Source organism: Callithrix jacchus, chromosome 15 (genome assembly GCF_049354715.1).
Source record: "Callithrix jacchus isolate 240 chromosome 15, calJac240_pri, whole genome shotgun sequence".
Classification (NCBI taxonomy): Eukaryota; Metazoa; Chordata; class Mammalia; order Primates; family Cebidae; genus Callithrix; species Callithrix jacchus.
This window is the reverse complement of record NC_133516.1, coordinates 76133234-76277412: the sequence shown is the minus strand read 5'-3', so window position 1 is coordinate 76277412 and position 144179 is coordinate 76133234. Positions and strand designations below refer to the sequence as shown.

Genomic DNA, 144179 nt, shown 5'->3' with positions numbered 1-144179 from the left:
GCCAGACGACACAATGGTGGGCCCCTAACTACGGGCAAGCAGTCCTGTCGTCTCCTGCTGCACCTGGAGGAGGAAGCCCATGGAAGTCCCAGGCCTGGCTGGAACTGGGAGAAAGGTGAGAAATGGCCTTGTGACAGCTCCTCATAGTGCCACCTGTCTTCCAGTTCTCAGGGAATTCCATCTGGGTGAGGGCCGGACTGAGGTGGATCCTCACCTGCATAGCCAGGGTGGGGATCTGCAGGTGGGCTGTGGCCTCCCATTGGCCCTAGTGCCTCCAGCACAAGGGTAGCTGGCCCAGGTGGAGGCTGTGTTAGACCCTTGGTGGGTCTGAGAGAGCAGCATCTTCAGAGTGTGAGCTGCCTGCCTTTAGCCCCACAGGAGGCTGGCTTGGGTGTGCCTGTCTGTGCCTGTTCAAAGGGGCAAAGCTGTCCAAACAGACACTGGATCAAGGACAAGTGCAGCAGAGGTTAAAGCTCTCTCCCCTCACTGTGGAATCTAAGGTAACTTCCCCTGGTGTATTTCTTTCTCTATGTCTAGCTTATATGAGATATAAAAGAGGAAAAGACACAAGCTGATTATCCATTGCTGAGTAACACATTCCCTGCAAACTCAGTCTTAAAACAATAATTTCCTGGGCTAGGAACTGGGATAGGTACACTTGAGAAATTCTCCTGTTCCACATGGCATAGGACAAGGTACCTCACTGGTCAATTCAACTAGTTGTCGGCTGAGTGGTTTACAGGGTCAAGGGCAGCTCTGTCCTGTGTGGTGCCTGGGAGAGATGGCTAGAAGCTGGTCTTACCTGCATCTTCAGAGTCTTGGTGGGGTCCCTCTTTGTGACTTGGGCTTCCTGGCAGCATGGCTGCCCAGGATGGTCGACTCCTTACCTGGCCCTCAGGGCTCCTGGAGGGCAGGCAGCGGCTCACAGTCTGTCTAGAGACTGTGCTCAGCACTGACCTCCTCTGTGTGCCCAGCTGGCCTCAGGGCCAGCCTGGATTCAGAATGGAGTCAAGCTCTACCTCTAATGTCAGGAAGAGCAAAGACTGTGCCCCCCAAAAAAATCACCCACATATCATTCGACCTTCCTTATTTAAGACTGCAACATATTTTCTTCAAGTCTTTTTTTGAAAACCATATTGTCATCATATGCTCTGCTTTTTAAACTTAATGTTCCACTTTGAGCGTTTTACTAGGTCACCAAAACTTCTTCCTAAGTTTCAATTTTGATCTTTGTAGGCAGGTACCATGATATATGTAATCACCTCTCGACAGTGAGACATTTAGGTTTTTCTCTTCTTCGGTAGCAGAGACGCAGCTGCCCTAGCTATCTTTTATGGAAACGCTTGCTTTGCTTTGCTGTCCATGGTGCAGTCAGTCTCGCTTGCTGATGCTACGCGGAGCCTGCCCTGGCCTCCCCTCCCTGCCTGGGCCTAGGCCTGATGCCCTCCTCCTGTGACTTTTGTCTCCTTGAGCTGTTCCTTATGCACATGCTTGGCCGGTTCCCTGGGCTGGAACTCTCTTTCCTTGTTATTTTCTATAAGGCTTCCCCTTCTTGGTGTTGGAGCCTGAAGCACTTTGTAGAGCTAAGGGTGGCGTCTTCACCTCGGTCTTTTCCCAGCAGTCAGGGAGGCTGGAAAGTGGATGTTTGCAATTCTCATCTAGGGAGCCAGAGTTCCCCTCCAGGAAACTAATAGCAAATACATGAATAAATGACAGTGAATGCATAGTGATGGTAAACTTCAAGCGTCCCAAGGATTTGAGGCAGCCATGAGTGACAGGTGTCCATCACATGTGGCAATGCCATTCCTCATTGTCGATGATGTCTAGGGGATGCAAGGAAGAAGTTATGATTCTTGTCTGACAAATAAGGCGCGGGGAAGGGAAGTCATCTGCCCAAGGTCACACAGCCACTGCGAGGCTGAGCAGAGGCTCGGATTCCAGTCTGCTCATCTGCAAACCCAAGCTCTGGTGGGTGCCTGGGGTGCGACTGCTGCAGCAGCCCAGCTGTGTAGTTGGAGCCACCAAAGCACAGGGTCAACCTGGGGAGGAGCTGCTGCATGTTCTGCCCGAGCTTCCCCAATCCTGTACTCAGCTTGGAGGCTGGCGGAAGGAAGAGGCTCCCCCCGTCCTGACCTTCCATCCAGCCACCACCAACAAGCAAGGCCTCTGTAACCACAGGCCTCCCAACTGCAGACCGCAGGCCGAATCAGACCTGCCACCTGTTTTAGTAAATAAGGTTTATTGGGACACAGCCACACCTGTTCTCTCAGGGGGTTTCATGGCTGCTTTCAAACTATGGCCACAGAGTAAAGCAGTTTCACAGATACTGCGCGGCCCCCAAGCCAAATATACTTGCTATGTGTCCCTTTGCAGAAAAAGCTTTCCAACTCCTGGTCTGTTCTTGTCCTCAGGCCTAGACCTGTCATTCAAACTTCAGACCTTGAAAGTATTGTCTCTCTCCAGAGTCCTTTAGGAACATCAAACCATCCAGCATGAGGGCAACTGTCAGGACTGTCTGGTTCCTGTGTCCTCACACCTTCTTCTCCGATGTTTTCTCACTGTGACTCTACGGTCCTGATGGGTTTGAGGGGAAGGCACAGTTGGAAGTAGATGGCTTGGAATAAGCTTCTGGAATAATGACTTTTTCAGGACTGTTTGGATTGTAAGTGACAATCCCAGGTCAAAAAAGCTCTAGCAAAAACAGAAATTTATTGGCTCATGTAACGCAAAGTCCCCAATTATTTTTGGCTTCAGATATAGCTGGATTCAGGTGCTTAAAAGCTGTCTCTCTACCCTTTGGCTCTGGTTTCTTCGGCAGTGACTTCATTCTCAGGCAGGCTTTTGCTGTGTGGTTAGCCAAGAAGGCCACCGATGACTGAAGGCTGAAGCCTTCCGCCAGACGGAGTCTATCCCCAATAGCCGCTGTCAAAGTCCTGAGGAAGGGCCCCGGGGTTAAGTACTGACACCTTCCACTGCTCACTGTAATTGGGGCATGGATCGGTGTGACTGCCCATGCATGGGTCAGGAATTGAGGCTGGGTCCATTCCACCTGGTCACCACCACTGAGAGTAGAGGTGGGAGTGCCCTTCTCCCAGTGCCCTTCTGTTGGTAGACGGGAGTGAGGCAGAATCCAGCCAGCTCAGGAGCAGCTATCCTCTGCAGGCCACCCTACCCCCGGCCCACTGCTGGCAGCAGCCGTGGTGCTGCCCTCCCTGCTCTTCTGGGCCTTGCTTTGCCATGTAGCCTTCCCTGCATGCAGGCCCCATCCTGAGCGCACAGTTACCTGTGCTCCTGACCCCTACACTTGCCTCTGGCCACCTTAACTTCCTGAGGGGCTCCTGTGGCTGCTGTTAGGCTCTGGGAACTCACAGGAGGCCCGGGGCTGTGGAGGAGGTGGAGGAGATGGGGCTGGCAGACTGGGCTGGTGGGAGGCCCTGAGCAGGTTCGGGGTTGGTGTGACCTGGCAAGAAAGGGTGAGCGCAGGGCTGTGCATGGCCAAGCCAGGAGGCAGATGGCTGAGTGGCCAAGATCCTTTCTGCCAGCTGGGGGAGATGAAGGCCTGCAGAGACCCTGAAGGGAGCCCAGGACCAGCTCTAGAGGGGAGGATTTGGGGTCATTTAAGAGGCTCTCTGTTGGATCCTGAGGTCTGAAAGATAGAAATACCCAGACACCTCCAGGGGCTCCGCTGTGCCAGAGGAAGATGGATAATCAGGCAAGCAAGCTCAGGGCTCCTTGGAGAAAGGAACTCCTGAGGGATGGGGACAGGGTGGGCTGAGAAAAACCACCTTGCAGGCCCACAGGATCCAAGATGCCCTGTGAGGGCCCCAAGGGAAGGGAGCAGGCGAGGTGCTAGCGGAAGACTCCAGCCCTCCAAGGTTGGACCAGTTCAGGCGGAGAAGGCAGGGCTGGCAGACTGCATGCTTCCCAGAGCCAGGGTCCCAGGGTGCCCACCACAGCTGAGGCCCCACACAGCCATAAAAGAAGGGCATGAACTTAACTTTAATAATCAGAATGAATTAGAAATAATATTGCATTGGGAATTCTCCTCTTCCAATTTTGCAGACTCTCTGGAGATAATTGGAGGCCCCCTGGTGTGTCAGAACCCAGGGCGGGGAGTCCTGGGGCGGGGGCGAGAATCACTGCCGCTGAGCCATCTGCTCCTGCCTGGCTCTCCAGTGCAGCAGATTCTAAATGCGCTTATTTAATCATTTCCCCCCCAAAGTCATTGCGATTTCTAGGTATGTTTTTGAGATGGATGGCTCACCCCAGAAACCAGCTGGGCCGCTCCTATTTTATATAGTGGAAACTAAGGGCCGGGAAGGGGGAGCAAGTTTCTGGGAGCCAGGAGCTGGGTGCCGGGGAGGAAGGAAGGGATGTCCCCGCAGGAGCTGACAGCAGGGCCTTTGCCACTCAGTAGAGTGGAGGCCCACACTGGATGCCAGGGTGGGGAGGAGAGGTTGGTGAAGATTCTACATCTCCTTTGAAGGTCACCTTCACCAAATGACATCTGCCAAAACAAGCCCCTGACTCATGCCAGCTGCTCCTGCCCCAGACTTGACTTCTCACCCACCAACATGCCCGCCCCCTCAGATCTTGGCTCTGGCAAGTGCCATGGTAGAAAATGAAATTGCAAATTTGGTTAGGCCAGGGCTTAGTGGTAACAGCTTGATGTGTGGTTGCTTCACACACACACACAGACACACACACAGAGCTTACAGTACATGCTGCCTCAATTCAGGACTTTCATACTCAAATACCTACCAAGGCCAGTAGGTGAGAGTAAAGGGAGTGGTGGAGACTGTGGCAAACTGGAGTGCATCTAAAGGGGCAGCTGCTCATCTCTAGGCAACGGTTGCCATGTGGGAATGCCAGACCAGGGTGGCTACATCTTGAGGGCTTTTTGAAAGAAGTTGAGAATTCTGATTTTTAAATGAAGACTTCACATTTTTAAATGTTGGCGACTTACTCAAATTTTTATAAAACACTAAGTGGGCCATACAAAAATAAGTTTGTCAGCTGGATTCATCCTGCAGGCTTGCTTCTTCATCTGAGTGAGAAAGGGACCTTGTGATGGCGATAAAAATACTGATTGGTGGGGGAGGAGGAATAAACGTTTAGTACTTGTCAGTTATTCATCAAGTGCGTGTAGGCACCAGGAGTACTGCGACAAATCAGACCAACAGGGCTTCTCCTTCAGCAGGGAGACTGCCTGACACAAGCGATCCTGTCACTCTCACCCAACAACCGTGCGGGTGCACCCCTTTGCAATCCTGTGCCGTGGGGGGGAGTCCATGCCCTGGTGCTGGCCCCACAGCCTGCCTGCTCCATTGGGGAGGGTGTAGAGCTGCTTACCTGCTGATGGGCTCCCGGGGACCTCTGGAGACAGAGAACTGGCATGGGGAATGAATGGTGCCCCAGAAGCCTCTCCCGCTGCAGCACCAGCACCCCTAGCCATAGCCTCAGAGCAGACAGATAAGGTGAGGCAGTCCTGGAGTCCTGGGTCTTATGGCCCTGCATTCTGGAAACTTCCGTCGACCTATGCTATGAAGCAAGATGGAAAGAAATGCAAATCCATATGTCCATTTGTGTGCCTGTCTCCAGGAAGCCTGACTGGTCTTGCTGCTGGCATCTCTCGTTCTCCTCTCTGAGGCCCTGAGGGGGGTGCCAGGTTTTCATACACTACCACCATATTTGCCATGGGGGGTGTGGGAGGGGCAGTCGGCCGAGCTGGCTGATTGCAGGGCCTTCCTGAGAGTTTTTTGAACTGGAACTAAACAAGAATGGCAGAAGCCATCAGCAGCCATGCCTCTCCCAGTGCGGGAGAAGCCGGCCTCAGCCAGGGAGGAGAAACCACTGATCAGAAAGGAGCTGGGATGGGACAAGTTGGGGAACATCCCAGTGGTATCAGAGTTGCAGTCCTGGTTCTCATGGTCCTGCCACTCCTCTTCTTATGAGATACCTGGATCTTTCTAAGAACTGCCCTCTTTTGTTTGTTTTTAAACCGATTTATTTTATTTCTAGTTTTTATATTTTTGAGACAGGGTCTTACTCTATCACCCAGGCTGAAGTGCAGTGGCATGATCATAGCTTACTGGAGCCTTGACCTCCCAGGCTCAAGCCATCCTCCCACCTCAGCCTGTCAAGTAGCTGGAACTACGGGCACGCACCATCATGCCCAGCTAATTTTTTGTAGAGATGGAGTCTCGCTATGTTGCCCAGGCTGGTACTTCTGGGCTCAAGTGATCGTCCCTCCTTGGCCTCACAAAGTGCTGGGATTACAGATGTGAGACACTGGAGTTGGTCTTATTTATTTTTAAATTTTTAAAAATTGTGATAGGCCGGGCACAGTGGCTCATACCTGCCATGGCCAAAGTAGGTGGATTACCTAAGGTCAGGAGTTCAAGACCAGCCTGGCCAACATGGTGAAACCCCGTCTCTACTAAAAATACAAAAATTAGCTGGGCCTAGTGGTGATTACCTATAATCCCAGTTGCTCAGGAGGCTGAGGCAGGATAATTGCTTGAACCCAGGAGGCAGAGTTTGCAGTGAGCCAAGATCGCACCGTTGCATTCCAGCCTGGGCAATAGAGCAAGACTTTGTTTCAAAAAAAAAAAAATTGTATCATACAATACATATAACATAAAATTTACCATCTTAATGTTTAAGTGCACAGTTCAGTGGCACTCAGGGCATTCATACTGTTGTGCAAACATCACCACCATCCATCTCTATAACTATTCATCTTGCAAACCTGAAACTCTGTCCCCATTAAACTTCCCATGCCCTCCTCCCAGCCCCTGGCACCCGCTCTTCTACTGTGTGTCCCCTTGGGTTTGGCACACTAGTGCTTCACACAGTGGGGCTGGGCAGTGTTTGTCCTTCCGAGGCGGCCTCATTGCACTCAGCATCGTGCCCTCACTCTAACAGCCATCCTCTTTCCTGAGCAAATTCAAGCGGGGATTCAGTCACATGCAAGCAAAATGACACCGACTAATTCAATCATTGTGGTTTTTGGAAAAGCAGCGTAATTCAAATCGCAGTATAGAACAATGCTGAAAGAAATACAAACACTGGTGCTTAAGGTAAAAGCCTTCTTTTGTTCACTAAACTCAAACGGGCTGGCCACTGCCTGATGAAAATGATGACTTTTCTTTTGTGGTTTTTCTGATGTAGGTGGCTGCTGCGCAGCCATCCCACCCACAGTCCTGTGCCTGCTTTGCCCTAAACCCTCAGACACGAGCCACACGTGAGGACGCTTTGCCAGGCGGCCTCTCACCTATGCTGGGTTGTAATTTGTGGGTTCAGGTGCAGGTCAGAAAATGCTAGGGCTCTTCTCAGGCAGGTCAAGCTTCTCTGCTCCCCTCTTAGCAGCCCTCAATGGTAATGCATTCTCTGCTTGGTCCCCACAGCCTTCGTGGGTTTACTATGTAGCTTTCTGTTGACACATACACTTCCTAGTACCAGCAGTGTCAAATATTTAAACCACTGATTTGTTCAAACCCAATGGCCAGTTATGCCCAGGCCGGGCAGGCACTCTGCTTTTGCCTGTCTTGAGTGCTTCTTCATGGAGGCTTTGTCCTGGGGTTGTCCCCAGCTTGCTCCTCTCAAGTAATAAACAGAAACCAGGTTAAATGGCCCCAGCCAGCACAGGCCCCAAAGATGTCTGGGCCAAGGTGGTGTCTGGACTCTGGGGGATGGAGGTGGAGGACAGGTCAAAGAAGAGGCTTGTGGGTCAGCTGGAGCAGGGGGTCACTCAGAACTGGGTGATGAGGCATTTTTGGGGGTCAGCCGCCATCAGTAACTCAGGGCAGTTCCTTTTCAGGAGAACGAAACCCTAATGGAGGCTGGCCTGGCCCCAGGAGCCCCATGGCCAATGACTGGTGATGTGGCCCTCATGGGAGAGACAGCTCAGTGTGCAGTTCCGAGTTCCCAGGAAGTTCTAGTCTCCAGACAATACCATGTCTCTGCTCAGCTCCTTCCCAGCCCCACCTTGGTCCCCTTCCTTCCTTCTCCTGAGAGCCCTCCCTCAGAAGGTGGGTCTGCCTGACTCCTCCTCAGGCTCTGCCTCCAGGAAACCCCACATGGGGCAGAGCTGGGGGTGGGATAAGTTGGCAAACAAGAAGCAAAGCTAGGAGTTCTGGAAGTGAGAGGAACTGGGACTGGAAGGCACTGGGTTTGGTGAGCGAGGCCAGGGGCCAGGCAGTGGGGCTGGGGAGACATCGTCTTTGAGAGTGGTAGTCCAGCTCCATGTCAACAGCTCCTGTGAGCCCCCCACCCTGCTCCCTGGAGGTTGGCCTGATCATTGCAGGATGCACATCTTGGGAACTTGGGGTGGTTTTGGGTGGACCCTGAAGATCTATTTCAGTAGCTCTGCATTGAGTTCATAGACCTCAGTGAACAGCGATGAGCCTCGTGAAGTTAGGCTTTCTGGGCTATTGTTCCTCAGATACACACGGAAGAAGAATGAGGAAGACGTTGGTGGTATGTGGGTATGTGGATGTGGCACGTTTCCCTTGGTAGTAGCTGGATGGCAGTGGCTTGAGAAATGGTTTTGTGGGTTGGACTTAGGGTTGGGTGAGGTGGTTGGGATCATGTAGTCCCCAGGGCTGGTGGTGCCTCTGGGCTCCAAGCACAGGCCTCTGGGGGCTCCATCTGCCCACAAAGTCATCCCAAGGCCCCAGCCTGAGCTCACCTGCCCAGTGCGTGCCCACTGCAGGCCGAGGAGTCCTTCCTCTCTTGACAGGGTGGTTTAGAAACAAAAGACTGGGCATGGCCCCAGACATGGGTTCCCTGCTACCTCCACACTGTGCCCTTGAGGGGATCACAGTGTCCCTTTGCCAAAAGCCAGCGCCCATTCAACTTCGAGTGTTCAGAAGGCAGAACTTTGTGCTGCTCCTGTAAGAAAATGAAACCACTGCCATCCAGCTACTACTAACAGGACTCGGGCTGCATCCACATCCCCACATTCACAGGTCCATCCGCAGAGCTCAGAGCTGTGACTCCTAGGTGAGAAAGCAGCTCATCAATTGTATGAAAATGCGTTTACCTGAGAGGAGGGGATGGGTCTACCTAAGAGACGGGAGAGAAAAGCCTCTCACAGAAGCCTCTCTAACCCAGCACCCTGCATCCCTGTAACCGAAGCCGCAGAGGGGCAGCAGAGATGGAAACAGGGAAGCCAGAGCCACAAGTGCCCAGGAATCATTCATCCCCTACTGCATCCCTGTGAGCCAGTGTCTCCCAGGGCACAAGGGGGACCTCTGGCAGCCACCAGCCATGCGGAAATGGAGTCCTCCATGGGCAGCCAGAGCTGGGATGTGTGGTGAGCATCCAGTGCGGGCCCCATGTCTAAGGCATAGTCCCCCAGAAACAACAGAAAAGACCTCGTTGATAATTTTCATATCAAATACGTAATGGAGTGCTAATGTTTTAGATATATCAATAGAATAAAATATATATTGAAAATGAATTTCACCTGTGCCTTTTTACTTTTTAAAAATGTGGCTTGTAATACATTTAAAAATCATGTGTGTGGCTCTCATGACATTCTTGTGGATAGCACTGGTATGGCTGACAGACGCTTGAGTGAATGAAGGCCTGAACACAGTCAGGGCCATGGGTTGGGGTCCCTGCCTGGGGGTGGAGGACAAGGCCCCATGTGTGCCTTGGAGCAGTGCATGTCTCTTTGAGGCCCAGCTTTGTCCAGCGATGGGGATAATGTTGTGCCTGTCGTCTAGGGCTGCTGTGAGGGTTAAGAGATTGTCATCACCAAGGCTGAGAAATCATGAACTCTGTGCACCGGGAGGCTCTCCCTGTTGCTCTGTAATAGTGGCTATGAAGCTGAAGGTGTTGTCAAGTGATAATTCTCAAACCTTTTGTTGTCCCACAGGCTGTCAGCGGTGGATGAGGGAATTTCAGCTGGGAGAGGTCAGGGGTCAGGAGGCTTGTGCTGGAACCAACTGGGCCTGGCACCCTTTCCAGCAGAAAAGTCCCTGGCTCACTCACTAATAACAACAGCCTCCACCTTTCAGGGGGGCAGGGTCCCGCACTGCTGCCTGCCCAGGGTCTCAGGTAAGCAGAGGCTGTTCGTGGGAGAAAATGAGGCTGGCTCCATGGAAGGAGAGGTGTGAGGCTTTTGATGAAGTGACAGGTGTCTGTGGGCCTTCTGCACGGAGTGTGCTGGGTGAGGAAAGCCCTTTGTCACCCCACGCATTCCCACCTCCCAGCCCTGCTCAGCCAGAGGCCATGAGAGGATGGCTTTGGACAGTGACAGGAGAGGAAGGGGTTTCCCTGCAGGGGGATGGCCTGGCTTTGTGACTTTGAGGCAGGCGAATGTGTCCACAAGAGGTGCAACCACGCAGAGGCAAGTGGAGTGGGGACCCTGGGCCTTCCCCAACACCGACCTTTTCCCAGTGCCTTTGAGGCTGGATTCTGGGCTCACACTTTCTCCTGCAACCCACATTTTCGCAGGTGTCTCATGTTCTACCTGGATTGGTGTATATGGGAGTGTTTCCAGAGGGGGTTGAAATGATGAGTGGGAAGTAGCAGAGCTACTGGGTTTCTCACCTATCTTTTGATTTCAGCAGGAGGCCCCACCTTTCATACCCACAGGGTCTGGGCGGTGGTGGCAGGGAACCAGTGAAGCAGGCTGGTTCCAGACAGCAGGGAGGGGTGGGGGCTGGGCTGAAATGGAGAGTGTGGCCAGCCGAGGGGCAGCAGCTTCCAGCTGAGGCTGATGCTTGTCATGGGGAAACGTGGGCTCAGATTTTCCAGGCATTCCTGTTTTTGGAGAACTTAGAAAACTAGATTTGGGATAAAATCTAATTTAAAAATATTATCCATAGTTCAGTAATAATGATGATGACAGTATTATCTAGGCCAAAGGAAACATATCATGGGGGAATCATCTGTGGTTTTGGACTAGGGTTTCTGACCTCTTATTTGTTGATGTTCTACCAATCTCTTGTTTTATTTTAATTTTTAAAATAATTTTTTATTTTTAATGTTTGTGGGTATATTGTAGGTGTATCTATTTATGGAGTATACGAAATCTTTTGATACAGGCATGCAATATGTAACAATCATGTTATGGAGAACTGACCTCTTGGGTAGGCCGTTTATAGGGTCTGACCTGGCCCTAGGTCCTGCACCTCATCACAGGCCCTAAGGGCTGAGTACAAGGGGGCTCTAGTCTAGTCTAGACTGCTCTGGTCTGCTCTAGTCTAGTCGGGCCTGGTCTGGTCTAATCCGGTTTAGTTTGGTCTGGTCTGGTCTGATCTGGTTTAGTCCTGTCTGGTCTGGTCTAATCTGGTCTGGTCTGGTCTGCTCAGGTCTGGTCTAGTCTAGTCTGGTCTGATCTGGGCTGGTCTAGCCTCGTCTGGTCTGGTCTGGTCTGCTCACCATTCGCTGATTATTTCCTGGAAGAGAAACTGTGCTAGGTAAAGTAACAGCAGAGCCAGGCATTCCATTCCCCAAATAAGTCCCTAGTCTGACAGGCATTGTGGAGGGGATGAAACTAAGACCTAGTGTAGCCAGGAGGAGGCAGTGGGGCCTCCTGAAGATGCTCCCAGTTTCCCAATCCCATGTGCCCAGGTCCTTGACCTCTCTTACCCCGGGAATGGGAAAGGGGCCCCAGAGGTGCGATGAACTTACCGTTTGAATAAATATCGTGGACCAGAGAGTTTAGCAGAGATGCCATTTATTAGGCAGAGAGAGAGAGAGAGAAAAAAAAAAAAGGAGAGAGAGAGAGAGACAGCTCCCATGCTGCCGTGGGAGGGGATCCAAGGGAGGAATCCATATAGATAAGGAGCAGTGGGGTTTTAACCCTGGAGTTATTCCCACCATTCATGTTATCGCCCAATGAGAGGAGTTCTTTCAAACATCTGCTGGAGTGATTGATCTTTGATTCTGATATCGGATTGGCTACTTGGCCCACAACAGAGCCTCCTCCTCCCAGAGATTTTCCAGCGCTTTTTGAACAAAGACGCTCGCTCACCTGGATTTTTCTACCTAGCCCGAGCGGGAAAGTTAGCCAAAGATCTCTAGGTTCCCAGATGGGGGCGTGGATGGAGGTATGGCACTGGGAAACTCATCTTTGAAACCACGCCCCTCGTGGACTCACATAGTTCTTCACCAGGAAGTTAAAACATCTTACAACATATCGTAAGGGAGAAATGACCCATGTTCTGGACTGTGTTCTCTGTATCTTCCCTAGCTGTGATGAATTTTCCTTTTCCTTTGTCACAGCATCTTGATTTTCCTGCTGGGTCACCCGCTCTCACCTCCCAGGGTTTGTGGTGTAGGTGGGGCTGTTTCCACCCCCAGGTGTGGAGGGACCCACATCACATGGACTTAGTGAATCAGAATGTTTTCCCCCTTCTATTCCCGTGGTGATGGGTTCAAGGATGGCCAGACTTAAGCTAGGCTGCTGGGGTGCAGTTTTAGGACACTTATTTGAAATGTCAGGAAAGAGAAGCTCTTTTCATTGGTAGGAATGCAGGACTCAGGAAGTCACGTCTGCCGCCTCTTGGTAGAGGGCATGGCTGGGAACACAGCCAGCCCGGAAAGAGATTGTGATGTTCCTCCTGGTGTATAAACACCTGGATCAAGCCAGGCCTGGGGTTTTGTTTCTTGGGCCAACAAATTTCCTGCTTTGTGGAAGCGAGTTTGAACAAAGATCCTGTTCTATACTGTAACAGATCCTGTCCAAAACCAATGTCAGACAGGTTAAGTTACAAGTCATTTCTTCAGTGTGAGCTCGGAAAAAGTCTCACAGAAAATGTGGCACTTGAGAGGCAGAACAGGCCATGTTTTGATATCAGACAGAAGGAAATAGAGCATTCCAAGGGGGAAAGGAGAGGATAGCATGAGTTCAGAGGCAGGAAAAACATGAGCATGTTTGGATGACAGACGAAGCCTAATTTGGATAAAGTATAGAGTTCTTGTAGGGTCTGCATGGAAGAGAGGTGGTGAATGAAGTTAGAGAGATGGGCTGGAGCCAGAGCAGGGGAGGGGGCTTGCACTGCAGGCTGAGATGTGGTTCTTGTGTGGGAGGTAATGTGACCACTGGGAAGGGTGGCTAGAGCTGTGCTTCCCTGAGGAGAGCCAAGGTCCTTTTTAAGAAGGGACAGTGGAACTGGGAATGAACTATTTCAAGTGGCTGTTCCTGGCATGCAAGGGCCTTCCAAGGCTGATATTGACATCCCTGGGTCCATATATTTCTTTGATCATATCCATAGAGATGGGTGAGGGAGGAAGGTGAGTGAATTACCTCAGTCCACCATGTGGAGCCCATACACAATTAACTCCTAATCCATACAGAATTTATGTTGGTGTATAGTGTGACGTGAACAGGCAACTTACGTTTTTATTCCTTCAAATTGTTAACCAGTTGTTCCAATGTCGTTTGTTCAATAATTTGCTTCTGCTGAATTCAAGTGTCACTTTTAGCTTGAAGAGTCCAGCCCTTCTGGCTGTAGTGGGTATCCTCTATGGGTGTGGAGACAAGAGACTGTAGAAATAAATATACAATACACTGAGATCAAGAGAAAGAGAGTTTGGGCCCAGGGGTCCGCTACCACCTAGTATGTGGAATCTGGTAGTGACCCCAAGTGCCTGGACACTCTAACTTTTATTGGTTACAAAGTAAGGGGTAGGGAGAGTAGGATGAATTCAAGCAAATCATGTGTCTAAGGAACAAAGGGGCTGAGGCTTGCAAGTAGCTGAACAAGGGGCCCAGGGCTTGCAAGTAGCTGAAGCAGGGGGCAGCGAGATGCGTCAGCATTTTACGTTATGCTTGCCAAGTAGGAACAAAGGACTCAAGAATTATGCTACTTCTTACTGTCTTCAAAAGAGGAACCAGGTGCAGAAGTCGGAAGTGAAAGCAGACACAGACTGTGGCCAATATAGCATAGCACCGCATAGAGACAATTAAACCCCCTGGTAGCTGTGTGTTGGGCTGACTGATGTCAGTCTTTCCACAAGAGCTTAGGGGAGTGGAGTGTTCTCCAGCTCGCCAAGTACAGGGGATGTTCCCTTCCAAGGTCTGCTGAGTAGCGGGTGTTTCCCCAAGCACTGGCACTGCCATGGAGATTTTAGATGCCCTCCAGCAACCCTTACGCGGGTGTGACAGAGGGCTTGGTTTTGGCATTTAACAGGTTCTCTCTGCTGATTGCCACCAGTCAATGTTCGACAGGTATTAATGCTCTTGCCTTGTGGCAGTCCCTAACCACAGCAACCAGAAGTTCCTGGATAACTATGCATAAAGGACAATAAGGCTTTAATCAAGGCTTAATAGTCAATAAGACTAATATCTAATCACTCATGATACTTATTCCTAACTAGATTCTTCTTTCTATATTCTATTTATTAGACAGGAAATAGACTGGCTGAGGCTTCAGTCTCCTGCTTCCATACTTATGAGACTTTCCTCTCACATTTAGTGTATAGTAAATTTTTATATTTAACAAAGTCTCATTTTGGACATCCTATTTCGTTCCTCTGATCTTTCTATAAGCCACACTCTTAAATGTCATTTCATAACAGATATCCCCTCATTACAGTTTTCACCCTAAGGATTTTGGCTAATTTATTTACTCTCACAAATATACTTGTGAATCACATTGTAAAAAAAAGTGATTTTTATAAAAATAGAATTTAACATACAAATTAATTTGTGGAAGCACTGACAACTATAGAATATTTACCCCTCATCCTGGAATACTGTATGACTTATTTTAGTTTTGAGATTTTTTTTCATATACTTGAACATTTCTTAAAAAGTTTAATCTTAAAGATTATTTCTAGGTATTTGACAGTTTGGGGAGTTTTCTCAAATATATTTATAACTTTATTATATGTTTCTTTTGTATGACTATTGGAAACCAAAAATAAAATTCTAAGTCCCCCAACTGACTGAATGGACCCCTCCTCTTGGCCAAGGGGATACCAAAGAAACCTGAAAACCTAGTTCAGGCCGTGATGGGAGGGGCCGTCACATTTGCCCAGTTAGACTGTTCTCCCTTTGGAGTTTAGGCACAACTGACCAGCATTAACAGTAAAATAGAGATCCTAAGACTGACAAACAGACTCTTTGTAGCAATAAGGTGTCAAATTCCAACCTGACTCTGGTATCATATCATGAGATGAATACCAGGCCCTGAAGGAAATCAAAATATTTTACCACAAAATATATTTCTTTGACTTATTTTGAAATGGTCCTGCAAAACCTCTCTTGGGATAGATATTTGCATTCTGTAGAGAATTTCACTCCCCAACTAGGTCTTTTCCAAGAGAGTGATGCCTTTTCAGGACTGGCGAGAGACATTCCCCATCTCTTCTCTCTGGGGCCTGTTGCTTTGAGGCTTCATCTACATGACAAGAATCTTACCTTCCACAAGCCCCTTCATCTTAACTGAAGCATTTCTCTCTGCTGACTTCAATTCTTCAGACGAAGCTCAACTCTTTCAACAAACTGACAATCAGGAAATCTTTAAATCTACTTATGACCAGGAAACCTCCACTTTGAGATGACTGGCCTTTCTGGACCAAAACAATATATACCTTACACATACATATTGATTTAGGTCTTTGCCTGTAACTTCTGTTCCTCTAAAATATATAAGACCAATCTGTAATCCAACCACCTTGGGCACATGTTCTCAGGACCTCCACCTTAGCCTTCACTTCCTGCTGTGCAGATTCTCCAGTTCCACCAGAGGTGAGAGCCTGGGCTCCTCAGGTCTTTTCTGAGCATGCACCCAGGCCCGAATGTACACACAGCCCCGCACACCTACATAGCCTTCTAGGTTTCCAGGGATGTGTTGTGTTGGCTCACTGTCCCTATCCTTATGGACATCTAATTTCCCAGCTTTTCCTTTTAAGCTTTTTGGTTAACTTATTTTTTGTGTCAGCTGTTATCTACTGCCTCAGAAAGCCCCAAGATTCAACAATTGCCTTGATGGTTTTGGCAAATAATTTCAGGAGACAGGCCGTTGGCACTGGGTGAGAAGAGTCAGGTCAAACAAAGACAGTTTTGTAAGTGGGGTCTTCCAGGGAAACACCAGACAGCTCAAATAATGCAAATCCTCTGGGAAGGGGCTTTGAAGCAGCTCCAACCCTATCCTGCCCCTGCAGGGATGGGCAGACTGCTGGTTTTCACCACCCATGTGGCTGTCGAATTTTTTTGGTATTTGGAAGCTGCGAGGGAGGGAGGGATGGAATAGGACAAGTTAAAATGCCACGAAGCTCACTGTTCTTCCTGAGAGTCAGCCGTTTTTCTTGATTAAACACTTCAGATTGCTGCAAGCCCTTGGTTAATTTGCAGAGTTCTGAAATGTTGATTCTGACTATTTTTTGCCAGGGTTCTCATTGCTTTGATGGAAGAGAGAATTTTTGGAGGTTCTTACCCAGCCGTTCTCATGGATGTCACCTCTCTGAGCAAATCTGGACTCCTACTTTACATACAATTGTAATCGGTGTGGTTTGCCATACCCAGGGGCTAAGTAGTGAAAGGGGGTTCTGCCTTGTGTGTTCTGTCCCAGCTTTGGATGGGAACCCAGCTGCACTGATCAGGGAAAGTCAGGAAAGACCTGCTTCTCAGTTGCTCATTCTCTGTACCTGCTCCATTTAATGAGTGGAGATCTCCTTCTGCAGGCCAGGGCCCTGTTCCGTTTGTGGGCTTGAAGAATCTGTGGCTTTGGCAATTAGCTGGCTCAGTTTTCTGTCTCTGCTCTGGAGACCTCCCAATGTAAGTTCCCGCTTCTCCCCGCCATCCTCTTGTCCTGCACAGCTGGGTGACAGAATAATGACTTTATTAAGCACATCCTGCACTGAATTCCCCAAGGATGCTGGCCCATTAGGAGAGACTACATCTGCCACCAGCAGCCATGCAGCTGGTTTGGTCTCATCTGTTCAGACCTAGATGGGGGGCCAGGAAGGATGTACACTGAGTCCATGCTGCCCAGTTCTGTGGGCCTGAGTCTGACCCTGGAGGGAGGCTCAGGCACATGGTTCCCTGCTTCCACCAAATCCTACCTCTCCCTGCCTGCGTGGTGTGGGCCCCACTCTTGAAACAGGCAGGGAAAAGGCCTGTGCCTGGTTAGCAATGAGAGGCCGGGAAGGGGTCTAGGATAAGGGCTTGTGTCCTCAGGAGGCTTCTGTATAGGAGCAGTGGGGGTCTGAGCACACTCCTGTCTGCGCCCTGTCGGGAAGGGCAGAGGGAATGCTCATAGGCTCAAGGAGGGAGGCAGGTTCAGAGATGAGTGCAGGAGGCAAAGTCTGGAGGAAAGGTCTCAGCAGAGGAGGTCATTAAGGAAATGTCTTAGAGTGCACACCTCCTTGGATGGGAGTAAAGCTGTTTACATCTCTAAGCCTGATATGTGTCGTTTCTCTGGGCCTTAACCTTCTCTTCTCTGAAATAGGGATAGTGATTCGTTGCCTGTATGAAGTCCAAGGTCAGATAGAAATGATTCCTTTTTAAGAGCAGGAATTGGACTCTCCATGCAAAGAGTAAATGCAGGTGAGATGCTGTATAGGGCCCGGCCCTGCTGCTCCATGGACACGTCATCATCCCGTTCTGGTTGAAGGTCTTGTGTCAGTCAGGGCTCCTCTGGCTGCCAGGGAAAGAAATCAGACTTCACCTAAGTAAGTGGCCAGCTTGATTGGCGTATGTGGCAGAAGAGTCTGGAGCAGGTCTGGGCAGTGTAGTGGGCCCAGCCTGGAGTGTGGCACTGGCAGGAACGAGGTCTCCACACCCACCCTTTTCCTTCCCTTTGTGTCAGCTTCATTCTCAGGCAGGCTCACTGCACTTTAGTCCGGGCTATCCCAGGCAGCTCCAGCCTCTATTCTCACCAATCCCAGTGGAAGAAGGGTCCCTTACATCCCAAGCTGACTTGCGTTGGTCTATACTGAGTCCTGTGCCTGTCACTTCACCAGTTGGGTGACCCTGGAAGTTCAGGTCTGGACCACTGCTCATCCTTGGAGAGGAGTGGGGACAGGGCCAGGAAGGGATCTTGGCCCTTTTTACACCACATGAAATGAAACCAGTGGCACAGCTTCCCCCGGAAAGATCAGGGTGCTGTTGCCAGAAGGGTGCTGGGCAGCAGAACCCCAGGTGCCCACCACGTGGTTCTTAACCAGGTCCCACACCCAGGGCTGTGCCCACCTCAGCTTTGCATCCTTTCTGTCTCCGGTCTCACCTCCTGGCTTTGCTTAGGGGTCTGTGCTTTTCCTCCTTGCCTAGCCAGGCCTCTCTCTACCCTGAACCACTGTGCTCCAGGACAGCTGCAAGCCCCAGAGTCCCTGGACTCCAGCCTCACCTCTGTCCCATCTAGTCCCTAACTGGGCCCTTTGCTGAGCTGGTCTGCTGTTTTTTGCTCAGGTCTTGGCTAATCCATTGATCTATTCACCCATTTACTACTTTGTTTACCTATTCATTTATTTAACAACTCTTTGTGAGTAACATGCATAAGTCACTATATTAGGAGATAGAGTTTAGACAATAGATCTCGAATGCCCCCAAGTCAAGGGGACTCCCTTCTCCTTGCCATTCCCCAAATTAACAATTTATTTAAAAATTGTTTTATTGAAGTGTAATTGCCATAAAATAAGCTTCACATACTTAACATGTACAAGCCAATAAGTTGTGACACAATATATTCCTGAGAAGCCATCACTGCCATCAAGACAGCAAATGTGTCATCACATCAAGGCCTCTGTAGGACCCTTTGTCATTTTACCATCTTTCTCTCCTGCCCTTCCCCATATCCACAGGCAACCACCGATCTGCTTTTGGTCACTGTAGATTGGTTTGAACTTACTAAAATTCTTAATAAATGGAACCGCACAGTATGTGCTCTGTTTTTGTCTGGCTCTTTCACTTTGCATGGTTATTTTGAGATCCACCGTCATGGTGAGTATCAGTAGTCAATGCCTTCTGATTGTTGAGTGGTGTTTTGTTGCATGGATGGTCCAGTTTGTTTACCCATTTGCCTGTCGGTGGAGTTTTGGTTTGCTGAGAACAGGACTGTGAAGGGAAAGGATGGAAACCTGACAGCTCCAGGATTTGTGATTGCAGTGTTCTGAATCCCAGCGCACCCAGAAGGCCAAGGGCTGGCATTTGGAAAGTGTAAGGACGTGCTTGTCCACAAAGTAGCATGTCCCACATTGTGTTCTCCAGGAACCAGATTCTGTGTTAAAAAGTTTGGAAAATGTTCCCCCTTCTTGGAGGTTCACCTTCTATATGAGCTTATTAAAGGCTCCGAGCAAAGTCCTGCAGTAAGAAAAATCCAGTGTCCGATTATTAGACACTAATTAGACCATATAACCTCTTACTCCCTTTTGTCCCAGTATTAACTATATATCTCTTATGGAAGATGGTTTGATGGACATTGCCATGGACATTGCCATGGTGCTGTGGGCATGCTAGGGAGAGGTGTCTGCTTCCAGAAACATTCCAGAGTCCCAACATTCATCTAGGAAGTCTCATAGGCATTCACAAGTAATTCAAACGTATGAAACTGTAAAATATTTTAAGCACACAGAAGAGTGTTGAGAATGAAACAACAGACACTCATGTAAACAACACAGCTTTGTCAGCATTCTGCCTCTGTGTTTCAGAGTTGTGTGTGTGTGTGCTATTTAAAGAAGAAAACATCACTGATATAGTCAAAGTTCCCTGAGCATCTCTTCCCCATTTGACTACCCTTCCCTTCTCCTTAGCAAAAAACACCATCCTGAATTTGGTGTTTGTCATTTCTATGCATATCTTTATTCTTTTACTCCATATGCTTTTGTATCTCTAAATAGCATATAGTATTGTCCTGCATGGTGATATGGTTAGGTTTTGTGTCCCCACCCAAATCTCATCTTGAATTATAATCCGCATAATCCCCACAGGTCAAGGGAGAGAACAGGTGGAGGTAATTATATCATGGGGTGGTTTCCCCCATGCTGTTCTCGTGATAGTGAGTTCTCACAAGATCTGATGGTTGGTTTTCCAAGGGGCTCTTCCTGCTTCAATCAGCACGTCTCCTTCCTGTGCCTTGTGAAGAAGGTAGCTTCTTCCTTCCTCTTCACCTTTCACCATGACTGTGACTTTCCTGAGGCCTCCCCAGCCATGCTGATAACTGTGAGTCAAACTTCTTTCCTTTACAGATTACCCAGTCACAGGCATTTCTTTATAGCAGTGTGAAAATGGACTAATACACATGGTTTAAAATTACATAAATGATAATATATTATGTGTGGAATTCTCAACTTGCTTTTCTTAGCTGAACCTAGTTTTTAGATTTAATAGGAGTTCATTCATTTTAAGTGCAGCATAGTATTCCATTGAATAAATAGACCATGGTGTGGGCTTCATTGTCATGCTGGTGGATGTCTGGGCTGCTTCTCATTTTTCTCTACTATAAACAAGGCTGCAGTGACAGTTTTTATGCATATCTCCTTGTCACATGTGTGAGTTAGGCTAGGTCATAGGGTAGGGGTATCCGTAGCTCCACTTAGATATTGCCAAAAGGGTGGCAGTAATTTTTACTCTTATCTATAGTATAAGAGAGTTCTAATTTCTTTACATTATCACTAATGCTTGGTATTTCCAGATTTTAAATGGCAGAAAAATGCCTGGTCTACCGTAGGTACACAATAAATATGCACTGAAGGAAGTGAGGTGTTTTAGTCCACATCTCCCTGGCTACTACCAGTACCCATGTGTGTCTGCTGGTTACCACGCTTCTCTGCTGGGGGCTGCTCATCTATGTCTTTTATCCACTCCTTTGTTAGCTTGCTCGGCATTTCTTCTCTGATTTGTAGCAGTTCTTTACATATTCTGAAGAATAGTCTTCTGTACATAGCAAATAACTTTCCCAGTTTGCAGCTTGTTTTTTCATTTTGATAATTATGTCTTTTGTCTTACAGATGTTTTAAATTTTAATGTACTTGAAGTTCTCAATCTTTTCCTTTATAGTTTGTGATTTTTGTGTCTTCTTCAATAAATCTTTCCCCACTTCAAGTCATAAAGATATTATTCTATTTTTTCTATGAGCCATCTAGTTTTTCTTTACTGTCTAATTCTATAATGTACCAGGGCTTTTGATATTGTAAGATTTGAATTAAAAGTTTTATTTTACTTTTTTCTGAAGAGAGGACTATTTTAGTTTTCTATCACATGTTCCTGCTGCTCTGAAGTGTTACTTTTTTCCTTTTGTGTCTGAGCAGCGTCAGGGATTCCGTTCTGCCCTTTGGTTTATTTTCTTACTGTGCCAACACCTCACTATTTCAGTCACTAAAGCTTTGTAGTCCATCTTGATAACTGTTTTGGTGGGTCCCCCTGTGTTTTGTTCAGGAGTTTTATAGCTTTTCTTACTCTTTTATTCATCCACATAAATTTTAGGATTCATTTGTCATGTTTCTTAAAATTGGAATTTAGTTGAGATTAAATTTATAGATCAATTTGAGACAATTGCCATTTTTATGACATCGTGTCTTCTTCCCCATGAACAGAGTATATCTGTCTAATTTACTGTGGTCTTCTTTTATGATTTTCCATGAAGTCTTACAATTTTCTGCCCAAAGATTATATATATCTTTTGTTAGATTTCTTCTTAATTCTATTAATTTATTGCCGTTTATTTTTGGTGTCTTTTTAAAATGAAAAGCCATCTGTTGCTGCAGGACAGGGATAGAATTCATTGTGGTATTTTGATCCTGCGTCCAGCCACTTTGCTCAACTCTTGGATTTGCTGCACTGAGTTGTTTCTAGATTCTCTAGGACCTTCGGTTTAGATTCTTACAACTGGCGAATGCTGAAAATTTTTGTTTATTCTTTTCTAGTCTTCATACATTAAGTTTCTTTCTCTTGTCTTACTGCTAAGGCTTTTAGTACAGCTTGAAAAGCTGTGGTAGTAGTGGGTGTCTTTGTCATGCCCCTGACTTTTCCTGGAATGCTCCTACTGTTGCATCGTTAATCATGACTCTGTAGTGGGTTTTTTTCTTACACTTCGTATTATGCTAAGGAGTTCTTTTTATTCCTATTTTGTTAAAAGTCTTTGTCATGAATGGACATTAAATTATATTAAGTGACTATTCTACATCTATGCAGATGGTCTTATATTTTTTCCTTCAATTTATTCTATTGAGAATAAGTAAGTCAGTAGTTGTTTCTAATGCAAATATGCTTACATTACTGGAAGAGAGTTATTTTGGTCACATATGTGGAGATAAATATCTCGAGTTAGTTTATTCTTAATGGAAGTAAATGAACACCCATCAGATGAGAAGAAGCAAAGTCTATCCATTCGGAGCTCACCACGGCAAGGGAGCCATCTCTGTCACATATGTTTTGACAGAGACCCAAAGGCAGGGAGTGAGTAGGAAGTGTGAAGTGGGAAGCTTTACGGTGGAAAAGGGGGAAGGCCCAGTGTGCCCTGGTTGGAGGCTGTTGGCACAGAGAGGCTGTGGGCGGGCTGACTAGAAACAGAGCGTCCTATGCCATGTGGTTTGCTGGGAGGGCATGTTTGGCTTTCTCTTGTTGGTCCTAAGCTGGAAACATGGATACAAATTTGGGAAACCATCAGTTATTAGTCCAGTCCTGGCCACTTTGGGTGGATTATTACAGGCATATAACTTTCTCAATTTACAGCTTGGTTTTTTCATTTTGATAATGATGTCTGGAGAAAGTGGTCTGACTTCCTAGAGTCTGACTTGCAGAGCAGCCTGGCTTCCTGGCTCGTTGCTGCAGGCTGTGGGTCAGAGCTCTATTTTTTTTTTCTCTGAGAAAGAGCTTCACTCAGTTGCCCAGGCTGGAGTGCAGTGGTGTGATCTCGGCTCACTGCTACCTCTGCATCCTGGGTTCAAGTGATTCTCCTGCTTCAGCCTCCCTAGTAGATGGGATTACAGGCACCTGCCACCATGGCAGGCTAATTTCTTGTATTTTTAGTAGAGATGGGGTTTCACCATGTTGGCCAGGCTGGTCTGGAACTCCTGACCTTGGGCAACCTGCCTGCCTCGGCCTCCCAAAGTGCTGAGATTGCAGGCGTGATCCACCGTGGGCAGCCCTGAGCTCTATTTTTATGTATTGGCTGGCCATTGTTTGTCTGTAGATTCAGTCTCTCACCTTAGAGGAGCTGTTAGTTTCATCCTCATGTTCAAGGCCAAGGCTTTTGCTTTTGTTCCTGTAGGGACATCAGGATTGGCGATCCTCACATGCCCAAGTCCCCACCAACAGTGCTGCAGAGGCTGTTCCTTCTGCTCCTTTGTTTGTTGTTCCAGTTTTCAGTTTTTTTCTGGTTTCTAGATTTTGGCATTTTCCCGCCCCCATTTTTTTCTTTTACCAGTTTCCTGCCTTTAAAGGAGTATTTGTTATATTTTATCTACTATTTCTATGTGTTTGCAGCAGGGGAATTTTCAGGTTATCTAGTCTGCCAAGTTGCCAGTACTAGAAGTCTCCTGCATCTTTTAAAGTGGGAAGCATTTCATTCATTTGTCTCTCAAAAACATTCATTAACTGTGTCTTACAGAGGGTTCGAGCTGGCAGCCCTGAGCAAGATCTGGCCCTCAGTCATGTTCTTGATCGAAATGAAACTGAAAACAGTTTGCCAAAATTATGTTGTAAATGCTTCATGTAGACAATGTCCTCTCTGTTCCCTGGATATTTAGAACTTGCGGTAGATTGCTTGGGAAAAGAGCCCCAGTTATGCCCCTCGCACCTGTGCCCTGTGGTGCAGGGCCTCCCGTGCAATGCTGGCTCACCCTCTGGCTCTGGGCTGTCCTAGGACCTGCTACAGTGAGCAGACTGTGCCAGCTCCAGCATAGGCCACAAGAGGCACTGTTCATTTCCAGACTTGCTCTTGGGACTGCCCTGCTTCTGTGGGCGTCAGCCCGGGCTAGCCTGCTGGAGGACGAGAGACACGTGGAGCAAGACTACGTCACATCACTCTTGGCCACCATGCTGCGGTCCACAGGAGAATGAGCAAGCCCAGCTTAGCCAATGGAGCCTGCCCCGACCAAAGGACCCGCTGGTGAGCCCCACCCAGGTCGCTGTCTTGCAGAGTCACGAGCTAAACAGTTATTGTCTTAAGCTACTCATTTTGGGTGTGGCTTATTGCGTAGCAAAAGCATCCTTGCCTGCTTGTCACTGTGTCTGGGGCATCTGAGTTTGCGATCTGTGGCCTCTTGTATCCCATGCCTTGTCTGGGCCCTGGATGCCCAGCCTAGGGTGAGTGGCAGGAAGCACTCACGTCAAGTGTGACATTGGCCACCTGTATGTAGGGTGGTCCTGGCTGGCAGAGGGGTTGTTCACAGAGCTGCAGTGTGAGTTGCTGAGTCACCAAGGTGGGAAGACAAGTCCTGCAGCTTCAGGGACAAGAGGACAGATATGGAGGTGTCTGCAGAGAAACGTGTGAGGGGCCTCCACTCTGCCATGGAGGAACAGGGTTGGGAAGCTGGACCCAGAGTGTGGGGTAGTTGGAAAGGGGTTCTCGCCACAGGTGGGGCATGAACTTCCTGTGTGAGTTGGGAAGTCCTGTCATTTGTTGGACCCAAATTTTCCCATCAAACAACAAAGGGGACTGGGATGAGATGGCAGCACCAGCTCAGGAGGCCCAGGGAGCATACACTAGAGAGCACCTGCAGGCTCAGGTGTCCTGTGTCCTGAGGGCCCTCCCTGTTCAGGGCTGGAGGGGTCTGATTGGTCCAGAGCTTAGGTCTGCCCCTCCTCTGCCCTCCTCTGCTGGCCTCTCTGCCCCTACCCTATGGCCTGGTCCTGGAAACATGGAGTCCCTGCATGGAGCCCCTGGGATATGGGAAGCACCCAAAGCTTTGGCTTTTGGTGGTGGTTCAAGCATTTCTTCTCTTTTTATAGTGACCTGGGAAGATGGGCACATTTCAGAAGCACAGGGACTCATTCTGGCATTCTGGAATTCAGATTTCAGGAGCCCATTCCAGGACGAGCACTTTGGAACATTATCAGTCAGACGGAGTTGGTGGGAAGACGCCACACTCAAGGGGCAGCTTTCTGGCAAGACAGAAATCTACCTCAAAGCTATTTAAGAAGAAAGAGTTATTCATATTGGTTTGAGTTTTTTACAATCCAAGGGTAGATGTTGTCAGACTGCAGGCTGCAAAGACGTTCCGGTGCTGAACAGGTGCTGCTGAGCACACATCTCCCGCACGGCTCAGCACTGCCCCTCCTCTCCCGTGTTGCCGCTGAGTTGGTGTCGGCAGCTCCAGGAGCACAGGAGAGTAGGAGGAGAGTCTCCTCTGTGCAGCGATTGAGAGAAGCATTCCCGGGGATGAGTGTGGGTCCTGTACCCACCCTTGAATTATGACTCGTGACCAAGGGGACAGAAGAAGCTTGACTTGAGCCACCGGGCTGAGAGTGAAGGGGCATTTTAGGGGAGATGGGGCTGGTGGAAAGGACAGGTGTCCATTCCTGGGGCTCATCAAGTCCTCCTGATTCCTGTGTTATGTCCGTCCTGGCTCTGGTGGGAAGAGAGGAGGGACAGGGTGCAGGCTGGTCCCTGCCAGGAGAAGAAGAGCAGTCTCATGATGTTGGAGTGGCCTTCCTGGGGAGGAGCTTTATGTGAGCTGCGAAACCAGCCTGGACATCTGACTGCAGCCCTGCTCTGGCATACCCCCTCCCATCCACCTCTCCCAAGGAAGCTTGGAAAAGCACACACCTGATCTCCAGCTTAAATCCCCTAGTGCTGCCCACCACCACCAGCTGCCTCCAAGGTAAAGATCAGCCCTCTGAAATAAGACTGGGGATCCACCTTTGGCTACTTTGCTTATTAACTGTAAGAGGTTTCACCCAGCTGAGCACATCTCCAGGCCAGAACCTTGCTGGTGGGCAAAGGAGAAGAGGAAGACCCTGGATTGGAGCCAACCCATCCAGGTTCCAGTACTGCCCCCAGATAGCTGGCCCTGCACAGCCGTGTATCTTCGCACCAGGTGGGTCCATGCATTTCGGATACGTCAACCCATCCAACTCACATGCCAGCCCTGAGGTGCATGCCAGGCAGGGGAGCTGAGTGGACCCCCGAATGTCCTGAAGTCAGAGAGAAGCAGAGCCAGGCTGTGGACCCAGGAGTTTAGTCCAGAGCCCATGCTCAGAGTCAAGCTGATGTGATGGCTCTATGCATTTGCTGACAGCCTGGTGAGTTGGGGCCTTGGGAAGTCACCCATCTCTGGGCCTCAGTGCTCTCACCTGTACAAGGTCCACTGAAACTGGGTCCCAGCTCTTCAGCCCAGAACTCGGGAGTGCCAGAGAGTCCTGTGGGCTGAACCAAGGTGGGTTGAGTCCATTCACAAATGCCACAAACAATGATTAAGCACCTGTCATGCACTGGCCCGTGTCCTAGGGGCAGGAAGTAAAGCCCTCAGGAAGCAGACAGACAGCCTGGTGGGAAGACGGTAGGCAAGGAGCCATCTGAGAGCATAAGGGTTGTGAAGACAGGAGGCAGGGTACTGGGGGTGGGGCGTGGCCTGGGGGCCCTGGAGAAGCTGATGTTTCAGCTGAGCCTCCAAAAGCCAGGGGAGCAGGGGGTGCTGGGGAGGGGATCCCAGGCTGTGGATGGAGGGATGGATGTGGGGTCAGGGGCCAGTGGTGAGGTGCTCTAGCATGAACACAGGTGCAGCTCAGCCAGGCAGATCAGAGAGGGGCTTGGCTGTGAGGGGAGGCTGTGGGGGTTCAGGGCTTCAAGCACAGCAACAGGGCCTGGTGGTTGTTTTGAAAATGTCTCTCATGAGCTTTGTCATGCGCCAGCCCTGTGTCTTTGGGCAGTTTTCTTTTCTTCGCAGTCCTCCGTTTCTGCAGAAGTTGGATGTTCAGGCTGAGGTTGGGATATCCAGAGTCTCTACTCAGTTCCAGGCAGTTCCACCCTGACCTCTTCTTGCCCTCCCCTTCCACAGAGGCTTCAGAAGGTCCAGTGTCCCTCCTAGGCCCCTTCCCTGAGGAAGGAGCATCCCCTAGATACCCCTCCTGTTGCACTGGGGGTGACATGCCTTAAGGCTGGACAGACTGCAGGTTGCCCAGAGAACCCTGGGTGGAGCAAATGCCTCAAGGCCATGCCAGCACAAGCCATAATCTTGTCTTCTTATTGAGGTTGATTTTAGGAGCTAGAAAAAAAGCCAATTGTCTGCTTTCTATTGGAAGAACAGTGAACCCAGACCTCTGCAGTCAGTGCAGGAACAGAAGAAATGTGCTCCTCTTCTCCCAGAGGAAGGAGGAGGATGCCAGTTGCCAGGGAGAGGGAGGAGTGAGAGGAGGAAAGGGAGGGGAGAAGCGGCTTGGGCAGCCCAGGGAGTGCCCTGACCCAGGGAAGGGGATGCTGAGACCAGCCTCCACTGCCTTGAGAAGCATTTTATGTTTAAAAACAAGATCCAAATGCTTCTCACTGTGCCAAATAATGCCGTAGAGAAGTTACAAACAAAAGCCTTCTGTGGTTTGCTACTCCCTTTCCTAATAGTTTTTTTTTTTTTTAAGGATTTCTGTTTTTGTGCTGGCCTTTTTTAAAAATGCACATACATATATACATTTAATGGTAGTTCAAAAATAAATGGGATATTATACAGTTATTCTATAATTTGATTTTTTTCTGTTGATAAAATGCTTCTAAGATATTTCTTAATCTCAATATATCTTCATCACATGCTTAATAATGTGCTATTAATTTTTAACAATTATCTGATTGAAGAATAGATTATTTCCAATTCTTCCTTTTTAGGAAAAGATACGTTTCTTTGTGTGAGTGTTGTATGTGTGTTGTATGCGTGCATATTGTGTGCCTGTATGCTCATGTGTTGTGTGCATGCATGTGCATGTGTTGTACGTGTGTCTGTGTGTGTTGTGCGCATGTGTGCACTCAGTAACTTCTCTTCTAATGAAGCAGGAGCCCCATCTTAGGGCACTGTCAGCCATATTCCGTCAGGTTCTGTGGGCCCTGGGCCCTGGTCTCTGACTCTGACTCTGTCAGAAGGGTGGGCCTCTGACTCAGATGTGGCTTAACCTACTGCTTCAAGGAGGGTTGTGTGGCTTGAGCTGGGTCAGTCAGAGTCCCGCCTGAAACGCTCCATGTGGAGGTGAGCTCCGTTTTGTCAGAAGGGCCCCCAAGGCTGCCAGTAGGCTTTCCTCCCACCTTGTGTGAACAGCAGAGGTGAGAGAGGGTGTTCAGAAGAGTGCCCTGGGCTTCTCAGACTCTGGTTCCAGCAGACACTAAGTGGGCTTCTCTGTGTCCCCCTGGTCATGTGAGCCCATACACACATTTTCCTCCATGAATCAGCTTAGGGTGGACTTCTGCATTTATGTAGTTCTTACTGTATACCTGGTACTACCTTGGGCTAGAAATTACAGATGGGCCATTATTCTCAAAGCGCTTACATTCTCTCAGAGGTTGAGGAAGTAATCTGTAAGTAAATAAAGGCATCATCAAGTGACGTTCAGATAATGGACATGATTTCCTGGGAGGGAGTCCTAACTGAAGGCGGTGCTTTGGGAAGCTACTCTGCCGTTGTGACTGGCTAGACAGGGGAGTGATGACTATAAGAATTCTGCAACTGACTGCATCTGACTGCAGAGGGAGGCTTACAGAAACAAAATGACACACTCGGGGTTTTTAAATCTCATAATGTGGTCAAAGAATTAGTGAGCTTCTGTGATGTTCCTGAAACAATCTCTCTCCTTTGTAGCTACAGGGCTGATAGAGCTGAAAATAAGATTCCAAATTCAGTGATGGGGTTGCAGAGTTACAGCATAAATTGAATTCCCAGCCATGAAAGGTCTGTTGTGGAGATGCCAGGGCACCGATGGGAAAGGAGAGGAAATCTGAGAGTTAGAACAGGGGCATGTTAGTGAACGCAGATGAGTCTGAAAAACAGCTTTTCTTCCTGTCTGGAGAGATGATTCTTCCCTTTCTTGAAAACCCTGTAGTGAGCTCACATGGGTCAGTTTTGCAAAAAGATGCCAATTCTTCTCAAGATTTACCCTGATGCCCCTCCTTGCCTCAGAGCCCAGTATGCTCAGGAAGCAAGTCTGGAATTTGGCTCAGGAGAAGACAATTTAGGGCTTCATTGGGTTTTCCTATGACTAGTTGCTGGAGGAAGAGAAAACTTGTCCCTGCTTTACAAGTACTTCTGCTCGATATGGCAGTACCACCAGAACTGGAGGGCTGTAGCACATCCCAGAAACTGTCCCATTGATTGGATAGAGGTGTGGTCAGAGGTAGGAATCTATACTTACTCATGGCAGTGGCTAATGCTTTGGGACTTGGAAAGAATAAGATTTTAGGACTAGTGGCCAGGAGCTTTGGGGAAGAGATGTGTGGGCGGAAATCTCAAAAGAGGCACAAAGATTGTGGGAATGTTTATGTTTCCCATGTAATTGCTTTCCAAAAGGAGAAGGGGATCCTGGTCATCAGGAATGTGACATGTTCTGTCAATGTCAGCCGACCTCTTTCTGCAGGCTCCAGCTTTTTCTCACGGAGGCACTAAATAAGAAAGCTATACATGCATCAGGCAAATGGACTTTCCTCACTGGTGCAGATCTGGCTATTGCTGCTGGTAAATGCTCAATCTATCAACAAAAAAGACCAGCATTAAATCATGGATGTGGCACCATGCTGTGTGGGGACTGGCTAGTCACCTGCTGGCAGATTAACCATGTAGGGCTCTATATATCATCCTCAATGAAATAGATACTTCTTCTGGAGATGGATTTGCCATCTCTGCTTGCAAGACTCTGCCAACCATATTAACTGCAGACTTAGAAAAATGCTTTATTCACCATGTGGTATCCTGAACATTTCTTCTGGCCGAGGGACATATTTTATGCAAAATATGTGCAACAATGGACTCACAGCTATAGATTTTATTGGTTTGCTACCTATATTGTTACCCAGAATCAGCTGAGATTAAGGATCAATGGTCAGCAAACTTTTTGCAAAGGGCCAGATAGTAAATTTTAGTATTTTAGGCCTTATGGGCCATACAGTCTCGTACAACTTTGCTGTCATAGTGTGAAAGTGGCAAGTGATGATGTAGAAGAGAATGGGCCTGGCTGTGTGTCAATAAAACTTTATTTACAAAAACAGACAAGAGGCCAGATTTGCCCATGGGCCAAAGTTTGCCAGTGCCTAATGTAGACTATGGGAATTGTGCACTGAAGACTTAACTGTGGGCCAGCAAGAAGAATTCACCCTGCAAAGGCAGGGTGTTGTCCCACAGGTTCTGGTTGGTGCTTTGAACCTGTGTGCAATCAATGGTGCTGCTTTTCCCCCAGGCAGAATCATGGGTCCAGAAATGAAGAGTAGATATGGGAACAGCTCCTCCAGGTCCAGGCACGTGTTTGTGAAACTGTCACTTTTCATCTCCACAATTTTTCCCAAGGGAGAAATGTTTCCAGCAAGAGCCACAACAGTGGTTCCAATGGACTGGAAGTCGAGGCCACCCCTGGGGTGATGAGCTCTTTATGCCTCTGAGTCAACAGGCAAAGAAGTGGACTTTTCTATTGGCTGAGATGATTGGTCCTGCTCTTCAAGGGGAAGTAGATATACTGCTGCATACAACGGAGAAGCTCATGTTGGAACTGAGGACACTCTCTAGAGGACTTCTTAGTAATTCTATGTCTGTGTAATAAAAGTTAGTGGAAGACTACAGCAACCCAATAACATCAGGGCCATAGAAAGTGCAAATCCTTCAGGAAGGAATGGGGGTCACCCCATCAATAAAGAACCAGAACAGAAGGGCTGGCTGAAATGAAAGGGAGCTTGAAACAGATAGCAGGAGGAGGAGGTGATGAAAGGTCACTCTGGCTGCACAGTCAGGTACAGCATCACGGATGGTCATGCCATTTTCCTTCGCTCACTATGTCTTTATTCACATATATGTACAAGTTATTTCTTTGTCCCCTGCTCTTTTATATAAGGCATGTTTGTGATGTCTAACTTTAAAATTAGCCTTGCGCCAAAGAACATTCGAGTTGGATGGTGACTGAGCTGGAAGGCCACCTAAAGATGATCTGACCCCCTTTTCCATCCAGGGGCAGGAATGTCTTCCTTTGTGCAAGGAATTGTTGTAAGCATGCTGCTGTCTTTGCTGCTTTTGTATGGAAGTGTGAAGGTGGGTCAAAGGTGAGAATGGCATGGTGCTGAGGGTGGGGACCATGATGGTGACTCAACTGTAGACGTCAGCCCCACTCTGGCCCTTCATGTGGCTGGGAGGATGGAAGTCTGCTAACTCTGTTTCTGGGGTCTCTTGTGAGCTGGCTCTTTGTTAGCTTCAGCAAATGGAAGGCTCTGGAAGGAGAATAGAATGGAGATGGGCAGCAGCAGATGTAGCGTGGGGCCACAGACACAGCTCCTGGGCTCCAGCCCAGCTTGCCAGGTTATATGGGCCACTGGAACTGTCCATGGAATTGGAAGGGCACTGTAGCAGTGGGCTCTGCAGCACCATGCTCATGGGCCCTGGATCCTTGTGTCCAGGGTGGTGTGGACCCTGCCTCCCACACAGAGGTGGTGGAGGGGATGAACACACAGCAACAGCAGCAGCAAATCCTGCGGCAGCTGAAGCAGTCAGCCATCATGGGCCCAGGGAGCCCCACTTTCCCTTTCCCTCCACCCCTGGGTGGTAGACTCTCCCTGTCATTATAAGTAATTGGGTAAACTTACCTTTTCCCTTTTTTGAACCCAACCTTTCCAGTGCTTTTGTAGGGAATTTTCTATATAAATCCTTGTTCCTGGCCAGGTAGAGTGGCTGACACCTGTATTCTCAGCACTTTGGGAGGCTGAGACAGGAAGGATTGCCTGAATCGAGGAGTTTAGGATCAGCCTGGGCAATATAGCGAGGCCCCATCTGTACAAAAACTACATAAAGTTAGCCAGGCATGGTGGTACACACCTGTAGTCCCAGCTACTTGGGAGGCTGAGGTGGGAGGATCTCTTAAGCCTGGGAGGTTGAGGCTGCAGTGAGCTATGATCACACCACCACACTCTAGCCTGGATGACAGAGCAAGACTGTTTCAAAAGCAACAACAACAATAAAAAAAATCCCTGTTCCTCGTTTTACCTACAGCATCCTTATTTCCTGACTGGATACAGACTGCTACATAGTGTGACAGAGTCAGGGGTCATTCCTTTTAGGATGGTCAGGGAAGGCTCCTCAAAGAGGTAACATTGGAACTAATATATAACTGACAAGGAGACAGCCATGCTGAGGTCTGGCTCAGGGAACATGTTTGTACATACATCCCCTATGGATGTGCAAATAGAAAGATTCCTAGTGATGGAATTGCTGGGTCAAGGGAATGTAGATTTAATATTTTGGTAGCTACTGCCAAAATAACATTTAGAATGGCATAGCAATTTACAGTCCCGTAAACAAAGCATGCACTCTTCCATATTAATCACTTAGTTGTCTATTTTAAGATGTCTACTATATGCCAACAGCTGTGCTTATGCTGTGTGTGGAGGGAGGCAGGGTGGGGTAATGGTAAAGAGGAGAGGATGAGAAGAATACAGACATGGAAGATAAATCCTTTACCTTTGAGGAGCTCATCCACTGTGGGGGACAGGTCTGTGACTGCTGCAGCTGCTGCCGCCGCCACTTCCTTCCATTCTCCTTCCTAGTGAGCAGCCGGCTTGTAAAAGCCCGGAAAATAGTCTGCAGGCTTCCAGCCTCCCAGCCACATGGAGGAGAGCACGAAGGGCTGGAGCAGGGCTGTTGGTGCGTGCACCTCCCAGCACAGTCCACTTCTTGGATGCCTCAGCATCCATTCCACCCTTTTAGCCCCACTGTAGTCCCTTCCTTATCCATGGGGGATGCTTTCCAAGACCCCAGTGAGTGCCTGAAACCACAGATAGTACCAAACCCTATGTACACTATGTTTTTTCCTACACATACATTCCCATGGTAAATTTTAATTTATACATTATACACAGTAAGAGATTAACAATAATGACTAATAATAAAATTGAACAATTATAGCAATATACTCTAATAAAAGTAATGTGAATGTGGCTTCTCTCTCTCTCTCTGAAAATATGTAACAATATTTTTGGATGGCAAATATCACATGTAACAAAACCATGGAAAGCAACACCTGCATATAAGAAGGGACTATGGTATTTACACTTCCACATAAAAATAAAAATGCCAATATCGTGTTTTCACTTCATGTGCTGCAGCCGTCCCCGTACAGGTGAAGGCACTCTCCCTCTCTCCCACAAAGAGGGAGTAAAGAATCAGGCATCAAGCAGGCATCCTGGATGAAGGGGCCTTTGAGTTGGGTTGAGGGAGGGGCAGGTCTCCAACCAGCATAAGAAGGAAAGAATATTTGGAACAGAGGGAAGGAGGCCCCACAGAGCATAGTTTGAAACCTGCTGGTCCCAAGCAGAGGCAGATGCAGCTGAGGAGTCCATCAGGCTGGAGAAAACTGGCCCTTGCCCTCGCTCTCGCTCCTTTGCACTTGGTTTTAGAAGGCTTTTATGTTATTTTATTTTACCCTCACGAGTTTCCTGGGTCTCACCTTCATTCTCATGGTTTGACTCCTGTTATGTGATAGGCTGCAAGTAACAGGACTCCAGCTCCTGTGGTTTAAACAATACAAGAACTTACGACTTTGCATGAAGAGAAGTCAAAGGACAGAGCTGTTTTAGGCTGGTTAGTTCAGCCGCCATGTCATTGAGGACTCGGGTCCTGCCCTTTCTCTGCTCTGGAAGAGTTCCTTGGAGGCTCTTTGTGGATGAAGGTCAAGCTTGGACATTCTTTTTAGGAGACTTCAGCTTCTCAGCTTTTCTGAATGTAACTGCACAGCAGGGCAGATGTTTTGTTCTTTAAGAAGCAGAAGAGGAAATGATGGTTCAAGGTGGTCTCAGCCTCAGCAGTGCTGATATCTGGGGCCAGATGGCTTTTGTTGTGGGGCTGTCCAGTGCACTGTAGGAGGTTTAGCAGCATCCTTGGCCAGTATGCACTAAATACCAGTAGTGGCTTCACCCTCAGTGTGACAACCAGAAATGCCCAGACATGGCCAGTTCCCCTGGGGGACAATATCCACCTGAGTGAGAAGCATAGGAATGCGTTATTTCCCCAGGACAAAAATCTTAGAAGTAGAACTATGGGATGCAAGGGTGTGAACATTTTCTTAAATTTATATGTAATTTTGTCCAGGCATGGTGACTCACACCTGTTATCCCAGCATTTTGGGAGGTCGAGGTGGGGGATCACCTGAGGTCAGGAATTCAAGACCAGCCTGGGCAACATGGTGAAACCCCATCTCTACTAAAAGTACAAAAATTATCTTGGTGTGGTGGCACATGCCTGTAATCCAAGGTACTCAGGAGACTGAGGAAGGAGAATCACTTGAACCCAGGAGGCAGAGGTTGCAGTGAGATGAGACCACATCACTGTACTTCAGTCTGGGTGACAGAGTGAGATTCTTTCTAAAAAAAAATAATGTCTAATTATAAAATTAATGCGTTATAGCTGCAGAAAACCTGGACAATGCAGAAATGCACAAAGAAAAACAAAAATCACTCCATTGCACCATCCAGAGATAACTGTTCCTAATATTTCATTTTATAATCTTTTGTCATTTTTCTATACATATAAATAGATGTATTTTTCATTTTCAAACAAAAAAAGAGATGATAATGCACACACTATTTGGTAATGTGCTGTTTTCATTTAACAGAGTACAACGACCATCTTTTCATGTCAGTGAATATAATTCTGCCACCAAAATTTTACTGGCTGTTCATTTGTGACCGTGGGATTGTATTATAATTTATTTAATCCCTTATTCACTCTTTAAAACACTTATTTTTATTTCACGATTAATGTATGTTTATTGCAGAAGAATTTCTAAATGAAAATAACCACCAGGTAGGAAATGAAAGTCACCCAGGATCTCACCAACCATGGGTAATCAACGCTAGTATTTTACTGTCCCTTCTTTCTTACTTTTCTTATAAAAATTGATTTTTTGGCATATGTTATGTTATCACTTGCTCTTTTCACTTAACAATGCAATGTTGATATATGTAATTGTATAACGCTATTATTGATGGCTGCATAGAATTCCATTGTATAAAAATACATGATTTATACAAGTGATTGCCTATTTGCTGACATTTAGGTTTCTTTTTTCGCCCTTACAAAAAACACTGCAATAAACAGCCCTGTAGCTAATTCTTTTCTTAGGACAAATTTCTACAAGAACAGGTGGGTCAAAAGGTATGCAAAATGAATATGGAAAATGAAATTGCCATCTAAAAAGCGATACTACATTGTTTCCAGCAAGAAAGTATAAATGCCCATGTTCCCGTCCTCTTGCTAACACTGAATATAATAATAGTAATAATGAAGTGCCAATTTTATAGGTGAAAAATGGTAGCTTGTTGTTTTAATTTGCATGTACATGAATACTAATGAGGCTGAACATTTTTTCAAATGCCTTTTGGTATTTGTATTTCTTCTATTGAAAATTGTCTGTTCGTAGTCTTTGCTCATTTTTTGATTTGTGTGTTAACATTTCCTTGGTTATTTATATGCCAAGGATATTAACCCTTTTCCTGGGTACATAGATTGCAATTATTTTCCCAAATTCATTAGCTGTTTTTCACTTCATTTTACATTTTCATATCATTTCTCCCATCTGTTTAGACCCATGGAAGTTTCAGATGTTTAAGTAGTCAAATTTGTTACTCTTTTCCTTGGTGTTTTTCTCTTCTTTCTTTTGGAAGGCATTCCCCACATCAAGATTTATGTATCCTCATTTATAAGTGAGGCGGGGAGGGGTGCAGCCACTCCAGATAAGGGTTAGGATGGGCTTATTTTTAAGTTAATTTTTCCTTGTTCTGGAATGTGTTTCATTTTAATTCAGTGGCATTGGAACAAAACCATCTTTTCTCACCCCCACCCGGAGCAGTGCCCTGGTCACCAAGGAGCGTGTGTGCAGGGCTGGCTGCACGTTTCCTGGCGTTCCGGTTCGGCGCTGCCAGCGCTGTTTTGTGTGTGATAGATAGCTTCCTGACATGTTTTCATATCTGCCAGGACAAACATCTCCTCCATTGACTTCTTTTCACTATTTCCCTGTTCATTCGCAAATGAAGTCTTCCTGGTAGATTTTGCTCATTTGTATTTGGAATTAAATTGTATTATCTTGAGAGGTCAGTTTGGGCTGAATTTATGTAAGTGTTATTTATATTAAGATTAAGTCTTGTCACACAAGGATAAGACACATGTCTCTATTGATCCAAGTCTTCTTTGTACCTTTCTGAAAGATCTTTTTTGGAAACTTTTATAGTTAAAAACAAAAGCGTTCCCTGCTAATTTTTAGTTGAATTGCACTGGGGTCAGAGCATGCGGTCTTCACAGTCTTCACAATTCTCTCTGCCTTTGCCCTCTGTTGGTAGATTTTGTGTAGATATTTTTTTCTGGTGGTTGATTATTTGACCAGTGTATTCCAGGGATGTTGCAAAGGAGGGCATGTTTTTGTTCATACTATTCAAGGTTTTATTTTGTATATTCATACTTGCCCTTCTCTCTTTCTCTCTTCATATGTACATACACACTCAAACACAATGTTATTAATAATATATTCAGAATATTTACTGCCTGCTATTTTTACCTATTTGGTCTATCAAGATTGTGAGAAATCAATTACAATCCTCAATTGGAAGAGTATGTTGACCAAACTCACTCATATTTCTGAGGGTTTTTACTTTCTATATTTAAATGCAGAGTAACTTGGTACATAAAATGTCATGACAGTTTAGTTCTCCTTATCCCATGCAATGCTTTTTGTCTTATATGCTACTGAATCTGAAATTAATATTTGGCCCATTCTCTCTTTCTGATTTTATATTCTGGTATACTATTTTTTTTTTGAGACAGAGTCTCACTCTGTTGTCACTCATGCTAGAGTGCAGTGGCGTGATCCCAGCTCACTGCAACCTCCGCCTCCCAAGTTTAAGTGATTCTCCTGCCTCAGCCTCTGAAGTATCTGAGATTACAGGTGTCCACCACCCTGCCTGACTAATTTTTATATTTTTAGTAGAGACAGAGTTTCACCACGTTGGTAGGCTGGTCTCGAACTCCTGACCTCAAGTGATCCACCAACCTCGGCCTCCCAAATGCTGAAATTATGGGTGTGAGCCACTGTGACAAGCCATATTCTGGTATACTTTGATTTTTTTAGAACTTTGCTTTAGAACGTCTCTTATGCGTAGTATTCAGTTTGATTTTGTTTTACGCAGTATGAAAAGATGGACTTTAATGGGCTTGCTTTAGAATTACTATTAAACGAAATACCTATAGTAGTCACTAATTTCAAGCTTTCTTCTCTTATCTTTTCTGGTTTTCTGCTTTTTGCCCCCTTCAGACTCTACTGCCATTTCACCAGATTTTTATGTACTTCCAGGTTTTAGAAAGGTCATATATTCTGTTCTTAGCTTAACTAATTTCAGCTTTTTGGGTGCATTCTAACCCTTATGTTTCTGGCTGCCGATTCAAGAGTAAAACTGCATATGTTGATATGTCGAGGTCTTCCTTTTTAAGACTACTATTAGGATATTTTGGTTGCAAGAGACAGAAGTTTCCATTGAAATGGCCTTAATTCCAAGTAGATTGCATTGGCTCCCATAAGTGCTGAACCCAGGGATATGTCAGCTTCTGACAAGGCCACTCTGGGGCTCACCTTTAGTGATGTGTATTTGTGATCATATAATTATCTACTTGGCTGTCTGTACCCCACTGGTGGTGGGCTTGCCCGGTCAGCCTGTCAGGAGTGCTTCCGGCTGACCAGCAGTGTGCTCAAGTGTAGGCATATTTGATGGTTGTGTAATAGCTATAAATTGGGAGCCTGGCAGTTGCGTGGACCCGAGTGAAGGGACTGCTTACAGAGGCCTAGGCAGGGTCCCAAGGACTCACAAGGGACATGGAGGTACCCAGAAGTTAGCAATGCTGCGAGCTGTTGCCACTCTAGGCCTGAAGGTCTAGGGAAGGAAACTGTTGCCAGAGCTCAGGGGAGGGGCCCCAGACAGAAGGTGCCACTGGGAGGAAGGGGTGCAGCACTCTGGATAAGAGTGCTCAGAGCAGGGAGGGATGGGAACCAACATCCAAGACTCTTTTACTTCCCTCCAATCTCTCTCCAGCACCTGCTCTGGCCAGTGTCGCTGAGAGGCAGCCAAGCTGGCTGGAGTCTGCAGGGGTTGGCTTTCTGGGCTCTGGGTGTCTGGGTGGGGTATGGAGAGTAAGCAGCCCTGGTGGCTTCAGAGAGCTGACAAAACCAGAGCGCATGTGCTGGGTGTGGTGGCTCATGTCTATAATCCCAGCACTGTGTAGGGGAGAGGTGGGCAGAACGCTTGAGGCCAGGAGTTTGAGATCAGCCTGGCCAACATGGGGAGACCTCCATTTCCACTAAAAACACAAAAATTAGCCTGGTATGGTGGCACATGCTTGTAACCCCAGCTACTTGAGAGACTGAGGTGGGAGGATCCCTTGAACCCAGGGGGCGGAGGTTGCAGTGAGCCGAGATTTTGCCACTGCACTCCAGCTTGGGTGACAGAGCCAGACTCTACGCCCTCCCCCCAAAAAAGCCAGGGTGCATGTGAGTGTCTCTGCCTTCTCCTGCCTTCCCTCCATGGTTGGGGGAATGCTGGCTGTAGCTCCAAGCCTCCCACACTCCTGTGACAACATACCCCCCTACTCCCGCAGGGAGACAGAGGGTGGGTGCGAAGGTCTGCCTGTGTCATTGTGTGTTGTGCTGGGGGAGAAGCTCTCTTTCCCTGAGACCTCCAGCAGACTTCCCCAGGCAGTGGCCACAGCTGGGTCACAAGCCTGCCACGTTTCCAACTGCAGGTCAACATGATAGAGTGCCCTGATCATCTTAGACCATTGTGATCCACACTGGGGCTCTTTAGCCACCCCCTCTGGCCTAGGCCCACTGAAGGCACCGCAAGGTTAGCAATTCTCAGTCCCATCCTACTTACCTGCCTATAGGAGTTGACGTGATCACTGTTCTCTGCTGTTTTTCTTAAATTGGCTTTATTGAGGTACAATTTTTACATGGTAAAATGCACCCATTGAAAATGTACAACTTAATGAGTTTTTACAAATGCACTCATACTTGTAATGACCACTACATCAAGCTACAGAACACTCACACCAGCCCAGAAAGTCCCCTGGAGCCCGCCTGCAATCAGTTCCCACCCAAAACCACAGCCCAGAGCAACCAAAGATCTGTTCTCTGTCACTAAGATTATTTTGCATCTTCTAGAATTGCATATAAGTGGAATCCTATGGCTTGTGTTCTTTTGTGAAAAGCTTCTTTTGTCAGCACGAAGGTTGTGAGATTCACTGGCGATGCAGCTTGTATCAACAGCTAATCCCTTCTTACTGTGGAGTGGCTTTCCACTGCATGAACCTGTCACAGCTGTTTATCCGCTTCTTCCATTTTGAAGCACTTTCTTGGCTTCTAGAGAAACCTTCCTCTTCTGGTTTATCTCCTCTCCCTGACCTCTAACTCAGGGGCTCCCAGGGTTCAGGCAGGTCCTTTTCTTGTATCTCTTACAGGGTTGCCTTGCTCAGCGTCAGAGTTTCACATACCTTCTAGAGGCCGACCCCCAAATCTCAGCCTGCCACTGTCCCTCAAGACTTCTGCACACAGCTGTCTCCTAACAGCTCCCATTGCACATGCCTGCATGAGTTTCCTCTCGCTGCTGTGACAAATGACCACAGACTTTTGCTGAAGCAAAACAGATGTGTTCTTTCATTGTTCTGGAGGTCAGAAGTCATGGTGTCGGGGTATTGGCAGGTGGTTATTCTGCGGGGAGGAGGAGCTTTTAGAGGCCACCTCCATCCTTGGCTCATGGCCTCTGCCTCTTCCTTCAAAGCCAGCAGCCTAGCATCCTCAAAGGTCCCTTTCTGACTCTGACCCTCTGGCCCCCCTTTTATAAGGACCCACTTTTTAATCACATTGGGTCACCTGGATAATTCAGTATAATTTCTCCAACTCAAGCTCCATAACTTAATCATACCTGCAAAGTCCCATTTGCCACATAGGTGGACTGGGATGGGGGTATTGTTGGGGGTCTTGATTCTACCTCCAACCATGTCCAGATAGAACTCTAGAACTCCGACTTTCCTTCCACCAGCTCTTCCCATGTCAGATGTTGCCCCTGGGCAGCCTGATCTCCTCTTGCTCTCACCAGCTCGTCAGCAGTATCTCTTGGCCCACTCTCTGAAACACACCCAGGACCCAGACACTCCTCTCACTGGCACTGGCCCAAGACTGAACGGCTTTTGCCTGAGCTAATGCACTAGCCTCTGCTGGCCTCCCTGTTCTCCAGCTCCTATCTCACTCAGGGTCAAAGCCAGGCCCTCAGAGTGGGCTGTCCACCCTCTCAGGAGTGACCTCTGTGCCTTTCGGGCCTGCTTTTCAGCCACCTCCCATTGCTTGCTGCATGGAGCAGGCGGCCCCTTGCTCCTGTCTGCACAGTGCTCCTTCTGCCTGGGGCCCCTCACCTCCTCTCAAGAGAGACCTTCCCACTCCACTTCCCACTCCACCTTCCCACCTCCCGACTCCTGTCTGCTGGTCCCAGTCCCTCCCCTGCTCTGGGCCGCCTTCCCCAATCCTGAGCTTCACACACGTGTCCTCTGCTCACCCGCCATGGCTCCTGCTCACAGCCAGTCTTCCCTGTCAGAAGGAAAGTCTCATGATGGTGGGCTCTCCACCTGTGTTGTTCACCCGTGTTCCCGAGTGGCATGCAATTCTACAACAGGACAGAGGCTCAGCACACATTTGCTGAACCAGTGAATCAGGGATGGACATCACCTGGGGCTCAGGGAAGCTGGATCTTCTCAGGTGAAGGCAGCCGGCACAGCCTTGCCCTCCTGGGAGGTAGAGTAAGGATGGGGCTTCCTGTGGGGAGGAGCTCAGTGAGTGGCCTTCAGAGCTCAGCTTCTGCTGGGGTGGGGTCTGACAGGGACGAGGTGAGACTGGAAGCAGGAGCTGGGAGTGGGAGGCTGCCCAAAGCAGCCAGGAAGGAGGGAGAACATGCTATATAGCTGGGATACTGGGGGCTGGAGAGGGGCCTCTTCACGAGAGCTGTATTGCCCACGGTGTGTTGTGAGTGCCTGCATGGACATGCCTGTGGGGAGGAAACGTTGGCTCATGGTGCCCACTTGTGTGTTTTTGGCAGTGTATGTCTGGAGGTGTGATCTGTGTGCATGTGTGTGTCCTTGTATGTTTATGTGTGTGCATATGTGTCTGTGTCCGTGTGCATATGTGTCTGAGTGTGCCTTGGTGTCTGGGAGTGAGCGTGTCACCATGCATCTTTTGGTCTGGATGTCTGTGCACATGTATAAATGTGTGTGTGTGTCTGGGTATGAGCCTGTGAGCGAGTATGGGTCTGATTATCGGGTCTGGATGTCCAGCTGTGTCCCCGGGCTGGGCATCTGTGTGTGGCTTGGTGGCTACCCCTGCATGGTCATGTTTGGCCCCACGCGTGACCCCACACTTGCCTCTCGGTGCACGAGGTAGCTGGCCCTGCTGGTCTAAGCCCTTCCCTCGTAGGGCGGACGGCTGCCTGAGGTGTGCCCCAGGAGCGGAGAGCTCTTCGCCCTGTCACTGTTAGGGAAATCTGTGTCATCAAGCGCAGGATTGGAAAACAGCCAGCGCAGGGGGGCCCTTGAGCCCGCTCCCTCCCCGCCCGCGCTGTCACCAGGGCCACTGGGCTCGGGTTAACTGATCGCAGGGAAAAACCCATTAAGCGCCTGCCTCTCCCAGTCATCCGTTATCGCGCGGACGGTCGCCGTTCTGGCTGACACGCGCTAGCTCTTCTTCACGTAATTGGAGAAAGTTTTCCCATTACCCGCTGTCTCTGAGAGGCGGCGCTCCCGCCCCCGCGCCCTCCCCGCTGCCCCTCTGCAGTCACGCGGGTTCTTTTCCTCCTCCTTAAGAGGCTGACCTAATTTCCACTCTTTGTCATTTTCTCCCGACCAAACTCGGAGTCGGCTTTCTCCAGGAGCTGCTGGGAGTCTGGGCTCCCACAGAGCAATCCGAAGCGAAGGCGTCTCGGTTTTCTGGGCCCTCGGGACCAGCGCAGCGCTCAGTCCTGCCACCCACCAGCGCAGCCCTGCATTCGGGAGGCCCTGCCTCGGTTGGATGAGTTCCTCCGAGGTCTGAGAAAGAGAGTGTCGGGCACAGAACCAGGCACCGAGCTGGGATCCCGGAGGGCAGGGTCAGTTGCTCTTCCCTGCTTCTTTCCATGGGAAGGCAGAGCTGACTGTGGTTTCCAGAGGGGGCAGCAACAACAAAAAAACCATTCTGTCCTCCTCCAGCTTCTGGGTCCTACCTACAGAGGGCTTGTGATCTTCATCAGCCTCACCCCAACCCCAGAGGGGAACCTAGCTAGAGGTTTTCTCTTGCTCCCTGGGTACCTGGTGTTGGCAGATTGGTCTCCCAGGGACCCTGCTGCACCCTCACCCGCCTAGTCAGGCTCTGTACCTCTTAGCATCCCTGGGAGGAACCCCCTCCCTGGCACCCACTGTGCTGCAAACCCGGGCAATGCCCCAGCCAGCCTCACCTCTGCTCCCTGTGAAAGGCATGACCACGTGTAGTCCTAGCTGGGGCTGGGTTCCCTGGGTGTATGAGTTCCGTGGGGCCCATGAAAGGGGGTGTCCCACCTAGTGTCTCAGGTCTGGAAGCCAGGGTTGAGCCTCAGTGAACACAGCTCCTGGCAGGGGACTTGCAGGGACACCCTTGGGACTTCCTGCTTCCCCAGGCAGGCAGACTTACTGGAAACTGAGCTGGAGAGGGCCTCAACAGCTCAGTCTACACCCTGATGCCAGCCTCCCAGGAGGCCCTGGTAGGTGAGACCTGAGGGTGTGGGTCGACAGCAATCTGGGGACTTTCCTGGGATTTCATTCAGCTTCTCCTGACTTCCTAACCTTCTGATTCCCTAACCCTCTGACCCCTACCTCCTGGGCCTTAGGTAACCATTGCCACAATCCCTGCCCTGCAGACCTCCAGCCCAGCCTCTTTCCACCCCTGTGCTCTGCCTTCCTGCACTGCCAGAATGATCCTCCTGGCCCTGGATGAGGGAGGCAGCAGCTGTCAGGAGATGGCTCTGGCCATGTCCACTTGTACCTGGGCTCACTGGTGCCCTACTGGGGAGGGTCAGTCATGGTTCCTCTGCCCCTTAGCTCATCCTCACCTGGTGCCACCTCGTGCCCATCAGCCCCACAGTTTCAGTCCTAAACTTGGAGTAGGAGGGCAGGCTGCCCCCTGTGGGTCCCAGCCCATCTGCAGATCACTTGTTCTCTCTGGAGAATGGGTTTCTGCTTTGTTTTTTGATGTTTCTGTTGACATCTAAGTTCCGTGCAGTAAGCCTGCAATCTTTCATGTACATACCCACATGGGCGACATCATCCAAGTCCAGAGACAGAACACTGCCTGCACCTGGGAGGTCCCATGTGGCATTTCTAGGGAAATATCTGCTCCCACCGGCCAACCACTATTCTGGCTGGAGCTTAGTGCTGCCTGCTCTTGACCTCAAATGCAGAAGCAGCCAGTAGGAGCTCATTGGTATGTGGCCGCCTCTCCTCCAGGGTAGGTCAGAGTGGATGTGGCCTCAGTTTTCTCATCTGTGCTTGAAGAGGATTGGAGCAGCTGCTCTGTGAGGCACTCTAGCAAACTAGCCACATTGTCTGGGGCACTTCCTTCTCGTACTGCTACCGGTTTCCTAGGCCTCAGTTTCCACATCTCTGTAATGTATCTCCCAGCTCAAAGTCTGTGTCCCAGCTCACCGAGAATATATGCCACACCCTGGGTGGCAGAGGACCAGAGCCATGAGCCTGAGGCATGGGTCTTGGAGGGTCTTGGAGGCATCTCAGGAGGCCTGGGGGGACGTGACCACATGTTCTCACAGAGCCCAGATGGGGTCAAAACCTTTGCACACTCTAATCCCTTGCTGGAGCCTCTTACCTGCCTCACTCTGTCCCCAGGGAAAGCTCCCCTGGCCTCCCAGAACAGGTGAGATGCCCACTGGGGGTCCTCACAGACCTGTGCCCATGAGTGGGCCACCTTGGTGGAGCTGTGGTCTGCAGCTGATGACCTGATGGGCCCGCCTGTCTTCCCTGAGACACAGCTCTGTGCAGTCTGGGCTGGCTGTTTCTGCTCACCCATGTGTCCCCAGAGCCTGGCAGTGCCTGGCACAGTAGGTGCCCATAATGACTCACTAGCTGGTTGGAGTGGCCCAGCTGCAGCTCCTGGCCAAAAAGGGGCTGGGAAGCTACACAGCAGGGACCCCATGTGCCTCTCTTCTGAGGCTGCTTTGGCCCCGCCAATACTGCCGGGTTCTGCCAGGGGCGGGAGACGTCAGCTGAGCTAAGAGGGATCCTCGAAGTGACAGGTGCTTCTTAGCTCCAGGCGTGCCCCGGGCCCAGGCTCAATTGGCTGGTGCAGCAGCCCCTGTTTCCTGGGCTAATTAGGGAAAGAGGGCTGGGAAGGGAGGGGCCAGTGGTGAGAGATGCTCTATTCTGAGCTTATACCAAAGGCAGCAAGGCTCACTTGTGAGAATGGTGAGTGTGTGTGTGTGTGTGTGAGAGAGAGACACAGAAAGGGAGAGAGATTAAGACAGAGAGGAAGAGACAAAGAGGGAGAGACAGACACAAAGAGAGAGACAGAGATGGAGGGAGGGTGTGTGCATGTGTGTATGGATAGAGGGGTTTGTGTCTTGAGTGCACACATGTGCGTATGTGCTGTGTCTTTGTTTATATGTAGGCATGTACCTGGATACACACTTGCTTCCATGTTTTGTGAGTGCATGAGTACATTTGTGTCAGTGTGCCAGTGTGCGCTTGTGTCTGAATCTGTATGTGTGCTTTTATGGCATGTACACTTGCTCCCACGTGCATGTTTATTTCGGTGGATGGTGTTTGCACTCTGTGTGTCTGTATTATGTCTGAGTGTGTGTGTGTGTGTGTGTGTGCGCGCACACACGTGCAGCACTTCAGCTCTACCCCTGCTCCAAGCTTCTGTTTCTATGTGGGAATTCAAGTTGTTGCTCTTGGTGGTGGCCCCTTTTGATCTCGTTGGCTCCCCTCTATGCTGGATCCTCTGAGGAAGGAGGAGGCCCTGGGGGATGGCCTCCCAATTGCCCCATGCATCCTCTGGCTCCTGCCCCATCCTGGGTCCCCAGACTGGGCTCCTGGTCATCTGCCTGACCCCAGGCTTGGAGCCTGCTGCCCACATCCTGGGCACATCACAGCTTCAGTGGATGCCATCAGATGGTGGCAAGAGTCCCTCTGTGAACCCTATGGACACCCCTCTTGGTCCTCTTTCTTAATAAGCTGCCTATAGGACCCTGGATCTTGCTGGGTGATCACAGCCTTTAATCTGGTCATTTTGTGAGTGACACTCAGCCACAAGTGCTGGCCAGGACTGTGGCAGGCAATTGTGCTGATGTACCTAGGTCTTGCCCACAGCTGCACTGTGCCCAACCAGGTCTCTCCCTGGGCTATGCTGAGGTTGCTGTGTGGTCTGGCCAAGCCTCTGCCCATCCTGGAGCCTGGTTTCCTGGTTTGCATGGTGTCACTGCCCTCCGGGCTAGAGGAGGGTTCAGGAGGGAGCTCTGCCCTGGGGAGGCCGTGCTGGTACCTGTGAGCCCTGCTTGGCATGAGGCACTGGCAGGGCAGTGGGACTTGTGGAAGGTCAGGGAGTGTGAGTGAGAGGGTGAGGGAGACAAGAGTGGGGAGGAGGCAGCAGGTGTATGGAGTAGGGCTGGGCAGCAAGGTGGGCTCTGGAGTAGGGAGCCAGCCGTGTGTGCTCGTCACGGGTGCCTTTACTCTCCTGGCTATGTTGGAGGAGGGAAATGATGCCATGTGGAGGCCAGGGGGGCTGCTGCAGGGTCCCTGTGAGAGAATATGGTGGCTGGCACCAAGGCTGGGGCTGGACAGTGTCAGAGTGGGGTCTGAGGTGGAGAGGTGGGCAGGGCGGTGGCAGAAGCGGGTGGTGCCTGGGCCTCACACAGTGGTGCTGGCACTCGCACAGGGCCCAGCTGCTCGTTGGCTGTCTGTAACATCCCAGGCCTGCCTGGAGCAGGGGCAGGAGGTGGCCCTTATCTGGGGAAAGGCCTTGGCAGGGCACCTGCTGACCAGCCTTGTAACAGCCACCACCAAGGGTGAGTCCTCAGGTTCCATGCTGGAGCAACAGGAGTAGCAGCCCCCAGGGGGAGGGCAGGTGCTGAGATGAATGTCAATGAGGTGGGGCCCGGTGTCATCAGGCTGGGCACCACAGAAGACTTTATGGTGTTGCGGAGGGCAGCAGGTGGGCACCATGGGTGCCAAGGAGACTCTGACAGACCCCCTCTGATCAAGCAGGGTGGCAGAACCAGTGTGGACAGGAGTGAGCAGCTGCTGGAGCTGAGTCTGGGAAAAGGTGACGGGATGGCCATGGCATAGTTGGCCTCTGAGAGGGTAGAGAGCTGGGGTGTCCTGTGGTCCTGTGAGTGGGGCAGGGTGGGGGCTGCAGTCCTGGCCTCCCCACCTCTCCCGCTCTGCACCTTCCCCTTGTGCTCTCAGCACAGAGTATGGGCCCTACATCCCCACAGTCCGTCTCGGACTTTGCCTCATAACTCTTCATGGCCAGGGTGGGGGCTCCTGGTTTGGGAAGCCTGCACTTTGGAACACCAAGCCTGACTTGAAACCCCCACCTGGAACCTGACTCTATACAGCCTGAACCAGTGGCACACCCTCCTGGAGCCGCAGGTCCCATCTTGTGGGGTGCAGGGCAGCACCAGGCCACAGCCACACCAACCTGGCACCCAGAGGTGTCCCTGCGTGTGGGGTGGTGGCATCAGCCGTCACGAGAAGCCAGGCTCCACGGCAGCTAGCAGGGACCCTTGGCACCTGAGAAACCCTTCACTCCCCGATGTTCTCACCTGTAAAACTGGAGGCACGTTTCACAGGCCTCAGAGGTAAAGGGGAGCCCTGTGAAACCCTGGTACATGGCCCCATCAGTATCAGCTGTCCTGTGACCTTGTCTTTCTCCTGCCTGGCCTTTCTATGAGCCACCAGGGGTGGTCTTTGGGGGGATTTGATAGCCTGGTGATGGGGAGTTTTATGCAGATGAAAGCCGATTTGGGCGTGGGCTTCCTCTTCCTGTGGGTGGGATGATAATTAGGGAATCCATATGGATGATGTAGCTTGTTGGGGGGCCTTAGACATGAGGGAGTTCAGGCACATTGTTGGGCTAATAGGGAAACTGAGACCTAGGCAGAAAGCCTCCAAGGCCCCAGGCCTCCTCCCCTTACACAGGGCAGCCTGTTTGTAGTTCCCATGAGAAGGATACTCCTGGCCTTACGTCCTGCTGGGAGCTGCCCTTCCTGGTAAAGCCCCTGCCCGGAGGCTGCAGGTTAATCAGGGCAGGCATTGCCAGCCCCGGCTCCTGGCTAACAGGCCGTCCTGCGAAACAGACCTCAGCTATCTCCCTGAAACTGACAGTTATTGCCACAGATAAGAGCAGAGTAAACATGAAATCCTTTAATGCATTTGCTAACAGCTGTTCTCTGTTTATAGACACCAGGCCAAGCGGGAACCTTGGCTCTATAAAGCCGGGATGCTGGGCACGGGTTGCCGCCTGCCTATACTCAGCTGGGCCATTTTGGCCAAGCCCAGGCCGCTCTGGGTCTTGGTTTCTCCATCTGTGAAATGAGCAGTCCCAATGTGACGGCCTAGAAGGCGCTGGAATCCTGTGAGCTGATGTGTGAGGACAGGCAGCGCGTGCAGGTACGTGATGCATGCACACACAGACTCACTTGGGGAAGTCAACTGTCAAGCTCAGTATTTTAAAATGTGCTTGTTTATTTGGCTTGTTTGTGCACCATCTCCTCGGCTGCCTTTATAAATATTTATCAATGTTGTTGCAGTGACATTTCCTGAGAGGAGGTGAGAACAAGCAGAGAGGAAAGGATGTCAGAGAGGAGCTGACAGGTGGAGGCCCCAGGCCTGGGAGGGTTGGGGAAGACAGGGCCTGGCTCCAGGGAACAGGGGCTGTGATGTGGGACCTGACCTAGGACTGAGAAGCTGGGATTTGAAAGTGGGACCCAAAATTCAGGACATCAGGTAAGGATGAATCAGGACTATGAAGAACCAAGTAACTTTGGACAAGGCCCTCACCATCCACAGCTCTTTATTAAAGAGCAACACTTAGCATTGATTTGTGTCTGCCAGGTACTGCTTTCAGCATTCTCTTATTTAATCCTTATAAACAACTCTCATGAAAGGACTGCAATCCTCTGTCCTACAGATGAGGAAATCAGGGCACTGGGATTTAGTTACCTGCCCAATACACCCTATTTTGAAACCCAGAGCCAGGCTGTAAACCCAGGCAGCTGGTTCCAGGGCTCTCATGTAGCCACTTAGCCACTCCTTAGCCAGTACTCCATCCTGGGCAGATCATCTGCTTCTTAAACAAATGTTCCTTACGGCCTGCTCCATACCTGGCCAGTCCTAACCTTGCTCCTAGGGCAGCAGAGGTGACCAAGACAAAGCCCTTGACCTTGAGAAGCTTAGGGAAAGTCGAGCATGAGACTGTTGCTGTGTAGTGAATGTTCGCAGAACATTGGGAGGGCATTTAGTCCTTAGTTTGGCAGTGGATAGCTGATCTTGGCTGGCTCAGGAAAAAGTGTCCTCAGTCTGGAGTGGAAAGGAGAGGCCTGGTAGCAGAGGGATGAGGCTGGGGGACATGTCAATCAAAGAGAAATCTGGCATTGGGCCTGAGGAACAGAGAGATAGAGGGTGTATCAGCTAGCTTTTGTTGTGTAACAAACCACCCAAAGCTTGAAGGCTTAGCACAACCACCAATTATTTAGCTCATGATTCTGTGAGTTGGCAAGTTGGGGAGGGCAGGCGTGGCTCTTCTTGTTTTGGAAGTAGGGTGTTATAATTTTACTGATTTATGATTTTTTTTTCTTGGTCTTTTGAAAAAAGTTTTTAGTTCTAATGATTCTGGATACCTAACAGATTGTATATTCATATGGTATATGTGATATTCTAGTAGGCCCACCATGTGTAATAACTAGTTGAGGTAATTGAGGTATTAATTACCTCAAACATTCTTCATTTCTTTGTGTTAGGAACATTTCAATTTTACTCTTTCATTTATTTTAAAATATACAATATGTTATCATTGACTGTAGTCACCCTGTTGTACCATCAAGTACTAGGTCTTATTTGTTCTATCTAACTCTACGTTTGCACCCATTATCTATTCTCACTTCTCTTACCCTCCCTGCTACCCTTCCCAGCTTCTGGTAACTGACATTCTAGTCTCTATCTTCATGAGTTCAATTGTGTTTATTTTTAGCTCCCATGTATGAATGAGAACATTAAAATTTGTCTTTCTGTGCCTGGCTTATTTCACTTAACATAATGTCCCCCAATTCCATTGATGTTGTCTCAAATGACAAGATTTCATTCTTTTTTATGGCTGAATAGTATTTCACTGTGTATATATACCACATTTTCTTCATCCATTCATTTGTTGTTGGGCACTTAGGTTGCTTCTGAATCTTGGCTGCAGTAAATGTGAGAGTGCAGATCTCTTTCCAATATACTGATTTCCTTTCTTTTGGGGCTCAGCTCTTCTTGCTGGGCTCACTCAGATGTCTGGGATGGTGCAGCTGGGATGGTGGGGCCTTTCTCCATGGTCTCTCCCCTTCCAGCACGCTAACCCTGGCTTCCTCACACTCCAGTCACAGGATCCTGAGAGTGAGACTGAAACACACGAAGGCTCTTGAGGCCTTGGCTTGGAACAGGTGCCATGCTGCTTTCCAGGGCATTGTATTAGCTAAATGGTTGGGGCAAATAGAGCCCACTCTTTGGTGGAGGAGCTGCAAAATCACATTGCAAAGGATGTGCATAGAAAGAGGGGTGAGAATTGGAGCCATTTTTGCATCTCCCTTGTAGATCATGTACAGTTATGCAAGTCAGAGGGGAGGTGGGAGGAAGCTGTGGCCAGATTCCATTTAGAATACAATTGCATTGGAAGCATTGATAGGACCTGTGAGAAGAAGTGACAAATGCAGCTTTGGGGATCTGAGGTCTAGATTGGTCCTTTCAGTGACGGTTCTTCAGGGGTGGTATCCAGAGTGCCTAAGTGCCTGCTCACTGTCCCTGCTGATGCTCCCTGGTGCTGACTGACCCTGGGCAGCCCCTTCCCACCTGCCAGTGACTGCATAGCCTGTGTTCTGCCTGCTGGGTTAGACGTCCACTCCCCTCTAGTGTCAGGGTATGAGGCCTGTGAAGGACCCAGACCTGCCCTGCATCGTGGTCCTGCTCCTCACCAGCTGTGCACTTGGCCTGCATCCTGGTCCTGCTCATCACCAGCTGTGCACCTGCCCGGCATCCACATCCTGGTCCTGCTCCTCATCAGCTGTGCACCTCCCCTGCATCCCCATCCTGGTCCTGCTTCTCACCAGCTGTGCTCCTGCCCTGCATCCTTGTCCTGGTCCTGCTCCTCACCAGCTGTGCACCTGCCCTGCATCCCCATCCTGGTCCTGCTCTTCATCAGCTGTGCATCCCTTGCAATTCTCACCTTCTCTTTGAGGCTCAACTTCCTTATCTTCAAAGAAGAGGATAGAGGCTCCCCCTGGTCCTGTAAGGACACTAAGGTGCATGCACAGCTCCTCGCATGAGGCTGGGTGCACCGGGTGGAGGGGGGGGGCCTGGTACTGTGATGTGTACCCCAGGCCCCTCCAGTGTCTGTGCATCTTTCACTGTAAGCCAGATTCAGCACGTCCACCCCAGGTGGGCCCTGGATCCCTGACAATTGACTTCTCCCTGAACCCCACTGCTGCTTATGCAGCCCCATTTGAGGCTCAGGCTGGCATCTTCACCTTCATGTCCATGGTTGAAGCTTGACCCCAGCCCCAGGTGCTCAGGCCTGTGCATGGTCCCATCCTTGATGCCCATCTCTCTTGTCCACACCAGGTCAGCCTCACCTTTGAAGTATGTCTAGACTCTGACCATTTCCCCTACCCCTACTGCTGTGCCTCTTTCCAGTCACTGCCATCTCCCACCCCCTCACCAGGCTCTGGGCAGACCACTCCCTGCCATCCCTGATCCCCATGGGAGGTTATGCTTGCCATACCTAAGCCAGAGCAGGCCTCACCTCTGCTGCAGGCTCTACCATGGCCCACATGTGACCTCCGCATGCCTGAGACCTCTCTGCCTTCCTTTCCCTGTGTTCCTCCTGGCTCCTCTGCAAAGCACCCATGCTGCTCTCTCTTTTACCTCCTTCCAATCTCTCCTCTAAGGCTACCTTCTCCATCAAGCCTTTCTTGTCCGCTCTCTTTAAAGCTGCAACTTCATCCCAGCACACGTGACCCTTTCCCTGGCTTCAGTTTTCTCCACAGCACTGTTAGCTCTGGATACAGTCTAAAACTGAGCAATTTTGTCTATCAGCTTCCCTCAGGATATGAGATTCATGAGGAGAAGAATTTACATCTGTATATTTGTTCATCATTATGCCCCCTGCACCCATAACATATGGCCTGGCACATAGCAGATGCTCAACAAGTATCTGCTGAATGAGTGAATGAGTGGATGTATGAGTGGACGAGTGAATGAGTGGATGGGTGGATGGTTGTTTCAGTGGATGGGTGGATGAATGAAGGAATGGGTAGATGGATGGGTGAATGGGTGGATAAAAAATGAATGGATGGCTGGATGGGTGAAAGAATAAACAGATGGATGGATGAATGAGTAGATGGGTAAAGGGGTGGATGGATGGATAAATGGATGAATGGGTAGATGGATAGATGAATGGATGGGTTGGTGAGTAGATAGGTGGGTGTGTTGGTGGATGTGTGTGTAGATGGATGGATGGATGGATGGATGGATGGATGGATGGATGGATGGTTGGATGGATGGATGGATAGATGGGTTAGTAAGTAGACAAGTGGGTGTGTTGATGGATGGGTGGGTAGATAGATGGATGGGTTGGTGGATGGATGATTGGGTGGATGGATGGATGGATGGCTTCCAGGTCTCAATGGACCATTGCCTAACTTACTTCCTGTGTAAACTTGGCCCAGTTGGCCAACCTTTCTGTGTTTCCCCTGTAATATAGGGGCAGTGGAGATGCCTCAGCATCACTACCTGGCAGGCAGACACAAGTTTTGTTTGGCTTAGACTGCTTTCAACAATTTCCGTGACTTGCCAACATTTTGAAACAGGGAGCTTTCACATAACAATCCATCTACTATCTACTTGTGAAAGAAAGGTTGCTCACTGGCTAGGGGGCTGTCTGCCAGTGCGACCTGTGCCCCTTCCCCCACCCTCAGCCTGTTCTACCTCTCTCCAGTCACACCCATCCTGGGCAGGCAACTGAGTTTGAGACTCTGCTCTAAGGTCTGTGCATCAAGGAGGCCACTTCCAGAAAGGGAAAGATCAAACATTTATTGGGCACTTTCTGTGTCGATGAAGCTCACATTTTGTGTTTCTAAATGCCTTTAGTAGGTCCATGAGCTGGTTCTGTGTGGTCAGCCATGGATGCTGGTAACACAGGGGTCACAGGAACAGTGAGGGATGTGGCCTGCAGTGGTGGAATTGTTGTAGTTTAAGACATCTTGTTAATGCTGAGAAGTCTCTCAGCATAGTCACCTGTGATGATGAGAGACGTGGAGATGGCACCAGCCAATTCTGTGGATGGGGATGTTGACTGCAAGGTACACAGCTTCTGAGATCCCACCACTTGCGGGGGCAGAGCTGGGATCAGGGTCTGGATGTGCCTGACTTCCCAGCCACTTCCCTACCCTGTGCCAGCTGCCTCTGGTCAGGCTGCTGCAGACCTCTGGGGTCCCATGCTCCACTACCCAAGAGTCTTCTGTTCTGTCTTCTTCCTCAAGGCCTTGCTACTTGTCTTCCCTGTTGCTGACCTCTTCTTGGTGGGTGTTGGGAGAGAGAAAGGAGGAGAGAAGATGGAGGAGGTGGAGGGGGAAGAAGGAATGAGAAGGAATGATCTCAGCTTGGCTGGAGGTTGACACTTCAACACCTTAGCAGGCCATCCTCAGTTGCACCCTGAAGCCAACCCACTAGCTTACTGGCCTCAGACACATACTGTTGAGGGGGCAGGGACAACCAGGACCCTCCCCTTCTGGGTGAGAATGCTCAGCTGTTGAGCAGATGAGCTGGAACACAGAAAGGCAGTGACTGCCCAGCCACTCAAGTGGAGGGGACCCCATGTCTGCCATGCTCCTCACTGAGCACCCTGTGTGCCCTCACATCTCCCTTCTCCATCTCAACCATGCCACTACCCACAGCATTTCAGATGCCTGTAAATCTCACAGGGGACCCAGTGTGGGTTCAGCCTGTCCACCCCACTCTTTACCATCACCCCCCTTCAAAATCCACCACTGTCTCTCCCCAAGCTGTTGGTAGTCATTTATTAATGCCCCTCCCCACCTTCCTCCTAACCCCTCCACTCCATTCAACAGGCAATAGAACTGGGAAGGGGGAGAGAAAGCAGGAGGGAGGAGGGAGAGAAGAAGGGGAGAAGATGGGGTGGAAGGGGAAAAAGAATATTCACTTTCATTGCTCATCTTTTTTATTGAGGTACTACACACATATAGAAAGGTATACAGATTTTTAAATGTACAACTCAGGGAATTTTTATGTGTGTAGACTTTCATATATGCCTAGGGTCAGAAGGACAATGCAACTATATTGTATATTATATTTTCTTTTTTTTTTAAATTTTTTATTGGATTTTAGGTTTTGGGGTACATGAGCAGAGCATGCAAGACAGTTGCGTAGGTACACACATGGCAGTGTGCTTTGCTTTTCTTCTCCCCTTCACCCACATTTGGCATTTCTCCCCAGGCTATCCCTCCCCACCTCCCCATCCCACTGGCCCTCCCCTTTTCCCCCCAATAGACCCAAGTGTTTAATACTCCCCTTTCTGTGTCCATGTGTTTTCATTTTTCACCACCCGCCTATGAGTGAGAATATGCGGTGTTTCATTTTCTGTTCTTGTGTCAGTTTGCTGAGGATGATGTTCTCCAGATTCATCCATGTCCCTACAAACGACACAAACTCATCATTTCTGATTGCTGCATAATATTCCATGGTGTATATGTGCCACATTTTTCCAATCCAGTCTATTATCAATGGGCATTTTCTATGTCTGTTTTTTTATTGCATTTTAGGTTTTGGGGTACATGTGAAGAACATGCAAAATTGTTGCATAGGTACACATGTGGCAGTGTGATTTGCTGCCTTCCTCCCCTTCACCTATATCTGGCATTTCTCCCCATACTATCTCTCCCCAACTCCCCACCCACTGCTGTCCCTCCCCATTTCCCCCCAACAGACCCCCACCCTGTGTCCATGTGTTCTCATTGTTTAACACCCACCTATGAGTGAGAACATGCAGTATTTGATTTTCTGTTCTTGTGTCAGTTTGCTGAGAATGATGGTTTCCAGGTTCATCCATGTCCCTACAAAGGAGACAAAATCATCGTTTTTGATGGCTGCATAATATTCCATGGCATATATGTGCCACACTTTCCCTGTCCAGTCTATCATCGATGGGCATTTGGGGTGGTTCCAGGTCTTTGCTATTGTAAACAGTGCTGCAACAAACATCCGTGTGCATGTGTCCTTATAGTAGAATGATTTATAATCCTTTAGCTACGTACCCAGTAATGGGATTGCTGGGTCATATGGAATTTCTATTTTTAGGTCCTTGAGGAATCACCACACTGTCTTCCACAATGGTTGAACTAATTTACACTCCCACCAACAGTGTAAAAGTGTTCCTATTTCTTCACATCCTCTCCAGCATGTTGTCTCCAGATTTTTTTTTTTTTTTTTTTGCATATTAAGATTGGTTTTTATTGTCAATCAGGAGTCTCCAAGGAAGAGACTATGGCCTTGGGTTTAGTTTCAGTTCATGGTTAGGCCCGTAAAACCCCTTCCTCATCCCTCTTCTCTGTTACTTGCAGCTTCAGGCTGCTAAAAGCCTAAAACCAAACAGAACAAAGGCGGGTGGGTGGCACAAGCTTGCTGGGAGACAGGAGGGGAATAGGGAACCCACCCCAAGCAGGCTTATTCCTGTTCCTTTATCCTTCGCTTGATTAAAACAATGTATTTTTGAGACAGTCGTACTCTGTCACCCAGGCTGGAGTGCAGTGGCATGAACTGAACTCACTGCAACCTCCGCCTTCCATGTTGAAGCAATTCTCTTGCCTCAGCCTCCCAAGTAGCTGGGATTCCAGGCAGGCACCATCACGCCTGGCTTAAAACAGCATTTTAAGCAGAGATTCCTGCTACTGATCAGCTTGCTTAACTCCAGGCCCACAGGACCTGGACCCTGGAATCGAGCAGCATGTTTGTGAGTGAGCCACTCCTCACATAATCCCTCAGGGAGCTGTCAGATCTGGGTGGGTGCTAATTTCATAACCAGAGGATACAGACTAGATGAATCACATCCTGGAAGAAAATCACTTTATTCTAATTAACTCACAAAGAATAAAACCATAACAGCTAGTTTAAGGAGGCCACACAAACATTTGACCAGCTCCCAATTCTACAGAGTAGGAACACCCCCTTCCATTTCAATTCTGAAGCAAGGAAGCTAGGAATGACGGAGAGGTTTAACTGATGGCTACACTTGATACCTTCACTATTAATTAAACTTTTATATTAAGTTGGTTATGAGAGCTGGTTTTCCATTTCTCCAGTTTGAACTTCTTGATTAGGCCAATCCGTTTGCAAGTCGGCACTGTTTCAGCACCTCACTGAAGCCCTCACAGAGCTTGATGTCACCCTGGTTCTGGGCACACTCCAAGAACTGTTTGATCTCATAGAAGCAAGGCTGCTGCTGCTGTGCAGGCTGGGTTCCCTGAGGCTCCTGGTAAGTGATGTCAGGCCTCGCAGGCTCGGGATCACTTCCTCCACTGAAGCCCCCAGTAATGGCGTGGCCCAGTGTGTGCCCCACAGCAGAGCCCACAGCCACGCCAGCTGCAGTGGTTGCCATCTGGGACAGCAGACCTGGCTGCCGGGGCGCAGCAGCAGGAGAGCCAACTGCAGAGGGGGGTGCCACTGCTGGTGGCTGAGCAGCGGGTGCTGGCCTGGGCGCAGCTCTCATCGGAGGGGCCCGGCTGGCCGGAGGGGCCATGCGGGAGGTGTGGCTTCGGCTTCCACGCGGCATCCTAGCTGCGGGGCTGCTCGGCCTTTAGACGAGCAATGACCAGGGAAGAGCTCGGCCGTCTCCAGATTTTTTAATGATGGTCATTCTAACTGGCGTGAGATGGTATCTCAATGCAGTTTTGATTTGCATTTCTCTAATGACCAGTGATGATGAGCATTTTTTCATATGTTTGTTGGCCTCATGTATGTCTTCTTTTGTAAAGTATCTGTTCATATCCTTTGCCCACTTTTGAATGGGCTTATTTGTTTTTTTCTTGTAAATCTGTTTTAGGTCTTTGTAGATTCTGGATATCAGCCCTTTGTCAGATGGGTAGACTACAAAATTTTTTTCCCATTCTGTTGGTGGCCAATTCACTCTAATGACTGTTTTGCCATGCAGAAGCTGTGGAGTTTGATTAGGTCCCATTTGTCTATTTTGGCTTTTGTTGCCAATGCTTTTGGTGTTTTGGTTATAAAGTCCTTGCCTACACCTATGTCCTGAATGGTTTTGCCTAGATATTCTTCTAGGGTTTTTATGGTGTTATATCTTATGCTTAAGTCTTTAATTCATCTGGAGTTAATTTTAGTGTAAGGTGTCAGGAAGGGGTCCAGTTTCTGCTTTCTGCACATAGCTAGCCAGTTTTCCCACCGTTTATTAAACAGGGAATCCTTTCCCCATTGCTTGTTTTTGTCAGGTTTGTTACAGATAGGATGGTGGTAGATGTGTTGTTGGCTCTGATGCCTCTGTTCTGCTCCATTGGTCTACATCTCTATTTTGGTACCAGTACCATGCTGTTTCGATTACTGTAGCCTTGTATAGTTTGAAGTCCAGTAGTGTGATGCCTCCCGCTTTGTTCTTTTTGCTTAGAATTGACTTGGCCATGTGGGCTATCTTTTGGTTCCATATGAAGTTTAAGGTGGTTTTTTTCCAGTTCTGTGAAGAAGGTCATTGGTAGCTTGATGGGGATAGCATTGAATCTGTGAATTACTTTGGGCAGTATGGCCATTTTCACGATATTGATTCTTCCTAACCATAAACATGGAATGTTTCTCCATCTGTTTGTGTCCTCTCTTATTTCATTGAGCAGTGGTTTGTAGTTCTCCTTGAAGAGGTCCTTTACGTTCCTTGTTAGTTGTATTCCTAGGTATTTTATTCTCTTTGTAGCAATTGTGAATGGCAGTTCGTTCTTGATTTGGCTCTCCTTAAGTCTGTTTTTGGTGTATAGGAATGCTCGTGATTTTTGCCCATTGCTTTTGTATCCTGAGACTTTGCTGAAGTTGCTTATCAGTTTCAGGAGATTTTGGGCTGAGACGATGGGGTCTTGTAGATATACAATCATGTCGTCTGCAAATAGAGACAATATGACTTCCTCCTTTCCTATTTGAATGCCCTTCATTTCTTTTTCTTGCCTGATTGCTCTGGCTAGCACTTCCAATACTATATTGAATAGGAGTGGTGAGAGAGGACATCCTTGTCTAGTGCCAGATTTCAAAGGGAATGCTTCCAGTTTTTGCCCATTCAGTATGATATTGGCTGTTGGTTTGTCATAAATAGCTTTTATTATTTTGAGATACGTTCCATCGATACCGAGTTTATTGAGGGTTTTTAGCATAAAGGGCTGTTGAATTTTGTCAAAAGCCTTCTGTGCATCAATTGAGATAATCATGTGGTTTTTGTCTTTAGTTCTGTTTATGTGGTGAATTACGTTTATAGACTTGTGTATGTTGGACCAGCCTTGCATCCCTGGGATGAATCCTACTTGATCATGGTGGGTGTCTGTTGTTTTTATTCATTGTCTGTCTCCCTGTTAATGGTGGAGCTAGCCCTATGTCTCCACCATGTCCCTGTCACCTTGTGGACCCTGCTTCTGGCTTCCCCCAAGGCCGGCTCATAGGAATTACTGTCTGGACAATGGTAGGAGGGGATGCTTGGGGACAGTGCCGTGGCCTCCTGACCTCAGCTGAGCTGTCCAGGGCAGGGTGCAGGTGGTGGCTGTGGTCTCAGATGAGGCAGCTCTGGGATCATGTATTCCTTCCTTACCCTGAACTAAAAGCATTGTTCTTCCTTTTTTGGACTTCAGAAGTGGATGGGATCACCTAACATTGAAAAGGTCTCAGTTATCCCCAAATCTCTAAATCCAAAGTCATCTAGGTGCTTATTGTCATTACTCAATGCTAGGTAACAGCTTCTTAGGCACATTCCAAAGCATGACTTGTAAGTTGAAAACATGAATAAATTAAGATAAGTATTAAGGGCTGATTCCATGTCATCAAAAGACCCAGAAGAAAGTTAACAGACAAATGGCTGATGGAATGGTCACTGTGTACAACTAATGAGACTCCCGTGTCTGTACTACCACGTATTTCTAGAGAGACCTGTGTCTATATTACTATGTATACCTAGAGAGAGCTGTGTCTATACTACCCTGTCTGTCTAGAGAGACCTGTGTCTATAGTATTCTGTCTATAGTACTGTGTGTGTCTAGAGATACCCATGTCTGTATGATCATGTATTTCTAGGCAGACTTGTGTCTATATGGCCGTATATGTCTAGAGAGACCTGTGTCTATACTACAGTCTGTGTCTAGAGAGACTCATGTCTATACCACCCTGTCAGTCTAGAGAGACCTATGTCTATATGACCATGTGTGTCTAGAGAGACCCATGTCTATACTACCACATGTGTCTAGAGAGACCAGTGTCTACACTATTACCTGCATCTAGAGAGACCAGTGTCTACACTATTACCTGCATCTAGAGAGACCAGTGTCTACACTATTACCTGCATCTAGAGAGACCAGTGTCTACACTATTACCTGCATCTAGAGAGACCAGTGTCTACACTATTACCTGCATCTAGAGAGACCAGTGTCTACACTATTACCTGCATCTAGAGAGACCAGTGTCTATATGACCATATGTGTCTAGAGAGACCAGCGTCTTTACTACTGTGTATTTCTAGAGAGATCTGTGTCTATACTACTGTGCATTTCTACAGAGACCCATGTCTATGCTATGGTGTGTGTCTGTATGTCATGTATGTCTAGAGAGTGAGAACAGAGCATCTGCAGGGAAACTCCTGCAGGTCAGCAAGAGCAACTGAGGGAAACAGGCAGGGCTGTGACCAGAATCACAGAAGAGGAAACCCTGATGCACACAGGCTCAAGCTCACCACCGCCAGTCAGAGAAACACAGGTTAAAATAACGGGCTCACTTTTACCTATTAGCCTGGAAAAACAGGAACAACTGGGTGGCAGCAAGTGTGGTGGGGCTGCAGGCCATAGGGCCAGCAGGCAGGAATGCAGGTGGATGCAGCAGCTAGAGAGAGGGACTGGACAGGGCCTACGCAGTAGATATGTGCATGCACTCAAGGTAGTGGGACCCCCAGTGCACACTGGAGAGACTCCCCCAAGGCCATGGGGATGCACCGGTGGAGGGGCATCACAGAGCAATCTTAGTAATTGTGCTAGGCAGGACAGGAGACACAGCATGAGGTTTAAACAGAATACCATGCATGTAGATTACAGACACACACAGCAGAGCAGCGCTTACTGCGGGGGACACCTACCAAGCATGCCTATGAACACAGGCTGGTCAGCTAAGGGAGCAGGAGGGGGAAGGCGAATGATGATTAATAACCAAAAAGAGAGGAGGGTGGGGCGCATGGCTCATGCTGTAATTCCAATGCTTTCGGAGGTGGAGGTGAGGATGGTTTGAGTTCACGAGTTTGAGACCAGCCCGGGCAACATAGGGAGACCCCATCCCTATAAAAAATAAAAACATTTAGCCAGTGGTGATGGCGTGCAACTATTGTTCTAGCTACTTGGCAGGTTGAGGTGGGAAGATCATTTAAACCTGGGAGCTTGAGGCTGCAGAGAGTGATGATCACAACAGAACAAGACCTTACCTACAAAGAAAAAAGAAATGAAAAGGAAGCTTTCTGGGCCGATGATGCTCATTAGCTATAAACTGAGGAGTGTAGTCGATGTGGCCTCCATACCTGAGGTCCGTTTCCATGCATGAAGCACACGCAGAGTGGTTTCAAAATTTCAGGACTTAAAAAATTAACCTAGTAAACTAATTATAAAATGTATACACAAAAGAAAGATTGTTTAAAAAAGTGAAGTCTGTTTTGAGGAAGCCAAGCAAAGAAGGCCAACTTGCCCTAACAGATGCAAACCACCCTGCAAAGCCACATTCATTAAAAAAGAGGCTGGCCCAGAAACCATACATGGGTCTAAGCACCCTCCTGGGCCAAGCACAGGGCAGCTGCCTCCTTCATGCACGTGGTGAGTGCTGAGCACAGACTCTATCCTGGCCCTGAGCCCAGTGCTGGGCACAAGGTTGAGCCCAACAGACACAAGCCCGCTCATGTACTCACACTCCCAGTGCAGCAGACAGAGGCGCAGAACGAAAGACTTATACCATCATTTTGGAACCTTGATCATGAGCTGTGATGAGAAAGAGGGAGGTAGTCAAGGAAGACTTCCTGGGAGAGGTGGCATTTGCTCAAGGATGAGTGTACAGCAGTGAGGGCGGGTGGCAGGAGTGTTCCAGGATGGAGAGGGGTGTATAGGGTCTTGCCCAGCGACAGGAGGGTGAGATGAATTTGGAGAGGTGAGGCAGGACCCACCGTCTTGGGAGGGGCCTGGAGATCCTAAGGGCTTGCTCTCTACATGCCCGTTTTACCCCACCAGCATTCTGTGGGGCTGTCTTTCCTTCCCACAGCTGCCTCCCAAGTCATAATAAACTCATAGGGTTTTACAGCCAAAGGGCCCATACTCCAGAGAAGGCAACTAAGGCCCAGAGAGATGAGACAGCTTGTAGAGGAGCGGGGAAGAGGCTCGTAGCAGACAGTGCACTGGCTCCCAGGCTCCCGGCCTCCTTGGCCCTGGTGCCCCAGCAGGTGGGAACCCAGCCCAATCCCCTCTCAGGAGCCCAGGGCCTTGACTTTAAGCAAAGCTACTGGGGTTTAAATACTATCATTGATTATTGTAAGTGGGCTTATGAGCCTTATCGGCTTAGAATTGTATCTGCAGGAGAGCTGTTCATCTTAAATAAATATGTTTTTAATAATCTCTGAGTATTTATGGAGCATAAAGCTGTCAGAGAAAATGGAGACGACGAGTCCCGAAGTCACTTACTGTCCGGATCTCAGAGCCGATTCATTATGCAAACCGGCTCCCAGCAGGATAGCTTCGCTGCCAACAGCAAACAGAAGACCTGGGTGATTATCATCTCAGAAGATTTTTTAATAAGCTGGTGTTGGTTATTTAACCTACAATAACCACTTAATAAACATAGTAAATTACTTGCAGGTTGGGAAATATCCTCTGCTCCTCCTGGCACCTCCCAGAACCACCTGTGCCTTGGAACGTTGACAGGAAGTCCCAGGAGAATGGTCCTCCCTCAACCCCACTCTGCCCAAGCCACCACTGCAATGGTCCAGGAAGCGGCCTGCACTCTGGGCCTGCCACCTAGGCCTCTGCTTTGGGGGGCACAGGGTCAGGGTGGGGTTTGGGTGGAGCAGAGGCAGGCTGGGGCCCCTCTCCCATGAAACTGGAGGTTTTGTGCCTCCAGCTGGGATGGGTGCCCCTTTCCCAGTGCCCACAGGGAAGCTGGGGCCAGCCAGGAGATGGGGCTGGTTCTTCAGGGCCCAGGCTGGCCTGGCAGGCTCCTCCCCACTCCCTGGGCCAGGCCGCAGTGTCCAGCCTCTTCTCTGAGTCCCTCTTGGCCTCCCTTCTCCATGGAGAGTTGTCCATGAAGTGCACTCACCTATTGTCCACGGTCAGCCACAGCACAGAAACTCTCACCAGCACCAAAGGACCCTCTTGTCACTGAATGTATGCAGCAGCTGTTGCCCCGCTACTCCTGCTACCACCTGCCATCTCCTCTCACAGTCACTCAGCATTTACTGTGCCTGGTGCCATTCTGAGCTCTTCACATAGATTCACTAATTTTATCCTTCTCCCCAGGCTGGGGGAGGAATTATTATTATTTCCTTTTACAGATAAAGAAACTGAGGCCCAGTCACTTGTCCAAGTGGTGAGTGTTTGTAAGTGGTACAGCTAGAGGACAAACCCCAGCCATTAATCATGCTCCAATATCTCCAGTACTGCAACCCCTGGACCATAATGTCCTAGTTATCTATGAACCATCCCAGTGTTTAAGGTTCATGTCTCTGCTCAGGCTGCTGTAACGGAATACAGCCATGTGTCACTTAACAACGGGGATACGTTCTGAGAAATCTATCATTAGGCGATTTCATCATTGTGTGCCCATCATAGAGTGCCTGTCCTTAAACAACCTAGATGGCAGAGCCTGCCACACACCTAGGCTTTGTGGGATAGCCTGTTGCTCCTAGGTTACAAACTTGTACAGTGCGCGATGGTACTGAGTACTGCGGGCAATTGTAACCCAATGATAAGTGCTTGTGTCTCTAAACATAGCTAGACGTGGAAAAGGGAGAGTAAAAATAAGCTGTAAAAGGTAAAAGGTACTATACCCGTATATGGCATTGACCATGAAAGGAGCTTGTGGGGCTGGAAGTTGCTCTGGGTGAGTGAGTGAGTGAGCAGTGAGTGAATGTGCAGGTCAAGGGCATGACTCTGCACTACCGTAGACTCTATAAACACTGGACACTTAGGCTACACTACGTTTATTGAGAGTATGTTTTTCTCTCTTCAATAATAAATTAACTTTGCTTACTGAATAACCACCATCATATATGTGGTCTATCATGGACTGCAATGTCATTGTGTGGTGCATGACTGTACCACAAACCGGAGGGGCTTAAACAATTGAAATTAATTTTCTCACACTTATGGAGGCTGGAAGTCCAAGATCAAGGGCTGTCGGTTCAGCTTCAGATGAGGGTCAGGTGAGGGCTTCCTGACTCACAGACAGCCCCCTTCTTGCGTCTTCACATGCTGTACTCACAGTGTGGCAGAAGTGTGATCAAGCTCTGGTCTCTCCTCTTCCTGTAAGGACAATAATTCCACCATAGAGGCCCCACTCTAAGGCCTCATCTAAGCCTAAGTACCTTCCAAAGACCATGCCTCCAAATCCACTGGAGGTTAGGGCTTCAACAGATGAATTGGGGGTGGGTGAGTGTGTGTTTCTGTGTGTGTGTCTGTGTTTGTGTGTGTCTGTGTATGTCTGCATCTGTGTGTGTGTCTGTGTGAATCTGAGTGTGTGTGTGTGTGTCTGCCTGTATCTGTATGTGTGTATCTGGATATGTGTTTGTGTGCGTTTTGTGTCTGTGTGTCTGTGTGTCTGAGCATCTATTTGAGTGTCTGTGTCTGTGTGTGTGTCTGAGTCTGTTAGTCTGAGTGTGTGTGTCTATGTGTGTCTGAGTGTGCCTATGTGTGAGTAAATGTGAGTGTGTCAGTGTGTGAGCATGAATGTATGTCTGTGAGTGAGTGTATGAGTCTGTATGAATGTGTGTATCTGAGTGTGTCTGTCAGTGTATCTGTGTGTGTGTGTGAACCTAAATGTGTCTGAATGTGTGTGTCTGAGTGTAAATGTGTGTGTGTGTGAATGTGTGTGTGTGACTGTGTGTGTCGAGTGTGTCTGTGAGTCTGTGTTTGTGTGTCTGTGAGTGTGTGAATCTGTGTGTGTGAATGTGAGTGTGTGTATCTGTGTGTCAGCATGAATGTGTGTCTGAGTGTGTGAGCGAATGTGTGTGTGAGTGAATGTGAGTGTGTGTCTGAGTCTGCAAGCATGAATGTGTGTCTGAGTGTGTAACTGTGTGTGTCAGCATGAATGTGTGTCTGAGTGTGTGTGAGTCTGTGTGTGAATATGAGTGTGTGTGTCTGCCTCCTGCTTCCCGGGCTCGCTCTCGCTCATTCCCTCTACTCCATTCCTCTCTGCTATTGACTCTTCTTCAACTCACCCCCAGGTTTTACATTTTTCTCTCATTTAAAAATCTAGAAGAATATAGCACACATTCAAAAGTGTGCAAAATGTGTATGAACAGTTTCAAGCATAGTAAAATGAACTTCAAATGCATGGGAGAACGTTTCAGGCTCTGGCAACCTCCTGTTTGCCTTCCCGGTCCACACCTCCCACCAGCCCAACCCTGAGCCACTACTATGGAGTCCCTTAATCACTCTCACCCAGGAATGCAGCCTGTATTAGAAGCAGATTGCTTAGGCTTTCTGGGTTTTTAACTTGATGTGAATGGAATCAAACTTGTGTATCTTCTGTGGCTTAAATCAAGTGACGCTGTTTCTGAGATCATTCTTGTTGATATGTGTGCCTAGAGATCAACCTCTTTGGTACCGCATGGATTCCATTGTTTGAATATACCACTCCCTATTCCTCCATTCCATTGTGGGCAGACATGGGAATTGCTCCAGGGTTCTTTTCTGTTGAAGAACAATGCTGCTGTGAGCATCTCAGATGTATTTCCAGGGGTGCACACCTTCCTGGGGTTGGTCACAGCATGGGAATGGCCACCATAGTTCAGGGTAGGCCCCTCCTGTGGCCCTTCCACCCGCAGGCAGGCCAGGACCTGCCCCACACCCTTTTCCATTTCCTCCATGTCCCACTCCCCAACTTCCATTCCCTCCCCATTTCCCACAAGGGTGGAATCAGACTCATGTTGCTGTATCCACCGTGCTTGACCAGAGCAGCCTGGTGCAGAGGCTGTGATGTTCCACAGTAGGAGGGGAGTGCCCTGTGCCCTCCTCAGTCACCCTTGCTGCCTGGGCAAGGCATCTCTCCAGGCTGTCTCTGCCCTTCCTTCACAGCAGAAGCAGGCAAACTCTGTTTTTCTGTCTCAACCAAACCATCGTCCAAAACACAGCCCCTGGTTGAAGAGGTCCTGATGCTCCCGGGGCAGCCCTCTTTGGGGCAGAGAGCTGCATGAGCTCTTGCTCCCCTGTCCTCAATTTCTGATTATCTTCTGCAGGAAGCCAGTCAGAAAATGGTGGGGAATCGGTTCTTTGTTGCCGGTTTTCCAGGTGGTTTGTAAACATTCCCAAGGAAATGCTTCTCGGTAATGAACAAGGCCTCTGTGCAAGCTGAAATTGTATGGGCAATTAACCCCACTGGCCTGGCGCCCAGGAGGAACACCCCTGGCTGCTGCTTGCTGCACAAGTACCTCCATGGGAGGGAGTCCAGGGTCCCTGATGTGAGCCCCTCCTCTGCTGCTTCTCACCTGCGGGGTGTCAGGCAGGGCAGTGGGGAGGGGCAGGCTGGGGGCAGTCGGCTGCATGGGGGTGCTCTTCCCTCTACTGCTGACAACTCATCCAGCCTCTCATGGCTTGGGATTCCTGATGGTTTCTGAGGTTGTGGAGACCTGATGGCCTCATTTGGTGTCCTCACCACTAGGCAGCCCCCTAATGGAGGCATCTGTGGACATGGGTGGGCAGCGGCAGGCAACTCAAGTTGATGTGTGTCAGTGACACCCTCTGTAGTCACCGAGATGACAGTCACAGCCATTTTCAGCATAGCGCTCAGACACATCTATGCCTGGCAGGAATCACAGGGACTATTTCCTCCCTCGAGGCTCTTTTTCATTAGGGAGGAAAATCCTTGCCAGACCCCTCCCACCCCCAGGACGGCCTGCACCACTATCAGCTGCTGGAGGGTGTGAGGCTGTGAGGCTGGCATCTTTAAGCCTTGGTGATGAAAGACTCCTTCAGGAAAGAAGAGAGTAGGGAGACTGAGGGAAGGTAGAGTTGGGCATTAAGAGGTGGAACAGGAATTTACCAGTATGAGAAAGGGAAGACAAAACGAGCTGAGGAAACAGCAGGTGAAAGAACCCGATGTATTCTGGTAATAGCAAAGGATTAGAGGATCAGGGTCTGGTGGCAAGAGTGGGGACCAGGTTAGGGGAGTGGCTGGGATCAGCCTGGGGTTCTCAAAAGTCTTGGATTCCCCACTGTGGACCACAGAGAATAATTTGGTTTCTCCTCTCGCCATAGGACTCCTCAGTTTACTCTCTTGCACTTTCCCTGAGCCTCCAGAAGTACTGTTGGGCCATTTCTCCATGGTCCCCAGGCCCTCTTTAAACATCACTGCCATCTAACAGCATGCCCCTGCCCTCTGTCACTGAGATCACTGAAGGTTGGAGACGGGGGAGCAGAAAGGAAGGGCTAAAGGACAGATTCTGGGTGGCTGGCAGCTGGGATCTAACTTGCTCATGACCTTGGAGACATCACCTCCTTTGCTGATCCCTTGTTCACCTGTCCATAAGTGGATGGAAACAGGACTGAGGTCTCCTAAGGTCCTGTGTGGACTTGGGGGGCTAAATCCCTGCAGGGCTTGTCATGTGGAAGGCACTTAGATCCATGTGTTCAACATCCAAGCCATGGTTCCTGAGCAGTTGGGTGCTGGGCATGGGGCACACAGCTGAGACTCAATGCACAAAGTCCTTGCCCTCTTGGAGCTGACAATTATGTGAACAATGAGGCCATTCCAGAGACAGCTTTGGGAAAAGTTAACAGGTCAGTGTGTTGGCAGCTGGGGTGTGGGCTGGGTGATCTGAAAGAGATTCTTTGAGGAGGTGACAAAGGGCTGAGACCTGAGTGACAAGGAGGAGCCAGCAGGACAAAGCACCCCAGGAAGAGGGACTAGGGAACAAAGGCTTTGAGGCATGAGCATGCAGGCACGTTCTGGGAACATGGAGAAAGCAGGTGTGGCTGAAGAGAGTGGGGACAGGGCAGCTGTCATCCCTGTGGCTGTGATTATTGTTAGGTGAAGCTCTGCATTGGCCTTGGCAGTTTCTCTGTGAGCAAGCCCTGTCCAGGGTGCTGAGAGGCCAGCGCAGGGCTGTGGCCCATAGCCCAGCCACTGGACCAGCCAGCTTTGCTCGACTGGCTTCACCACTACAGCTGGGAAGCCTTAGACAGACAAGTCCCAAAGCTTCTCTGTGAGCCGCTTTTTCCTATGCAGTGTAGGAGTGATAGCTAGTGCCTACCTGCTGTGGCTGTCACATAAGAAAGCCAGGCACATAGATGGCCCATAACGCACACAGCAGTTACTTGTAACTGCCCTGCTCCACCCTCCTAGCTGTGCAACTTGAACAAGTCTCTCACCCTCTCTGAGCCTCCTGGGCCTGGTTCTGGGAGGATAAAATGAGGGAATGTACCAAAGCAGTTCCCTTAACCCAGAGCTGGAAATGCTGGCTCCCTGGGCTCCGGGGCCTTTGCCACCTTAGTATGGTGGGGAATGGGAGCCCTGGCTTTGTGGAGGGTCTCCCTCCTTGCAGAGTTAGCACATCCATGTCCATTGGATCAGTGCCCCCTCCTTGTGGCCCATGGGCTGGACTTCAGGGCACAGGAGCTCTCATGGGACTTGACCACACCCCTCACACGAGCCTCCAGGAGGAGCAGGCGAAAGAAGTTATAAAAACTCCGGCAAGTAAAGTGTGAGACCTGCTCTCTTCCATCAAGAGTGGGAGCAAGAGCCTCTTTGCCATTGGATTCAATTTGTTCCCATCTGGGCCCTGCTGTCTCCATCAATTCGGCTAATAAAAGAGGTGGATGGCTATGACCTGGGCTGCCGTGGAGGCCTCTTCTGAGCTAATTAACTGGCCTGAGCAATCCCTTTTAATACTTTTGTACTTAATGCCCTAAAAGGGAAGAATGAACTGGAGATAGGGGAGGGGGCGGGAGGCTGCAGCTGGTTGGGGGAGGGAAGAGGGGAACTGGTCCTCCTGATGCCACCTGGGGAAGTGGGGGAGGTGGAGCACCCACCCCAGAAACTTAGCTTACAGACCCTGAGTCGCAAGCCTCACTGCCAGAAACTCAGTTTTCTCACGTATGAAGTGAGGGCATGCTTGCAACAAGGGCAGATTGTTGTGAACGCATGCCCCCGCTCTGTGAGATAAACTCAGAGAAATACTTCCTGTGCATATGCTGCCATGTGCATACAGCACCTCTGGGCAGGTCCATGGGAGGCTGGGGGCTCAGTGGTCTCTGTGGGAGGAACAACCTGGAGGGCAGAGGCACAGGGAGACATCAGGTTCAGCATTTGCTAGCCCTGGGGCCCTGGGCAAGCACCTTTACCTCCCTTCCCTCAACATTTTCATCTGTAAAATGGGGCTAAGAGCAGTGCCTCACTCAGGGCTGTCCTGAGGACTGCATGAAATAGCATGGTAAAGCACTTAGCTGCTTCCTTAGTAAATACTACCCATAAGCCACAGTGATAATAGTTATTGTTGTGGTTTAAATTCTTACCTAGTGTGTATATTAGCTATTAGATGGCATCCATTTATTTAAAAAAGACACAGAGAAAATCCCATTGCCCTGGGAGTCACAGGATTCTTCTGTGCATGCCCAGTGCCAAGCCCAGGGCTGGCTGTTCCTTGACATGAGCTCTGGATATTTCCCAAGCCCATGACACCTGGCATGCAGCAGAGAAGGTGCTGCCCTGGTGACTTTGCCAGTGTCTCTGGACCTCTCTGTACCTGTGTCCCCACCTGCAAAATGGACTTGTTTCTGTTCACAGCACTGCTCTTCCCAAGACCAGTAGCCCTTACCCTCTTTGCGGATGGACTTTCTCTCCAGCTGCAGGGGGTAGTCAGCACACAACCTCCACCTGTCAATGCCTCAGCATCTGCCTCAGCTGCAGAAGCCACCTCAATGGAGGCTTTGACCTCCCCAGAGTGGTCACACTCAGCAACTGAGCAAGAAGGGGCACATAGACTTTCCATCCTGACAAGAATCTGGCACAATATTCACGTCAACACTGGCTGCAGGGTTGGCCGAGGCTTTGCTGGGCCTGCACTCTCTCTTGCATCACTTCTTTTCTAGTGGGACTCCTGCAGTAAACATGTAGAACACACCTGGGGAAAACCTTGGGGTTTCAGTGCCGCCTCTAACACAGGTGTGTCTCTTTAGCTCGCAGTCCTCCCTGACCTCCACAGTTATGTGTCCTTAACCCCTCTTGAGCATCCTATAGGCATCTGAAGCTCAACGTGGACCCCACTGAGCTCCTGACAATGCACCAGTCCCTCCCCAAGCCTGCTCCTCTCACAGCCTGCCCACATAGGGGAAGAGCTGCTGCCTCACTTCTTGGCCTGGGCTAGAATCTTAGGGTCATCTTTGGTTTGCTCTTTCTGGCACACCATGCATCCAGTGCATCAAAAATCCCTATGGCTCCTTCTCCCAAGTACCTGGCACCCTGGTCCAGGCCACCATAGTCTCCTCAATGGCCATATATGTCATTGCTGGCCATTCAGCCTCTCTTCACTGGGCTTCTGCTCCATCCTAGCCCCGTCTGTCTGCTCTCCAGTCAGCAGCCAAAGTGCCTGTCATAAAATCTAAGCCAGATCATGTCACGCCTCTACTCACAACCTTCCAGTGGGTTTTAATCTTATTCAAAATGGAGCCCCACCCTGGCCTGAGAGACCCTATGTAACTTGTCCTGTGGGCCTCACAACTTCACTATGCTTCACCCTCTGCTCCACTGCTAGCTCTCTGCCAGCCACATAGCCAGCCACCCTTTGCTTATCTCATGCTGCTCAGCCTCAGGGCTTGGAACCTGCTCTTCCCTCTGCCTGGAATTGTCTGCAGATGTTGTCACACCCTTTGCAAAGACATCTACTCCAATACCACCTCTATCCCTCCTCCACTCACTGTCCAGCTACTCCAGTCAATTCTCCTACAGAGCAATAACATTCTCATATCTCAATCTACACCTACATCTATACCTATACCTGTTTATACCTATATCCATACCTACACTTTCACCTATGCCTATACTTATGCCTACCTCCACCTACATCTACACTTACACCTTCACCTTCCCCTATATCTACATCTACACCTACATTTACACTTAAAGCTATAACTACACCTACATCCACAACTGCACCTTCCCCTGTGTCTATACCTATACCTATGTCTACACCTACATCTACACTATACCTACTTTCATCTACATCTATACCTATATACACCTATACCTATATCGACAGCTTCACCTACACCTGCGTCTACACCTATACCTATGTCTACATTTATGCCTACACCTATATCTATACCTTCCTCTATGTCTATGTCTACGTCTACACCCACACCTTCACCTACATCTGCATCTACACCTATACCTGTGTCTACACTTATGCCTACACCTATATCTATACCTACCTCTATGTCTATGTCTACGTCTACACCCACACCTTCACCTACATCTGCATCTATACCTATACCTATGTCTACACTTATGCCTACACCTATATCTATACCTACCTCTATGTCTATGTCTACGTCTACACCCACACCTTCACCTACATCTGCATCTATACCTATGTCTACACTTATGCCTACACCTATATCTATACCTACCTCTATGTCTATGTCTACGTCTACACCCACACCTTCACCTACATCTACACCTATACCTGTGTCTACACTTATGCCTACACCTATATCTATACCTACCTCTATGTCTATGTCTACGTCTACACCCACACCTTCACCTACATCTGCATCTATACCTATGTCTACACTTATGCCTACACCTATATCTATACCTACCTCTATGTCTATGTCTACGTCTACACCCACACCTTCACCTACACCTGCATCTACACCTATACCTGTGTCTACACTTATGCCTACACCTATATCTATACCTACCTCTATGTCTATGTCTACGTCTACACCCACACCTTCACCTACACCTGCATCTACACCTATACCTATGTCTACACTTAGGCCTACACCTATATCTATACCTACCTCTATGTCTATGTCTACGTCTACACCCACACCTTCACCTACATCTACACCTATACCTATGTCTACACTTATGCCTACACCTATATCTATACCTACCTCTATGTCTATGTCTACGTCTACACCCACACCTTCACCTACATCTACATCTACACCTTCACCTATGTATACTCCTATACCTACATCTACATCTGTATTTTTATCTATATGGAGAGTCTGTCTCCCCTAGTAGAATAGAAACTCCATGAACTTTATCAGTTTTGTTCTCTGATACATCATCAAGTGTACTTGAAATGTGGTTTGTCCAAATTGAGATGTGCTGTAAGTATAAAGTGCCCGATTTTGAAAACTTAGGACAAAAAATGTAGAATAGCTCATTAGTAATTTTGTATTATTATATATTGAAATTAATCTCACCTGTTGAATTTTACTTTGGTTAGATATGGCTACTATAAAGCTATATTTCCATTGAATGGAACTGTTTCTTAGGGCAAACTGTAACACGGTTTTTAAAAGAAACATCTTGTGTTTCCCTTTCCGGAGGGTCTGACTCCCTCTCTCTAAGGAGCCAATGACCCAACTTGGGCCCAGAGCTGTGGGCAGTAGTCGAGGAGCTGTCCACTCCACGGTGCTGAAAATAGGACCCAAGGGCCCAATCCTGCAGCCCAGCACGGGGACTTCAGGGCAAGTCAGAGCCTCAACTTCGGACTTGTTGAGTGGTCCCAGAGGCTTCAAGAATGCCCTTGCCCTGCAAACAAGTCAGTTCCAAGCCCTGGTCCCATGCCCTATGGCAGGGACACGGACAGAAGAGGGGAGACATCCCATCCTGAAGATGTTTCACTCTCCCTGGGGAAGACAAGGCTTTTGCAAACTAAACCTTGGGAAGACAGCCTGTAATTAGAGCAGTAAATTGTGAGGCCCGATGGCAGGAGTAGGAAAGGGTGGAGAGCAGGAAGCTCATGGCAGGCTGGCAGGGCCAGCACATTGGAGTTTTGGGAGGACCAGGCAGGCTTGAACACAGTGGGATTCAGATGGTTGTCCCTCCACCATGCAGCTCATTTCTGTTAGACAACCACATGCTGCTAAGAGCTGGGGGATGGTGGGGATGAGACATGGGGCTCTGCCCTCAGGGCTGTCACAGGGGACTTCCTGACCCCATTTCAGGGTAAGAGTTGCCTTCCTTCTTGCCTGAGCATTCTGGGGCTGTAAGGGGAGCACCAGGCCCCGGGAATAGGCTCTGGGCCCAAACCCTGGCTCTGTATTTTCCCAAATCTGTGGCTGCGGTAAATCACCCCAGTGCTCAGAGGCTGCCTCCCATCCTGGACTGTGGGTCACCTTCAGACCCTGCTTTGCCAGGGATGAGTGAGATAAAAGGTGATGTGTGACTGGGCTTGGTGGCTTATGCCTGTAATCTCAGCACTTTGGGAGGCTGAGGTGGGTGGATCACTTGAGGTCAGGAGTTTGATATCAGCCTGGCCAACATGGCAAAACCTCATCTCTACTAAAGATACAAAAATTAGCCTGGTGTGGTGGCACATGCTATAGTACCAGCTACCCAGGAGGCTGAGGCAATCCCTTGAACCCAGGAGACGGAGGTTGCAATGAGCCAAGAGCATGCCACTGCACTTCAGCCTGGGCAACAGAGTGATACTCCATCCCCCTGCCCCCAAATGGTGAGGTACAGGTCCAGGCAGGGCTCCATGAAGGTAAACCTCAAAACAAATCATTCCAACCTGACTTTATTATGATTTGTTAAGATATTTTTAAATGACCTTCCATATTTTTGTCCAAGTAAAGCAGTTAAAAATTCACAGTGTTGGAGGATTTAGGAGAAAATTGTCCATACCTGGACCCTGCTCTCCCTCCTTAGGGGAGTCTCTGGCCCCTTTTGGCTGCAGGAATGTCTGCTGCAGATCCACACTATTCCTGGCTGGGTTCTTGTGCTGTGGCAGAGGTGAACTGGGTCTCTCCCCACTCTGCAGCTCCCTCATCCATCTGGCAGCCTTGTCTACCTTGCAGGGCAGGCAGCTCTCCTGGTTTCTCTCTTGTTTGCTTTCTAACCCTGAGGGGCACATTCTGATCTTACTTTCTGCTTCATCAACTATAGGCTAGCACCCATAGATACTAATTTTTATAGCTTCTGCTTTGTTCCCAGTTGCAGAAGCACAAATGAGGAGCAGGAGGGGTCTTGTTGTTCTGAGTCTCAGTTCTGTGCACCGCCCCCCAAATCCCAGATCTGCTGGGACAGAGCCTCGCCTCTGCTTGTAGAGCCCCCACACCAGCACTCAGCAGTGTGAGACCACCCACAACCCTGTGTCAGGGTTCCCTGCTTCCTTCCTGCCCTCCACAACCCAGTCTGATGGCCTCAGCTATCCTGCCTCACCTCCCAGCCAGGGCCCCCCATCCCTGTGATTTGGGCAACAAGGCAGGAAAGATAGTGTGGCTCAATCCTATGGGACAAATGTAAGAGGGGTCAGGTGTAGTCCTTCATCAGTCAAGTGACACAGGGGCTCATCGCAGTCTGTTTCAAGATCCACAGGAGAGAGGTGATGAGGCCAATTCCCTGGCATTTGTCCAGAGTTTAATGTGGCTTGTTTGAACTACTTGTTCAACTGAGAAGACAGAAAGAGGTGCTGCCTCCTTTCTCTCTCCTATCAATGCTGTGAGAAGATAGTACCATCCCATTTTATGGGTGAAGAGACTGAGGCACAGGGAGACTCTGCAACTTTCTCATGGCCACACAGGTTGTATAAAGGGGGGAAAGGGGCTCATCTGGGCCTGGAAGTTGCCAGCATGCCAGCCTGTCTCATTGTCTTATAACATCTGCCGAAGCTGGTGACTGTCTTGGTTGCCTGCCTGATGCCTGTCTTCCCCATGACAAGATCAGAGCCAAGGTCTGGTGCCTTCTATCTCCCCACTTAATGCAGTGACTGGTGTAGAACAGGTACTCAGTAAATTGCAACTGAAGGTCTGGAAAGAAGGACACAATCTAGATAGTGTGAAAAGCCTCTCAGAAAGAGACTGGGTGGTTTTTCTTTTGGTATTTTTTATTGTGGTAAAATATATATAACACAAAATTTATCATCTTAACCATTTTTAAGTTCAGTGTCATTAGGCGCATTCACATTGTCACACAGCCATCACTACCACAAATCTCTCTTTTCACTGAAACTCCATCCCCATTAAACACTAACTCCCCATTCTCTCCTCCTCTGGCACCCACCATTATACTTTGTGTCTCTAGGAATGTGACTATGCTAGTACCTCATATAAGTGGGATCATACAGCCGTTGCCTTTGTGGCTGGCTTATATCATGCAGCATAATGTCCTCAAGACTCATCCAAGTTGTAGCATGTGCAGAATTGTCATCCTTTTGAAGGTGGAGTAATACCCATTGTGTGGATAGACCATATATGCTCATCCATTTATCTGTCATGGACACTTGGGTCATTCCTGCCCCTCAGCTTCTGTGAATAGTACTGCTACAAATATGGGCACACAATTATCTCTGTGAGATCCTGGTTTCAATTATTTTGAGTATTTACCCGGAAGAGAAATTGCCAGGTCATATGGTAATTCTGTTTAATTTTTTAGAAACTGCCGTACTGTTTTCTGCAGCAGAACAGTACCATCTTACTATCAAATGTACCATTTTACTTTCCCACCAACGGTGCACAGGATTTCAATTTCTCCACATCTTCATCAACCCTTGTTATTTCCTGTTTTCTTGATAACAGGAACCCAGATGGGTGTAAAGTGGAGATGACATCTTAGCAGAGACCAGAAGATAAGAAGAGATGTGGAGGGTGTCTCAGAAAGGAGGAATGTGAGCCAGCACTTGCTGTGCTGGAGGCAGAGGCCAGTGTGGATGGAGCTCAGGGAGGAAGGGAGTGGTGACGGGGATAGGGGCCAGACTGTACAGAGCCCTGCAGGCCACGGTGAAAAGTCCAGATTTGTAATAAGCCACTGGAGAACTCGAAGTTGGGAGAGTGGCATTATTTAGTTTCTGTTTTTAAAAGATCTCACTGGCTGCTGGGCCATGTTGCAGTTATCTACTGCTGTATAACAAAGTGGACTTCCAGCAGCAAAACAGGGACTTCCAGCAGCTGTTTTAGTTTGGTCACAATTTTGTAGGTCAGGAATTTGGGGAGGGCTCAGCAGGATGGTTCTTCTCGACTCCATGTAATGTCCATGGGGGAGCTGGGGCTGGGAGAACCACCTCTGAGAAGCTTCTTCGTCATGTATCTGGTGCTCCTTGGCCATATTCTCCTTCAGGGCGTGTCTCATTCTCCATGGCTTCTCCATGTAGCCTGAGCTGCATGCAGCCTGGTGGGCTCAGGAGAGTCTCACTTCCTACATGGCAAAAATGGAAGTGGTTAGTCAAGTTGAGAACTATGTACAGAACTGGCACAGCATCACCTCTGTCATATTCTATCTGTCAGAGAAGTCACAGGGCCTAGCAGATTCAGCGAGGTGGAGAAAAAGACTTCACTCTTCTTGAGTGGGGTGGGGGTGCTGCAGAGGAGCATGTGCAATAAGAGGTGGTGTCTCGGCCACTTTGGAAAGGGTGGTGGACGATGGAAGTGTGGGAGTGAAGGGGAGGCACCAGGTGGAATTATTCAGGGGAGACCAGGGATGCTGGACACAGGCTGGAGGCCATGGGAGTGAGAAATTGATGCATTGGAGATGTGGGAGGCAGTGCCAACAGGATTTGGTAATTTAATAGATGGAGAGGGAGGGAAACAAGTTAAAAAAGACTCCCAAGGTTTTGGCTTGAGTTACTGTATCAACTATGCCTTTTAATTAATGATACTCTGACATCTGCAGCCTTTCTGATTCCAGAGGGACTGTCCTTCCCAGGGTTATCCAGTTCCTAGAGATAGCAAATAACCCACCCAGGGGCACACCTCTCATATCTCCCACACAAGCCACCTAACTCAGAGCCTGCTCTGCCAACCACCTTCTCTACTAGGCGCTCACAGGGGCCCACATGCCCTGATCACCAGAGCCAGAGACCAACAATGGGAGACAGCCCCTCTACCCCAGAGCCTGCTGAAATGATTCAGCTAGATCACCCTAAGCCTACATGCCCCACCTCACCTGTTCCTTCTCACAGAAAGCCATGCTTCCCTGTGCAGCTCTCATGGCATGGCACGCCTTTCTTCTTGGGAACTGTGAGTAACGTAACAGACTATTTTTCAGTGGCAGTCATCTCCTGATGTTGGCCTTACCATACCTACATGATAAAAGACCTATCTTTTGAAAGTCAGTAAGGTCAAGACACTCTTGGTATGTGTGTCTGGAGAAGGCAACTTCTTCTCTTGGTCAACCAGCTGCTTGCTTTGGCTCTCTGAGCTGGAAGGGAAAGGGCAGAGAGAGCCCAGGCTGTTGGTCTGAGCCCACCCATCTCCTCCTACCTGCTCCTGGCCATTTCCCTGGTGGAAGAGTTCCCAGGTCAACCAAGTGAGTGACGAGAGTCAACCCCTTCTCCAACAGGTGGGTCAGCTGACACTCAATGGGTGGAGAAGGTGCGAATGGGTAATTTTTCTGAAATAAAAAGAAGCTATGTTCCTGTAGTTACATCTACATTAGAAAGCATATCAGGAGAAACTAGATATCTCTCATTCTCCCATTTCTAACACAATGACTATTGTTCTTTCTCCAGGATTCATCTTTTCATTTATTTGTTCAACGGATATTCCCACTTGCTCCCACCACATCAGCAACCTACCTGGCCAGATGCAAGTGCTGGCCATGGGCAGGGTTGGGTGGTGGTCTTTCAACCTACCATCCCACTGGCACATTTCCTGTGTTGCTAAGGGTCCCCTGGCTGGCAGGGGGTTTCACCTGGCTGAACACTGTCATAGAAGGAGTGGGGTGGGCTCCCCTGCAGCTGTGGAGTGCAGTGGGTTGGCCACAGCCATAAGAGGGAAGTCCGAAAACGAGGCCAGGTCCAACATGCCATGAGTGAACAAACAGCCATGGCCAGGCTGCCAGAGCGGAGGGAGGGAGGCCGAGGGTGCAGCCAAGTCTAGGAGCCAAGTCACTGTGGTGGCCGAGCTGGTAAGTGTGCACCAGGATGCAGGAGCCCTTCCAGGTCAGCCCGGGGCCAGCTGCTCTGGGTTATATTTAGCCTGTACTGCCAAGGGCAGCAGGGGGACCGGTGCACTCCAGGCCCATGCACCATATACTGCCTAAGCGTCTCTGGCACTGGGCATGCAGATAGCTTTCCATTTTGAGGGCCCTATTTTAAAACATTTCAATTAATAAAAGAGAGAAGAAAGGGAAGCTATTATAGAATAAAGGAGAACGAGGAGACATATAGCAACTGAATGTAATACCTTGATCTGTTTGCTTTCTGATCCCAACAAATCAACTCTAAAAATATAGCTAAAGGCATCTGAGGAGATTTGAACATGGGCTGAGAATTAAAAGATTTTAAAGAATTATGAATGTGTTGGGTGCAATGACATTGTGATTAGATTCTTAAAGTCCTTATCTGCTACAGACACAAATGGAAGTGTTTATGGATAAAATTATGTGATGATGCCTGGGATTTACTTTAAAATATTAATAATATTGGCTGTGAGCTTTTAACTGTTGAAGCTGGGGGGTGGCACATGCTTCATTATCCTATTTGCTCTACTTTTGTGTAGATTTGACATTTTCCGTGATAAAATGCTAAAAAAGTGCTTCAACCAATATATTCTCCTTCCTGGCTTTTTTTGTTCCTTCTATTGCATTGTTTCCTGAGGATGAATTCCCAGGGGTTGAGATTACTGGAGGCAGGGGCTTCAGCATGTTTTTTCTGGCTCTGCATGTGCTGTCAAGTTGCTCTTCCATGGGACAGGGTGGATTTATGCTGCTGTGCACAAGGGGGCCCTGAAACCAACCGTTGCTGGGCAGCCTTGCTGGCACTTATTTCAATTTTCAACTTTCACTAATTCAGTAGGTGGAAAAAGCCATTATTTTCATTATTTCCTTTCCAGGTCTTTGATTACAAGAGTGGCTGGAATGTTTGCCCCAGTTGGCCACTAGCTGCATTTCTCCCCTAGCCCTACCCACATTTAACTAGGCGAACTTTTATTTGCAGAAATATTTGTAACCTACTGATACAGTTTAGGTGTTCGTCTCCTCCAAATCTCATGTTGAAGTGTGATCTCCAGTGTTGGAGGTGGGGCCTGGAGTGGGGGGTTTGGGTCATGGGGGGTGGATCTCTTCTGAATGGCTTGGTGTCCTCCCTCTGGTAATGAGTGAGTTCTTGCTGTATTAGTTCACGAAGGATCTGGTTGTTCAAAAGAGCCTGGCACCTCTCCTCCTTTCTCTGTCTTTCCTCCTCTCTTGCCACGTGATTTCTACATGCACCTGCTTCCTTTCTCCTTCTGCCATGAGTGGAAGCAGCCCGAGGCCTTGCCAGAAGCAGATGCTGGCACCATGCTTCCTGTACAGCATGCAGAATTGTGAGCCAAACCAACCTCTTTCATCAATTATGCAATCTCAGTATTCCTTTACATCAATGCCAACAGACTAAGACAGCTATGGATGACATGGACCCTCTGCCCTTTTGATGCAAATGTTTCCCAATCTTTTTTTGTTTCTAATGTCCAGAAAGTTTTTATGTTTACATTGTTAACCTCATCTCTTCCTTAATTTCTTCAATTCCAAGATCGGTAGGTGGTAGGTGTTAATACTCTCATATATGTGCAAAAGCATCAACTATGTTTCCACTAGGTTTTTTATGATTGGATTTCTTATAGTCAAAGCTTTATGTAAGTTTAAATGAGTCTATGATGCAAAGTGTACATCCTTGTTTTCTATTTTCAAAATTGATCTCTAGCTATCTCGGCATCATTTTGTAAATTATTTTCATCTTCACCATTAGTTAGTGTGGAGTGTTTGTGAATGATTAACTCCTCATGTATCTGACAGGTCTCTATCTCAAGGCTCTGAAATCTTTTCTCCAGCCTCACGTCTGTCTCTGTGGCAGCACCACATGTTGCTTGAGTCACTGTTACTTTAGAGTGTGCCCTGACATCTGGCCATCCTGGAGTCAGCACTCAGTCACCTCAAACTCCAACAACACTCTTATTTTCCCACACTTCTACCAAGGCCCTGGACATGGAGGGAGGAAACTTGGATCTGAATTCCAGTTTTTCCATGAGCTGCATGTGTTTGGGCAGGTCTCTTAGTCTCTCTGAGGCTCAGCGCAATCATGTGACTTGTCAGCCAGGTGAAATGCCTGCCCTAACAGGTGCCCTGTACATACCTGCACTTTGGGATTTTAAAACTGTCCCTGGAGGTCACCAAGCCTGCAACTCAGGTGGGCTTGTGGGGAGGTGGGGCATCTTCTCCAGGGTGGGATTGGTTGTCATCCCTCTTGGTAAATGCTGGGAATGCTCTGATGAGGGGTCCCTGCCAGCCTTCAGAGTCAAAGATCTGGCTATGGCTTGGGTGAGGGCCACCAAGGCACCTCATCCCCATGTGAGCCATAGCAGTTCACGGCTCTGTTTCCATGGTTACTGCCTGGGGATGAGATCACCTTCTGGCTCACAGGCCTGGGAGCACCAGGAATTCTGCCAAGGAGGCCCTCTGGTGTGCGGCAGCTAACATGACTGGCCACGAGGTGGGGGTGGTGTGGGCTGGATGTCCCTCCTGGACAGCAGGGGTGAGGCCACAGGTGAGGGTGTCATGGATCTAATCCAGAGAGGCAAGCTTGTCCAGCCAGGACCCTGTAGCTTGTCAGTTCTGGTCCTCCATGAAGCAGACACTGAGGTGGAATGAGGTGTGCAAGAGATTGAGGGAAACACCATTGGGGTGGGACAGGTGGGGGAGCCTCAGATCAGGACTCAGGGACCTGAGGAAGAAAGGAAGGGGCAGGAAGAGAGCCCCAGGCTGTGGTGTGGCTCTTAGAGAGCCTTGACCACACTCCCCAGAAGGCCCCAAAGCTCAGACTGCCCAGGGAGGAGCTCCTTTCTCCAGGATTCATCTTTTCATTTATTCGTTCAGTGCTCCAGCACCCAGTAGCCATGCTTGGTCCTCAGCCTCTGTGCGAAGCTGCCATGGACCTTGAAGGCACAGGAACTAGGGGCTATCGGTCAACCGCTTCCTCCCAGCAGGCTCTCTCCTGGAGTGAGCACGATCCACCTACCCCTTGGAGCCATGTCTCGCTCACTGCTTGGTCTTCTGGAGTCCCCAGACTCCTTTTGGGTGCTGATGGGGGGAGGGGTGTGTTGTCCTCAGAGTCACCCCATGCAGGCAGAGAAGCAGCAGCATGCGAAGCCCAGGGAGGATGTCACCCCCTCCCTAAGCTCCGCCTCCTGGGTACCAAGGCTCATAGCCCCAGTCCTATGCAGGGGAGATGCTGGTAGCCACACTGAGGTTCCCAGGACAGGGTATGGAGGGAGGGCCCTGGGGCTGTGCTAGGGAGACAGTGGCCATGCTCTGGGAGAAGGTGTGCTGTGAACTTGATGTCTGCCAGTGGGAGTTGACACTTCAAGCTGTGTGCCCATGTGGAGGAATTTTTGGGGGAGACATTGGGGCACAAGGAAGTCACCTGGAGTCCTGGACTGAGGGCTGGGCTGTGGACAATGGGGAAATTCAGAGAGGAGGCATGAAGCAGGATGATAAGAAAGGAGGGCCGTGTGAGCAGAGGGTGGACGCTGGCACACGGTGAAAGAGAGCAGAGGGAGAGGATGGACACAGGGCACTCGGAAGGTGGAGGGTGCTCTAGAATGCTCCAGAGGAAATTGGGGAGACTTCTCCTGTCCATGCCCACTGTGGGCTGGATGCATAGAATGAAAACAGAGCTCCTCTCAGGAGCCAGCTGGCCCCTGGCCTCTCAATCCCCCTGGATGCCCCAGCCCCCTTTCCCCCTATATATAGGCCTCTCTCTCTGGGACTGCTCAGAGCCTCCACACTGCTGTTCCCTGGCCAGAACACTTTTTCACATGGCTCCTACTCATCCTTTGGGTTTCTTTCAGACCTGGTGTCCCCTCCTCACAGCCCCAACCCAAGCTGTCTGCTGTGCGTGGCCCTGCCTGGTTTTCTTTGTCACACTGGCCATGGCTTCCAAGTGTCTTGGTAGCGTTTTTGTTTATCACTTCCTTTCCCACAGGTTTGTCACCTCCAAGATGACTTTGTTGACCTTGTTCATGACTATAGCCCCAGCTCCTAGAGCACACCTGGCACATAGCAGATGCTTGAAAGAAATTTGTCAAACCACTGAATCCAAGTGGCTTTAAATCCTTATCCATGGGAGTGGGGCCGTGTATCACTGGACTTGATTTTCAGGGAAGAGGCAGAGGCAGATAGAGAGTTACCTGTCCATGGTGACTCCATGGGCAAGGGGCTGCGGCCGCTCCTGAGTTGGTTTTCCGCTTCCTTGCTGAGTGGTCTTGCACAGGCCATCCACCCTCTCTGGGCCCCAGTGTGGACTGTGTGAGGACGGGGTGAGAAAGCATCCATGGAGATGCCCTGTACACGGCCAGACACCTGTGGACCCCGTTCCCGGCCACAGACCCACAGATGCCTGGTTCTGAGTGACTCTGCCATGTGTCAAGGTCGCTCCGCTAACAGCCCTGGATTGGGGGAGGCCTGAGCTTGGAAGCGCCTCTGCAGGGAGAGCTGATGTGTGAGGGATTTATGGACGCTGCTTGAAATGAAAAGCAATTCAATTCAATCCCAGGGTGGCAAGAGTCTTCCCGGAGCCTCACTAAGTGGGTCTGGAGCAGCGATCAGCGTTGCAAATCTATTAGCCGTGCTCAGCATCTGGGGCCGCCGCATGCATGAGTCATCGGGGTGGGAAGCCAGGAAGCTGCAGCGTCCAGCAGGCCACTCATCAATTAAACTCCTCTCCGTTTAATTAAGACATAAAACATCACCCTGTATGTTTTCCAGAGGGGCCAGACACCCAGGGCTGTGGCAGCCCCACAGGCAACTGCCCTGCCACCCAGCCCCAGACACCCACCCAGCTGTGGGGTCCCTGAGGAGTCTCTTTGTCCATTTCTCTGCCCAGGACTTGGCATCCCTGGTGGAGGGCACTTACGTGCTGCTGGCGACTTGCAGCTCACTCCTCTGTCTCTCTGCCATCCTGGACAGGATAGCACAGTGGTCAGGTGTGCCTCTGGGGTCAGGCTGCCTGTGTTAAGGCTACTTAGCCATGTAACTTTGCTCCAGTTCTGAGCCTCTTTCTCTGTGCCTCAGTTTCTCTAGCTACACATAGGATGGGACTAGTATCAGTGCAGGGTTAATTTGAAGATTAAGTGAGTTAATGTGCACAAAGCACTGAGGACAGAGCCCAGGCTGTGGACAGTGTCTCTGTACTCACTGCTGGGAGACCTCCTCCCAACCTTCCCTGTCTCTGCTGCCAGTCCTTTGATAGTCAGACCCAGTAGGCCCTATGCCTATGCCTCCAGGGACCTCTGGGACACACGGGTCTGGATGCTGGGCAGCCCTGTCTGGCTCACCTCTTGCACCGTGAAGTCTGAGGAATGTGCCTGGCTCTACTCACCTCCGATGTCTCCAGTTCCCAGTACAAGCCCTTGTGTAAGTGTGAGCCAGCAGGTTTCCCGGGCGAATGAATGATATGAATTATTCCTTCTTTGACTTTTCTAGGCCCCAGAAAATAAGATGAAGATGGATGATGTGCTACAAAATTGCCATCCCTGGCATCAGGCAGATCCAGTCAAAATTCCAGCTCTTTTGTGTGACATCCTTCCCATCTCTTAACCTCTGCATTCCCTTCTGCAAGTTGGGTGCTGCACTGCACCCCTGCTGCCAGCTCAGTGTCCATTCCTCCCTTCATCCTTAGTAACAGACTTTTTTTTTTTTAACAAGTGGAGCAGTAGTTTTCTCAGTGTAGGTGAAAAGAATCCCTTTTCCAGTCTTCTTTGCAACTGGGGGCAGACTGGAACTCCTCTGGGACCCCAACAAGCCAATGGGATGTCTGTAGGGTCTTCTGGGGTCTCTAAGAAGTCAAGCCTGGCACCAGATCCTCCTTCCTCATTCATGGCCTTGGATTTGGCAAACCAGAGCCAGCCTGCTGAGAGCAGAGCTAGAGCCAGCTCCTGCCTGCCTCTAGACCCCTCACCGGATTCAGACCACAAGAGGCCGAAGACTCTGTGAATTGGAGTCTTCTGTTTCTTAGAGCTGAGGGCATCCGATGCAAACCCAGCAATGTCAGCCCATCCAGGAACACACAGAGTGCCCACCCTGGTGCCCTGCACAAAGCAGGTGCTGGGTAAATGTGTGTTCACTCATGCCCAGCCTGGCTTACTGTCCTGCTGGCCCACACAGGTGCAGGAGAAGCAGGTGAGGCTCCATGCTGTCAGCACATGCCATAGAACCTCTAACTGCCACAGCCTGCCCACCAAGGCCAGTCCAGAAATCTCTGGGAGAGAGAGCCCCAGAGAGGGAAGGCGAGGTGCTTTATGGGCCCAGCAGCAGTCACTGGGGATCAACCAGGGAAAGTTTGGCTTTGAACTGGCCTGGCAGATGGCATGGCTTTGTCATGAGAAAATTTAAGGGAAGGTCATTCTAGGAAGAAGGTCTGCAGGTAGGGGAGCCCAAGGTAGGGCTGAGTACCCATCACGAGCACATGGGGGTATGGAGGGCCTGTGGGAGGGCACCTTGACAGAGCAGGTTAGGGTGGGAGTGACAGGATGGTGGGGTGCATTCTGGCTTCATTCTGTCAAACAGCATCCCCACACTTCCGCCATCTGTGTGTTTTGTCATGGTGTCATACCACCTACACCATTGTTTACTTCATACATACTTTCAATTCGGTTCCCTTTTATATTTATAAACCTAAACAAATGTATCTGTGGATCCGACAAGAAAGCGGAAAGGCGGTACCACTTGCCATCGGCGGAAGGTACCTGTGAACACAAGCACAATAAGTGCCTGAAACAGCCAGTGAGCAAGCCAGCAAGCCAGTCTGTGATTTGCCTGCCAAGGCTCTGGCCCGACGCCGGCTCGCTCTCTGTTCAAAAGGGAGATTCACACATGTTGGAGAGGTGTGAAAGACAGGCTAGAACAAGCAGAGGCTTTCTGAGTGCTGGAGTGAGTAGGCCAAGAAGAGCACTGGACAGGACTCAGTACACTGAGGACGTGAGGCCTGATTTAATCTGGGGCAAATGTGCAGTCCATGTGGAGCCTATGAGCACGAAGATATCATTGGGGATTGAGTTACTGGGGCAGAGAGGGTTTGATCCATGAATGGTAAATGAAGATACAAGGGGTTTTTTTTGTTTATAGAGTTGGAGTCTAGATCTGTCACCCAGGCTGCGGTGCAGTGGCAAGATTACAGCTCACTGAAGCCTCTACCTCCAGGGCTCAAGCCATCCTCCCACCTCAGCTTCCTGAGTAGCTAGGACTATAGGTTTGTGTAACCATGCCTAGCTAATTAAAAAGTATTTTAGCAATGGGGTCTTGTCCTGTTGCTCAGGTGAGTCTTGAACTCCTGGCCTTAAGCAATCTTCCCCCCTCAGCCTCCTGAATTATAATTCCTCATTGGAATTATAGGTGTAAGGCACCACATCCAGAAGAAGGTCCTTCTGAAAGGGAGAGGATGCTGAGGGGAGAGCAGGAGGTGGGAGCCAGGGAAGACCCCCAAGGTATCTGTGTCCTTCTGCCACCTTGAAGGTGGACTCTCCTTGCTAGCTGAGTGCAGATGGCCTTCAAGGTCTGCTCTTGCTGGAATTTGCTATTGACCACAGTGGGAACTATTCAGGATCATGGAAATGGAGTCTGAGGGGGTGAGAGAACTGCCTGACCCCAAAGCTTCTGACCCTCAGATCATGTCCATAGGAACTACTGCATCCCAGCACCAATGGCTCTCCCAGTCTTCCCAAGGAACATCAGGAGGTGCTTCCAGGATGGAGTGAGACAAAGGGTAGATTGAAGGGGCTGCAGTCCTGTGAGCTTAAGGATACCAGCCACATGAAAAATCCTAGAATGAACAGTTACATGCATGGTTTGAAGCCAAAAGAGCTGACCAGCAGGAGTTGACGGGGGCCCACTAAGGAACATTTTTTTTTAGATGGAGTCTCACTCTGTAGCCCAGGCTGGAGTGCAGTGGTGCAGTCTTGGCTCACTGCAACCTCCACTTCCTGGGTCCTTGTTCAAGCAATTCTCCTGTCTCAGCCTCCTGAATAGCTGGGATTACATGCATGCGCCACCATGTCCAGCTAATTTTTGTATTTTTAGCAGAGAAGGGGTTTCACCACATTGGCCAGGCTGGTCTTGAACTCCTGACCTCATGATCCTCCCGCCTCGGCCTCCCAAGGTGCTGGTATTCCAGGTGTGAGCCACCACACCCAGCCCTAAGGAACATTTTGAGTTTTCTTCAATGCAAAGAGAAGAGACATTTCAGAGTATATTAGTCTGTTTTCACACTGCTAATAAAGACATACCCAAGACTGGGTAATTCATAAGAGAAAGAAGTTTAATTCACAGTTCTGCAGGGCTGAGGAGGTCTCAGGAAACTTACAATCATGGCAGAAGGGGAAGCAAACATATCCTTCTTCACATGGTCAGAGCGAGAAGAAATACAAAGCAAAGGCAGGAAAAGCCTCTTATAAAACCATCAGATCTCATGATAACTCATTCACTACCACGAAAACAGGGTGGGGGAACTGCCCCCATGATTCAATTACTTCCCACTGGGTTCCTCCCACGACACATGGGGATTATGGGAACTACAGTTCATAATGAGATTTGGGTGGGGACACAGCCAAACCATTTCACAGGGCAACAGCTGACTTCTCTTGAGATTCTCACAGGCAATCAAGAGCAGAACAGCACCCTCAGTTATGATTATTGCATTTAGGTTTTGGGGTACATGAGAAGAACATGCAGGATTGTTGCATAGGTGCACATCACACTATGCACATTTAATTTGTGGATAAATTCTGGAGAATGCAATAACACAAGAAACTGAAATGGGAGGTAGAACTCTTGTAAACAGTCATGTTTATCTTAATTTGAGTACACTTACATCCCCTTAAAAACAGAAAACTAATTTCAGTGAAGGAACTTCTGTAGGTGGCTGAATATAAGATAAATATATGCAAGTAAATAGCTTTCCCAAAAATGCAGCAGCCAGTTAAAAACCGACAGGCATAGAGATGTGCTGCTCAAAGCCCCTTCATAGAAAGCCTTCTTGCTCCACCTGCTGGGAATGTGGTCAGCAGACAGCCTTCAGATGTCAGTCTTTTCAGGGACAGCCTCAGTGGGAGATGGCCACCCTGGCCTTTCCAAGGATGGCCTTCCCAAGGCTTGTACACATCCAGTGACTGAGGGAGATAAGGATGAAAGCCCAGCTGGACACCTCCAACAGGCTGTTTTAGTTCCTGGGATCAATGAAGGCTATCAAGCCTGCATGGCCCATGAGCTCTCTTGACCTTGACCTGTCTCTGTCCAGCCCAGTCCTGCTTCCTTCCCCTCTCTCCCAAAGCACTGATTCCAAGAGTCAGCTGCCTGGAGAACCCAACATAGAACAATAATGCTATGGAAAAAAATGTCCCCTAAGAATAGCAACAGAAAGTATAAAATAGGTAAGAATAAAATATTAAATGACTTTCATAAAAAAATTAAAACCAGGAAAGAAAGTCTTGGTTCAAAACAATAAACCATCAAATGCTACAGTTGCCTTGTGATGCTTAATTTTAGGTGTCAACTTGACTAGGATTACGGGTATGAAGTTATCTGGTAAAATGTTATATATTATTTTGGGGTACACCTGTAAGGGTGTTTCCAGAAGAGATTAGCAGTTGAATCAGTGGACTAAGAAAGGAAGATCTATCCTCAACAATGCTGGCAGGTACCATCCCATCCTTTGAGGGCCTGGATAGAACAAAAAGACAAAGGAAAGGCAGGTTCTCTCTCTCTCTCTCTCTCTCTCTCTCCTTGAGCAGAGAAATCCATCTTCTCCTGTCCTCAAGCAATGTATCTCCAGGTTGTCAGGCCTTAGACTCAGACTAAATTATACCATGTCTTCCCTGGTTCTCCAGCTTGCAGATGGCATATCATGGACCTCTGAACCTCCATAATTGTGTGATACAATTCTCACAGTAAATCAGTGTCTCAATCTCTCTATCTGTCTATCAATCATTTATCTATCTATCCATCTGATTGGTTCTGTTTCTCTGGAGATCCTTGACCTGTGCTAAAACCTGGCCTGTGACATACCCTTCCTGCACTAAATCCATACCAATAAGGAAAATATTCAACAATTTAACAGAAAATTAACCATCGCATTTGCAAATAAGAAGGGGACATCTTGGTAGACTTGAAACTGGGAAAAGTCCTCCAAATGCACAGAATAGATGGGTTATATGGAAGAAAAAACTGCTGGCCAGACAAAGTAGGAGGGTTTTACCAGATGAGAGCAAAGGGATCAGCAAATGTCTAGAGATACCCATGCCGTCTTTAACTCACGGAAGAGCCCCTCCCAAGAGAGTTAACACATGAATCTTCAGGAATTTCTAAAAGCTATCATTAAAACAAACAAATGCTACCACAATGACATTCAGAGAGATAAAGACTACTACTTCATCCATAAAACAAAGATGGGGGTTATGAAAAGGAGCTAAATAGAGATTGTGGAAATGAAATATATAACATTCCATATAAAAAATTAATAGATTGGTCACACTGCAGAACAAGCAGCACAAAGGAATAAATAGCTGGAGCATATGGAAAAACAAGGGACATTGAGGTGTCAGGTACATTTCAACATCTATCTAGTTGGGATTCCAGAATGAATTGGATTAGAAGAAATATTTTCAAAAAGTAGAACAGAACCTCTAGAAGTAAAAAAAAAAAATCTTCAAATCAAAAGCACACACTGAGCAAATCACCACAAGATAAAACCTGGCCACACTGTGATCACATTTCATTATACCAAGGATAAAGAATCAACTCTAATAGTTACCAACAAAGAATGTGAGCCATCTATAAAGAATAGCTGCAGATGAAATCAGCAAAATGAAGGCAAGAAGATAATGAAACAGCAACTTTAGAGGGCTGATGTAAAGTAGCTTTGGAATTGGAATTCTATACCAGCTACCCTGTCAACAAGTGCGGCTGATAATGAAATGAAGAAGTATTTGGATATTATTTTTACCAGTTTACCACAGACTTCACAAAAAAAAATAGTAATAATAAAGGAAGTTATGCAGTAATTGCAAAAATCCAGCTGTGGTAGCCAAGAAGCAGTGATGGGCAGAGACACACACAAAAGGCATTAAGCTTGCAGTTATACTTATTAAATGTAGTCGGGGATAGGTAAGAAGGGCAGAGCGGGTAAGAAGATGCCAAGAAACTCCTTGCTGAGGAAGAATGGCATGTATTCACTCAGTAGACGGTACCAAATGTAGATGGATTGAATATATCTGTGGAAAGATAGAGACTGACCTGTAAATATTAACAAAAGGAGGGTGTAGTGGTAGCCACATATTATAAAATAAAATTTAACGCAAAAATCATTATAAAGAGTCAAAAACAATGGATCGATTATTGTCCAGAATGAAACACTCGAAGGATTAACAGCAATGAATGAAAGTCCTATTTGCAGAGGTACTGGTGTTAGAGTCAGACAGGAGCAGGGCAGGAGGGGATCCCCCAGCAGGAAGGTCAGCTGACCATCAGGCGATGGTCAGGTGGTTGTTAAACTGTCTCTGCAAAATAATGATTGGTTGCACCAGGGAAAGGCAGTCTCCTAATACGTAGAAAACACCTGGAGCTGGTGATCAGCCGCTTCCTGATGAGGTCTCAGGAGTTGGGCGAGTGGGCTCAAGCATCCGCACTAAGAGGCAAACTGGTGTTTAACTGGCACGTGACCTTCCTCTATGAACTCTGAACTGGTAGGGGAAAAACGCCTCAGATGAGCATGTGTGTAACTTCAGTAAACACACTGTGCACCCCCCCGCCCCCGCGTGGGCCTCTCAAAGCCCACCCCAAGGGAAGAATCAGGGGAGAAGAAACATAAAACCCCACATCAAAGGTTGGATGAGGCACCTGAATCTCAAGTTGGCTGCTTGGCTCTCTTCCAAGTATACTTTTTTTTTTTTTTGGTCCTGCTCTAAAATAAACTCTGAGTCCTGCTTAAAAACTCACCTCGATCTCTCCCTCCACCTTATGCCCCTCAGACGAATTCTTTCTAACAAGGAGGCAAGAATCAAGTTGCTGCAGACCCGTACGGATTTGCCACTGCTCACACTGGCAGGGCTGAAGAAACCAGCAAGAGATGATGAGGTCCCCAAGGCCCAGCGAGGTCTGCAGAGGAGGGAGAGAGAGTGGGAGGTATCTTGGGGCCCAGGAGCAGTTGATTAGGAACACAGTTGCCACCAGCCCACGGCCCTGCAGCGGGGAATTGGGCAATGGAATCAAGAACCCAAGCTCACCCTCCATCCTGCTCTCTGATTTCCTGAAAGCCAGAGCAGGCAGGAGTGTGACAGATGCAATCTACTGAGAGAAGCTGCTGGGGCTCCAAGCAGGGCAGAAAGGTGGGCCTAGAGGGGCAAGCTGATGGGGCGTCATCACCGAGGGGTGTGTCTCATCCTGGTGAAAAAAACAATCACCAAGAAAATATAACAAGTGTAACCCTCAGTATATGCAACAACAAGCTTGAAAATACACAAAGCACAAAAGATAGCACTAGGAGAAGAAATAGCAATCTACATCACATGTTCACAAACATCACACAGAAACAGAACATGAGAAATCTCTGTGATATAATCTAATCAGCTCCAATTAAAACAGTAAAGCAGGACATTACCAACTAGACGGAATTTGGGTTTCCCATGATAACGCTGGAGCTGGTCTGTACCGGCAGAGAGGGACAGGGCTGCAGCCATTCAGCCAGTGAAAGGATTCTGAGAGAAATCCTTTCTTTGGGGAGAAAGAATAGAGGTGTCGGTTAACATTAGAATTTTAAGAATACGCATGTGTTAACAATTTAAAGGTGATGACTAGAGGACAGGTATGGTGGCTTGTGTCTGTTATCCCAGCACTTTGGGAGTCTCAGGCAGGCGGATCACCTGAGGTCAAGAGTTCCAGTCCAGCCTGGCCAACATGGTGAGACCCCGTCTCTATAAAAAATACAAAAGTTAGCGAGGCTTGATAGCAGAAGTCTGTAGTCCCAGCTACTTGGGAGGCTGAGGTGGGAGAATTGCTTGAACCTGGGAGGCGGAGGTTGCAGTGAGCCAAGATCACGCCACTGCACTCCGGCCTGGGCGACAGAGTGAGACTCCGACTCAAAAATAAATAAGAAATAAAGGTAATGACTAGAAGAACAAAACTAAGAGATATAACTTTTAAAGGAGTAGAAGGGGAAATGGAACAAAGGAAATAAAGTAATCCAGTGAATGTCAGGATGGGAGAAAAAGTAGTACCAGCACAGTAAATGGAAAAGAGAAATTGGGTTATTAAAAGATTCTCAAATTGGATTAAAACATGAAATCCAGCTATAGTTTACAAGGGACACACCTACAATGCAATAAAAGTGAAGCAGGAAAATGGCAATAATATAAAAGATACAGCAGACAAATGCTGACAAAAAGAAAAGTGTAACGAAGTTTTGTGGGAAAATACAACTGAAGGTAAAAGTATGGAAAAGGACAAAGAAACATAGTTAATTTTGATAAAAGGCAACTTCCACTAAGAATAGATCACCTCTACTGGCCTAAAGAAGCAGCTCCCAAATGTGTGCGTGAAAGCCAACCAGAAACTCAGAAGATTTAATGACACTTGGCTCAGAGAGCGACAGACTGCTCAGAGAAGCAGGGAGAAAAGACAAAAGGGTCCGAATAACACAGCGAAGCCCCTGAGGGCACATCATTCTTTGCACACACATGGACTAGAGGCTCAGAGGGAAGTCAGGGCCTAAGGGTGTAACCCCCTCTCTAAAGCAGGGACCGGAACCCCACTGGAGAGAGCCCTGGTGCCAACCCTGGACACAGGGCCAGGGTGACTGGCTCCTGGCCTCAGCCAGGCCCACTCCAACAGCAAGGGCTGACGCACGTCCAACTCCAACTCCCCTTACCCCAGCTGTAGCCACAGTGGACTGTGGGCTCCTGGGAGGGGTCTGCTCCCTCTCCAAGGGCCTTGATAGCTGGGCTGCCTCCTGCCCTTGAGCTCCCCAATCTCTTCTGCCCAGAGGGACTGCCTCCCACTCCTGTCAGACCCTCCTGCTGGGGTCATTGTTCCCTGACTTCTGACAAGTAGGTCAGTTACATGCCCTGCCCCTCTCCTGGCCAGCAGACAACACAGTGCCCTGAGTACCTTTGTTTCTGGGATTAAACAGATGGTTGGATCGATCCCACCAGGTTCTTGCGTACGATAGCGTTGGAGAGGTGGACCTTTGACAGGGAATCTGATCCCTGTCTCCCTGAGTCATACCTGGTCAAAGCCCCTCCCTCCCCTACTGTGCCTGCCTCCCCAACTCCTGCCTGCCCCCACAACCCCTGCCTGCCCCTGGGTGGTAAATCTGGGCCCCTTCCATCTCTAGGTGAGGTGTCAACGTGAGTAGAGGCTATCACTGCTTGGAGCCCACAGCAGCCCCAGTGGCCCTTGCTGTCCTGGACCATGTAAGGCTGCCTTCCAGGCACGGTGCCAAGGACGGACATGCCAAGACAATCAGGCCTTTGAGGACGACCAGGAGACTTCATTAGGGGAGTTGAGGTGGGCAACCTCTTTGGCACAGGGTGAGAGGGTCAACCTGGCTTGGACAGAGGAGCAGGGGCCTCCCTGCTATGGCCCTAAGCCCTGCAGTCTGTCCTTGGTTCAGTTACGTAACCCTGGCTGTCCCCTCACTGCTGCCCCAGCCTGCTGTTTGGTCTATGGACCCTGGGGTCGGTGTGTCAGGGTGTGCAAGGGGATGCTTCTGCCAGGGTGGCCTCTGGAATCCCCTTCATGCTGATCTGCATATCTGGTGAAATGCCAGGTACATCAGGTTTTTATACTTTACCAAACTCAGTGATTAAAGACAACCTTCCGTTTTTTTTAAGTCTTTCCCCTCTCCTCCCTTCCACTAACCCTCCCCTCCATTCCCCCCTCCTCTCTCCCCTCTCCCCTCTCCCCTCCTCTTTCCTCTCTTCTCTTCTCCTCTCCCGAGACAGGGTCTCACTCTGTCATCCAGGCTGAAGTGCAGTGGTGTGATCTCTGCTCACTGCAACCTCAACATTGCTGGGCTCAGATGATCCTCCCACCTCAGCCTCCTCAGTGATGAGACTACAGGTGTGTTAACACACCTGGCTTAAACCTTCATTTTCTTTGTCGATGACAAGGAGACACCACATCACCCACCTTCCTGGCCCCCATGGTGGACCTGTCTATGGACCCGCTCTGCCTAGGCATCTTCCTTGTCATGGGGGGTGTCTCCTGTGTCACTGATCCCTGGTGGGGGCACCTGCTGCACACCTGCACAGTCTCTAGGGGCTGACCTGAGGGTGCCTTTGGCCATTATCTCTGGATGGGCATTCCCCTCCACCTGCCTTGGCACCTTCAGCTTGAGGCCCTCGTGGGAAGTCAGCACCCAGCCGCCTTGGCCTCCAAGGTCTTTGCTTACTCCATGGGACTCCAGCCCCGTACTCCTTTGTCCCTCCAACTCAGCCCCTCACTCAGGCGGCTTCTTAAACTGATCATGAGTGACAGCCCCGAGTCTCCAAGTGTGCTTCTGGACCCTGAAGTCTGAGTCTCAGTGCAGGAACTCACTTCCTTTTTTAGGGTGAGAAGGATGGCTGGCCTGTGCAGGGGGGTCCTTAGGCTCTTCCTATGGAGGACCCAGTGGCAGGGAGCCTCCTGGCAATGGCCCCTCAAGTCCACAGGTGGAGGGGGTGGTGGGAATCTGAAAGCAGGGGAGAGGACAGCTCTTTTTTGGGGTGAAAACTGATGTATTGGTGAGGCGTCCTGCTGGGGCCACCGAAGGCTGGGTTCCATGGGGAAGGGCTGCTATGGAGCCACTGGGCATTGGTCCTTGCAGTGCCCCCCCTCATGCCATCTGGATCTGTCATTCACCACTCACTCATGGAGGTGTCCCCTCCTCTGCAGGCCCCACCGCCCTCTGAGGCTCTTCATGGCTTCTGTCAAGCTTCGTTTTCCTAGCCATTCCTTCTCCAGGGTGCTTTCTTTAAAAAAAAAAATACTTTAAGTTCTGGGGTACATGTGCAGATTGTGCAGGTTTGTTACATAGGTAGATACATGCCATGGTGGTTTGCTGCATCCATCCCCCTGTCATCTACATTAGGTATTTCTCCTAATGTTATCCTTCCTCAATTCCACCACCTCCTGCTATCCCTCCCCTAGCTCCCCGACCCTCCGACAGGCTATGTGATGTTCCCCTCCCTGTGTCTATGTGTTCTCATTGTTCAACACTCACTTATGAGTGAGAACATGTGGCATTTGGTTTTCTGTTCTTGTGTCAGTTTGCTGAGAATGATGGTTTCCAGTTTCATCCATGTCACTGCAAAGGACATGAGCTCATCCTTTTTTATGGCTGCATAGTATTCCATGGTGTATATGTGCCACATTTTCTCTATCCAGTCTATCATTGATGGACATTTGGGTTGATTCCAAGTATTTGCTATTGTAAACAGTGCTGCAATAAACATATGTGTGCATGTGTCTTTATAATTGAATGATTTATAATCCTTTATGGTGACTCCATTGTGGCATTTTACTTTAGAACAGGACTCAGGCTTGTTAAAGACTTTTTACTTTTCCCAAAGAGGGCCACTACATTTCCTGTCAGAGTCCGCTTCCCCGCAGCTGCTCTCATCTGAACAACAGCCAGAGACCCACCAGAAAGCTGTTGACAGTGCACACACCCCTGACTCCCAGGCCTCAGGTCAAGGGACAGCCCAGCTGCCCCTTCCCACAGCTCCCCAGCAGCCAGGCTGAAGCCCTCTGCAGGGCCAGCGCTCTGCCTGGGACCCAGCCTGCAACTGGGATACACCCCTTGTGGGTGAGTGGGGGTGGGGTGCGGGGGTGTCTGGAGAATTTGACTAAACACTCATATTCATGCACAGCCTTCTCTTTCCTTATAAAATCTTCATTATGAGAAACCTTAAACATGAGGAAACATAGAAAGAACAGTACAAAGAACAGTCATATACCCATTGCCCAAATTCCACAAGTATTTACATTTTATCATATTGCTTCCTCTCTCTCTCCATGCATAACAGCAAACCACTGAAAACTAAATCAGAGTTATTGCAGTAACAATTTAGGACACAGCTCTAAATTGTTCTCTCACATTCACATGTAGCCTTATCTTAGCTGCAAAAAATGACCAGTTCCATGATGTCACCCCATACTTATTTACTCCATTTTCAAGTTCACATAACTGTCCTCAGAATGTATTTTACAGCTTTATAAAAATAAGGATCAATCAATAGTGATGCATTATAGTTGTTTGTTATGTCTATTGGCTATTTTATTAAAAAATAAGATAAACATTCTTGATCCTCTTTAGATTATATAAATGTGTTCCCCTTTACCTCCTTTTGCAGAATGGCATATAAACCTTAACAGTATGGTTCAATGATTTTTTAAATTGAAATATAATTCACATATCACAAAATGTACCCTTTTAAGGTATACAATTCAATGGTTGTCAGAATATTCATACGTTTGTGCAACCATCACCATTATCTAATTCCAGAACATTTTCATCACTAAAAAAAATAATCCCATACTCATTAGCAGCCGCACCCAATTCTGCCTTCCCCAGCCCTTGGCAAACTCTAGTTTACTTTCTGTCTCTACGAATTTGCCTATTCTGGACATTTCATATAAATGAATGACTTATTTCCCTTAGCTTTTTAAAAATTTTTTTATTGCATTTTAGGCTTTGGGGTACATGTGCAGAATGTGCAAGATAGTTGCATAGGTACACACATGGCAGTGTGTTTTGCTGCCTTCCTCCCCTTCACCCACATTTGTCATTTCTTCCCCGGCTATCCCTCCCCAGCTTCCCCCTCCGCTGTCCCTCCCCTATTCCCCCCATTAGAACCCAGTGTGTAGTACCCCCTTCCCCGTGTCCATGTGTTCTCATTTTTCCTCACCCGCCTATGAGTGAGAATATGTGGTATTTCATTTTCTGTTCATGTGTCAGTTTGCTGAGAATGATGTTCTCCAGATTCATCCATGTCCCTACAAAGGACACGAACTCATCATTTTTGATTGCATAATATTCCATGGTGTATATGTGCCACATTTTCCCAGTCCAGTCTATTATCTGTGGGCATTTGGGTTGGTTCCAGGTCTTTGCTATTGTAAACAGTGCTGCAATGAACATTCGTGTGCATGTGTCCTTATAGTAGAACAATTTATAGTCCTTTGGATATATACCCAGTAATGGGATTGCTGGGTCAAATGGAATTTCTATTTCTAAGGCCTTGAGGAATTGCCACACTGTCTTCCACAATGGTTGAACTAATTTACACTCCCACCAACAGTGTAAAAGTGTTCCTATTTCTCCACATCCTCTCCAGCATCTGTTGTCTCCAGATTTTTTAATGGTTGCCATTCTAACTGGCGTGAGATGGTATCTCAGTGTGGTTTTGATTTGCATCTCTCTGATGACCAGTGACGATGAGCATTTTTTCATGTTTGTTGGCCTCATGTATGTCTTCTTTTGTAAAGTGTCTGTTCATATCCTTTGTCCATTTTTGAATGGGCTTGTTTGTTTTTTTCCTGTAAATCTGTTTGAGTTCTTTGTAAATTCTAAATATCAGCCCTTTGTCAGATGGGTAAACTGCAAAAATTTTTTCCCATTCTGTTGGTTGCCGATTCACTCTAGTGACTGTTTCTTTTGCCATGCAGAAGCTGTGAAGTTTGATTGGGTCCCATTTGTCTATTTTGGCTTTTGTTGCCAATGCTTTTGGTGTTTTTTTCATGAAGTCCTTGCCTACTCCTATGTCCTGAATGGTTTTGCCTAGATTTTCTTCTAGGGTTTTTATGGTGCCAGGCCTTATGTTTAAGTCTTTAATCCATCTGGAGTTAATTTTGGTATAAGGTGTCAGGAAGGGGTCCAGTTTCTGCTTTCTGCACATGGCTAGCCAGTTTTCCCAACACCATTTATTAAACAGGGAATCCTTTCCCCATTGCTTGTTTTTGTCAGGTTTATCAAAGATTGTATGGTTGTAGATATGTTGTGTTGGCTCCAATGCCTCTGTTCTGTTCCATTGGTCTATATCTCTGTTTTGGTACCAGTACTATGCTGTTTTGATTACTGTAGCCTTGTAGTATAGTTTGAAGTCCAGTAGTGTGATGCCTCCTGCTGTGTTCTTTTTGCTTAGAATTGACTTGGCTATGTGGGCTCTCTTTTGGTTCCATATGAAGTTCATGGTGTTTTTTCCAGTTCTGTGAAGAACTGGAATGGTAGCTTGATGGGGATAGCATTGATTCTGTAAATTACTTTTGGCAGTATAGCCATTTATATGATATTGATTCTTCCTAACCATGAACATGGAATGTTTCTCCATCTGTTTGTGTCCTCTCTTATTTCACTGAGCAGTAGTTTGTAGTTTTCCTTGAAGAGGTCCCTTATGTTCCTTGTTAGTTGTATTCCAAGGTATTTTATTCTTTTTGTAGCAATTATGAATGGCAGTTCGTTCTTGATTTGGCTGTCTTTAAGTTTGTTATTGGTGTATAGGAATGCTTGTGATTTTTGCACACTCATTTTATATCCTGAGACTTTACTGAAGTTGCTTATTAGTTTCAGGAGTTTTGGGGCTGAGGCGATGGGGTCTTCTAGGTATACTATCATGTCGTCTGCAAATAGAGACAATTTGGCTTCCACCTTTCCTATTTGAATACCCTTTATTTCTTTTCCTTGCCTAATTGCTCTGGCTAGAACTTCCAGAACTATATTGAATAGGAGTTGTGAGAGAGGGCATCCTTGTCTAGTGCCGGATTTCAAAGGGAATGCTTCCAGTTTTTGCCCATACTGAATGATATTGGCTGTTGGTTTGTCATAAATAACTTTTATTACTTTGAGATACGTTCCATCAATACCAAGTTTCTTGAGGGTTTTTAGCATAAAGGGCTGTTGAATTTTGTCAAATGCCTTCTCTGCATCAATTGAGATAATCATGTGGTTTTTGTTTTTGGTTCTGTTTATGTGGTGAATTACGTTTATAGACTTGTGTATGTTGAACCAGTCTTGCATCCCCAGGATGAGTCCTACTTGATCATGATGGATAAGTTTTTTGATGTGCTGTTGCAATTGGTTTTCCATTATTTTATTGAAGAGTTTTGCATCTATGTTCATCATGGATATTGGCCTGAAGTTTTCTTTCCTAGTTGAGTCTCTGCCGGGTTTTGGTATCAGGATGATGTTGGTCTCACAAAATAAATGATTTGGGAAGGATTCCCTCTTTTTGGATTATTTGGAATAGTTTCAGAAGGAATGGTACCAGCTCCTCTTTGTGTGTCTGGTAGAATTCAGCTGTGAACCCATCTGGACCTGCACTTTTTTTGTGTGGTAGGCTATTAATTGCTGCCTCAACTTCAGATCTTGTTATTGGTCCAGTCAGGGTTTCAGCTTCCTCCTGGTTTAAACTTGGGAGGACACAGGTGTCCAGAAATTTATCCATTTCTTCTAGGTTTACTAGTTTATGTGCATAGAGTTGTTTGTAGTATTCTCTGATGATGGTTTGAATTTCTGTGGAATCTGTGGTGATTTCCCCTTTATCGTTTTTTATTGCATCTATTTAGTTGTTCTCTCTTTTCTTTTTTATCAGTCTGGCTAGTGGTCTATTTTGTTGATCTTTTCAAAAAACCAGCTCTTGGATTTATTGATTTTTTGAAGGGTTTTTCGTGTCTCTATCTCCTTCAGTTCTGCTCTGATCTTAGTTATTTCTTGTCTTCTGCTAGCTTTTGAGTTTTTTTGATCTTGCTCCTCTAGCTCTTTCAATTTTGATGATAGGGTGTCAATTTTGGATCTCTCCACTCTTCTTATGTGGGCACTTATTGCTATATATTTTCCTCTGGAGACTGCTTTAAATGTGTCCCAGAGATTCTGGTATGTTCTGTCTTCGTTCTCATTGGTTTTGAAGAACTTCTTTATTTCTTTCTTCATTTCATTGTTGATCCAATCAACATTCAAGAGCCAGTTGTTCAGTTTCCATGAAGCTGTGTGGTTCTGAGTTAGTTTCTGAATTCTGAGTTCTAACTTGATTGCACTATGGTCTGAGAGACTGTTTGTTATGATTTCAGTTGTTTTGCATTTGCTGAGGAGTGCTTTACTTCCAATTATGTGGTCGATTTTGGAGTAGGTGTGATGTGGTGCTGAGAAGAATGTATATTCTGTGGATTTGGGGTGGAGAGTTCTGTAAATATCTATCAGGTTTGCTTGTTCCAGGTCTGAGTTCAAGCCCTGGATATCCTTGTTAATTTTCTGTCTGGTTGATCTGTCTAATATTAACAGTGGAGTGTTAAAGTCTCCCACTATTTTTGTGTGGGAGTCTAAGTCTCTTTGTAAGTTGTTAAGAACTTGCCTTATATATTTGGGTGCTCCTGTATTGGGTCCATATATATTTAGGATTGTTAGCTCTTCTTGTTGTATCGATCCTTTTACCATTATGTAATGACCTTCTTTGTCTCTTTTGATCTTCGTGGCTTTAAAGTCTATTTTATCAGAGATGAGAATTGCAACTCCTGCTTTTTTTTGCTCTCCATTTGCTTGGTAAATCTTCCTCCATCCCTTTATTTTGAGCCGTTGTGTATCCTTGCATGTGAGATGGGTTTCCTGGATACAGCATACCAATGGGTTTTGGTTTTTTATCCAATTTGCCAGTCTGTGTCTTTTGATTGGTACATTTGGCCCTTTTACATTTAGGGTTAATATTGTTATATGTGAATTGGATACTGCCATTTTGATGCTAGCTGGCTGTTTTGCCCGTTAGTTGATGCAGATTCTTCATTTTGTTGATGCTCTTTAGCATTTGGTATGTTTTTAGAATGGCTGGTACTGGTTCCTTTTTATGTATAGTGCCTCTTTCAGGAGCTCTTATAAAGCAGGCCTGGTGGTGACAAAATCTCTGAGTACTTGATTATTTGCAAAGAATTTTATTTTTCCTTCACTTATGAAGTTTAGTTTGGCTGGATATGAAATTCTGGGTTGAAAGTTCTTTTCTTTAAGGATGTTGAATATTGGCCCCCACTCTCTTCTGGTTTGTAGAGCTTCTGCTGAGAGATATGCTGTGAGTCTGATGGGCTTCCCTTTGTGGGTGACCCGACCTTTCTCTCTGGCTGCCCTTAGTATTTTCTCCTTCATTTCAACCCTGGTGAATCTGACGATTATGTGCCTTGGGGTTGCTCTTCTTGCGGAATATCTTTGTGGTGTTCTCTGTATTTCCTGGACTTGAATATTGGCCTGCCTTGCTAGGTTGGGGAAATTTTCCTGGATAATATCCTGAAGAGTATTTTCCAGCTTGGATTCATTCTCTTCGTCACATTCTGGTACACCTATCAAACATAGGTTAGGTCTCTTTACATAGTCCCACATTTCTTAGAGACTTTATTTCTTTTTGTGCTTTTTTTCTCTAATCTTGGTTTCTTGTTTTATTTCATTGAGTTGATCCTCGACTTCTGATATTCTTTCTTCTGCTTGGTCAATTCGGCTGTTGAAACTTGTGAATGCTTCACAAAGTTCTCGTGTTGTGTTTTTCAGCTCCTTCAATTAATTCATATTCCTCTCTAAGTTGTCCATTCTTGTTATCATTTCCTCGAATCTTTTTTCAAGGTTCTTAGTTTCTTTGCATTGAGTTAGAACATGTTCATTTAGCTCACGGAAATTTCTCATTATCCACCTTCTGAAATCTGATTCCGTCATTTTGTCACACTCATTCTCTGTCCAGCTTTGTTCCCTTGTTGGTGAGGAGTTTTGGTCCTTTGTAGCAGGTGAGGTGTTTTCGTTTCCAGTGTTTTCCTCCTTTTTGCGCTGGTTTCTTCCCATCTTTGTGGATTTGTCCACCTGTCACCTGAGTAGTTGCTGACTTTTTGATTGGGTCTCTGAGTGGACGCCCAGATTGTTGATGATGAAAGTATTTCTGCTACTTAGTTTTCCTTCTACCAGTCTAGCCCCTCTGCTGTTTGACTGCTGAGGTCCACTCCAGGCCCTGCTTGTCTGGGGTACACCTGTAGCAGCTGCGGAACAGTGGGATGCTACCAGTTTCTTCTTCTGCTATCTTTGTCCCAGAATGATGGCCGCCAAATGTCAGTCTGATCAGTCCTTTTTGAGGTGACTCTTTCGATATACAGGGGTCAGGGAGCTGCTTGAGGAGATGGACTGTACTTTATAGGAGCTCAAGTACTGAGCTGTGAGCTCCGTTGTTCATTCAGGGCTGTTAGGCAAGTGCGTTTAGGTCTGCTGCTGCAGAACTTATAAATCCCCCTTTTTTTTCTCAGATGCTCTGTCTTGGGGAGTTAGGGCTTTCTTTATGAGTATCCATTGCACTGTCCTGCCCAGCTAGGAGGCAGTCTAGTCACTATTTGCCTGCTGCAGCTCTGCCCTGCTACCACGGGGTTCACCCTGTTGCTGTGGGCTCTGCCCAGTTGCAGTGCACTCCACCCTACTGTCGTGGGCTTCGCCCTGTCGCTGTGGGCTCCGCCCTGTTGCTCGTGGGCTCCGCCCTGCTGTCGTGGGCTCCACCCTGTTGGTGGAGTCTCTCCATTATGGTGGGTTTCCTCGGCAATGGCAGGCTGCGTCAGCAATGGGAATGCACCTCAGTAGGTGTGGAATGCCTCGGTAGTGGCAGATGCCACTCCCCCACTGAGCCGCACTGTCCTGGATTCAGCTGTGCCTGCAGTGAAACTCTCAACGCCGAGCATTTCGAATCGCCATTTTTGTTTGTCCCTGTGGGGGTAGGACCCGCCGAGCCTGATCACCTGGCTCCCTGCCTCAGAGCCCTTTCTCTCTCTTTTCTTTTTAAGTTGAACGGTTGACTCTCTCTTAGGTGTTTTAGTCGCCTGCTGAAAGGGCACCAGGATGTGTGTGATTTCCCATGCAGTCACCCACTGCACTGGCTCAAATGTCACTTCCCAGGAATCTCCTGGCCTGGCTCTCTGTCCAAATCCCATTTAATCAGATGGAGATGTTAATCTGCCCTCCCAAATCTCAGATTGCCGGTTTAACAGGGCACCCAGACCAGTGCATTTTGTGCAGGGTGCTGCTGCACTGCAGTGCCAGCAAAACGGCCGCATAAGCTGAGAGGGCTGGGTTGGCATCCCGTGTCTCTCCTACTCCTGGGAATTTCCCCGTTCTGTGGGCAACAAAGATCCGTCTGGAAATGTGGCTAGGACTCACCCTCTGCACCTTCACTGAGAGCTGCAATCCTGAGTTGTTCCTACCGCGCCCGCCATCTTGGAAATCTTTTTTTTTTTTTTGAGATAGAGCCTCACTCTGTGGCCCAGGCTGGAGGCACAGTCTTGGCTCACCACAGCCTCTGCCTCTCGAGCTCAAGTGATTGTCCTGCCTCAGCCTCCCAAATAGCTGGGATCATAGCCATGTGTCACCATGCCCAGCTAATTTTTGTATTTTTAGTAGACTATGCTGGTCTTGGACTCCTGACCTCAAGTGATTGGTCCACCTCAGCCTCCCAAACTGCTGGGATTACAGGTGTGAGCCACCATGCCCAGCCTCACTTAGGATAATATTTATGAGTTTTGCCTATGTTGTAGCATGCCTCAGATTCCATTGGTTTGTATGGTGACATATGTCATTATATGGATAGACCATATTTTGTCTATTCACTTGTCAACTGATGAACATTTGGGTAGTTTCTGCTTTTTGACTACTATGACTAATGTTTCCATGAATATGCATGTACACATTTTTTGTGTGGACATGTGTTTTCATTTCTTTTGGATATAGACCTAGGAGTAGAAGAGCTGTGTCATGTGGTAACTCTATTTAATTCTTTCAGGAAATTCCATACATTCCCACCAGCAAGGTGTAAAGATTCCACTTTCTCCACATCCTTGACAGTACTAGTAATTGTCTCTTTATTATAACCATCCTAAGTGGGTGTGAAGTGGTATCTCATTGTGGTTTTGATTTGCCATCCCCCAAGGACTAATAATGTTGAACATCTTTTCATGTGTTTATTGGCCATTTGTTTATGGTCCTTGGAGAAATGTCTATTTAAATCTTTTGCCCATTATTAAACTGGGTTATTTGTGTTTCATTGTTGAGTTGTATGAGGCTTTTAAAAAATAAATTTTAGATACATGTCCTGTATCAAATATGTGGTTTACAAGTATATCCTTCCATTCTACAGATCTTTTAATTTTCTTGATAATGTCCCTTGAAGCACAAAAAAAATTTAATGTGGTGAAGTCCAGTTTATCGATTTGATCTTTGGTTGCTTGTACTTTAGGTGTCATTTCTAGAAAACTCTTGCCTAAACCAAGTCATGAAGATTTACATCTACATATTCTTCTGATAGTTTTAGGTTTCCCATGTAGGCCATTGATTCATTTTGAATTAATTTTTCTGGTAGACATGAGGTACCAGAAAAAATGGAATGTCCAATTCCATTCTTATGCATGTGTATATCAGGTTAACCTGGCACCATTTGCTGAGAAGACAGTGCTTTCCCCCATCAAACAGTCCCAGCACCTTTGTTGAAAATCAATGGACCATAACGTATGGATTTCTTTCTATATTTGCAATTCTGTTCAATTTATCTATATGTCTCTCATAGGTCAGCACCATGTAGTCTTGATTACTGTATCTTTGTAGTAAGTTTTGCAATTTGGAAATAAATCCGCAAACTTTGTTATTCTTTTTCAAGATTGTTTTGTATATTCTGGGTCTCTTGCATTTCCATATGAATTTTAGGATCAGCTTGCCAATTTATGCAAAAAGCCAGCTGGGACTTTGACAGTTACATTGAACTTGTAGATCAGTTTAAAAATTATTGCCATCTTAACAATATCATCTTCTAATCTGTGAACATGGGATGTCTTTCCATTTATTTTGATCTTCTTTAAGTTTTTTCAATGATATTTTATAGTTTTTAGTTACAAGTCTGACACTTTTTTGTTAAATTTATTCTTAAATATTTTATTCCTTTTGATGCCATTGTACTTCGAATTATTTCTTAATTTAATGTTTTGATTTCTCTATTGCTAGTATGTAGAAATACAATAGAATTTTTAATATTTTGATCTGTGCCCTGCCATCTTACTGAACTCATTTATTAGCTCTCACAGGGTTTGAGTTTTTTTTTCCCTTGGTGAATTCCTTAGGATTTTCTATATACATAATTATGTCACCTGCAAATAGTATATAGTTTTACTTCTTTCTTTCCAGTATGGATGCTTTTTATGTCTTCTTGTCTAATTCCTTTGGCTAGTACCTCTAGTACAACCTTGAACAGAATTGATGAGAGTAGACATGCTTGTCTTATTCTTTCTTTTAGAGAGAAAGTATGGCATCAGCTATGAGGGTGCTGTTTGTTTTTATAGATGTCCTTTATCAAGTTGAGAAAGTTTCTTTGAATTCCTAGCTAGTTGGCTGTTTTATCATGAAAGGGTGTGGAATTATTGTCACATGATTTTTTTCATATTTATTGAGATGATCATGTAGTTTTTGACCTTTATTCTATTAATACAATACATTATACTAACTAATTTTCAAATGTTGAGTCAACTTTCCATTTTGGGGATAAATCTCACTTAGTCTTACATTAATTCTGTGTATATGTTGTTGGACTTGATTTGCTAGTATTTTCTTGAGAATTTTCATAAGAATTATTGGTTGGTAGTATTCTTGTGATGTTTTTGTCTGGCTTTGGTATTAGGGTAATGCTGGTTTCATAGAACTAGTTGGAAAATGTTCCTTCCTCTTCTATTTTTAGGAAGAATTTGAGGATTGGTGTTAGTTCTTTAAACACTTGGTAGAATTTACCAGTGAGACTGTCTGGTCCTGGGCTTTTCTTTGTTGAGAAGCTTTTCATCGCTGATTTAATCTCTTTATTTCTATAAATATATTCAGATTTTCTGTTTCTTTATGAGCATGACTCAGTTTGGTAGTTTGCGTCTTTCTAGAAATTTTTCTGTTTTTATCTAGATGGTCTAATTTGTTGGTTTACCATTGTTCTTACTAGTTTCTTATAATCCTTTTTATTTCTGTAAGGTTGGTAGTAATGTCTCCTCTTTGATTCTTGATTTTAGTAATTTTAGTCATCCCTCTTTTTTTCTTGGTCAATTTAGCTTAAACATTTGTCAATTTTGTGATCTTTTCCAGGAACCATGTTCTGGTTTCACTGATTTCTCACTATTGCTTTTCCAGTCTTTATTTCTTTTATTTCCACTTTAGTTTTTATTATTTACTTCCTTGTTCTTGCTTTGGATTTGGTTTGCTCTTCTTTTTCTAGATTCTTAAGGTTGAAGGTCAAGGTATTGATTTGAGCTTTCTTCTTTTTTTTTTAACCTAGGCATTTACAGGTGTAAATTCCCTCTGAGCACTGCTTTCACTGTAACCCATATATTTGATATGTTGCAATTTTGTTTTCATTCATCTCAAAGTCTGTTCTAATTTTCCTTGTGACTTCTCATTGACCCATTGGCTATTTAGGAATGTGTTATTGATTATAATCTGTCTAGGTATGGATCTCTGAGTTTATCCTACTTGGAGTTCATTAAAGTTCTTAGATGTGGGGATGGTTTTCCATCAAATTTGTCAAGTATTCAGCCACTATTTTAAAAAAAGTCTTTCTGCTTCTTTTTCACTTTCATCCCTCTCTAGGACTCCCATATGTCAATGAATTTTGATTGTAATTTTATCTATGTAAACATATGTAACTTCCAATATATAAATCACCCACAGCCCCCTGGAAGGTTCCCAGGGGCCCCTTCCCATCAATCCACACTACCCCCTGGCTCTGGGGGTGACTTCTAACATTTATCACTATAGATTATTGCTATAGATTTTTTTGCCTGTTTTTGAATGTTATACAACTTAAACCACCCAGAATCAACTCCTTTCTGTCTGGCTTATTTAGCTCAACATTTTATCTGTGAGATTCATGTCTCTTATGACATGGAGCAACAACACGTATGTTTTTATTGCTGTGTCTCATTCTGTTGTATGAACATGTCACACTTTTGTTGATGAATATTTGAGTTGTTCCCAATTTTACCTTTTATAAATAAAATTGCTATAAATATTCTTGTACATATCTTTTGTGGACTCTTGGTTTTTTTTCATATATATGTATGTGTGTGCATATATATTACCTAGGAGTGTAAATTTTGGATTGTAGGGTACAGCCAGTTTTCCAAAGCATTATTCCAATTTAAAGTCCCACTATCAACTTTTGAGGGTTCCAGTTCCTTTACATGCTTCTCAGCACTGAGTAATGTCAATATAAGTTTTTAAAAATTTAATCAATTCATTAATTAAAGACAGGATCTCACTCTGTCACCCAGGCTGGAGTTCAGTGGTGCTATTATAGCTCACCACAGCCTTGACTCCCACCTCAGCTTCCTGAGTAGCTGTGACCACTGATTTGTGAGCTGTGACCATTGATTTGTAGAAGTTTTTAATATATTCTGTATATGTATCCTTGGTTGGATACATATATTATAAACATCTTCCTCTAGTCTGTAGCTTGTCTTTTCATTCTTTTTATGGTATCTTCTTATAAATGGCTTTAAATTTTAATGGAGTAAAATTTATTAATCTTTTCTTTTATGGTTAGCTTTTTTATTATTTAAGTAATATTTGCCTGTCTCTGAGTTATAAAGTCATGTTTTTCTGAAACATTTTATTCAAAATTTCAGATTTACAGAAAAGTTGTAAAAATAATACAGAGAATTTAGGTATACACTTCATCCAGCTTTCCTTAATTTTACTATCTTACATAACCATGGTATAGTTATCAAAATAATGAAAATATTCTTATTTTTCTTTTAGAAGCTTTATTTTGTCTTTTATTATTTTAAAAGTAAAATTAAGTCTATGACCTATATCAAGTTAATTTTGCCTATGATATAATGCATGGGGGGACAAGTTCTATTTATTTTTGATATGGATATGCATGTGCTCCAGCTCCATTCATTGAGAAGCATTTCATTTACATATTGAATCATTGGTCCCTTTGTTGAAAATCTTGTGTAGGTCTGTTTGTGAACTCTTTATTTTGTTTCATTAATCTACTTGGCTATTGCTAACTTATTTGTTGTAGCTTTATACTAGATCTTAAAATCTGGAAGTGTAAGTCCTCCACTTCATTTTTCTATAAGATTTTTTGGATATTTCTGGCTCAATCTCATTATAAGTATCAGAAACAGATTTTCTTTCATGAAACTAGTGAATCATTAGTCAATTTAATGAATGTTAGGGGTGATTAAAACTGAAGAAAGAAATTAATCTTCAAAAGTGAAAGGTCATACCAACTGTGTAGCAGAACAAACCACCATATAATAAAAACAAATCACAATTACATTCCAAGGACATGTCAAAATATGAAAAGATGAAGAAAAATTTATATTAGTTACATGGGAAAAGGAACTATTTATAAAGAAAGATTCTGATCAAAACCACAGTTCTCAGCAACAAAAGTGGAGTCAAGAGGTTAATGAAACATTATTTTCAACGTGCTAAGATCAAGTAACTCTGAAACTAGAATTCTATACCCAGCCAAATTGTGAATCAAAATTGAGAATGAACTATTTTTTGCATTTTAAAATTATACTTTAAGTTCTGGAATACAAGTGCAGAACGTGCAGGATTGTTACATAGATATACGTGTGCCATGGTGGTTTGTTGCACCCATCAACCTGTGATTTACATTAAGTATCTCTCCTATTGCTATCCCTCCCCTAGTCCTCCAACCCCTGACAGGCCCTGGTGTGTGATGTTTCCCTCCCTGTGTCCATGTGTTCTCATTGTTCAACTCCCACTAAAGGGTGATAACATGCAGTGTCTGATTTTCTGTTCTTGTGTTAGTTTGCTGAGAATGATGGTTTCCAGCTTCATTCATGTCCCTGCAAAGGACATAAACTAACTGAAAGGATAATTTTTAAATGGTGCTAAGAATATTGTTTCCATGAAGGGAGAATATAGCTATTGATTTACTAATTTAAGGTAAACAAATCTGAATGAAATAAAATTATTTATTGAAAGATAAGGACTGACCAGCCCCATTGGCTCATGTCTGCAATCCCAGCACTTTGGGAGGCTGAGGTGGGAGGACTGCTTGCACCCAGGAATTTGAGGCTATAGTGAACTATGGTCACTCTGTTGCACTCCAGCTGGGGCAACAGAGGGAAGCTCTGTCTCAAACAAATTAAAAAAAAGATAAATACTGACAGTAATACTAACAACTGAACAAAAAGCACATATGATAAGGGTGGTCTCAGGCAAAATATGATTCAAGGCAAAAACCATTTTGAAGAACAAGGAAAGCATATCAGGCAAGGTTACAGTGTGGAACATTCAAGTGGTTAATTGAAGAACCCTGAATGTTAATGCCTGGACTGTTTTCAGAGGCCTGGGGAAAGGTAAGGAAAGCAAGAAGGAATGTCAAAGTCTTTGCGGACAATTGGGAGTCACGACCATTCTGGGCTGAACAGCAGGGAAGGCACAATGCCATCAGCACCCAGAGGCAGCTGGGAAACTTAGAGAGAAGTGACTGCTGCTGGTCATCTGGGACAATCGGTTGTCTTGTATATATTTTACAATGTCTACTTTGGGGCTTCTTGTGACCTTCTGGATAAGGAAATGGATTTTCTGGGTCCCACTCATTGCATTAATGTGGGTCTCCCAAGGTGGTATGAGGATGAAATAAGCAAATGCGTGAGAGGTGCTCAGAACAGAACCTAGCACAGAGAAAGTTTCCCTTAAACGTTAGGGGGTGGGGGTACTGGGAGCTGCACTCCCGAATGACCACACTCGAAGTAGCATGCACATTCAGGTTTGACCTCTCTTCCCGTGGGATGGACCAATTGCTTAAGCTCCAGACTCAGCAAATGCAGGATCTGCCCCAGCTGAGCACACTACTGCTTCTGATGAAAATTTAGCGCTGGCGGAGCTTAGTTGCCCGGAAGTAAGCTTCTCTTGCCCCACCCACGACGCCCTGGAAGGTGGAAGGCATAGCCGATCTGCTGTCTGGCTCTACGTTCCCCCAAACGTCCACTCTGCTCCAGCCTCACTGGCCTCCCCTCTGGCCCTGTGGGCTTCCTGTCCCCTCTACCGTCAGCTCCACTCCCCGAGCACGGCTGGGGCCCACCCAGTGTGGAGACTTCACCGAAAGCTACTGCCTCCAGGCCTCCTCCCCAGGCCTTCCACCCCAGGCCTTCAGACCCTGGTAACACCTCTGTGCTCTTGGCGTAGTGCTCAACCTTCATTTCTGGGATAAGCAGCTGACCCAATTAACCCCACTGGCGTCTACACCTTGGAGACTGAGTCCTGAGACCTCTGCTGACCACCGCCTGGAGCCCAGGCCCCGCTCCACGGCTGCACGCTTTCGGGTAAAAGCCTGGGACGGCGCTCCAGTGGTCCCTTGCCGCCATCTGAACTGGGGACAGCAACGCCTAGGGAGCCCCAAGACCTCTAACGAGAGCTTTTCAACTCTGTTGACAAACCTCAACCACTCCAGGGACTTCACTGGAAAGAAAAGTTCTAGAAAGACCAAGTGGGTAAGTCACAAGAAAGAACAAAGTTACCCTGATGGGATGGCCTAGGGGACTCTGGGGGGCTGGAGGGGTGGTGGGGAGACGAGGGCCTGAGCACCTTCCCTAACACTATCCTCTCCGCCCTCTCCCACCTGGCCCCGGGCATCTCCCCTATCCTCCTTCCCGCCCCTTCCCTGCTTCTCTCGCAGTTCAGTAGGCCTCGAAGTTTCTGCCTCGCACCCATCCTATGAGACAGCTCTCGCCAACCTGTTCCCCTCAGCCTCGGGCTCAGCCCGTCCTGCCTGCCGCCTCGCAGAATCATCCCTCCACTCTCTGCAGCTGCGAGGTGTGGGTAGAGGCCCAGATTAATGTGGTCTCTGTCCTGCCCTGGGGACCTGTGTCCGGAACGTTTTGCTCCCAGGCCTGCCCTAGGGAACCCAGATGAAGTCAATCTGGCTCCTTCAGACAAGGAAATCGGGTTTTGCATTTTGATAGCTGTTGCTGACTTGAACCTCCAAAGATTAAACAACAAAACTAGCATGTTTTTCTCTATATCCTTTGAAAAGCCAGTATAGGGCTTTATTCTCTAGCAAATTAATTGTAAAAATCAAAGTTCCATTTCTGTAATTTTATTTTTTTAAAACATGGTCAAGTGTAAGCATTCTACATGATTTTGCGTGACGGATTCTTTTTTTTTTTTTTTTTTGAGCCGGAGTTTCACTCTTGTTACCCAGGCAGGAGTGCAATGGTGCGATCTCGGCTCACCGCAACCTCCGCCTCCTGGGTTCAGGCAATTCTCCTGCCTCAGCCTCCCGAGTAGCTGGGATTACAGGCACGCACCACCATGCCCAGCTAATTTTTTATATTTTTAGTAGAGACGGGGTTTCACCATGTTGACCAGGATGGTCTCGATCTCTTGACCTTGTGATCCACCCGCCTTGGCCTCCCAAAGTGCTGGGATTACAGGCTTGAGCCACCACACCCGGCCCTGCGTGGCGGATTCTGTGGCTTGCTTGTGGTTGCCCTCCAGCACAACTGCTGATGAGTACCTGTGTGGGCTAGCAAGTGCTGTCTGTATCTGACATGTGATTAGCTCTGGTCTGCCACATGTTGGAGACAGCCCCCTCTATTTTATGGTTTGCCTTTTGATTTTGAACATGGTAATTTTGTGTCGTTTTTTTAAACCAGACATTCAATTTTAAAATAGCCAGTTTTATCTGCCTATATTTTCTGGTCTTAGTCTCATGCACAAAAGGACTTTTCCATCATACTACTTAAGTTTTTGAGAAACTGACTAAGCATTTGTACAAGTTAACTCTTGCAGGGGGTCCAATCTTTTGGCTTCCACGGGACATATTGGAAGAAGAATTGTTTTGGGTCACACATAAAATACACTGACACTAAAGATAGCTGATGAACTTAAAAAAATCATAAATATGTTATTTTTAAGAGTCCTGTAATGTTTTAAGATTGTGTTGGGCCACATTCGGAGCCATCCTGGGCCGCAGATTGGACAAGCTTGCTCTAGAGGATGTTCTGAACTTGCAAGGGTATGCGTATCACAGGCCAGAAGTACATACAATTTGGTGTGCTCTGCTGGAACTGAACTTATTTTCCATCTGGAGCCCACCTTTGGGCAGTTGGGGAAGAGGGATTTCCTCTTCAGCTTGGTACCTTTGGGCCCTTGAGACTTTCTCAGTGCATTCCGGTTTCCTCCTGCCCCCTTTTCCAGGGGTTGCTCCTGCAATCTGGGGCCAGGGTGTCTTTGCCTCCAGTTTCTGAGTGGGCAGTTTGGTCAGTGGTCCACATCTGTCCTGCAGGCATCTCAGCGGGACCTCCTCCCACTCCTCAGCTTCTGTCCCTGCAGCCATCTATGAAACACTAAGCTCCTTTCTTGTCACTGGCTGTCATTGTGTGTCCTTCAGCTCCCTCAAGAGGACCCTCCCTGGGGCTGCTGGCTTCTCCTCCACCCCAGGTCCCCTGCCCATTCGGGAGGAAATGAATGCTGCTTCAGCCACATATGCCCTCTGCCCTGACCCTGCCTAAACTTCCATTTCAGAGCATCAGGCCACACCTGAGCACCTCTCATGGTCCAGGACCCCAGCCAGCATAAAGAGCGCCTGGTGCTCTCTTCCCTTAAACCTGTCCTCTGGCCCATGTGGCAGAGAGGAGGGGGAGCATCACTGTCAGATCTCCAGTTTCCCCTGTGACTGCGTTCTGCCTGGGTAGAGGAGAGGAGATACACCAGACCCACTGCACTCTCACAGACGTAACTATCAGGGAGTGGTTCTTTAGCCCACCCCAGTTGCTCAAGCCAGAAACTTGAGCGTCTACCTGGTACCGTCCTCTCCTCCTCCTTACATCCATTTTTCTTCCTTTCCCGGGCCAGGTTTCTTCCATCTGTGGTCCACCCTCTAATCTAGAAAGGCTCCTGAAACACGAAGCTGATAGAGCAGCTTCTCAAAGGCTCCCTGCCATGCTTGCCCTGAGGGTCCTGGCAGGCGCTCCGGGGCACCTTCATGATCTGACTGGTGTCCCTGCCCCGGGGAAGTCCCTCCCTGCTCTCACTTGTACCCTGAAAGGTTTCCCAGTGTCCTCATCTGCTCAGCTTCTGACTCCAATGGGCAGCCTCCCTCTAGGCTCTGCCAAAAGGACTCTGGAGACACCTGGCTGGTTCCTTTCTCATAAAAGTGTACGCAGCTGGAGGTTGTTCACCCGGCTGGAGGTTGTGGGTGTTGACAGTCAGCTGTGCCTCAGTCTCCTCCATTCCATGCTGCTCCTGACCCCAGCCCTCAGGACCCCGGGGTTCCTGTCTGCATCAGCCTCTGCTCCTTGATGCTGGGGCTGGATGTGTCCTCTCCTGGCCATGGGACCCCTCTACCATCTATGCCACATCCTTGTCACCTAAGGCAGTCAAAGCATGTACTGAGCACTAGTTCCTATTTCAGAAACAGCTCCAAATTTCAATGCGATTCCTCTGGAGACCTTTGCTTTGGGGAAAAACACCTGGTGCTACCTGGTGTGCCCTCTCCTTGACGCTGGGTCCTTGATCATCTCTTCAATTCCTTTCTATCATGTCCTCACTGTGTCAGGTGTGGGCACTGAATACACCATTCAGAACATTCTGGAACACTCCAAAAACTGGCAGTCAGGCCTTGTGTTCAGACACTGCATCCTTTGAAGGAAACGTTTTGGGAGGTCTTACTTTGTGGGGTGAGCATCTGTCAGGGATGAAATGCTCCAGGACGACCTCTCTCTGGCCCTTCAGCAGCCCCTATGCTGGTGTGGCCTGCTGTGGATTTCTGGCTTTGCTGTTCCTTCATCAGTCAGCCTGGGGGCTTTGCTGAATCTTAACTCTCCCTCCAGCAGGTCTCCAGTAGGGTTGGCTATCCGTACTCTCCAGTCTTTGGTATCTGACTTGCCTAGAGGGAGGCATGAGGAACTGAATTCAGAACTTGTTCGGATGTCCCTAGAAAATGCCTCACAAGGCTGCTGTGCACCCCTTCCACTTCAGAGGCCACTCATTCCTACCCAGGATGCCCTTCTCCTCATCCTCCCTCCAAGATGCCTTGACCTTGGCTCTTCTATTACCTCACCCCTAGTTGTTCCCCTCCTCCCAGCCCTCCTGAGCAACCTGGTCTCACTGCCCTCTGACTGGCTATCTGCCCACTCCACAGATACTAGGAGTCCCCTGAGGTACGTGTGGCCTCAGCTTGCAGAGGAGCACGCTCGCCGAACACTTCGGAGCTTTGAAGTGCACAGGCCATCTAAGATGAGCACAGGTGCATCAGAGAAACAAGCAGAACAGAAGGTCTGCCGTGCCTTCCAGGCCTCCGAAGAAGCCCCTGGGACTCTGGCAGCCATGGCCCCCTGGGTGGCCGTGGGCTCTGCCTATGGCTCCTGCACCTGCCTGGGAGCCCAGCCTGTAACTGACCTGGCCCTCTGGCCTGTCATGGGGACTTCTGTCATCTACTCCTGGATGGGATGTTTTCCACAAGCTTACCCAGCCTTCTGGGCTTACCCGTGCGTGCCGTATGGCGGGTATCTCTGGATGGGATATCCCCCTCCAGTTGCCTTGGTGCCTTCAGTGTGGCCATATTGGAGGGGCATCTCCAGCTTTGACCCCCTTGTGAGAAGTCTGTACCTGGATGCCTTGGCCCCCAACCTATTTCCTATCCCCATGGGATTCCCGCCCAGCTACTCCTTGGCCTCTCCCACTCTGGGCGGGGCCATCTCCAGCCACTGTCCCCAGGTGGGATGCCAGACTCCAGCCAGCTCAGCCCCCATGGCTGCAGTTGGGGAGCTATCCAGAGGAGCTTCCTACTTGAAGAGATGCCAAGCCTCTCCCTCAGAATGGGCCTCCAGGTTCAGTATTTGGGCACCTTTGCCCCACTGCAGCTCAGAGCTCCGTCCTCTGCCCCCTTCCCCCATTGAAGATTCTCAGTCAGACCCCGGCTGCCCCCGCTCCTCCTCCCACAGGTCACCCTGCAGGGCCCGCCGCCGCCTCTTTGAGTGCTGATCAACCCTCCAGACCCACCTCATAATCAGAGACAAGTCTGGTGTGGACTTTTAGTTTTTGAAAGAGTCTCAGAAGTGAGTCGTTTGCTATTCTTCAGTACAGAGCACACCTCCTGGACTCATGCAAGGCTCCTATATTTGGTATTTCTCTTCACTTTCTTGTTTTTCTGTTTGCCCTTCAACCCTGATACTGGCACCTTTTCTCCTTCCTAGACTGTCCTGGGCCAGCCCTCTAGTAGGTTTGCTATAAGTCCTCAAATATGCATGCATGCAACCTTGTAAAATGAGCATATTTAAGCTCAACCCACTGTGTAGAAGTGCTCAGTTAGAATAAGCCTGCAGGTTCAGTATTTGGGCACTGGCACCACCCTCCAGCCCAGGACTCTCTCTGTCCCCTCCTCAGCAAAGGCCCTCAGCAGGACCCCCGCATCCCTGGCCACACTTCGGGGCCTGCCACTGTCTCTTCCAGCATTGGTCTGTCCTCCAGGGAGCCACACACTTAGGCACCTTAGAACCGGTGGAATCCAATGAGCACTTGCTGTAGGCTCTGCGTAGAGGCTTCCAAAACCTGTTTGTTCCAGTATACACGGAGTGGGAAATGCTGACTTGTTCAGAGTGCTGGTGCCCTTGGGTCCTTGTGGGTGTGCTCTTTTCACTCCTCACCCCCTCAGCACCCTCTGGGGAAATGCATACACCAGTAAGATGTACAGCATATGCTTTTAAAAAATTCAAATAAATGATACTGTGCTATAAATCATGTTTTCTACAATTTTTCATTCATTAGTTTAAGACCTAGCCATATCTGCATGTATGTGTAGTGTATTTGGAGTTTGTTTTCAAATTTATTAGCATGTTTTTCATACCGTTATTTCTTACTATTGTTATGGGCTGTATTCCATTTTTCTTTACAATTTTATTGTGTTTGAGGTTTACAACGTGATGTTATGGGATACGTATGATAGTAAAATGTTTACCATAGTGAAGCAGACTAACATCTGGCATCTCACAGTTACATTTTTTGGTGACAAGAGGAGCTAAAATACACTTATTTGACAAAAACCCCTAGTACAATGCCCTTTCATTAACTTTATTCCTCACGCTGTACTTCAGAGCTGTAGGTTTGCTCAGCCAACATATACTTTGTATCCTTGACTTACATACCCCAGTTCCCCCACTCCCAGCTCATGGGAACCACTGCTCCATTCTCTATCTCTGTATTTATGCTCTTTGTTCTCTTTTAATATTTCACATATAAGGGAAACTGTGCAATATTTGCTTTCTGTGTCTGACTTATTTCAGCATGCCCCGTGCATGTTATGGCAAATGGCACAGTCTCCTTTTTAAAGGCTAAATAATATTCTATATCCATTATATATATGGCTATGATCATATTTATCCATTCATCCATTGATAGGCATTTGGGTTGTTTCCATATCTCGGCTATGGTAAATAATTCTGCAGTGAACATGAGAGTCCGGGTATCTTTATGAAGTGGTAATTTCATCTTTTTTGGGTACATTTCCAGAAGCAGCATTGCTGGATCATGTAGTACTATTTTTATTTTCTTCAGGGACTTCTATATTGTTTTCTATAATGGCTGTACTCCTACTTTTCTTTTCAAATATTGTATATATTAAAATTTTCCCATGGATTTTTCTGTTTTATTAGTATCTATTTTTGACTCATTGATTCTGTGTCTTGAAGTATCTTCTTCTTATTGTGAGCTTATTATTTCTTTTGTAACTTAAAGTTGATGATAGCCAGTTCATCTTTAGGCTCGATTCTTTTCTATTACAAATGTTTAAGGCTATAAAATTCCCTCTAAATATACCACTCTAAAATATATCCTGCAGTTATATGATATTCTTATTTGTATATCTTTTTAAGCAATCACTGTTAAGGAAAATCAAGTAAATTTTATTAAAGGCTGACAAACCAAAATTGTTTGTAGTTTAGAATGCCTCATATAGAATTTATATAATAGTCCAGTTACTATTCTAGTTATTGCTGTTAGAATGGACTAATGAGAATTAATGTTTATATGATATTAACAGAGAATTAGTATGGAAGTTATGTACTTATAATATTAATATACCAATAATATGTGCGCTACCCAAGGAACTATAGCTTCATCCGGAAGCACTTTGAACAAAACCTGAATCTCTTGATAGCAATGCTTGTATATCTATTGCAGCTCTTATGCTGACGGTGATAGAGAAATCATCAAAAATACATTATGGACACTGTGGGAAGCAGTGGTCGAGCAGCCCAGCAAGCCGGGCTGCCCCCATCCTCCACAGCCCCTGGGAGGCCAGCCGTGTGTGCACCTGTAATTGACAGTCTCCTACTGTCAATTACAGAAGGGAGTAGAAAGATTGCCAAGTTTCTTGGTATACTTTTGGAATTTGAAATAATTGATCTGTTAGAAGGTTGAATTAACCTTAAATCCACTGCTGTCTCTGGGACATGACAGCATAGGGAAACCCAGGAAAACCCAGCCGGAGATAAGACATCTATGTAAGTTCCTGGAGGGTGTGCAGAGGGGCAGGGCTGCAGGTCTCTGAGACCCTCAGCTGGGAAGGGGAGAGGGAGCTCTTCAGAGTAGCACCGGGGTATTGATTTCTCCCTCTAGCCTGGAGCTCACCCCTTCAGCTCTCCGTAGTTTTCTCCTAGGCTGTGTGTTTTGGATGATGCCTTCTATAGAGTGGTGGTTTCTCAAGATGGTTCTGTTTCTGCAAGTGCCTTTTACACAGCCTGAGGTTTTCTTATGAACTTCATGTTCTTAGGTGGGGGCAGCAAAGCTTGTGCCAGATGCTTTTCTCTTTTCACACTGATCACAAAGGACTGAGCAAATGTAGGAGACTGTCAATTACAGGTGCACACACGACTGGCCTCCCAGGGGCTGTGGAGGATGGGGGCAGCCCGGCTTGCTGGGCTGCTCGACCACTGCTTCCTACAGTGTCCCAAAAACAGTTGGGTGGCCGCTTGGTGCTGCTAATGTCTACCACAGGCCGAGCTCCCCCACACCCAACAAGGAACAGAGAGCCCCCAAAGCCACCTGCTAACTGGGGCAGAGCCTGCAAGAGCTGCTTACAGGGAGCTGAGAGGATGTGTGGGGCTGCTGCCTCTCGTTTTTACATTTTCTTTTCGGCTTTCCTGAGGTATACAGCAGTCCCTTCTTATCCTCAGTTCTGCTTTCTGAGGTCTCAGTTACCCACAGTCAACTTTGTTCTGAAAATATTAACTAGAACCCCCAGTAATAAGCAATTTCTAAGTCTTAAAGGGGGCACCATTCTGAGTAGTGTGATCAGATCTCTGTCCTGCCCTGGGAATGGAGCCTGCTTTATCCAGAGTTCCACACTGGCTTCAAGTATCACATGTCTGGTAGTCACTCAGTCCTCTTAGCTATCAGGTCCACAAAGGTGGTAGCTCCCTTTGTGTTCAAGGAACCCTTGTTATACCTAATGACGGCCCCAAGGCGCCAGAGGAGTGCTGCTGGCAATTCACACAGGCCAAAGAGAAGCCATAAAGTGTGTCCTTTAAGAAAAAGGTGAAAGTTCTTTACTTAATAAGGAAAGAAAAAAAATAGTATGCTGAGGTTGCTGAGATCTGTACTATAATAAGATGCTGAGAGACAGACAGGGAGACCGCATTCACGTAACTTTATTACACCATATAGATTATTGATCTTACTGTGCCTAATTTATGAATTAAACTGTATCATAGGTACGTACAGGAAAAACAGTCTATATAGGGTTCAGGCATCCACTGCATGTCTTGGAACATACCTGCCTCAGATAAGGGGGAACTACTGTAATTGCATTTTCACATTTTTATTTGAAGAATTTCAATTATAAGGAGTAATAGAACAGCCATATACCCCTCATCTCTATACAACTGTTAATACTTTGCAACATTTATTTTATCTCTTGTTCTCTATTCACACAAATACACCTACAAATAGTATCATGCATATGGATTATCCATTTATAGGGCTGCCTATCAATTTGTCAAACCATTTGAAAGTAAATCAGATGTCTGACACTTCCTCATGCACCTCTAAAAAATAAGAGCATTCTCCTACACTACCACTTATCACACCTGACAAGATTAATAATTCCCTAATGTCTATATTCAGAACATATTCAAATATTCCCAGTTGCCCCAACAATGTACAGCGTTTGATAGCTTTTTTTAAATCTAGGATAGATCACATAGCCATTTGTATATCCTATTTTGTGGAGTGACTATCCTGATGCTTTATTCCTTGGGTTGGTTGTGAGGTATGTGGTGTGTGCGCACTTATTCTATACATGAATGTTTTGTCAGATTCGAGTATTGCTTATAGCTTTTTACTTTTTAAATGGTAGCTGTTGATCAATGGAAATTCTAAATTTTATGGATATCCAATTTTTATTAATATTTTTCTCTTTGGGGTAGTGCTTCAGAAGGCCTAATAGCTTTGTCTACCCCAGGGTCATGGACACAGTCTATTTTTTTCTTGAAGGTTTATTGTGTTACCTTTTATATTCAAATTAATTTTTGAAATGTGTTATCTCTTGGCTTTGATCTATTTCAGTACCTTTTCCCATGTACTTAAAAATTCTGCAATTTGGGGGTATAATATTCCACATATGTCATTTAGGTGAAATTGGATAATTATTTTGTTCAAATGTATATTGCTTTTTTATCTTCTTGTTTCATCAGTTATTGAGAGTTAAAATCTCCAACTCTGATTGTGACTTATACTATTTGTCCTTCTAGTTCTGTTGAGTTTTGCTTTATATTTTTTTAAGTTATGTTATTAGGTGTCTAACAAATTTGGGACAAAGGATGATTTGTCTTTTTTTTATAAGATGTCCCGCTTGACATCTTTCAATGCTTCTAATGTTAACATTGGTTTTGTGTAGGTGATAATATATTCATTCTACTTTTCCTTTTCAGGTTAGTCAAATGAAGCAGTGAGGGTGGAGAAGGAACAAAGAAATCTGTAACTGCCTGTGATCCATTAGCTATAAACACCACTGCTCGTGTACTTTTGGTTGGTGCTTGCCTTACTTTCAATCACTTAGTGTTCTTATGTGTCTTATAAACAGCAGGTTGATGGTTTGGTTTTTTCAATCCAGTCTGACAGTATCTGTCTTTTAACTGGATTGTTTACACCATTCATATTTAATAGAATTACTGCTATCATTAACCTTAGTTTACCATCTCACTATTTTTCTCTTTGTTCCCTCTGCTCTTTGTTCCTTTATTCCTCCTTTCCTGCCATCTTTCATAATATTCAAAGTATTTTTTAATTATTCCATTGTATCCCCTCTATTACCATTTAGTTAGACATTCATGTATTATTCTTTTGGTGGTTGCTCTAGATTAAAATATGTACCCTTGATGTATTGCAGCCTTCTTTGTATTTGTATTTTACCACTTTCCAAATCATGCATGAGCCTTCCAACAGTTTTAACTCCATTATTCCCTCTGCTTTTGCCCTATGGTTGTAATGCCTTACTTCTATTTAAATTGGAAGCTTCGCAAGATACTATTGTTTGAGCTTTACAGCCATTACTGTTATACAGGTACTCATATATTTCCCTTTCCAGCAGTCGTCTTTCCTCCCTGAATCTCCATGTCTCTGCCTGGAATTATTTTCTTTCAGCCCAAAGAACTACTTCCATGCTTTGAATCATGAGGAATTCTTTCAGCTTATGTTTGTCTGGAAACATCTTAATTGTGCCTCCTATTTATTTTAACGGATATTGTTGCTGACTCTTTTTTCTAGGTCAGCAGATTTTCCTGAAAGTATAATTTCATTTTTTTTCCCTGTGAGATTCTAAGTCACAAAGACTTATACACTTGGGACAACTTTCAGAAAAGGAGAAAATGTTCAAAGGCTTGTGGACACTCATACCAACATGTTTATTAAGGTAATTTTTTATTACTCATAGTGACTTGATACCATTGCTTGAAAATGTAATATAAAACCAATTCTTTGAAACTGATAGTTATTATAAACCTAGTAAATTTTATAAACTTGTTAAGTACATGATCATTGCAGAGTTCTTTATATGTCCATATATGGAGGAGTTTTGATCAAGTTGCTAATTGTGTGGTTTAAATCTTTTATATCTTTAATTGTTGGTTTCCTGATCTTTCAGGAATTGAGAGAGATGTATATTGAAATTTATCAAAGTATTTTTCTTGTATTTACTGTCATTTTGTATTAATCATTTTGTTATCTTCTACAGTCTAACAATGTGAATTGTGTTGCTCATCCTTGTAATTGTTGATATAAACTAAATCTGACCATATTTTTTATTTTGTAATATATTTTGCATTTTGTTTGTTGATGTGTTATTTAGAATATTTTACATAAGAGAGAAAAGAATGTAGTTACGTTTCTTGTGTTGACCTTACCAGTTTTGAATTCAAAAAGTAAAATTCCAAGGTTTTCCTCTGAAAAGAAATTTCTGGAGTCTATTTATGAGAGAGTTATATATAATAACCTGTTCCTGTGACTTTTTTTTTGAGACAGAGTTTTGTTCTTCTCACCCAAGCTAGAGTGCAATGGTGCAATCTATGCTCATTGGAAACTCCACCTCCCAGGTTCAGGTGATTCTCCTGCCTCGGCCTCCCAAATAGCAGTGATTAAAGGAATGCACCACCACGCCTGGCTAATTTTGTATTTTTAATAGAGACAGGATTTCTCTATATTGGTTGGGCTGGTCTCGAACTCCTGACTTCCACTGATCCGATGTGTTGGCCTCCCAAAGTGCTGGGATTACAGGGGTGAGCCACAGCACTCAGTATCCTGGGACTTCGAAGGAGTAGTAAAGGAGATACCACTTTGCTTATCACATTCATCTGTTTATTAGTAGTTTTTACATTTCCTTTTTTTTCTCCTTTCTTTTATTGCATTTTCGGTTTCGGGGTACATGTGAAGAACATGCAAGATTGTTGCATAGGTACACACATGGCAGTGTGATTTGCTGCCTTCCTCCCCATCACCTATATCTGGCATTTCTCTCCATGCTCTCTCCTCAACTCCCCACCCCCGCTGTCCCTCCCCTATTTCCGCTGACAGACACCAGTGTGTGATGCTCCCCTCCCTGTATTCATGTGTTCTCATTGTTGAACACACACCTATGAGTGAGAACATGTTGTGTTTCATTTTCTGTTCTTGTGTTAGTTTGCTGGGAAAGGTTAACAGGTTCATCCATGTCCCTACAAAGGACACAAACTCATCATTTTTGATGGCTGCATAATGTTCCATGGTGTATATGTGCCACTTTTTCCCTGTCCAGTCTATCATTGATGGGCATTTGGGTTGGTTCCAGGTCTTTGCTATTGTAAACAGTGCTGCAATGAACATCCGTGTGCATGTGTCCTTATAGTAGAAAGATTTATAATCCTTTGGATATATCCCAGTAATGGGATTGCTGGGTCAAATGTAATTTCTATTTCTAGGTCCTTGAGGAATCGCCACACTGTCTTCCACAATGGTTGAACTACTTTACACTCCCACCAACAGTGTAAAAGTGTTCCTATTTCTCCACATCCTCTCCAGTATCTGTTGTCTCCACATTTTTCAATGATGGCCTTTCTAACTGGCATGAGATGGTATCTCCATGTAGTTTTGATTTGCATTTCTCGAATGACCAGTGATGATGAGCATTTTTTCATATGTTTGTTGGCCTCAAGTATGTCTTCTTTTGTAAAGGGTCTGTTAATACCTTTCCCCCACTTTTGAATGGGCTTGTTTTTTTCTTGTAAATCTGTTCAGTTCTTTGTAGATTCTGGATATCAGCCCTTTGTCAGTTGGGTAGACTGCAAAATTTTTTCCCATTCTGTTGGTTGCCGATTCACACTAATGACTTGTTTCTTTTGCTGTGCAGAAGCTGTGGAGTTTGGTTAGGTCCCATTTGTCTATTTTGGCTTTTGTTGCCAATGCTTTTGGTGTTTTGGTCAGGAAGTCCTTGCCTACGCCTATGTCCTCAATGGTTTTGCCTAGATATTCTTCTAGGGTATTTATGGTGTTATGTCTTATGTTTAAGTCTTTAATCCATCTGGAGTTAGTTTTAGTGTAAGGTGTCAGGAAGGGGTCCAGTTTCTGCATTCTGCACATGGCTAGCCAGTGTTCCCAACACCATTTATTAAACAGGGACTCCTTTCCCCATTGCTTGTTTTTGTCAGGTTTGTCACAGATCGGATGGTGGTAGATGTGTTGTGTTGCCTCTGAGGACTCCGTTCTGCTCCATTGGTCTACATCTCTGTTTTGGTACCAGTACCATGCTGCTTTGATTACTGTAGCCTTGTGGTATAGTTTGAAGTCTGGTTGTGTGATGCCTCCCGCTTTGTTCTTTTTGCTTAGAATTGACTTGGCTATGTGGGCTCTCTTTTGGTTCCATATGAAGTTTAAGGTGGGTTTTTCCAGTTCTGTGAAGAAGGTCATTGGTAGCTTGATGGGGATAGCATTGAATCTGTGAATTACTTTGAGCAGTATGGCCATTTTCATGATATTGATTCTTCCTAACCGTGAACATGGAATGTTTCTCCATCTGTTTGTGTCCTCTCTTATTTCGTTGAGCAGTGGTTTGTGGTTCTCCTTGAAGAGGTCCTTTACGTTCCTTGTTAGTTGTATTCCTAGGTATTTTATTCTCTTTGTAGCAATTGTGAATGGCAGTTCGTTCTTGATTTGGCTCTCTTTAAGTCTGTTATTGGTGTATAGGAATGCTCGTGATTTTTGCACGTTGATTTTGTATCCCGAGACTTTGCTGAAGTTGCTTATCAGTTTCAGGAGATTTTGGGCTGAGACAATGGGGTCTTCTAGATATACAATCATGTCATCTGCAAATAGAGACAATTTGACTTCCTCCTTCCCTATTTGAATACCCTTCATTTTTTTCCTTGCCTGATTGCTCTGGCTAGAACTTCCAATACTATATTGAATAGGAGTGGTGAGAGAGGGCATCCTTGTCTAGTGCCAGATTTCAAAGGGAATACTTCCAGTTTTTGCCCATTCAGTATGATATTGGCTGTTGATTTGTCATAAATAGCTTTTATTACTTTCAGATACGTTCCATCAATACCGAGTTTCTTGAGGGTTTTTAGCATAAAGGGCTGTTGAATTTTGTCAAATGCCTTCTCTGCGTCAATTGAGATAATCATGTGGTTTTTGTTTTTGGTTCTGTTTATGTGGTGAATTACGTTTATAGACTTGCATATGTTGAACCAGCCTTGCATCCCTGGGATGAAGCCCACTTGATCATGGTGGATAAGCTTTTTGGTGAGCTGTTGCAATTGGTTTGCCAGTATTTTATTGAAGATTTTTGCATCTATGTTCATCATGGATATTGGCCTGAAGTGTTCTTTTTTTTTGCTGAGTCTGCCAGGTTTTGGTATCAGGATGATGTTGGTTTTATAAAATGATTTTGGAAGGATTCCTTCTTTTTGGATTGTTTGGAATAGTTTCAGAAGGAATGGTACCAGCTCCTCTTTGTATTTCTGGTAGAATTTGGCTGTGAACCCATCTGGACCTGCGCTTTTTTTGTGTGGTAGGCTCTTACTTGCTGCCTCAACTTCAGACCTTGTTATTGGTCTAGTCAGGGTTTCAACTTCTTCCTGTTTTATTCTTGGGCGGAGGCAAGTGTCCAGGAATTTATCCAGTTCTTCCAGGTTTACTAGTTTATGTGCATAGAGTTGTTTGTAATAATCTCTGATGATGGTTTGTATTTCTGCAGAATCTGTGGTGATATCCCCTTTATTGTTTTCTATTGCATCTATTTGATTATTCTCTCTTTTCTTTTTTATTAATCTGGCTAGTGGTCTATTTTGTTGATCTTTTCAAAAACCAGCTCCTGGATTTATTGATTTTTTGAGGGGTTTTTTTGCGTCTCTGTCTCCTTCAGTTCTGCTCTGATCTTAGTTATTTCTTGTCTTCTGCTAGGTTTTGAGTTTTTTTGATCTTGCTCCTCTAGCTCTTTCAATTTTGATGACAGGGTGTCGATTTTAGATCTCTCCTTGCTTCTCATGTGGGCCTTTATTGCTATATATTTCCTCTAGAGACTGCTTTAAATGTGTCCCAGAGATTCCGGTATGTTGTGTCTTCATTCTCGTTCGTTTTGAAGAACATCTTTCTTTCTGCCTTCACTTCATTGCTTATCCAGTCAACATTCAAGAGCCAGTTGTTCCGTTTCCATGAAGCTGTGCGGTTCTGAGTTAGTTTCTGAATTCTGAGTTCTAACTTGATTGCACTGTGGTCTGAGACACTGTTTGTTATGATTTCTGTTCTTTTCCATTTGCTCAGGAGTGATTTACTTCCAATTATGCGGTCAATTTTAGAGTAGGTGTGATGTGGTGCTGAGAAGAAAGTATATTCTGTGTATTTGGGGTGAAGAGTTCTGTAAATGTCTATTAGGTTTGCTTGGTCCAGGTCCAAGTTCAAGTCCTGGATATCCTTGTCAATATTCTGTCTCGTTGATCTGTCTAATATTGACAATGGGTTGTTAAAGTCTCCCACTATTACTGTGTGGAGGTCTAAGTCTCTTCGTAAGTCATTAAGAACTTGCCTTATGTATCTGAGTGCTCCTGTATTGTGTGTGTATATATTTAGGATCATTAGCTCTTCTTGTTGCATCGATCCTTTTACCATTATGTAATGTCCTTCTTTGTCTCTTCTGATCTTTGTTGGTTTAAAGTCTATATTATCAGAAACGAGAATTGCAGCTCCTGCTTTTCTTTGCTCTCCATTTGCTTGGTAAATCTTCCTCCATCCCTTTGTTTTGAGCCTTTGTGTATCCTTGCATGTGAGATGGGTTTCCTGGATACAGCACACCGATGGGTTTTGGCTTTTTATCCAATTTGCCGGTGTGTGTCTTTTGATTGGGGCATTTAGCCCATTTACATTTAGGGTTAATATTGTTATGTGTGAATTTGATCCTGTCATTTTGATGCTAGCTGGCTGTTTTGCCCATTAGTTAATGCAGTTTCTTCATTGTGTTGATGCTCTTTACCATTTGGTATGTTTTTGGAGTGGCTGGTACTGGTTCTTCCTTTCTATGTGTAGTGCCTCTTTCAGGAGCTCTTGTAAAGCAGGCCTGCTGGTGATGAAATCTCTGAGTACTTGCTTGTTCACAAAGGATTTTATTTCTCCTTCACTTATGAAGTTTAGTTTGGCTGGATATGAAATTCTGGGTTGAAGGTTCTTTTCTTTAAGATGTTGAATATTGGCCCCCACTCTCTTCTGGCTTGTAGGGTTTCTGCTGAGAGATATGCTGTGAGTCTGATGGGCTTCCCTTTGTGGGTAACCTGACCTTTCTCTCTGGCTGCCCTTAGTATTTTCTCCTTCATTTCAATCCTGGTGAATCTGACGATTATGTGCCATGGGGTTGCTCTTCTTGTGGAATATCTTTGTGGTGTTCTCTCTATTTCCTGGACTTGAATATTGGCCTGCCTTGCTAGATTGGGGGAGTTTTCCTGGATAATATCCTGAAGAGTATTTTCCAGCTTGGATTCATTCTCTCTGTCACATTCAGGTACACCTGTCAAACGTAGATTAGGTCTTTTCACATAGTCCCATATTTCTTGGAGACTTTGTTCATTCCTTTTTACCCTTTTTTCTCTAACCTTGTCTTCTTGTTTTATTTCAGTGAGTTGATCTTCGATCTCTGATAGCCTTTCTTCTGCTTGGTCAATTCGGCTGTTGAAACTTGTGTATGCTTTGTGAAGTTCTCATGTTGTGTTTTTTAGCTCCATCAACTCACTTATATTCCTCTGTAAGTTGTTTATTCTCATTAGCATTTCATCAAATCTTTTCTCAAGGTCCTTAGTTTCTTTGCATTGGGTTAGAATGTGTTCTTTTAGCTCACGGAAGTTTCTTGTTACCCACCTTCTGAAGCCTGATTCTGTCAATTCATCACTCATTCTCCATCCAGCCTTGTTCCCTTGCTGGTGAGGAGTTCTGATCCCTGTAGGAGGAGAGGCATTCTGGTTTCGAGTGTTTTCATCCTTTTTGCACTGGTTTCTTCCCATCTTTGTGGATTTATCCACCTGTCGTCTTTGTAGTTGTTGACTTTCAGATTGGGTCTCTGAGTGGGTGTCCTGAGTGGTCTTCTGATGGATGAAGTTATTTCTTTCTGTTTCTTAGTTTTCCTTCTAACTGTCTGGCCCCTCTGCTGTAGGACTGCTGAGGTCCACTCCAGGCCCTGCTTGCCTGGGGATCACCTGCAGCGGCTGCAGAACAGCAAGGGTTGCTGCCAGTTTCTTCTTCTGCTATCTTTGTCCCAGAAGGATACCCACTAAATGTCAGTCTGGGCTCTCCTTTATGAGGTGACTCTTTTGATATACAGGGGTCAGGGAGCTGCTTGAGGAGACAGTCTGTCCTTTATAGGAGCTCAAGTGCTGAGCTGTGTGCTCCGTTGTTCATTCAGAGCTGCTGGGCAGGTACGTTTAAGTCTGCTGCAGCAGAACTCATAACCCCCTTTTGTTTTTCCCAGGAGCTCTGTCCCGGGGAGTTAGGGCTTTATTTATGAGTTTCTGTTGTGCTGCTGTCTTTTCTCAGGGCTGCCTTGCCCAGCAAGGAAGCAGCCTAGTCACTATCTGCCTGCAGTGGCTTTGCTGAGCTGCTGTGGGCTCCGCCCAGCTGCCGTGTGAACTTCCCTGCAGTCCTGTTTATAACAGGTATAGTTAGAACTGCCTCAGCAATGGCAGCCCACATCTCTAATGGCAGACTCTCTCTGTAATGGTAGACTGCCTCAGCAATGGCAAATTACCTCCGTAATGGTGGACTGTCTCGGTAATGGCGGACGCCCCTCCCCCACAGAGCTGGACCGTCCCGGGTTCACCTGTGCTTGCTGTGAAACGCTCAATGTAGAGCTTTTCCAATTGCTGTTTTTTTTGTGGGGGTGGGATCTGCCGAGCCTGATCACCTGACTCCCTGCCTCATAGCCCCTTTTTTTCTTCTTTTTTTTTTGGTCGAACGGTCAGCTCTGTCTCCCAGGTGCTCCAGTCGCCTGTTGAAAAGGCGCTGGGATCTGTGTGATTTCCTGTGTGGTGACCCACTGCGCCAGCTAAAATAGCCGCACTGAGATTCGTGGCCCTTTTCTGCCCAGGCATCTCCTGGTCTGGCTCCCTGTTTCAGTCCCCTTTTTAATCAGATGAATGGGTTACTCTGTCTCCCAGGAGCTCCAGTCACCAGCTATAATGGTGCCTGGATCCATGTATTTTGTATGGAGAACCGCTGTGCCAGCAAAACAGCCACGGGGGCCAAACCAGCCATGCTGGCGACCTGTGTAGCTCCTCTGCCTGGGAATCTCCTGGACTGTGGGCAATAAAAATCCATCTGGAAATGAAGTGTCCACTCACCCTTTGCGCTTTCGCTGGGAGCTGCAATCGTGAGATGCTCCTAATCGGCCATCTTCTATATTTCCTTTATATAATAGTTCTGCATTTTATTTAAATACATCTTTTCTCATCTTTCATTGTTGGTCTTCCCAATGTTTTGTCTATGAAGTTTCTTTTTCAAAGAAATCATTTATGAATGGATCCAAGATGGCCGATTAGGAGCAGCTCAGGATTGCAGTCCCAGTGAAAGTGAGGAGGGTGAGTGGATGCCACATTTAGAGACGCATTCTTACTGCCCACAGATCAGGAGATTCCCAGGTGGACGAGCCCCACGGGTTGCCAGTGTGGCTGTTTTGGCTGGTGCTCCAGCGCAGCACTTTTCTGTAGAAAATACGTGGGTCGGGGAACTGGTTTAGCTGGCGATTGGAGCTCCTAGGAGACAGAGTCACCCATTCATCTGATTAAAAAGGGGACTGAAACAGGGAGCCAGACCAGGAGATGCCTGGGCAGAAAAGGGCCACGAATCTCAGTGCGGCTATTTTAGCTGGCGCAGTGGGTCACCACACAGGAAATCACACAGATCCCAGCGCCTTTTCAACAGGCGACTGGAGCACCTGGGAGACAGAGCTGACCGTTCGACCAAAAAAAAAAAGAAGAAAAAAAGGGGCTATGAGGCAGGGAGTCAGGTGATCAGGCTCGGCAGATCCCACCCCCACAAAAAAAACAGCAATTGGAAAAGCTCTACATTGAGCGTTTCACAGCAAGCACAGGTGAACCCGGGACGGTCCAGCTCTGTGGGGGAGGGGCGTCCGCCATTACCGAGACAGTCCACCATTACGGAGGTAATTTGCCATTGCTGAGGCAGTCTACCATTACAGAGAGAGTCTGCCATTAGAGATGTGGGCTGCCATTGCTGAGGCAGTTCTAACTATACCTGTTATAAACAGGACTGCAGGGAAGTTCACACGGCAGCTGGGCGGAGCCCACAGCAGCTCAGCAAAGCCACTGCAGGCAGATAGTGACTAGGCTGCTTCCTTGCTGGGCAAGGCAGCCCTGAGAAAAGACAGCAGCACAACAGAAACTCATAAATAAAGCCCTAACTCCCCGGGACAGAGCTCCTGGGAAAAACAAAAGGGGGTTATGAGTTCTGCTGCAGCAGACTTAAACGTACCTGCCCAGCAGCTCTGAATGAACAACGGAGCACACAGCTCAGCACTTGAGCTCCTATAAAGGACAGACTGTCTCCTCAAGCAGCTCCCTGACCCCTGTATATCAAAAGAGTCACCTCATAAAGGAGAGCCCAGACTGACATTTAGTGGGTATCCTTCTGGGACAAAGATAGCAGAAGAAGAAACTGGCAGCAACCCTTGCTGTTCTGCAGCCGCTGCAGGTGATCCCCAGGCAAGCAGGGCCTGGAGTGGACCTCAGCAGTCCTACAGCAGAGGGGCCAGACAGTTAGAAGGAAAACTAAGAAACAGAAAGAAATAACTTCATCCATCAGAAGACCACTCAGGACACCCACTCAGAGACCCAATCTGAAAGTCAACAACTACAAAGACGACAGGTGGATAAATCCACAAAGATGGGAAGAAACCAGTGCAAAAAGGATGAAAACACTCGAAACCAGAATGCCTCTCCTCCTACAGGGATCAGAACTCCTCACCAGCAAGGGAACAAGGCTGGATGGAGAATGAGTGATGAATTGACAGAATCAGGCTTCAGAAGGTGGGTAACAAGAAACTTCCGTGAGCTAAAAGAACACATTCTAACCCAATGCAAAGAAACTAAGGACCTTGAGAAAAGATTTGATGAAATGCTAATGAGAATAAACAACTTACAGAGGAATATAAGTGAGTTGATGGAGCTAAAAAACACAACATGAGAACTTCACAAAGCATACACAAGTTTCAACAGCCGAATTGACCAAGCAGAAGAAAGGCTATCAGAGATCGAAGATCAACTCACTGAAATAAAACAAGAAGACAAGGTTAGAGAAAAAAGGGTAAAAAGGAATGAACAAAGTCTCCAAGAAATATGGGACTATGTGAAAAGACCTAATCTACGTTTGACAGGTGTACCTGAATGTGACAGAGAGAATGAATCCAAGCTGGAAAATACTCTTCAGGATATTATCCAGGAAAACTCCCCCAATCTAGCAAGGCAGGCCAATATTCAAGTCCAGGAAATAGAGAGAACACCACAAAGATATTCCACAAGAAGAGCAACCCCATGGCACATAATCGTCAGATTCACCAGGATTGAAATGAAGGAGAAAATACTAAGGGCAGCCAGAGAGAAAGGTCAGGTTACCCACAAAGGGAAGCCCATCAGACTCACAGCATATCTCTCAGCAGAAACCCTACAAGCCAGAAGAGAGTGGGGGCCAATATTCAACATCTTAAAGAAAAGAACCTTCAACCCAGAATTTCATATCCAGCCAAACTAAACTTCATAAGTGAAGGAGAAATAAAATCCTTTGTGAACAAGCAAGTACTCAGAGATTTCATCACCAGCAGGCCTGCTTTACAAGAGCTCCTGAAAGAGGCACTACACATAGAAAGGAAGAACCAGTACCAGCCACTCCAAAAACATACCAAATGGTAAAGAGCATCAACACAATGAAGAAACTGCATTAACTAATGGGCAAAACAGCCAGCTAGCATCAAAATGACAGGATCAAATTCACACATAACAATATTAACCCTAAATGTAAATGGGCTAAATGCCCCAATCAAAAGACACACACCGGCAAATTGGATAAAAAGCCAAAACCCATCGGTGTGCTGTATCCAGGAAACCCATCTCACATGCAAGGATACACAAAGGCTCAAAACAAAGGGATGGAGGAAGATTTACCAAGCAAATGGAGAGCAAAGAAAAGCAGGAGCTGCAATTCTCGTTTCTGATAATATAGACTTTAAACCAACAAAGATCAGAAGAGACAAAGAAGGACATTACATAATGGTAAAAGGATCGATGCAACAAGAAGAGCTAATGATCCTAAATATATACACACACAATACAGGAGCACTCAGATACATAAGGCAAGTTCTTAATGACTTACGAAGAGACTTAGACCTCCACACAGTAATAGTGGGAGACTTTAACAACCCATTGTCAATATTAGACAGATCAACGAGACAGAATATTGACAAGGATATCCAGGACTTGAACTTGGACCTGGACCAAGCAAACCTAATAGACATTTACAGAACTCTTCACCCCAAATACACAGAATATACTTTCTTCTCAGCACCACATCACACCTACTCTAAAATTGACCGCATAATTGGAAGTAAATCACTCCTGAGCAAATGGAAAAGAACAGAAATCATAACAAACAGTGTCTCAGACCACAGTGCAATCAAGTTAGAACTCAGAATTCAGAAACTAACTCAGAACCGCACAGCTTCATGGAAACGGAACAACTGGCTCTTGAATGTTGACTGGATAAGCAATGAAGTGAAGGCAGAAAGAAAGATGTTCTTCAAAACGAACGAGAATGAAGACACAACATACCGGAATCTCTGGGACACATTTAAAGCAGTCTCTAGAGGAAATATATAGCAATAAAGGCCCACATGAGAAGCAAGGAGAGATCTAAAATCGACACCCTGTCATCAAAATTGAAAGAGCTAGAGGAGCAAGATCAAAAAAACTCAAAACCTAGCAGAAGACAAGAAATAACTAAGATCAGAGCAGAACTGAAGGAGACAGAGACGCAAAAAAACCCCTCAAAAAATCAATAAATCCAGGAGCTGGTTTTTGAAAAGATCAACAAAATAGACCACTAGCCAGATTAATAAAAAAGAAAAGAGAGAATAATCAAATAGATGCAATAGAAAACAATAAAGGGGATATCACCACAGATTCTGCAGAAATACAAACCATCATCAGAGATTATTACAAACAACTCTATGCACATAAACTAGTAAACCTGGAAGAACTGGATAAATTCCTGGACACTTGCCTCCGCCCAAGAATAAAACAGGAAGAAGTTGAAACCCTGACTAGACCAATAACAAGGTCTGAAGTTGAGGCAGCAAGTAAGAGCCTACCACACAAAAAAAGCGCAGGTCCAGATGGGTTCACAGCCAAATTCTACCAGAAATACAAAGAGGAGCTGGTACCATTCCTTCTGAAACTATTCCAAACAATCCAAAAAGAAGGAATCCTTCCAAAATCATTTTATAAAACCAACATCATCCTGATACCAAAACCTGGCAGACTCAGCAAAAAAAAAGAACACTTCAGGCCAATATCCATGATGAACATAGATGCAAAAATCTTCAATAAAATACTGGCAAACCAATTGCAACAGCTCACCAAAAAGCTTATCCACCATGATCAAGTGGGCTTCATCCCAGGGATGCAAGGCTGGTTCAACATATGCAAGTCTATAAACGTAATTCACCACATAAACAGAACCAAAAACAAAAACCACATGATTATCTCAATTGACGCAGAGAAGGCATTTGACAAAATTCAACAGCCCTTTATGCTAAAAACCCTCAAGAAACTCGGTATTGATGGAACGTATCTGAAAGTAATAAAAGCTATTTATGACAAATCAACAGCCAATATCATACTGAATGGGCAAAAACTGGAAGTATTCCCTTTGAAATCTGGCACTAGACAAGGATGCCCTCTCTCACCACTCCTATTCAATATAGTATTGGAAGTTCTAGCCAGAGCAATCAGGCAAGGAAAAAAATGAAGGGTATTCAAATAGGGAAGGAGGAAGTCAAATTGTCTCTATTTGCAGATGACATGATTGTATATCTAGAAGACCCCATTGTCTCAGCCCAAAATCTCCTGAAACTGATAAGCAACTTCAGCAAAGTCTCGGGATACAAAATCAACGTGCAAAAATCACGAGCATTCCTATACACCAATAACAGACTTAAAGAGAGCCAAATCAAGAACGAACTGCCATTCACAATTGCTACAAAGAGAATAAAATACCTAGGAATACAACTAACAAGGAACGTAAAGGACCTCTTCAAGGAGAACCACAAACCACTGCTCAACGAAATAAGAGAGGACACAAACAGATGGAGAAACATTCCATGTTCACGGTTAGGAAGAATCAATATCATGAAAATGGCCATACTGCTCAAAGTAATTCACAGATTCAATGCTATCCCCATCAAGCTACCAATGACCTTCTTCACAGAACTGGAAAAACCCACCTTAAACTTCATATGGAACCAAAAGAGAGCCCACATAGCCAAGTCAATTCTAAGCAAAAAGAACAAAGCGGGAGGCATCACACAACCAGACTTCAAACTATACCACAAGGCTACAGTAATCAAAGCAGCATGGTACTGGTACCAAAACAGAGATGTAGACCAATGGAGCAGAACGGAGTCCTCAGAGGCAACACAACACATCTACCACCATCCGATCTGTGACAAACCTGACAAAAACAAGCAATGGGGAAAGGAGTCCCTGTTTAATAAATGGTGTTGGGAACACTGGCTAGCCATGTGCAGAATGCAGAAACTGGACCCCTTCCTGACACCTTACACTAAAACTAACTCCAGATGGATTAAAGACTTAAACATAAGACATAACACCATAAATACCCTAGAAGAATATCTAGGCAAAACCATTGAGGACATAGGCGTAGGCAAGGACTTCCTGACCAAAACACCAAAAGCATTGGCAACAAAAGCCAAAATAGACAAATGGGACCTAATCAAACTCCACAGCTTCTGCACAGCAAAAGAAACAAGTCATTAGTGTGAATCGGCAACCAACAGAATGGGAAAAAATTTTGCAGTCTACCCAACTGACAAAGGGCTGATATCCAGAATCTACAAAGAACTGAACAGATTTACAAGAAAAAAACAAGCCCATTCAAAAGTGGGGGAAAGGTATTAACAGACCCTTTACAAAAGAAGACATACTTGAGGCCAACAAACATATGAAAAAATGCTCATCATCACTGGTCATTCGAGAAATGCAAATCAAAACTACATGGAGATACCATCTCATGCCAGTTAGAAAGGCCATCATTGAAAAATGTGGAGACAACAGATACTGGAGAGGATGTGGAGAAATAGGAACACTTTTACACTGTTGGTGGGAGTGTAAAGTAGTTCAACCATTGTGGAAGACAGTGTGGCGATTCCTCAAGGACCTAGAAATAGAAATTACATTTGACCCAGCAATCCCATTACTGGGTATATATCCAAAGGACTATAAATTGTTCTACTATAAGGACACATGCACACGGATGTTCACTGCAGCACTGTTTACAATAGCAACGACCTGGAACCAACCCAAATGCCCATCAATGATAGACTGGACAGGGAAAAAGTGGCACATATACACCATGGAATATTATGCAGCCATCAAAAACGATGAGTTTGTGTCCTTTGTAGGGACATGGATGAACCTGTTAACCTTTCTCAGCAAACTAACACAAGAACAGAAAATCAAACACCACATGTTCTCACTCATAGCTGTGTGTTGAACAATGAGAACACATGAATACAGGGAGGGGAGCATCACACACTGGTGTCTGTCAGCGGAAATAGGGGAGGGACAGCGGGGGTGGGGAGTTGAGGAGAGATAGCATGGAGAGAAATGCCAGATATAGGTGATGGGGAGGAAGGCAGCAAATCACACTGCCATGTGTGTACCTATGCAACAATCTTGAATATTTTTCACATGTATCCCGAAACCTAAAATGCAATAAAAAATTAAAACATATAAAAACAAAAGAGAAAAAAAATCATTCATGTTTTACTCTCATTATTTTGTCCTTCTATGTTTGTGGATTTCTGCCTTTGTATTTTGTCCTTTCATTTTGTTTCCATGGATCTGTTCTGTTGCTATATTTTTTTTAAATTCAATGAAATGTGTAGTGTCGTTTCTCTTTTCAGCTTATGATTAACCGAAAACTATACATTTTCTGCAGAATACACACCTCTTTATCTTTGTCCCACAAATTTAGCAGGTGGTATATTCCTTTTCACCTGTTGGATAGGACTGAGGAGCTCCTAGAGCTTCAGTCCCTGGTGGGGACCAGTTTCCCTCAGCCCAGCCTCCGGCATCAGCAGCAGAATCCTGCAGTGCAGGTACTGCTGCCTGGACAGTCTCGGGGACACCATAACATTGGGTCCAGAACTTACTATCTAGGCATCAGATCCTTCTCTTCCTTGGCCTCTTCATCCTGCTAAGACTGTTAACCGCATCGCTGTCCCCATACAAAGCTCACACACGTGGGCAAGACAGGAACCCACCCAGTACTCATAGAGCTGCCACTGCGAACCCTGCCTGCACTCCCGAGTACAAACACACCTTGCTGACCTGGGGCTCTTGGCCACACCCTGAGCAACTGCAAATACCTGTGTGACATCTCGGCAGACACGAGGGTGCCAGGTTGCAATGGGATATCCTTGTAGGGACTGTGTACTGTCTAACCATTTGATTGCAGCAGCATTGCTGAAGGCATCTGGGCTCCAAAGCTGGAGAACAACTTCAAGACTGTGACTTCAAGACTTTGGAGCCTGATGGGGCATTTTGGAGATTGACAGCCACCCTTCAGAGCCACTTCCTCCAAGGAATATAAGAGGCTGGTGTTTCTGTGGGTCAGAAATGATGAGCCGTGTGCTACAACCAGGCAGGGGAGGAAAGCAGACATGGGACAGCATGAGCTCCAAACCACTCAGGAGTGGAGACAGCAGGGAACAGGGAGGAAGCCAGCCCTGGGCCTGTCCTGCTGTCAGCCTGTGTGCCCTCCACCTCACCTCTGTCACATCCTTCAAGGCTCATGCACTTGCTTTTCCACAGGGTGATATTTTAATAACTCCTTTCTAAATTCCTGGCATTCCTATGTCCACCTTAAAGTTTCTCCCTGTTCTTGTACTTTATTTTTTTTCCAAGACTTGAACCACAGTTGATATACTTAAAATTAGCTTTTGTTACTCCATATAATCATTTTATTTAAAATTTTTTGAGACAGGGTCTCACCCTGACACCCAGGCTGAAGTGCAGTGGTACAATGATGGCTCACTGCAGCCTCAACCTCCCTAGGCAGGTGATCCTCCCACCTCAGTCTCCTGAGTGGCTGGGAGGCATGTGCTACCAGGCCTGGCTAATTTTTGTACTGCCCAGGCTGGTCTCAAACTCCTGGGCTGAAGCGATCCACCAGCGTCGGCCTCCCAAAGTTTTGAGATGACAGGCATGAGCCACCATGCCCGCCTGTAATGCCTTTTCAAGATACACTACATGTTAAATCTAATCACTAAAGGAAATTTCAGTGTCACTTACCACATGTGGAATATAAAACTAGATACAGTGAAAACAGAACAATATGATTACATTCTGACCTGCTGAAGGTGTCAGTCTCAAGTCTAGACTTGCTTTGCTAAGAAGAGAGATTGGTAGGTGTTGGTGTTACAGCCCAACCCTCAGCTCTAAGAGGTAACGAGAAGGATACTGGGTCCCTGATTCCCTGCTGTTGTGGAGCCTGAGCTCTAGAGGACAGACCTAGAATATTTGCCCTTAGTCACATCCACCCATCTGCCCCAAGTTCCCCACATGGAGTTTCTGTTTTGCCCAGGGTACAGGGCAGTGATAAGAAATGAAGTTTCTGCTGCCTTTCCCAGTCAGTGGGACCCAGCACTGGAAAAGTTCCAGGAGCAGCCTCTCCCTGGCTCCCTTCCTCACAGGCTCTTGACTCAGTTTCCCCACTCATACTCTATCTCTGTGCTGCAGTTGAAGCCCAACTGGCCTCCCCTAGGACACCCTGCAGATGGGCTATCCTGCAGCTGGGGTACGCTGGGGATGGGGTACCCTTCGCCCCTGGACAGCTCCTTTCTTGGACATGTCAGCCCGCCAGAGCCAGAGAAGCTGTCTCCCTAACCTCCACCACTGGCCTTCACTGCACCAGCCTCACCTGTGCAATGCTCACATGGCCCAGGGTTGAAGGAGTTGACTCCCAAGGGCAGGGCCAAGGACAGGGACAGGGGTGCACATACCTCCCCCAGGCTTGGGGGCTGGCCATCCACCAGTTTGCCCCTGTTGTCCTGCTGGGCTCTGCACCAAAGACCTGCAGCTCCCAGGTTCCCTTGCCAAATGGCTTCCTGGCAGGCGGTGGTAAGAGGTCAGAGAGTGAGAGGAAGGGGAGAAGAAAGGGTGTTTTCCCCTCTTCTCTCTGCCTCCTGGGCTCTGGCTTCCCTGGGCCACCCCTGCTGTGGCCTGGCTCCCTCTTGATGCTCTGACGTGCGAGTCCTGGCAGCATCACTTCCCTCCATTGTCTCCATAGCCTTGCAGCAATGGTGGCTTCTGGCCATGTTGACCGAGCTGATCACTGTCCCATCAGGCTTCCCAGCAATTCCATCACCCAGAGAACTTGTTCTCTACATTAAATTCACTTGGCTTATAAAACTTTGAGGGGTCTGTGTCCTGGGGGGAGGCTGTGACCTGTAGAAATGCCACAGCAGGAAGCAGAGGGGCCTCTGAGGGCTGGCACACCTGCCTAGAGAGGGCTCAGCTGCAGGGCAGGGCAGGCTTGCCACTGTCTGGTGCAGGTGGGGTGCTAGAAAGACACTACTGCTGGGTTTTGGTGATTTGGGGTGCTCTCAGGAGGAGGGGTTGGCTCAGATTGGCTATTGCCAGAAAGCAAATCAATGCCATGATGGGGTTTCTGGCTAAATCCTATCTACAGAGTGGGGACACACTGATAGGCTGCCAGGGGGACAGAAGCAGAGGTCACTCACTTTGGTTGAAAGAGTTGCTCAGTATTTTGTGGGTGGCACAACAAGTGACCTCACTTTGGTGGAGACACGACATGAAGTGGCCTTGCTTTGTCTCACCTCATCATGCCTCAGTGACCTTGGCCTTGGTTGGTCTTCTATGCAATGGTTATTGTCCAATAGCGTGGATCCAGCTGTGAGTGCCTGGCCAGCTTCTAGATGGGAGGATCTGCCCTTTTTCTTTCTGAAGAGAATTGTGTGAAACATTTGTGACCATGGCCTTCCCTTGCTCGACTCCCAGTGAGGCTCTGCCTGGCCCAGTGGACCCAGCGCTAGTGCCCCTGAAACTGGCTCCCAGGCAGACCAACGGTGCTGGCACCCACACTGTGTGAGAGCAAAGCACTGCACCCAGTTCACACATTGAATCCTGTAGTATGGGTGGCACCAGCACACCCATTTTCCAGATGAAGAAACTGAGGCATGAAGAGGTTAAGGCCTCTGCCACAGTAGGAAGAGACAGCCAGCCTTCCCCAACTTACCCTAACAATGACAGTGGTAATGAGAAGAACAGCAGCAGCTGACAAGAACTGTGCGCAGGCTGCTGGCCACGTGCTGAAGCCTGTCACCTATGAGTGCCTTCACCAGCACAGCAGCTTGAGGTCTGTCTTCGCCACTTTACAGGCCAGGATCGAGTCAGAGAGGCCAGAGGCTTTAGGGTCACTCAGCCAAGGCGTCTAAAATACCAAATCCCTGTCACCCAAGGGAAGCCACTTGCCCCCCAACTTGCTCCCATGCAGCCCCTGGTGTTCCCCCGGACACTTCTTGCACACTCACCCCTGTGGCCGCCTGGTTCCCAGCCCATCTTCCCTGCCACCGAGGAAGCTTCTGGAGGAGGCAATGGCCTGACCAATCTTATGCCCCCACATGAGGGGTGTGAGCAGGCAAGATGTGGACATGACAGTAGGTGGGGGTAGGGGCTGTAGCGTCCCCTCTGGCTGTGTGAATAGGGAAAGGGCTGGGGAAACTCACCCTGCCAGCCCCATTGAAGTCACAGATGCTGACGCCTTCAGCCGCTGCTGGCAGGCAGGTGTGAGGGCTGCGGAGCCACAAGCAGGAAGGGCTCCAGGACAGCGGTCAGATGTCCAGCATGAGCTGGATGGCAGGTGGAGAATCCAGGCTGCAGTGGGGCCCAGGGCTCATGCTCAGGAGCCAGGCACAGGCTAGAGGTCAGGGAGCAGCAAACAGAGTGACCCAACCCACAGCCCCTCCCGTGAGGGCCAGGCCAGAATGGCCCTAGGATGCCTGTGACCGGAGGCCTCTGTGGCATTTCAGCAATGACATGGTGCCGGTGGGCTGTGTGGCGTTAACACCCCAGAGGTGCATGGCCTAGTTAAGGATTCAGGCTTTGGCCTGCAGCCATTCTTTCCTAAGAAAAGTCCTACTGCAAAGTGGCTCCTGGCACCTCATCTGTCTGTGTCCTCCTACACCCCAGAGGCTCAGCCATTCGCTTTATGAGGGTTAGAAATGAGTTTTCAAAGGTGGGATTGGTGGCTTCTTAATCTGCATAACATGCTGAGAGTGGGCTCTCCCTGGGAAATCACCGTGGGAGGTCTGTGGATTGGCTAGAATATTGTGCCCTAAGTCACCCACTGTCCAGGCCTCGGTGGGGAGGATGTGGTGGCCTAACGCTGGCTGTGACGTGCTGGAACATCTGCCTCTGCTGGAGTGGAGCAAGCCTTTCTGCAGAAGGCCAGAGTGCCACAGATACCTTGCCCAGCTTCCCCAGGGACCTGTGACCTGCCTTTGGTACAGCCCCACTGGAGAATATTTGTGTGTTATGCTTCAGGATGCAAGGAGGAATGTGGTCTGCACCTTGCTCTCAGGATACCCCAATGCAGCTGAGACAGCATTCACCAGGCGGGCACTCACTGCAAACCTTCTACCTGATGTCATCTGGACCTGACATGTGGCAGGATCACACTGACTCGGCGGGGTGGGGGTGGGGGGGCAGGGAGTTATGAAACACAGAGGCCATGGGGTACACCTGGCTGAGGGGGACACAGTGTAGGCATGTGCATGCTGCCAGGAGACTCTCATCCTGGCCAGCACAGGGGCACCCCAGGCTTTATCAAGAGCAGGAGTCAACTGGAGACCTGATGAGCTGGTGTTCCCCATTGGGAAGCAGCCACCAGAGCTCAGCCTATCAGTTGGCCCTAGAGACTGGAGCTCAGGCAGGACTATGAGGCTAAACTTCCAGGGAGGGTCTCTTGAAGCTCATCTGCCTGGAAGTGTGCAAAGTGGCTGATGGTGGCTGTGCCAAGTCCTCTGGGCCCTGAGGCACTGAGCAGCCCCACAGGAGCTAAGGGTCACTGTGCCCGACCCTCCCTCCAGCAGTGCCATGAGGAAGCATGTACCCGTGCCTACAAGGGGGGCCAGCTGGACACAAGGGCTGAGAGATGAATGGAAAGAGGACTACTCTCCCCAAGAGCTGCACCCCCAGTCCCAACGAAGATTCTTGTCACCTAACTACTCAAGGCTGGTTTGGGAATTCTGAGAGCTCCATGGCAGCAGATCTCACTGGGTCTCCGCCTTTGTGTATTGGAATTGTCAAAAGCCTGCTGTGACCTGGGAGCAAGGGAGGCCAGAGTCCAGGACAAGGCCCCAGTCAAGCTGCCTGGCAGCTTAGCCACTGCAGAAGAAAGGAAGTCATGTCCCCCAGGCTCCACACAACTGTCAGCAGCGTGGCCATTGTGGGTGCACCCCCCAAGTGGGCCACATGCCAGCCCCAGGCTCCCCAAGTCTTACCTCAGAGACTTCTGCTTACAGCTACAGGACCCTGGGCCAGACCCTGAGAGGCCCACAGGCTCTGGGTTGGGCAGTCCAGTGTCTGTGCGGTGCCTCACCTCCCTCACCTGCAGAAGGAACAGTGGGGCCACCTGGGGGAATCCCAGTAGAGCTTGCAAGGAGAGGTGGGGACACTGAGGGAGGCTGCTGGGCTGACTCCAGGCTCTGCACTGCTATGTGACTTGGGCAAGTCACTTACCCTGTGGTGCCATTATCCAGGTGCTCTGGTGTCCTGGTGGTTCTGCCAGGGCTGGATGGGTCAGGGCACATGGCTGTAGAGCTCTTTGTGTGGCTGTTGTGGCCCGGGCTGACTCGGGTGATGGGGGACACTAAGGACACTAGTGACCCACTGGACAGCGTGAGGGCTAAGGTGCCATGCTTTCCTGAGTCTGACTGTTCCCTGAGGTTCCTTGGTGCTGGTCAGGAGCAGAAGGTGGGAAAATGAGATTGTGGTTCACTTTTCCAGGCACCCACAGTTGCAAGTGCTTTCCATGGGCCACTAACACTGTAAGCAGGTGCCGCTAACATCAGCAACACCCTCCCCATTCCACAGAAGAGAAAACATGGGCAAGGAAAGGCCGATAGTAATGTCTATTTCAAAATTGCTTAGAGATTACATTTCCATTGCTCTCACCATAAAACATAAGTATGTGAGGTGATGGCTAAGTTCATTAGCTTGATTTTATAACTCCACATTGTATATATATGTCAAAGCTTCACATTGTACCCCATAAATAGAGGCAATTATGATTTGCCCACTGAAAATAAAGAAACGAATAAATAATCAGGTCAAGGCAGGGAGAAGCTTTGGGGAGGAATGGTCAGAGGAGGACAGCTAAGTCCCATGTGTGACTCCCGTACCCCCAAGCCTGTCCCCTTGACATTCAATTCAAGTTTTGGATTGAAATTTAGTGGATCTGGCCTAGAGGATCCTGTCTTCTCTGAGGCATCCACAAGCCCCAGGTTGAGTTAAGCCTGTGTGGCAGGGCAGCCCCTGAGGCTGGATGGTTCTAAATGGGCCTTCAACATAGTGGATGAATCCATCGCCCTCACAGGATTCAGTGGAAGCCTGACAGTGCTACATGTAGGCTGCCATCTTTCCCCATGGATTCCTCCTCATGACCTCACTTCCTGCTAAGGATGTCTCGCGGGGACTCCTCAGCAGTCCCGCAAAGCCCCGGGCACTCACGATCTCTCTCGTGGCTCCAGGAAGGCCTCTCTGCTCACAGCACCAGGAAAACAGTGGAGCTGCCACCCTCCCCAAATGCCAGTGCCCCGCTGGGGTGGCACAGAAATGGCTCCAGGAGCAGCAGAGTGAGTTCCCCCCAGGCCAGGAGCACAGCCCAGGGAGAGGAGCTTGTGGCCGTGGGGAAGTGCTGTGTCGGGGAAAACAGGGGCGTCAGGCCCGAGGTGGCACTCAGGGTGTGGGTGAACCTGAGACTTCAGTCAGAGGAGGGTGAGAAATGGCACCAACGAGTCCCTGGGCGAGCATAGCCGGAGGTAGAGAGCTCAAAGGGAAGCACCGACTCAGGCGCAGGACATGGGGACCGGCAGCACAGGAATCCCAGAGCCCAGAGTAGGACCCTGCGGCACAGCAGTCCCTGCAACATCCTAAAGCAGAAACAAGCAGTTCAAAGAAGCCCCTTAAAAAAATGCTGGGAATGGAAATATAATGGAGACAATGAAAGCCTTCATAGCAGGGAAAACAGAATTAATGAGCTGGAAGATGAGGTGGAGGAACTCGCTCTGAAGGCATGTGGAAAGGACAGTGATGGAGCAGGTACCAGGAAGATGAAGAGGCACAGCAGAGAAAGCCTCAGCACCTGGATCTCAGAGTCTCACAGAAGAAAGGACAGAAATATTCAAAGAATCAAAGACCAAGATTTCCCAGAAATAAAGAAGCTTCGAAAGATTGAGAAATACCAAGAAGCATAGAACAGGAATCTCCATCCTTCACTTCCTGACACACACAGTGAGATTTAATATCCTCAAACAGAAGCTTCTAGAAGGCTCTGGAACACAAAGCCCTGCCAGGACACATGTCCAGGGTGACAGCAGGCCCCACCCCACACCACCATGGTATGCCGAGTATGCCTGCATCTCTTTCTTCCTGTCCATCCACCTCGGTTGTCAGAAGTGGACAGGATGACAATACAGATGTAAAAATATGAAGTACCATATTAGCTCACCAAATGCAAGAGTTTGATACATTATCGTCAAGTAGGTCTCACCTAGTCCTGGAGATCCTGACCAAAGTTCTAAGTCAGTAATGCAAGTTCCCACTGAGGAACTGCCAAGGGGCTCCCCTTGGCCCACCTCAACACCCCCATGAATGTAACTGAGAAAGCACAGCTCTTTCTTCCCTCCAATTCCAACACACAGCCAAACTCCACAGTCCATACAAAAGATTCCTAGAACCCATCCAACATTCCTATTTAGGTGCTGCAGAATCTAGAAGGTTCCAGGGTGCGCAGCCAGGGCACAGCCTAGGCTGCCTCAGCCCCCCCCCACAGCATCCTCATCCTCCTGCAGTGCTGCAGGTAGCAGAGTCTGTCCTCAGCCAAGTACCTCTCCACAGATCTCATCTCCAAGGCTGCCTTCACCTTCTTGCTTGAGAATGAATGGCCAAAGCCTAATAGATCCAACACTACTTTTTTGTACCAAATATTGAATAGCACTTTCATCTGTCTTTATTATTCTGAATAAAATTCACAACTTGCAGTAGATGCACTTCTCCCTATTTGTCCTGCTAAGTACAGCCAGAAACCTTGGACATTACTCATAAAATGAACATGAGAAGAGCCAAAACCATGAAGGGAGAAGGCAGGGTCTGGGAAGGACTTGGTTGTGAATTTCCTGAGTTTTCTTTTCCCTCCTATAACCTGGAATGGGTGCTAGGAAAGCCAGCAACTCTGAGGTGCCAATGGGAATAGACAGAAGAGAACTCAAGCCTCCTCTCTCTAGCCAAAGCCCCAGGAAAGGGGCAGCCTGGCAAATCAGAAAACTGAGGACAGTTAACTGCCCCTCCCCAGCCAAATCCCATGGAAAAACTACAGCCTGACTCCATTAGCAAAGGTGGATGGGCATGCAGCCTTGGCCCTTGCCTGCTATAAGGAGGCACACCTCCCCCTTTCTCTTTCCTTCCCCACCTCTCCCCACACCCACTGGGATATGGGAGAAGCCTTCATGGGGACCTGGGTCTTGCACTCCTGCCTGGCTGTAAGAAGGTCCCCATCCCTGCAGTGTCAGTGGAGGCTGCACAGGGGAGGGTAATGAGGTACCCTGCTCTTCCCCATAGTTCAGTGGAGGACTAGTAGGGAGACTGGACACCCACCCTGCCTCACCACAAGGCCAAGGAAGGCCAAGTCTCCTGGAGAGCATGGACTTCCAGCCCCACCTGGCTGGAACTAAGTGATCCCCCTTTTCTTCCACTGGCCTGGTGTCAGAGAAAGCCAGCCAAAACAGTTAAATAAGACCAGAGACTCACAGCATAATGCTACAAATGTCAGGATACAAACAAAAATCACTCATTATGCCAGGAACTAGAAAAATCTCAACTTCCATGATAAGATACAGTCAACAGATGCCAACACTGAGATTATATGAATGTTGGAATTATCTAACCCTGTAGACCAGCCACATAAATTATATTTCATTGAGCAATTAAGAACATGCTTGAGGCTGAGCACAGTGGCTTACCCCTGTAATCAAAGCATTTTGGGAGGCTGGGCAGGTGGATCAGCTTGAGCCAGGAGTTTCAGACCAGCCCAGGCAACATGGTGAAACCCCATCTCCCCAAAAAGTACAAAAATTAACTGGGCATGGTGGCACATGCATGGAGTCCCAGCTACTCGGGAAGCTGATGTTGGAGGATCACTTGAGCCTAGAAAGGCAAGGCTGCAGTGAGCTGAGAGTATACCACTGCACTACAGCTTGCGTGACAGAGTGAGACCCTGTGTCAGAAAGAATGTCCTTGAAACAAATGAAAACAGAATTTCAGCAAAGAAATAGAAGATATAATAGAGAACCAAACAAATTTTAGAACTGACAAATATAATAACTGAACATTTAAAACCCAATGGACAGGCTCCACAGCCAAATACAGAAAACAAGAACTAATGAACTTAAAGACATAACAATGATCTCAACAACAAGGGGGAAATTGAACAGAGCCTAGGAACCTGTGGGTCTGTAACAGAAGATGTAACATTTCAGTTATGCAAGTCCAAGGAGAGCAGAAAGGTGGGGGTGGTTGGATGAAAGGTCAAAGAAATAATAGCTGGAAATTTCTCACATTTGATAAAAGACATAAACCTGCAGATGGAAGCAGCAGCGCCCGCCAAACAGGATAAGCTCAGAGAAAACCATGCCAAGCTACATCACAGTCAAAGTTCTGAACACCAAAGATAAAGAAAAAATCTTGACAGCAATGAGAGAGAAATGACACCATACTGGTAAGACAAAAACAATTTGAGTAGTGTGGAATTCTCATCAGCCAAAATGGAGGCTGGAGGGAGACAGCACTTATCTTTCAAGTGCAGAAAGAAAAGAACCATCAACTCAAATGAAGGAGAAATCAAGACATTCTCAGATAAAGGAAATGAACAGGATTTGTTGCCAGCAGATCCACCCTCAAAGAATGGCCAATGGAAAGGAATGGAATGGCTCAACAGAAGGAAATGATGAAAGATGGAATCTTGAGACAGGGGTCCAAGATGGCTGATTAGGAGCAGCTCAGGATTGCAGCTCCCAGCAAAAGTGTGGAGGGTAAGTGGATGCCGCATTTCCAGATGGATTTTTATTGCCCACAGCCCAGGAGATTCCCAGGAGGAGGAGCCCCACGGGTCGCCAGCATGACTGGTTTGGCTGGTGTGGCTGTTTTGACAGCGCCCCAGCATGGCGGTTCTCCATACAAAATACATGGGTCCGGGTGCTATTTTAGATGGCGATTGGAGGTCCAGGAAGGCAGTCGCCCATTCATCTGATTAAAAAGGGGACTGAAACAGGGAGCCAGGCCAGGAGATTCTTGTGCAAAAAAGCGCCACAAATCTCAGCGCGGCTGGGTCACCACACAGGAAACCACACAGATCCCGGCACCTTTTCAACAGGTGACTGGAACACCTGGGAGACAGAGTTGACCATTCAAGTAAGAAAAAAAAAGGGGGGGACTCTGAGGCAGGGAGCCAGGTGATCAGCCTTGGCTGGTCCTACCCCTACAAAAAAACAGCAATCAGAAATGCTCTGGATTGAGTTTCACAGCAA

At 47.2% G+C, this 144179-nt stretch overlaps 1 protein-coding gene and 1 pseudogene across 6 annotated transcripts; one reads left to right on the top strand and one right to left on the bottom strand.

Annotated features, from left to right (window-relative positions):
• Nucleotides 1-25202: 25202 nt before the first annotated feature.
• Nucleotides 25203-113779, top strand: PRR23E (PRR23 family member E). Of its 5 annotated transcripts, none has more exons than XR_013527571.1 (4): nt 25203-26149; nt 47566-47775; nt 108227-108531; nt 112185-113779. XR_013527571.1 is itself a non-coding variant. In XM_078351865.1 (2 exons), the coding sequence occupies exon 2, from the start codon at nt 112280-112282 to the stop codon at nt 113024-113026; it is 747 nt and encodes a 248-aa protein (XP_078207991.1). In that variant the 5' UTR covers nt 108387-108531; nt 112185-112279; the 3' UTR covers nt 113027-113779. The 5 variants fall into 5 exon arrangements, 2 of the variants coding, with proteins under 2 accessions (XP_078207991.1, XP_078207990.1); XR_013527572.1 differs by having other exon boundaries at nt 25203-26283; XR_013527573.1 differs by having other exon boundaries at nt 25625-25944.
• On the bottom strand, nt 55481-56248 carry LOC118147701 (coiled-coil-helix-coiled-coil-helix domain-containing protein 2 pseudogene; annotated as a pseudogene). The gene has a single exon (XR_013527574.1). The product of XR_013527574.1 is annotated as a coiled-coil-helix-coiled-coil-helix domain-containing protein 2 pseudogene (transcript).
• Nucleotides 113780-144179: the final 30400 nt, after the last annotated feature.

Excerpts from the sequence above, each read along its gene's own strand:
- PRR23E (XM_078351864.1), top strand. The coding sequence starts at position 111,743 with ATGCTCCAGGACGACCTCTCTCTGGCCCTTCAGCAGCCCCTATGCTGG.